Source organism: Brassica napus, chromosome C3 (genome assembly GCF_020379485.1).
Source record: "Brassica napus cultivar Da-Ae chromosome C3, Da-Ae, whole genome shotgun sequence".
Classification (NCBI taxonomy): Eukaryota; Viridiplantae; Streptophyta; class Magnoliopsida; order Brassicales; family Brassicaceae; genus Brassica; species Brassica napus.
This window is the reverse complement of record NC_063446.1, coordinates 68,846,455-68,955,608: the sequence shown is the minus strand read 5'-3', so window position 1 is coordinate 68,955,608 and position 109,154 is coordinate 68,846,455. Positions and strand designations below refer to the sequence as shown.

The 109,154-nt window shown below is 35.5% G+C and overlaps 9 protein-coding genes, 5 long non-coding RNA genes and 1 pseudogene across 17 annotated transcripts; 6 read left to right on the top strand and 9 right to left on the bottom strand.

Moving 5' to 3' along the window:
- Positions 1-11,188: 11,188 nt before the first annotated feature.
- On the top strand, positions 11,189-16,645 carry LOC106389992 (transcriptional corepressor LEUNIG). The gene is made up of 18 exons (XM_013830356.3): positions 11,189-11,558; positions 12,190-12,287; positions 12,396-12,505; positions 12,734-13,150; positions 13,230-13,315; positions 13,420-13,498; positions 13,584-13,659; positions 13,733-13,779; positions 13,873-14,184; positions 14,330-14,533; positions 14,608-14,850; positions 14,924-15,041; positions 15,120-15,229; positions 15,315-15,464; positions 15,541-15,696; positions 15,780-15,896; positions 15,979-16,185; positions 16,266-16,645. The coding sequence occupies exons 1-18, from the start codon at positions 11,527-11,529 to the stop codon at positions 16,407-16,409; spliced, it is 2,706 nt and encodes a 901-aa protein (XP_013685810.1). The 5' UTR covers positions 11,189-11,526; the 3' UTR covers positions 16,410-16,645.
- Positions 16,646-16,912: 267 nt separating this feature from the next.
- On the bottom strand, positions 16,913-19,557 carry LOC106389993 (protein TIFY 8). The gene is made up of 6 exons (XM_013830358.3): positions 19,098-19,557; positions 18,342-18,514; positions 17,985-18,244; positions 17,814-17,910; positions 17,510-17,735; positions 16,913-17,353 (listed from the first exon to the last, which is right to left on the bottom strand). The coding sequence occupies exons 1-6, from the start codon at positions 19,327-19,329 to the stop codon at positions 17,262-17,264; spliced, it is 1,080 nt and encodes a 359-aa protein (XP_013685812.1). The 5' UTR covers positions 19,330-19,557; the 3' UTR covers positions 16,913-17,261.
- A 5,812-nt stretch (positions 19,558-25,369) lies between these two features.
- Positions 25,370-27,563, top strand: LOC106389990 (E3 ubiquitin-protein ligase At1g63170). Its single transcript, XM_013830353.3, has 5 exons — positions 25,370-25,607; positions 25,755-26,414; positions 26,479-26,604; positions 26,682-26,958; positions 27,042-27,563. Exons 2-5 carry the CDS (start codon positions 25,855-25,857, stop codon positions 27,306-27,308), a joined length of 1,230 nt encoding a protein of 409 aa, XP_013685807.2. The 5' UTR covers positions 25,370-25,607; positions 25,755-25,854; the 3' UTR covers positions 27,309-27,563.
- A 1,080-nt stretch (positions 27,564-28,643) lies between these two features.
- Positions 28,644-30,553, bottom strand: LOC106389991 (nucleolin). 2 transcript variants are annotated; one of them, XM_013830355.3, is made up of 3 exons: positions 29,833-30,553; positions 29,346-29,592; positions 28,644-29,215 (listed from the first exon to the last, which is right to left on the bottom strand). In XM_013830355.3, exons 1-3 carry the CDS (start codon positions 30,145-30,147, stop codon positions 28,845-28,847), a joined length of 933 nt encoding a protein of 310 aa, XP_013685809.2. In that variant the 5' UTR covers positions 30,148-30,553; the 3' UTR covers positions 28,644-28,844. The 2 variants fall into 2 exon arrangements, with proteins under 2 accessions (XP_013685809.2, XP_013685808.2); XM_013830354.3 differs by having other exon boundaries at positions 29,346-29,595; positions 29,833-30,476.
- A 1,610-nt stretch (positions 30,554-32,163) lies between these two features.
- LOC125583462 lies at positions 32,164-35,820 on the top strand. Its single transcript, XR_007320490.1, has 2 exons — positions 32,164-34,240; positions 34,337-35,820. It is a non-coding gene; the product is annotated as an uncharacterized LOC125583462 (long non-coding RNA).
- Positions 35,821-48,242: 12,422 nt separating this feature from the next.
- On the bottom strand, positions 48,243-49,202 carry LOC125583461. The gene has a single exon (XM_048750430.1). It carries the CDS (start codon positions 49,200-49,202, stop codon positions 48,243-48,245), a length of 960 nt encoding a protein of 319 aa, XP_048606387.1.
- Positions 49,203-50,418: 1,216 nt separating this feature from the next.
- On the top strand, positions 50,419-52,195 carry LOC111204752 (protein FAR1-RELATED SEQUENCE 9-like). Its single transcript, XM_048750428.1, has one exon. The coding sequence runs from the start codon at positions 50,568-50,570 to the stop codon at positions 52,107-52,109; it is 1,542 nt and encodes a 513-aa protein (XP_048606385.1). The 5' UTR covers positions 50,419-50,567; the 3' UTR covers positions 52,110-52,195.
- Positions 52,196-52,256: 61 nt separating this feature from the next.
- Positions 52,257-53,654, bottom strand: LOC111204751. The gene is made up of 2 exons (XM_022700131.2): positions 53,384-53,654; positions 52,257-52,986 (listed from the first exon to the last, which is right to left on the bottom strand). The coding sequence occupies exons 1-2, from the start codon at positions 53,565-53,567 to the stop codon at positions 52,355-52,357; spliced, it is 816 nt and encodes a 271-aa protein (XP_022555852.1). The 5' UTR covers positions 53,568-53,654; the 3' UTR covers positions 52,257-52,354.
- Positions 53,655-56,801: 3,147 nt separating this feature from the next.
- On the top strand, positions 56,802-60,376 carry LOC106358982 (probable pre-mRNA-splicing factor ATP-dependent RNA helicase DEAH5). The gene has a single exon (XM_022700130.2). It carries the CDS (start codon positions 56,921-56,923, stop codon positions 60,182-60,184), a length of 3,264 nt encoding a protein of 1,087 aa, XP_022555851.2. The 5' UTR covers positions 56,802-56,920; the 3' UTR covers positions 60,185-60,376.
- A 152-nt stretch (positions 60,377-60,528) lies between these two features.
- LOC125583459 (helicase and polymerase-containing protein TEBICHI-like) lies at positions 60,529-72,711 on the top strand. 3 transcript variants are annotated; one of them, XM_048750427.1, is made up of 27 exons: positions 60,529-60,751; positions 61,105-61,202; positions 62,349-62,737; positions 62,862-63,084; positions 63,177-64,013; positions 64,431-64,495; positions 64,648-64,753; positions 64,839-65,039; positions 65,180-65,380; positions 65,730-65,891; positions 65,989-66,228; positions 66,366-66,578; positions 66,726-67,076; positions 67,162-67,314; positions 67,614-67,835; positions 67,968-68,186; positions 68,261-68,378; positions 68,532-69,652; positions 69,823-70,020; positions 70,182-70,441; positions 70,610-70,799; positions 70,875-70,967; positions 71,053-71,405; positions 71,567-71,675; positions 71,767-71,907; positions 71,983-72,079; positions 72,169-72,711. In XM_048750427.1, the coding sequence occupies exons 2-27, from the start codon at positions 61,200-61,202 to the stop codon at positions 72,234-72,236; spliced, it is 6,333 nt and encodes a 2,110-aa protein (XP_048606384.1). In that variant the 5' UTR covers positions 60,529-60,751; positions 61,105-61,199; the 3' UTR covers positions 72,237-72,711. The 3 variants fall into 3 exon arrangements, 2 of the variants coding, with proteins under 2 accessions (XP_048606384.1, XP_048606383.1); XM_048750426.1 differs by having other exon boundaries at positions 61,105-62,024; XR_007320489.1 differs by lacking the exons at positions 71,567-71,675; positions 71,767-71,907; positions 71,983-72,079; positions 72,169-72,711 and having other exon boundaries at positions 61,105-62,024; positions 70,610-70,723; positions 71,053-71,292.
- Positions 72,712-72,843: 132 nt separating this feature from the next.
- On the bottom strand, positions 72,844-87,593 carry LOC125583460 (annotated as a pseudogene).
- A 7,964-nt stretch (positions 87,594-95,557) lies between these two features.
- LOC125583458 lies at positions 95,558-97,919 on the bottom strand. Its single transcript, XR_007320488.1, has 3 exons — positions 97,527-97,919; positions 95,869-97,436; positions 95,558-95,778 (listed from the first exon to the last, which is right to left on the bottom strand). It is a non-coding gene; the product is annotated as an uncharacterized LOC125583458 (long non-coding RNA).
- Positions 97,920-98,873: 954 nt separating this feature from the next.
- LOC125583457 lies at positions 98,874-99,811 on the bottom strand. The gene is made up of 2 exons (XR_007320487.1): positions 99,246-99,811; positions 98,874-99,155 (listed from the first exon to the last, which is right to left on the bottom strand). It is a non-coding gene; the product is annotated as an uncharacterized LOC125583457 (long non-coding RNA).
- A 740-nt stretch (positions 99,812-100,551) lies between these two features.
- LOC125583455 lies at positions 100,552-103,684 on the bottom strand. The gene is made up of 3 exons (XR_007320485.1): positions 102,625-103,684; positions 100,926-102,534; positions 100,552-100,835 (listed from the first exon to the last, which is right to left on the bottom strand). It is a non-coding gene; the product is annotated as an uncharacterized LOC125583455 (long non-coding RNA).
- A 1,925-nt stretch (positions 103,685-105,609) lies between these two features.
- LOC125583456 lies at positions 105,610-106,259 on the bottom strand. Its single transcript, XR_007320486.1, has 2 exons — positions 105,913-106,259; positions 105,610-105,822 (listed from the first exon to the last, which is right to left on the bottom strand). It is a non-coding gene; the product is annotated as an uncharacterized LOC125583456 (long non-coding RNA).
- Positions 106,260-109,154: the final 2,895 nt, after the last annotated feature.

The window sequence follows — 109,154 nt, the reverse complement described above, 5'->3', positions numbered from 1 at the left end:
GACCAGACGACGTATAGTTTAGTCGTCTGGACAACTTAGATTGAAGTCATCCGCGTCTTCTCCGCTAGTTTTTAAGTCTTCTACGTTAGTTTTTGAATAACTTGTATTTTTAAGAGTGATAAGTAACTTCAAGATATGTAAAACTCATATTTACAAAATATGTTCTCTCCCTTAGTTTTACTAAATTTGACTAAGTTTTTCAACGCAAACTTATAATAAAATATGATATGCTTTGACTAGTTACTATTGTTTGTTTCCATCTCTTAAGTATTATTGTTATAGACAATAATGATGACTATTGTTATGAGTTGGAAGAAGGGTTAAAATGCTTCTTAAAATGTTGTATCAATATAAAGCTACCAACATTCTTGTTTATTAAGATGAGAAAAAGGCCATTGGAGTTTATTATTGCATATGAGAGAACCAAAGATAAGAAAAAGGCTACTGAAGTCTATTATTTCATTGATTTGTAAATGTGTAAACACATTGTTAGCACATTTAATACATCTTGGAAAATATTATTTCTGATTTTACAAAAAATTCACAACTAAAAGAGTAGACATGCAATTCACAAAACAGACCACAAACAAAACTATTATAGATCATTCCTCTACAAAGACAAGCTTGGATTCCACTTGAGTAGACAAGACCACACGACTTTTAAGAAGTCCAGACGACTTCTAAGAAGTCCAGACGACTTCCAGGAAGTTCAGACGACTTTGTCAGAAGACTTTTAGGAAGTTCAGACGACTTCCAGACGACTTTACAGGAAGTCCAGACGACTTTACAGGAAGTCCAGACGACTTTGTCAGAAGACTTCCAAGAAGTCCAGACGACTTCCAGACGACTTCCAGACGACTAACAGGTAAGTCGTCCCAGAAGTCTTCCAGATCTGAAAAACCTGCATATTAAATCCAGATCTGAAAAACCTGCATATCCAAAAATGTTCAAATGGCTTAAAAACAGAAAAAATGAGTGAAAGATTAGATACATCTACCTTTACAGAACATACAAAAATACATATCTAAAAATAATAGATCTACCTTTAAATTAGTGGAAGATGAGTAACATCTAATTAAAAACCTGCAAAAAAGATAGATTAGTAAGAAGGACATGAGACAAAACTGGAAAATTCATATAAAGTTTGGTGTTTTCAAGTCAAAGAGATTAGAGTGGGTTTGGAGAGTTTTAGTTTGGGAAAAAAGTAAGAACTTTATACAACAAGAAGTTACCAAATGAAGAAAAATCAGACATAAGAACTTACCAAAACGCTCAGATCTATTATGAAAGGGAGACTTCGTCAGAAGACTTCCATGAAGTCCAGACGACTTCCTGGAAGTCCAGACGACTTCCTGGAAGTCCAGACGACTTCCTGGAAGTCCAGACGACTTTGTCAGAAGACTTCCAAGAAGTCCAGACGACTTCCAGACGACTAACAGGTAAGTCGTCCAAGAAGTCTTCCAGATCTGAAAAACCTGCATATCAAATCCAGATCTGAAAAACCTGCATATCCAAAAACGTTCAAATGACTTAAAAATAGAGAAAATGAGTGGAAGATTAGATAAATCTACATTTATAAAACACACAAAAATACATATCTAAAATTAATAGATTTACCTTTAAATTAGTGGAAGATGAGTACCATTTGATTAAAAACGTGCAAAAGAGATAGATTAGTAAGAAATACATGAGACAAAACTGAAAAATTCATATAAAGTTTGGTGTTTTCAAGTCAAAGAGATTAGAGAGAGGTTGGAGAGTTTTAGAATGATGAACATTACATTTTTGTTGCAGCCATTTGAGAGGAGGAGAGAGAATGTGTAAATTTTTCTTTATATAGGGAGACAAAAAATCCAATTAGGTTAAATATTTTTGACTCAGACGACTTCCTCGACGACTTACATTTCAGTCGTCTGGTGAAGAAATTAAAACAGACGACTTACATGTAAGTCGTCCAGAAGAGTTTAATATTTTTAGCGGGTAATTAAATATTTTTAGCGGGAAACTAAAATAGAAGACTTTCCAGACGACTTACTTGAATTATTTAAGCGGGAAAATAATTTTTTTAAAAAAAAATTTAGGCGGGAATATTTGGACGACTTACTTGTAAGTCGTCTGTTTTAATTTCTTCACCAGACGACTGAAATGTAAGTCGTCCGAGTAAAATGATCCGGTTAGGTTAAAACGTACATTGGTAAAATTAAAGGTTCGGTACGATGTGGACGACTGAAATATACGTCGTCCGAGTAAATTATTCAACAGACGACTGAAATATAAATCGTCCACACCCTAAACATAACCCCTAAACTTAATTATCTAATTAAAGACTTCATAAAATCAAATCAAACTTGAAAAGTGTTTACTATACACATAAATAAATACATATAGGTGAAAACTAATTTTTGAAAAAAACATTTTAGTTTTCCAAAATCTAACCCTAACAATACATACAATACTACAACATATGTTTGCCAAACTCCTAAACCAAAGTATTTCATGATTCACTACTTCCACTCATCTATCTTCAAAACAAATCAATTTTATCATATCTTAATTTATATCACTTAAAACTGTTTATAATTACTTGATTTTTATTTTTTACGCATCAAAATATTTTTTTACAAGATTTATAAATTATTTTTAAAATAAACCGGTACCAGACGACTTCCAACATCTCAGACGACTCAGACGATTTACTAGGGCTATATTCGTAAAAGTGTCTTATGTTTTTTTTTGTTTGGTCACAAGGGGCTGAGCTGTAATTTCATTAGGCTTTTAGGTTAGTTTTGCATTTGATTCAAGTTTGGGTATATGTTTGGGGTTAAAATCAAGTTGTGGGTTGGTTTTGGCAAAAACCCCTACTATAAAATCCAAATTGCTATGTTTTCTCTATATTTATATTTAGAGAAAGAAATAATAATTTTTATTGTTATTCTATATTTCGAAGAATGCATTAGTAAAATTCATGATATTATAAAGTTCCTTATTTTAGAGAAATAAGCAAAATACATTTAAAATGGTCTAAAAGCAATTATCTATGACACTTCATCTTCTTTTTCTTTTCTTTTTACTTTCTTTCCGTGAGATATAGGATTCACAAGTGTCAAGTGCAGATAAAAATTAATGGCCAAGTTTTTTAACCCAAACTCAGATTTTTGTTGATGAATATCCCCTATATATTAATTGAGAAACATTACAATTTTTTTTGTAGCCACGTGTCATCATCTATTGATTCTTAGAATCTTTAAAGAAATAGGTTGATCCATCTAATTATATAATAAATTTTTTTATTAAACTAATCATAATTTCATTATCAATGTTCTTTATTATTTCCTTAAATAGAAGTTACGGAATTGCCTAATATGGCTAAAGTATATATGACAATTAACTTTTATGTTTAATTTTTCTGTATATGTTATATTTTGAATTTTTAAAAACGATTAGAAATTAGTAAAACTGTTAAAAGTCTCACATTCAAATTTTACGATTCATGGTTTAAATTTTTTGGTATGACAAAATACAAATGATTAGAAAGTCATATTATTAAAAAGTCTAATTTAATTAATTATTAAGATTAAAATATATACATATATATATATATATAATTTTAAATTAAACTATATACCATATAAAATACATAAATATTTTAATTTCAAAATTTACTTTGAACAATTACTTTTGATAAAAGCTTTGAACAAACATTGACAACTTAATTTTTTTTAAATTATAAATTACTAAGACTATTAATCACACAATGAAAATTTTATTATCAGTAATTTCAATTTTTTGTTATAAAATATGCAAATGATAAAAAAAACATATGAGTAGAAAGCATCATTTAATAGACATTAATATTAAAAATATACTATATAAGTTAATATTATTTAAATTTAATTATATATCCTATCAAATAAAAATAATATTTTTTGGATTAATAAAACTTATATGTTCGCACCAATTTAATTATATATGTAATAATTACTAAATTTTTAATTATTCAATATATATTATTATTTCATAATATATAAAAATCATATAATACTTAAAATAATGTATATATAATATTTATTCCGCTCAAGGTGCGGGTCTTAACCTAGTTATTAGTAATAGGCAAGGAACCCGTGCGATATCGCACGAGAACTCATTTTGCAAAAAAAAAATTGCAACATTTTATACAACTACTTTTAAAAAATACAAGTCTTGGAAAGTTATCTTGCATGCAGCTATATTCTTTTACTGGTAATACTAAAATCTATATTTTATTTATAGGTTGGTTGTAGTAAAATTATAAATATGTCAATACCAAATAAGATATTTTTCTTATAAACTATTTAGGTAAGTTGTTTAGAAATATCGAAGACAACTGAATATTTGAAACTAATATAAAGTAAACACATTTCAATATTACCATTTACTAAATTAATAAGGTAAATTATAACAAAAAATTGAATATTCATGATTTTTTTGAAACCATATAAAATATGTGTGATCAAAAACATGATTTGATGGTAATTTTACGAGATTTTATTCATTAGCATATTTTTCTAAACAAATCACACATACACTCTTCTTCTTTTTGTTTCTTCTATAAAGTAAAGTCTTTTCAAATAATTGCATTCTTACAAATTAAAAATGAGATTTTGGTATAACAATACACAAATTGAAAGCATCTTAAATTCTTTGTGACAATGTAAATATCATTTTTCTTTGATATATCAATAAATATGAAATTTCATCAAAACAATTATAGAAGTGACACTTATTGAAATATTTTAAAATATTTTTTTTATAATGAGAAGACACAACTCTTAAAACTAAAAATTGTAAAAAGACATTTATTGGAGATATTTTCACTACTTTTAAAAACATTTCTAATAGTTGCATATTGGAATAACAAAATTAATCTCAGTTTTTAATGAAGATACAACTTTCAACATCAAATGAGAGTAAAAATAACTTGTCTTTTATAATGAGAAAATACACAATTCTTTAAACTAATAATTGTATAAATACTCAAATATTTTAACTACTTAAAAAAATTCCCAATAGTTGCATGTTGAAAAACAAAACTAATGTTAGTTTTTATGAAAAGACACAACTCTTGACATTATGTTTAAAAATAATTTGTCTTTCACTGTGAGAAAATACAACTCCTAAAACTAATAATTGTATAAAACATTTATTGGGATATTTTAACTACTTTCTCAAAAAAAAAAATCCAATAGTTACATGTTGGAAAAACAAAACTAATGTCAGTTTTTTTAATGAAAAATCACAACTCTTAACATTAAATTAGATTCTTATTATTAAGTTTTAATGAAAAGACACAACTCTTAACATTATATTTAAAAAACAATTTACCTTTTATAATGAAAAGATACAACTCTTAAAACTAATAATTATAGAAATACACTTATTGAAATATTTTAACTACTTTTTACAAAAATTCCAATATTTAGATGTTAGAAACACAAAACTAATGTCAGTTTTTAACGAAAAGTCACAACTCTTAACATTAAATGCGATTTATATTATTATTTTTCTATGAAAGGACACACTTTTTTAACACTAAATGGGATTTAAAATAATTTATCTTTTATAATGAGAAGACACAACACTTTAAACTAATAATTTTAGAAATACGTTTATTGGGATATTTTAACTACTTAAAAAAATCTCAATAGTTTCGTGTTGGAAAAACAAAATTAATGTCAGATTTTTAATTAAAGTATACAACTATTAACATTATGTTTAAAATATTTTTCTTTATAACGAGAATTTACAACTCCTAAAACTAAAAATTGTAAAATGCACTTATTGATATATTTTAACTAGTTACAAAAATTATCAATAGTTGCATGTTGGAAAGAAAAATTAGTCAGTTTTTAATGAAAAAACACAACTCTTAATATTATGTTTAAAAATAATTTGTCTTTTATAATGAGAAGGTATAACTCTAAACTAATAATTATAGAAACACTTATTAGAATATTTTAACTACTTTCTAAAAAAATTCCAGTAGTTACATGTTGAGAAAGAAGTAATGTCAGTTTTTTAATAAAAAGGACAACTCTTAATATAAAAAGGCATACATATATGTCACACACTATTAAGTAATATGTGAGAAATAAATAATATGTTTTAGAAATGATGCTTGTTAATGCATTAATATGAAACAAACCAAGAGAAGCCGGTTGTTTTTGTGTCATGCACACGATCAAATACAAAATTTACCGGCCGAACTGGCAAAAGCATGTTGTTGTTGATAGATTACCGAGATTGAAGATTGGTTTAAAGACATGAAAACTCACGCTTGCATAACGTCTTCTGAGGGAGGATTGCATATTTTGCAGATATGAGTCGCAACTATTCTTTTTTTTTCCTAAACTGCAACTATTCTTTCTTCTCCCTTTTTAAACCATCTATTATTTCTGTTGTAACTGCCTTTTTAAAGAAAATACAACTTTCTAAATTAAGTAGAATTTGTGTAGACAAGACAATAAGAAAAAAGATGAATGCCCTCTTAAAAAACAAAGATGAACAAGAAAACCCAACAGCCTGGAGACGTTAAATTCTTGAAGATATGTTTTGATAGGCAAAAAATATTTTATTTATAGAGTTGAAAAGGCATAAGTGGAAAAGATGCAATTTTCCTACTCAAGGGTGGTAATAAACTAAAAATATGAAATACAGTTACGAAATACACAAATCTTAATAAATAAAAATTAAAAACACATAAATTAAAAAGAAATATTATCTAAAAATAAAAATCAATTGTAAACAAAAAAATTATCTTAAATAGTTATAAATTAAAAAGAAATGTAATTTAAAAAATAAAAAACAGTGAGCAAAATTATAATGAAAAGAAAAATCTATAAAATTCAAAATATATTCTAACTAACTAATTGCATAGAACTTTTTTTCTTCACCATTTTATTTGATTAGTCAAAATTATGTTTTGAGAAGGTATGGACATAGCTATTTATAGATTTTCAAAAATTTGTTTGAAGAATCACATTGTTTCCATTTTAAAAGTTATTTTTATTGAAATAATACTTATACGAAGAGTCACAACTTTTCAATATAAAAGGTCACATTTTTTCAATATATACAGTTATTTTAAAATAAAAAACATAACTTTAAAATAAAAAGACACAACTTTTAATTGTTGAAAACACATAAACTTTCAACTTAAATGAAGTTCACAATATTTGGAATTAATTGAAATTGCTATTATTAGTAGATATAGAGGGGAAAACTACCATTAGAATAGCCGCATAGCTTCTCTCTCATTGCCAATAGAAAATAGATTTATGTTGTTATTGTTATGTGCAGTTTTCTATGTTTTTTTTCAAAAAAAAAAAGAAAAGTTTTCTATGTTCCAACAGAAAATTGGGGTAAAGTATTGTACATGTTATAAAAGTAATGGAAAAGTCTATCTTTATTCATAACATAGAGGTTCTTTATATAGGAGATTACACCATCATAGATAAATGGAAAGATTACAAATCATAATCTCTTGGTTATGAGCCATCCACAATCTAGTTCATAACACTTTCCCTTGGATGCCATAACCATTTAGAGCTTGTAATGTGCTTTAATGTTGCCTCATTAAAACCTTACCAGGAAAACTCAATTGAAACAAAACCATGGTGAAGGAAAAATAGTACAACACACATTACTCCCCCTGATTTGGACATTACTGAAGGTCCCTTGGACCTCTCCAATTTCTGCAATATACTATTTGATGCACAAGGATTTCATTGTTAATGTAATCAAGCTGTAATCCCAAAAAAAACTTTGTTTTTCAAGATCTTTCATCTCAAACTCTTTTTTGAGATATTCAACTGTTTGGGAAATTGTATCCAGATGTTCCTAGGATATTCAGATCATATACTTTGATGATTATCAATATTGTTCTAGAGAACTTGCTGTACTTTCAGCTCAATACCCTCTAGTACTTTCATTATCCAGTGGACCATATAAATATGCAGTCACTACATCAACTTGCTGCAAGTCTAATTTTCTCTCTTATATAGCCAGACTTATGAGAAATCTAAAAGTAGTTGCATCCACCACATGGGAGTATGTCTCCTCATAATCTATTAATGGTCTTTGTGAGAATCCTTATGCAACATCAGCTTTATATCTCACGATTTCTATTCCTCACAAGACCCATTATCCACTGGTTTTAACATCATATGGCGTCTTAATCATATGCCCAAATACGCATGTCTTCCTTAAACTATTTAACCCCACGTTTTCATTCAATCCAATCTGTTCTACGAGTGCGCACTCTTATATTGACGTGGGTTCATGATCCTCGCTTATATTCATAAATTCAAGTGCTACCTTGTATGAAAATAAATCATCTTATGTCGACATTCCTTATTGGTTCCATTATGTTCCAGACATGATATAATCGATTGAGATTCATTATTATCAGGACCTTTAATACTTTGCAGCTTGGCGTCCCAAGCTACATTGTTTGGTACTTGTATCTTAGAGCCTGCCGGCCTTATCTCCATGTCTGGGATGGTTTCCTTAGTAACCTCGGATTTGAATTTTGATTATCATTCTCTGCACCTTTCTTTTGTTTCCGAGGATTCTTATCTTTTGGAACCTATTTGGTCTACCACGTTTCATACGTTGTCTAGACTCTGTAGCAACTTGACTGTGTCTCTTCTTGGACATCAAATTCGTTGGTGCTTTACAAGCTGGTTTATATATGACTTAGTCATTCTTTTTTGGGTCAGCAAATGGGTCTGGCATTTGATTAGCTAGCTTTGTAAATGTATAATCTTTGGATGTCTATTTCACATTCTTTAGTCCGAGGATCTTGCCAAGACATTGATGGTTGATTTCATTCTATTTCTTTTACCATTCTTTTACCAGCTTTATTATTTTTTCTCCTCCTGGTCTTAAAATAATACGTGTACCTGGCCTCAAATATAATCACCCATAGTTGGCTCAAAGTACTTTATTATTGTGAGAGAATCATATCCAACATATATCTCCATCCTTCTTTTGAGGTCCCATCTTAGTTCTCTGTGGTGGAGCAATTAGTACATAGACATCACATCCAAATGTCTTATGATGGGGTATGTCTGGCTCTTGACCCGTTAATAATTGTGATAGGGGATATCTATGCTCACTAAATGGCCTGATGCGTATTAACTTAGGTGCATGTAAATTTTGTGTGGTCCAAGCTGTGAATGAGAGTTTTGACCTCATAAGTTATGGTCTATCAATCAGCTATTTGCGTTTGAAAAGATTTCGGCCAAGCCGTTCTTGGTATGAACATGTAATAGAAAAGTCTATTTTTATTCATAACATAGAGGTTCCTTATATAGGAGACTACACCATCGTAGATAAATGGAAATATTACAAATCATAATCTCTTGGTTATAAGCCATCCATAATTTGGTCCATAACAGTACAAGCATTTCTCGTTTACTTCACTGAGTTTTGCTTTCCTTGTATATTGCTTTGAAATTGCCTTGTGCAAGAGGCTTGGTCAGTTGGTCTTACAAACTACGAAAATAAAAGGAAAAATGCATGTCTTCTGGACTTGAGAGTTGGTGTTGGGCCCAAAATCAAAGTACGTTCAAAGATGGATTAATAAGGTGTTCCCAAAAAAAAAAAACTATTTTTGAATTTAGTCAACATACCTAATTGGATTAGGTACTCTAAACTGATTAAATATATTTATTTGGTCTTACCCATAACACCATAAGTAAATCTTTGTCATAGTCAAAGTCGCCGTAGTAATATGAGTTTTCAATGATGAATTGATTATGTTACCGTCTGATGAATTTATTATGTTACCGTCATTTGTTTCTAGGGTCGGATAAGATTGAAATTTCCAGTAGTTTTCTACAGTGAAGTAGATGGTTAGTATTTCAAGGACTCACACCTCTATTTGTAGACTAATTATCTTTTAATTTTGAAATCTTCGATTAGCAAAACCATACTCACATTAGTCCAACAGTTCAGAGCTTGTGTTTAAGTCTCTGATCTGTTACACAATATGATAACTACAAATTTATTGTAAAAGCTTGTTCCAATACATAAATTATCCTTACATGTAACAAAGTTACGTTTTATTTGGAAACTGTTCAAATATTAATAATCCTACATATATAAAATATGAATGATGAAATACCATGCTTAGTCTCCTACATGTGATAGCATATGAATTTAATAAAAAACATTATATTGAAATTATAAATCAACCAAAACTACAAATGAAAATCAATTTACCAATGATTGCCAGAAAATCATAGATTATGAAAAAATAATATCATGAATATTATTATTATTATTATTAACTTATATATATATATATTATACTCTCCGTTTCAAAATAGAAGATGTTTTAGAGAGTTTTTGATGTTTAAAAATAGATAATGTTTTCATATTTCAATGTACCTTTTAACTTTATCAAAAATCGTGTAATCAATCATATTTTATAGTCTGTTTTGTGATTGGTTGAATAATTTTTACTTTATATTTTAATGATATTTTTTATATAGAAAACAAGTTTTTTTAATATTTGCGTCATAATCTAAAACTTTAATGTATTTTGAAATATAAAGAGTATCAAATTACAAAGAGGCTTTATTCAGTGTAAAAGTGTTTACATTTTACAGCCTAATTGCAGAACCCAAACGTATTATATTCTGGTCAATTTTTCGGCTAGTCAGTTCCACAAGATTACACAGAATAAGACAAACTGAAAAAGTAAAAAAAAAACGTAAAAAATGAAAAGATATTTGACGTCGTTAATTAGAAAAGGTTATTTTTGTCATTAAAAGTAAAAGTACTTTGACAAAAGCGTGTTGCGTCATGTAAAATCTACAACTTGACGAGGGTCTTTTAGTAATTCAGGCTAATAAAGTTACGTTCTTCGTATATATCTTCTGCAATTCCGTCCACTCAAAACAACTGACATGGAAACTACTTTTCTTCAATTAAATATATTTAAAAGCATTTTTTTCCGGTTTTTATTTTTGTTGAAGAGGCAAAAAATATATAACGAAGATATAAATATATCTGATTTGTCTTTCTTTCTCTCAAGTTATTAAATAAAGTTCTCTCGTGCACAAAAAAATAAATAAATAAAGTTCTCTCCTTTTATTTGTTTCTTTGCTTTTTCTTTAATCCATTAATTATAGCAGTGAAAATAGAAATTTAATTATACATTTAGCTAGTTGTTAAGCTGAGCTACTTCTAGATGCTTTTGCCTTTCTTTGAACTTTCTCTCTCTCCTTCATCCTTTTAGTTATGTGTTTTGAGTTTGCTTTGGCTTGTTTCAAGTACTAATCACTGAAGAAAGATTAGGTGGGGAGGTGAAAAGGGGTACAAAAGCATTGATTTCTAGTTTCTGCTGTTGCAATAAATATCTCAGAGGGTTGTGAAGCTATCATCACTATTAGTTTATTAACATAGGAATCTGACATTCTAAACAACTGTCTTGTGGGGTTTAGTTTTGTCGAAGAACAACAGAGAGAGAGAGAGAGAGAGATGTCTCAGACCAACTGGGAAGCTGATAAAATGTGAGTTTTTGATTTCCCCTCACTGATACACTCTGCTTCTTGCTAATTTTGAGCTGGGTTTTAAGATTCTGTTCGTTCTTGAAGTTATTTGCTTCTTTGTTGCTGCAACAGTTTTGATTATAGGGTTCGTGTTATTGCTTGTGCTTGATCTGGGTTCTTTCTTTAAGGGTTTAGCTTATTGTTGTTACCTTTCAACTTGTTGCATTTGTCAAAAAGCTCTCTCCTTTGACATTCTTGGTTATGTTACCTTGAGGATTTTCTAGTTTCTGTTTTTGCAGAAAGTGTTGTTGCTAGATTTTGTTTGGTTGGGTGGACGTTTCGTTTGGTGAGTTTTGCATGTTTTGGCTAAAGTTTAGTTCTTTTGTGTTGGCAGTCACTTTCAAGGGGCTTTGGCTCTTGTGTCATCAGGTTTTTTAATGTGTTACTTGTCCCCAAATTTACTCTCCTTTTTTTGGCATACAAGTGTGTCCTTTAGAAGCTCCATCAGGAAAGTTTCTGCTTGATGTTATGCTTCTCTTTGGAGAGTTGCCTAGCTAGACATTTCTTATGCATATCTTGATGTGTTATGTATTATTATTGTTATCAGCGTTGTGTACATTGCTGCTCTAAGTATTGGTTTTGGATGTAACAGGTTAGATGTGTATATCTACGATTATCTTGTGAAAAGAGACTTAAAAGCTACAGCTCAGGCTTTCCAAGCTGAAGGGAAAGTGTCATCGGATCCAGTCGGTAAGATATCACAATCTTCTTGAGTTTTCTTACAGAGATTCTAATAAAAGTCATACGTCACTTGTGTCCCTAATGAACTTCCCATTCTTCTTGCAATGTTTGTTGTAGCTATTGACGCACCTGGCGGATTTCTGTTTGAGTGGTGGTCTGTCTTCTGGGATATATTTATTGCTAGGACTAATGAGAAGCATTCCGAGGTTGCAGCATCTTACATTGAGGTATCTTTCTACATCTGTGCCAAGCTGCAATATTCTCTTTAGTTAGTTAGTAGCTTGGTTGCTTATAGTTAAACTTTGGTCTCTCTTTTCCTTTGTTTTTGTACTTTTAGAGAACATTTAGAAGTTGTATATGTAAAAATATGAAATGTTTACTCCAAATAGTGTGATTATTTTGTTTTGGTTAAGTTTATATGATTTAGAAGTTCTTTGTATTCTGATATCTTACAGACACAGATGATTAAAGCGCGAGAACAGCAGTTGCAGCAATCTCAACATCCACAGATCTCACAGCAGCAGCAGCAAATACAAATGCAACAACTCTTATTGCAACGTGCACAACAACAGCAGCAGCAACAACATAACCAGCAACATCAAAACCAACCACCTTCTCAACAGCAGCAGCAGCAGCAGCAACAGCCAGCGCCTCAACACCAACAGCAGTCAGCACCTCAGCAGCCACCACAGAGGAGAGCTCCGCCCCACCTGACAAATGGATCAGCAAACGGACTTGTTGGTAGTAACAGCGACCCAGTTTGGAGGCAAAACTCTGGGTCTGGGAGTGCCTTGGCAAGTAATAATAAGGCATACGAGGAGAGGGTCAAAATGCCTACTCAGAGGGATTCCTTAGATGAGACTGCTATGAAGGTTAGTTTAAACAAGGCCCCATCCCTTCTTTTGTCACAGCACCTTAGTTTCCTCAAATGTTATTTTCCGATGTCTACAGCGATTTGGGGACAATGTTGGGCAACTGTTGGATCCAAATCATGCATCGATGTTGAAGTCTGCTGGAGCTTCTGGACAGCCTGCAGGGTACTGTTCTCATACTTATATGCCTTCATTGTTCTTATACTTAAGCAACAAAAATCATTCAATATCTCTTACTTGTGCTAATTTCATTTGCTGATGAATCTCAGGCAAGTGTTACATGGTGCAAGTGGCGGTATCTCTCCACAGGTTCAAGCTCGAAATCAGCAACTTTCTGGGTCTGCTATGGTATGTAATACTGAATCTATGTTGTGTCTAGTCCCTTGCAGAACTTTACTGTGAGCTTAAACTTGCTGTGATTATGTGTGTTTAGGATATTAAAAGTGAGATCAATCCTGTGCTCACTCCCAGAACTCCTGTTCCAGAAGGGTCATTGATTGGAATTCCTGGTAGGTTATCTAAATTAAGATCGTTTCATTAGGTTAAGCTTGATTATGATTAGTGCTTGTTTCCTGTTAACAGGTTCAAATCAAGGCAACAACCTTACACTTAAAGGGTGGCCACTCACTGTAAGCTCTATGCATACATTATCTGGCTCTCTCTCTCTCTTTTGTCTCAGAGGAGTTTCCTTTTTGACTGCTGCTTTCCTTTCCTGATTTTAGGGATTTGATCAGCTTCGTTCTGGTCTTCTCCAGCAGCAAAAACCATTTATGCAATCTCCACAGTCTTTTCACCAGCTCAACATGTTGACTCCGCAACATCAGCAGCAGCTCATGATGGCTCAACAGAATCTAAATTCACAAACCGTCAATGAAGAGAACAGAAGACTGAAAATGCTATTGAACAACCGGAGCATGAGCCTCGGAAAGGATGGTCTTGTGAGTTCTGTTGGGGATGTGTTGCCTAATGTTGGATCGTCTTTACAGCCTGGTGGCACTCTTTTGCCTCGTGGAGACACCGACATGCTACTAAAGGTTTAACCTGTCTTCTCTATACAAACTTATGTGGGTGACTTGAATGTAGTAAAGTATTGTTTGATAAAATTGGAAGAAGATATAGTAATCTCTACTCAAATTCAAAGGCTGGACGATTATGCTAATAACTACGTATGCTTTGTAGTTAAAGATGGCTCTGTTACAGCAGCAGCATCAACAGCAGGGTGGTGGAAATCTACCACAGCCACAGTCACTTAATCAGCACTCTCTTTCAAATCAGCAATCACATAGTTCAAATCACAACATTCATCAACAAGATAAATTGGGCGGAGGTGGTAGTATTACCATGGATGGTAGCATGTCAAATTCCTTTAGAGGAAATGAACAGGTCTGTTCTTAAGTTCCTGTTTCAAATGGTGAGTCTGAGGCTGATTCTTAAAATTTTTATGCATTTAACTGAAGGGATTGAAGAATCAGACTGGGAGGAAAAGAAAGCAACCGGTTTCGTCTTCTGGTCCAGCTAATAGTACAGGAACTGCCAACACTACGGGCCCATCGCCAGGCTCAGCACCTTCCACACCTTCAACTCATACTCCTGGAGATGCGGTTTCTATGCCTAATCTGCCTCGTAGTGGCTCCTCCAAAGCAATAACTATGTTTGGCACTGATGGAACTGCCACTCTTACATCTCCATCAAATCAGTTGGTGTGCTTCTTTAAACTGTTAATGGGAATGCAGTCAATATAAATTAGTTAATCAGTTATTGTCTATTCTGCAGGCTGATATGGATAGATTTGTGGAAGATGGGTCACTTGATGACAACGTTGAGTCTTTTTTATCCAATGAGGATGGTGATCAACGGGACGCCATTGGACGGTGTATGGATGTTAGTAAAGGTGTGTGTTTCTTGTCCCACTCAACATTGTAATACAACAATGTTTCTTAATCATTACAATGATGCCTCTCTGCACCAGGTTTCACGTTTACTGAAGTGAATTCAGTACGTGCGAGCACAAGCAAAGTTACATGTTGCCATTTCTCATCGGATGGAAAAATGCTTGCTAGTGCTGGACATGACAAAAAGGTAAAGCCATAAATCATCATTAGAGGTCTTGTGGTGTTTCTGAAACTTAAGAGCCTTCTTGGCTTGTTGTTCCATTTTTTTGCAGGCTGTACTATGGCATACAGACACTATGAAGCCGAAGACCACCCTTGAGGAGCACACGGCTATGATAACAGATGTCCGTTTTAGTCCCAGCCTGCCTCGCCTTGCAACTTCTTCGTTTGATAAAACTGTCAGGGTTTGGGATGCTGATAATGTAAATTGAGGGCTGATGATTCCACCTTCTTTTTTTTATATCTACTCGCTTAAGAGTTTGTGAATCTACTATGCAGAAAGGTTACTCCATTCGTACTTTCATGGGACATTCTTCTATGGTTACGTCACTTGACTTCCATCCCAATAAGGATGATCTCATATGTTCCTGTGACACTGATGGCGAAATAAGGTACTGGAGCATCAACAATGGAAGTTACACAAGAGTGTACAAGGTACATCTTTCTTGTCTATTTTCAACGAGTTGTTTTTATCAGCAAATCGGTACATTTTAGTATCACTTTTGTTTTGTTCACAGGGTGGTAGCACTCAGTTGAGGTTTCAACCACGTGTCGGAAAGTATCTAGCTGCTTCGTCAGCAAATGTTGTATCTGTTCTAGATGTTGAAACACAAGCTTGTCGACACTCTTTGCAGGTTTAGTGCTCAAACTTCCCTTATTCAATATCCACTATAACTACTAAGAGAGCAACTAAAACAAGAAAAACACTCTTAACAGGGCCATGCTAATCAGATAAACTCGGTTTGCTGGGATCCTTCTGGTGACTTCTTGGCATCGGTTAGTGAAGATATGGTAAAAGTTTGGACGCTGGGGACAGGTAGTGAAGGAGAATGTGTTCATGAGCTGAGCTGCAATGGCAACAAGTTCCAGTCTTGTGTTTTCCATCCCACTTACCCTTCCCTACTCGTCATTGGTTGTTACCAGGTAAAGTTAACATCTTTACTGATGTGTGTGTTCAGTCTGGTGTTGATTCCCTAAGCATTGTGAAACTTTGTGTGGTGCAGTCTTTAGAACTATGGAACATGTCAGAGAACAAGACGATGACATTGCCGGCTCACGAAGGGCTAATTGCGTCATTGGCTGTTTCGACTGCGACTGGATTGGTTGCATCTGCTAGTCACGACAAGCTAGTGAAGCTGTGGAAGTGAAGTTTAGTGAGAGATCAGGACAAGTTCGTTTGTGTTTAGGTAGCAGTCTTCTCAGGGAGGGGGTGGGGGTTCTTTTAACTAGTGTTTCTCTTTGTAGTTCTTTCTCGGCTAATCATCTTCGATCTCAAAGATAGTTTTTCACATGGTTAAACAATGTTGTTGTATGATCTGACGTAATTGAGATCTTGTGGAACTGTAATAACTGTTGTTGTAATCTTAGTTTTTATTCTGGCTCATCTTCTTATCACTTGTACTTCGGTTTGGTCTGGTTTCACTAATTATATTGAAACGTTTGGAAAACTAAAGTCTAGTGAACGGTACAACTTGGGCATAAAGAAGAGCAGTGATCAGTGATGGTTTAAAAGAAAAGTATACTGCTGCAGCTGCAGAGAAAAGAAAATGCTATACTGTACTAAGAGTCTCCCAAGTTAGCGCAAAAAGAGTAAATAAGTGACACTGATTAGCGTTTCTAGTACTGAGAATAATGTACTAAGAATGACAGAGACAGGGTAAGTCAAATATCACTGTAAAGAAGGAATTAAATACGGTGAGTAGACTTGACAAAAAACAAAAAAACGGTGAGTAGACTTACACATCAATCTCTTGTTATACGCTGTATCCTTTATGGTCAGCCTTATACACTGGACGAGATGGTAATCTTTAGGAATAGAAACAGCAGGTGTGGTTGACCAATTGGTTACATACTAGCTATAGGAAACTATTATACGTACTCTTTGAGGAAGAGAAGTTTGGATGCAAACCTCGAAACGGACAGAAAATTGCAAATGGCTATCAACGCAAACAAATAACATCTTAGAAGAGAGGCCACACTAAGCATCTCTCATATTCAGCTTAATCATGTGGCTTCTTTTCAGGATCTGATACGTGAACCGGATCTCTTATTTCTCGTCCCCTTGAGATAATACCTCCTTGATGTTCTCTACCTGCAAATAATATATGCACATGAGCAAAAAGATTCAAAGTTCTGTATCCTCATTTTGTAAAGTCATAATGCAAAATAAGACTTGTTTTAACTCTACTCCACAGTGTTATTTGTAAGATGGTAGCCAAAATCTCACTTTTATTTAATAAGAGGTCACCTGGTTGTGTAAAGATCCTCTGACAGGCACTGGAGGTTGCTTGATGACCCGGCCTTGCACGAAACTCTGAAGACAAAAACGGTGTTTCTCTAGAGCTGCCTCCTTCATACATTTGGCTTAGTTTGTCTGGGCCATCGCTTGTGTTGTTCTTTGTCTTTGGTATATGAGACAAATCCGTAGACCATGAGCCCCCGCTTGATCCTGCCAAAGTCATTATCACATCCGCCTACAAATAACATAACGTTCATATGATAACTTCTCAAATAGTTTGAATATCAAAGTGTTAAGTGACAGAGAGAGTTACCTTGTTTGGGTGAACATCATCAAAGACATGAGCTTGACCACCATAGAAGATAGTCATTTGCTTAGTACTCGATGTCAACTCTTTCCTATTCCTGTTACTGCAAAATACAAAACACAGTGTGTTGAAATTGACCTGAGGACAAAGCATCAATAGACTAGAAGCTTAACTCACCTTGAGGGGGCAAAACATTCGACTCTGCTCGGATTTGGCATTGTAAAAGGACTCGTTACACCTGGACCTTTCATCCCTGTTCGTGAACCTTCATCTGCAGCTGTCTGTGCAATAACTGATGGTCCCGCGTTTTCATCCTTGAACCTGCTTGAAGACAGCTGATGAAGCAAATGACTGATTTGTCCTCCTCCTCCTCGTGGAGGCTGGTTTGCCATATGATTCATATTCATGGAAAGGCTTCCAGGTCCGTTTCTTAGCATCTTTTGTTTTTGACAATGGCAGATCACATAAAACTGATCAGTTCTTTGAAGCTGTGCACACGGTGAAGTTATTATGTAGGTTATGGTTTTATCTTACCTTGGACCAGTGCAGAGTCTCTGGGTGCTCTTGAGACGTGAACTGTGAATCAGAGTTACTTCTCTTGGTTCCTGAAAATCGATTGCTCATGATTGAGCCTGAAACCTCACTTCTAGGTCCAAACAGTTGTCTCCCATCAAGATGATTCCCCCCACCGCTGCCTTGTCTTTCAACTAGTAGAAAGATAAAATCTACATAAGCAACATCACATTGCACTAGTAGTAGTAGTAGCTAGAGAGAGGTAATAAAGAAGAACAAGTCATATAAAAAAGCATCACAAACTCGTATGTCAAATTCACTTCCAATGTCCCAACTAATCCATCAGAGACATTATGGTTGGACAGAGAGAGACATAAAGAGCGTGTCTGTGTGTTTTATATACCAGAGCTCAATCAACCCACATGCTAACACAAAAGAAAAAAAACATGTTCATGTTTTTAAAAATAAACAAAACAATGTACACTCATGTCTTGTTTCAGTTGAGTGCATAGATGTTCTAATTTTTCTACTTAGAGATCTAATGGATGAAAAGTTTCCAACTATAGAAACTAATTCACATGATCTTCTTCTACACATTAAAATCATAGTGAATCGAAGCTCGATGAAAGAATCGAACTCCAACTTGAATCTATGTAAAAAGACTTGAACTTTCTATAAATAGAAACCCTAAATGTACAGAGGAACCAGCTTAAACCACATCAGTGGAAGGACACTTCTTCAAAAAAAAAGCATCAAGAGAGAAAGGGAGAGAGGTACCAAGATCGGAGGTTGAGGAAAGACCACCGCGCCGACCGACGGAGGAAGCTGAAGTCATGGCCAGTTTAACTGCCTTATCCAGAGCTAGACTGTGGTCAGCCATGGAAGTGGAAGCTAAAGTTTCAGTCTTGGATCCTAGGAAGTCATGGAACAAGAGCTTATCTTGTTCTTTTTGGCGGAGGTGAGAATCAACATCAGTAGTACGATCGTCATTGTTGTGGTTCACCATCATCAAATTCAAACCAATGTGTCAGTGTGTCCACTTCGCCACCACTTCCTCCATTACAGTTTGCTCTCTGTATTATTTCATGGACACACACAACCAGAAAGAAGGGAGAGAGAGAGAGAGAGATCACAGTGTCTCTTTTGGTTCTACTTTATTGGGTTTCTCTTACAGTACATGTAATAATGAATCATATCTTTTCAAACAATATATAATTAAAAAATTTCACCTAAAAAGAACATAAGAAAGATTGTAAAATCATGACATTATAGATTGCTTTTTGTATTAAGGTAGTCATAGATTCACGATGTTATCAGTTAACTTAAAACTGTTACAAGATACACTTTAATGATTTAGAGAAAGTAAAGGTGTGTGTATCTTGATCTAACCAACACACTTCTGAAAACATAACTCATTGGTTTTTTCACTTTATACTATAACAGATGAAAATGTGCTCCAACCAATCTCTATTTTTTTTTTAAATAGAGATTGCTATTTTTTTCAAAATACATATAAAGGCAAAATAGCATTTCTCTGTTATAGAAACATATTTTTTTATTTACAAAATAGTTTTTTAACTTTTAAACATTTATAATTATAACCAAAACAATTTTTTTAAGAAAATACAGTTTTTATAAACATAGAATCACACTTTTTATTTACGTAATAGCGTTTTAAAGAAACTTTAGTTTAAACAAAGTTATAATGTTATGAAATTTTTGTAAAAATTAAAAATAAATAGGGTTAATTATCAATTTTAATAAATAAAAGATATTTGTTGAAATAGAATCTTTTGAGAATGTTTTTTTAGAGACAAAATTGAAATAAAATCTCTTGAGAATGTTTTTTTAGAGACAAAAATAGAATAATATATTGGAGAAAAACACATCTTTATTTTAAAAATAAAATAGGAAAATACATCCGAAATGTTCCAAGTTCTAACCTATCGGCACCTACAAAAAAATAGCTCGTGGGACAGTTGGTAAGGCTGTCATTTACCTAAAAGTTTTCGTGTGGTACATTGGTAAAAGTACTTGCTCAGATGTGGTGGTTAAGACTTAAGAGTCTATTTCTCCATGTGTTATCAAATCCATATTTAAAAAAAAATATATATATTGGATTAATGAATAAGTAATTTTGTTAAGAAAACAATAATATAGTTTCCTAGATAATAAATTATATGGATATACTAAAACTATGAACTGAAAATCGCGTAGACATATATATTCTTATCAATACTGAAATAATTTCTGTGCAAAACATAGTAAACGAATTGAATATCAGTTCATAAAACCTATATATCTTAATTATATTGGTGATAATGTATTTAACCATATTTGCTAACTTTTCTATTGGTAAAAATGTACTTAACCATTAAAGTTCCAGTCTGGGTAGCCCCCTTTTACTTTGTAAATGATATATTTATCAAAATGTGGAATAATTGGTTTTGAGATTGGAGTTGTTGAACTTTGGGTGAAGTGTTCTAGTACTTTTAATTTCGTAGCCTAATCTGAGTACGAAAGAGAATTCAAAAAGAGACATCAACCTATTTCTGATGATATCTCGACGTTACAACTACTCATCATGACGGTTTTTCCCACTTCATAATGCTCATTTGATATTTTCTACTTTTTGCAAATTTTTAACTGAAACGAAAAAAGGTTTAAAGATAATATATGGTGATCAATAAACGCTCTTACCTTCAAATTAAGATGTTTATAGTAAAATGTATCCCAATACTCCATCCGTTTCAAATTATATGATGTTTTAGAAGGTTTATGTTATTTCAAAATATAAGATTTTTTGAAGTTTTAAAATTAATTTTAGCTTTATTGGAAAATGTTCGACCTATAATATTTTACAGTTTTTTTTTATATTTGGTTGAATGATTTTAAAATTATCTTTAAAAATACATTTTTAGAAGAATGTAAATTTCTTAATTTTTATGCACTAAGCCAAAATACCATATATTACGAAATGAAAAGAATAATAAAAGGTCGTTTATTATCTTGTTAAAATTAAAAAAGCTCGTTTACTTATGAGACTGTTAGAATAAGATAAACTAGACCTTGATCCGCGCGCCAGCGCGGATATGAATTTTCAGTTTTTAATTATTTATTTTATTAAATGATGTATTTGTAATATTCGTTCATATTATATTCATTAAATAAATATTTTTTTTGCATCTTAAACTATCTATTTTTTTACGAATGTGTGATATCATAAAAAAGAGTATAGAGTTAATTAGATAATTTTAAAAACAGAAATTTTTCTTTCGTGTGCGATATCATATAAATAATGATCCGCCCAGTTAACAAAAATCATGATTATTTTATGTGTAATTTTTTTATTTTGACCATTTCCTTAAAACTATATTAAATTTTACATATTTTAATTATAATATTTTTACCTTTTTATTTGAAATGCAACTCAATATTTTTTTAACAATTATAACAAAATATTTAAAAAATATTTTTAGAATTTGTTTGAAAAATATGAAAATTACATTTTAAATTAAAATTATCCTAAAATATGATAAGTTTTGATGTAAACGAAAACTCAAATTATGTCAAAAATAATGATATTCAATGATAATAACAATTTTAATTGATTATTTTTTTAAAAATACATTTACAAAAATATTGTTTGAAAGAAAATTCATTTATCTTTCAAATATAAAATGAAAATATTATAATTAAATAATAAAAAAATATAAATAAAAACCATAAATTTAGCAAATGACAACTGAGTTATATTATGCTAAAATTTTCTTTCTAACAATTTATCAAATGACAAATGAGTTATGAGCAAATAATACCATATAATTTTTTAAAACATAGCCTTTCTTAAATATTTTTTGAATAAATAATTATTTTTAAATTTAATAAACTGAAAATAATATCCGTACAATTGTGTGAGTTAAATTCTAGTTTTATTGATGCATGTTATATATTAGTGTTGCATGTTTTAGATAACATTTTAATGATGCACGTTTTTAAAAATCTCAATTATTAAAATTATGCACGTAAAGATAACTCATGAGTTTTTTGGTTGATTAAATGACATTATGTCCAAATTTATTTAATGATATTTCATTAAGGTAACTGAAAAAGACAAACAATAAAATAGGAAGTTTAAATTCATTTAAGCATATTTCATTAATGTAACTGAAAAGACGAGTAATAAATTAGACAGTTTTATTCGTTTTAGATATTTCATAAATGCAACTGAAAAAAACAAGCGAAAAAAAAGGAATTTAATTAATGAAGTAAAAACATTTTCAAATGGGTACTTTTCTTTTAATAATATAGATAGATGTCAGCGTTTTTCCAAAATAACCCTGGGCTCCGTTCCATACACCTTTAAGATGTTTATAGAAAGCATCAAACTATATTCGCTGATTTTTAAAATAATTAAGTTTGATTGGGTCGACATAGAAGTATAATTGTCACTTGTATAGGAACAAGTGTTTTACCCTAGTAGGAGAGAAAGGGGTAGGATTCCGATTTTGGGTTATGACTGATTTATTTATAAGAATCATTAAAATACTAATAACTAATAAGGATGGCCTCTTTCATATGGTTTCTTTTGCAAGAAAAAGTGTTTTTGTGAAGTCATAACGCTGTGGAACTTGCATTGTGATTTGTGGAGGCAAGTGACTTCGTACTATGATATCTCTAGATTATGTTATTGACTTCATAGCATGTTCGGGGATGCAAGAGATCTGATGCGTAGATGTCAAGTTATCTCTTTCTACTTGTGCTTGTATGGTTTGATCCTTCGAGTTTGTGTTTACTCAAGCACATTTGGTGTTCTTATGTGCACGTACTTGAAGGCGCGAGAACAAATACAGAAACCATGTATCTTTAAAAGGTTGGTTAATGCAACTTCAGATTAAAATTAGAACCTGGGAACTGTTTAAGTATTGTGAAAGAAGCCTATAAGGCCTATATTGTTTCAGACACCAATCATCTCTAAGTTTGGTTTTACATCATGGGAAAGGAAAATTTCAAATATTTTTTAAAAAAGTTTTTACTTCTCGTGAAATAATTTTGCAGGCGGCAAATGCCATGTTACTGGATCATCCTTGTCGTAGGTTTGGATTAAGGAATCGTTTTTTTTTTTTTTTGTGTGGAAACAAGAAGATTGACATGATGCTAGAGTAAGAAGAATCGAGACTCACACACCTTAAATTTCTTATCCAAAAGAGAATGTTGTCGCAACATAACAAAAAACCTCTAACTCTCTCCCTCTCACCAAATATTAGCAAGAGAAAAACATAGCTGGATGCAGGGAAAAATGCCAATTTCGACCCCAACAATTTCAGTCGTGCCAAATACGACCCGAACAATTGATCAGTGCCAAATACAACCTCAACTCAATTATAATTTAAAAAAACTACCTGAACTTCTTAAAACGTGCCTAAATATACATTGACTCTAACAGAAGTTAGTCAACAGTTAACAAGATAAAACGACGTCGTTTTGATATATGAGAAAAATTGCCAATTTCGATCCCAACACTCTCAGTCGTGCCAAATAAGACCCAAACAAATGATGAGTGCCAAAAACGACCTCACCTCAATTATAGTTTAAGAAAAAATACTCAAACTTTTTAAAACGTGCCTAAATCTACATTGACTCTAACATAAGTTAGTCAACCGTTAACAAGATAAGACGACGTCGTTTTGATATATATATATTTTTAAAAATATGTTCATTTCGGGACTCAAACCCGTGACGGGATATCCTTTTAAAGGGGCACACTAACATCTAAACTAAAGTAATTTTTTGAAATATTATTACCATTTGAAATTCTCCATTATATAAACTACTATTCTTCTTCATCTTATCCAATTTAAAACTTTGGTGATTACTTTATATAATCTAGTTATTTTTTAATATTTCTAATATTTTGTACAACATATCTTAGTGAAAGAAAGGTAAAAGGTCTCTTATTGAACAAAATATCAAAATATATAATATTAACTTTGAAAAATAAAACAATTTCAACTTATTTTTAAAAATTACAAATAATTAATATAAGAAAATTTTATAAATAAATTCAAAGTTTTAAGTATATTTAAGATCGTATAAAACTAACTCTGTGCCAGCAGCCGCGGTAATACAGAGGATGCAAGCGTTATCCGGAATGATTGGGCGTAAAGCGTCGGTAGGTGAAGAAATATTTTATAAATAAATTCAAAGTTTTAAGTATATTTAAGATCGTATAATAATAAATATTTTATTATTTATATTTTAGTAAGATATAAGTTTATTAAATATATGATAAATAAAAACATGTTAATTTATTTATATAAATCAGAAACAATTGTCACCAAAATTTTAAATTGGATAAGATGAAGAATAATAGTAGTTTATATAACTTCAAATTTGTAATAGTATTTCAAAAAGTTACTTTTATCTAGTTGCTAGTATGCTAATTTAAAAGGGTATCACAACATAGTTTGAGTTCCGGAATGAACATATTTTTTAAAAAATATATATATATATCAAAACGGTGTCGTCTTATCTTGTTAACGGTTGACTAACTTTTGTTAGAGTCAATGTAGATTTATGAACGTTTTAAGAAGTTCATGTATTTTTTCTTAAATTATAATTAAATTGAGGTCGGTTTTGGCACTGACCATTTGTTCGGGTCCTATTTGGCACGACTGAGAGTGTTGGGGTCGAAATTGGCACTTTTCCACGTATATCAAAACGACGTCGTTTTATCTTGTTAACGGTTGACTAACTTCTGTTAGAGTCAATGTATATTTAGGCACGTGTTAAGAAGTTCGGGTAGTTTTTTTAATTATAATTGAGTTGAGGTTGTATTTGGCACTGATCAATTGTTCGGGTCGTATTTGGCACGACTGAAATTGTTGGGGTCGAAATTGGCACTTTTGCCGCTGGATGCATCAAGAAGAGCCCATATCCAAGAAAGAAAAGAAAAGTGATCAACAAGAGTACAACAAAGAAAATAAAAAAGCAAGGAGCCAAAGAACCCCATCACTATCTGAAACCTGAATCCATTACATACTCTTCTGTTTGTGTGATTGCTGTTTGGCTCCGAATATATACATAATTAAAAAAAATATTATTATTATATCTCCTTAGTTGATCGGTGAGCACAAAAAAAGAAAAAAATAAATAATCGCAAAAGAATTGAAGAAGAAAGTATCACGATTACGATTTCAATAGCTCAAAAAGTCTGACTCTTTCTGGGCTCTCTCTTCTCGGGTGTCTCCAATTGAAGAAGGAAACCTCACCCATTTGAAGAATTAGGTTTGTTCCGTGATTTCTTCTCAATTCCATCTGCTAATTAGGGTTTGTTAATGAATTGATGATTTTAGGGTTTAATGCTTACTTGTCTCTCTCAATTTCATGAACTGAGAAACCCCATTTGATGTTTTTGTTTTATGGGTTTTGCAGGACGTCAAAGTTTGAGTGAGTTTCCATGGTATTACAAAACCTAGATGGGTGTTTTCTCTTCTGACAACTAAAGGTCATAACCACCTTAATCTACCCATTCATGGAACAATCATCAGCTCATCATCTACCCCAAAATGACCACATCATTGACATTCCAAGCTCCTCTTCTCATCACGTTTTGGATGAGGAAGAGGAGAGACCTTCTACTGCTTCTGTCTCTCACCCAGTTACAGCTTCTTCCTCTTCTTCTGTGCGGTCGAATCCTAGAACCCCACGTCGCAGACGCAGTCCTTTGAACTCTGGCCTATGGATTTCCATTGAGCTACTCCTCACTCTCGGCCAGATCATTGCAGCTATAGTCGTTTTGTCTTTGTCTAAACACGAGCATCCGCGTGCACCCTTGTTTGCTTGGATTGTTGGTTACGCCTGTGGATGCGTTGCAACGCTCCCTCTCCTGTACTGGAGATATTACCACCATTCCAGTCACCCCTCTGAACAGGATTCTGCACAGCATCATCGTCCTAATCTTAACGTTGCAGCTGGGCCATTCGCCTTCTCCATATCCAGGTCATCTGAAGGAGGAGATGCTCGACAGACCAACAACAACAACACGTCTTCTCGTGGTGGTAGTAGATACCCTGGCTTCATAAGCGCTGCCAGGTATACATACATGTCTTTACGCGCCTATGTTGCAATCATTTGAGTATTTGGTTTTGGGTTTTAGGCTAAAAGTTCTTATGGAGTACTTCAAAATGGCTCTGGATTGCTTCTTTGCGATATGGTTTGTGGTAGGTAACGTCTGGATATTCGGAGGGCATTCATCTGCATCCGAGGCTCCTAACTTGTACAGGTTCGGTTTCAAACCTTTTCGGTACATTTGTCAAAGAAAAGACTCTTAACCTTTTTTTTTTTTTGAATGTTCTATAGGTTATGTTTAGTGTTTCTCACCTTTAGCTGTATTGGCTACGCCATGCCTTTCATCCTCTGCACAACTATATGTTGTTGTTTGCCGTGCATTATCTCTATTCTCGGATACAGAGAAGATTTAACTCAACCCCGTGGTGCTACAACTGAGTCGATAAACGCATTGCCTACCCATAAGTTTAAGCTGAAGAAAAGCAGAAGTGGTGGTTCGAGTAGTAGCGAAGGTGGAGTTGTGGCGGCTGGAACAGATAACGAACGTGCCATTTCAGGAGAAGACGCTGTGAGTTTTTGCTTACACTTTTGACTCTGCACACGTACAGATCAAGTATCTTGACTAGTTACAATTGTTTTTTTTTTTTGCAGGTCTGTTGCATTTGCTTAGCGAAATATGCGAATAACGAAGAGTTAAGAGAGCTTCCTTGTTCACATTTCTTCCACAAAGACTGCGTTGACAAGTGGCTGAAGATCAATGCCAGTTGCCCTCTTTGCAAGAGTGAAGTTGGGGAGAAGAACTCTGATCTGACAAGTCAGGGGGTCTTAACCTCCCTCTCTTCTGGGGAAGAGGGTAACGCTCAACAACAAAGGAATGAACATAGAGTTGATAACGGTTTGGCCCACAGCATCATCTAGACATTTGCTCGATGTTAGAGAAAATGGTACACAGCGATACACAAAACGGCGTTTGCTTCTGAGCCTCATCGTTAAGAAGAATTGCCTTTTTTGCTTTTGTAAATTAAAACCCTCTCAACACGTAGGAGAGTTTTGAAAATCAGTGATTTGAGTTTGCGTGTGTTCTAGATACTTTTTTTTGTTTGTTTGTTTATTCTCTGAATCTTATCACGAACAGAAGAACCTTTATACGAGAGCCAGAGGGCTCTTTCAATACCTTGTGCAGCTGAATTGCCTTATCAATAGATGACTGGTATAGATGTCAATATTCTATAATGGAAACTTTATACTGGACCTTGAATATGTTCTACTTATTCTTTAAAAGTGTTAAGAGAGTAGAGTGAGTATGATAACGTCACAGCTTGATGCATATGTTTACTTTAAACGGGTAGAGATAAGCAAAAAAGTGACTGTATCATTAAAGAGTGGTATAGTGCCCTTCCGAAAGATACGTACTTCTGATGAAGATCTAAAGCGTTTTCGGGAGATGGGTGTTCATGAACATATGTGTGCCAACTGATTTGAACCATCGCAGCAAGTTACGGTGGTCCTTTACATAAAGCCATGCCTGAAGAAACGGGAAGAGACTCTCGTTCACTCCCCGCTGCTCTAGGAAACTATGGAATACGTCTCTCATCTTCTCTGTGAAAACAATCACAATCCTTTTTCTTAGAATTGAGAAATGAATAAAAGAGCAGGCCAAAGACTAAATCCTTTATTTGTAGGCAAATCTTGAAAGCTAAAAAAGACTGTTATACTAATGAACAAGGTTGTAAGAAAAGTTTGTGGAAGAACACACTTACACAAAAGAAGGGCCTGTGTATTGAGTGGGATCATCAGACAACTCCAAAGCCTCGAGCTTTGGCCTCATGGAAACAGAGTGAATACCTAATGCATCAGGGTCAAACCCGCAAAGAAAATGCAGAGAATCAGCTTGCCTTTGCTTTGAGACAGCTACATGTACGAACAACTGGTTAATCCCATTATCTTCCTCATCATCATCACCTCCGTGAGCTAACCGCCACACTACCGATCACTCTTCTCAACATTTCTACTTCCCCGGCGAATTGGCCACCAATCTCTTAGCCGATTAACTTTTAATTAAAGACAAAACCTTAGGTTTAAGACTATATACAAAATATATACCGAATGAGACTCGTTTTATGGTATTTCGGGTTATGGATTTCATCCAGCAAGGACATTCTTAAAAATAACAGCAATCAAAGCATATGCACCTGACATGATTCTAGTGGGAACGAGAGAATACAAAAGACAAAAGAAAAGAAGAGCAAAACAAACTCAAAGACAAATCTTTTCTGGTTATGTCCCATTGTATAACATAAATTTAAAAAGATCAAAGTCATATCTCTAAAAGTACGACCCAAACACATCCCCCCCTTTCAACAGATTTTATCAAAGAGTAAAGTCTCATATCAACAGAAAGAGGGAAACACATGTTCATCATATATCAAAACAGGTTTGGGTGGGTGATTGATTTCACCTCACTGGCTGCTGGTTGTAGTGACTCTTCTCTTTCTTCTTCTTTGCGGCAGCCAGCTTTGCCTTCCTCGCAGCTGCTTCTTGTGCAGCAATTTTTGCAGCGGCATCAGTCTCTTTGCTTGACTTCTTCTTCTTCATCGATGCAATCTTCTTGAGCCGTTCTTGGATATCCATGGAAGAAGAAGCCTCCCCCTCCTGCTCAGCAGACTCACCTCCAGCAGCATCTGCGTTGCTCTTCACTTCTTCCTGAGACTCTTTTGCCTCCTTCTGTTTATCCTTCTTTTTCTTCTTCTTTGAGGCCTTTGATTCTCCTGTTGCGTTCTCCTTCTTCTCTCCATCTCCACTGACTTCTTTCTTCTCTTGATTATCTGTTAGGTATTTGCAGAAGAAACACTTATCAGTATTAGCAAAAATGACTACCTCAGCCCGTAATAATAAGCCAGTGTAGAAAGCTGTCCACATATGTAAGACATCATTGCGTGCCTGTGTGATAGATACCTTGAGTGTTGTCTTGACCAGTGGGTGCAACTCCAAAATCTGCTAACAAAGCCTCAAGCTCGGCAAGTTCCTTCTGTCTCCTCTCTTTCTTGGAAAGCTGCCTCTCCGCCTCCTTGGGTGGTGCAGGAACTTCAGGAGCCTTCTTCACCTCAGGCTCTGCTTGTGGATGAACTTGCGTCTCATGCTCTTCTTCCAAATCATCATCATCATCACCTTCATCAAGGTTATCCTCTTCACTTTCACTTTCCTGCTACATTAAAAGCAAACTCATCATAATATATTTTATCATCCATCTATCAAGAAAGGTAAAACCTTAAGTCCTGAACGAGAGTAGTTTCAAACGGTAGTAGAAATCTCAAGAGGTTTATTTGCAATTTTATGAAACCAATTTAACACAAGGAAGGCACCAGAGATTCATCCGTCAAGTAGACAGCCTATGAGGGAGCTCAACAGCAAATAAAAAAAAAACCAATACCACTATAAGTACCTCAACGTGAGTCTCTTTCACATCAGAATGAGACGCTTCAGAAGCATTCCACAAGGCGTGGGGCGGAGCAGTGGTAACGAAATAGTCATCATCTTCATCGTCACTGTCGATATCCGCCCAAGCCTTAGCTTTGAGAGGCGTAGGTGCCCAGAAGACCTGAGGCTCAGGCTCCTTGTGCGATGACGACGAACCCTTGCTCTTACCACCAGCCTTATCCGACTTCTTCTTCTTCTTGCGAGTGTCCAAAGCAGCGAACAAGTTAGTGTTCTGAATCGGCATCGATCCCTCGTCTCTCCTGTTTCCACCACCAAACATCTTTCCTTTCTCTCTCTCTCTCAAACAATCAAAGATTCAGATAACAAACAGCTAAAAAGGTGCGATCTTTACAAAAACCCAGAACAGGAAAACGATCTGATGCAAGCAGTGGATAAGGGATGCAATCGTCACTAATTTACTACGAGGGAGATGGAAAAAATCTGATCTTTCTACAAGCGGATTCTTGAAAGCGATTGATAATTAGGGTTCCAGATTGATAGAGAGATGAAAGGAGAGAACAAGAGAAGGAAGCAAGGAAGCTTCGGGAAGCTGGTTTCTGATGGAGACGCGAGATGATTAGGGTTTCTTGAAAGAGGTGGAAATCGTTTTGAGGGTAGCTATTTCCGGCTATGTATCAAACCGATATTTGGATTAGAAAAACGAACCGGGTCCGAGCTGAAATTGGAACTCAGCAAAGCAAATCGAAACCGATCCTTTATCATTTAATACGTTCAAGATTTTTCACCTTTCTTTGGATATTTAATCACCAAACAAAGAAATAAATTATACTATAATTATGAAATTTGAATTTTTCAAGATTTTATTCACAACAGAACCCAAAAAATAAAAAAAAAATAGAACCAAAAATAACATAATTTATTCCTATGATTTTTTTTTTTGCAGTAAATACTATAATCTTTATCATAATAATAATAATTGCTAAAATAAATAATATCGTGAATACTATTATTTTGTGAGTTTCAAAAAATTATTCAAAGTTTTATGTTTATAATATTCATATATAGCTGTATATATTATTTTGTGGGAACTGGGAAGTAATCATGTTATATACAGTTTCGACTTCTGAGAAACCGTAACGCCCTCTTCTTTTGTACATCTGGAAGATGCATCCAGATGGTCCATCTAGATGTGTTATCCAGATGTTCCATCTGGGTATTGTTCGTTTCTTCATTTCGTCCATGCATCCAGATGAATTATCTAAATGCAACTATGTTCGTTTACTTTTCATTTTTTAATTTCCATCTGCATCGAGGTGGACTTGTTAATAAAATAACTAAAATATAATTTTTTACGTTTCGGCGGAAAAATAGCATTTTTACGGTTTTGGCCGAAAATATTTTTGCGGTTTTTGAGGAAATATGTGTTTTTCGCGAAAAGTGCATTTTTATGGTTTTGGCGGATAAATACGTTTTATGGGTTTGGCTGAAAAATACGTTTTTACGGTTTAGACGGAAAAAGTGTGTTTTGAAGTTTTGGCGGGAAAAGTGTTTTTGACGGGAAAAGATTTTTTCACGATTTTGGCGGGAAAAACATTTTTCCGATTTGGCGAGAAAATACACTTTTCCGGTTTTAGCAGGAAAATACATTTTTTTCGGTTTTGGCGGGAAAATGCGTTTTCCAGTTTTTGGCGGGAAAATGCGTTTTTCCAGTTTTGGCGGAAAAATGCGTTTTCCAGTTTTATCGGGAAATGCATTTTTCCGGTTTTGGCGGGAAAATTCGTTTTTCCAGTTTTGGCGGGAAAATGCGTTTTTCGGTTTTGGCGGTAAAATTGTGTTTTTTCAGTTTTGGCGGGAAAATGCATTTTTCCGGTTTTGGCGGGAAAATACGTTTTTCCGGTTTTGGCGGTAAAATTGCGTTTTTCAGTTTTGGCAGGAAAATGCGGTTTTCCAGTTTTGGCGGGAAAATGCGTTTTTCCGGTTTTGGCGGGAAAATTCCATTTTCCGGTTTTGGCGGAAAAATTGTGTTTTCCAGTTTTGGCGAGAAAATGCGTTTTTCCGGTTTTGGCGTAAAAATGCGTTTTTCCGGTTTTGGCGAGAAAATGCTTTTTGCGGTTTTGGCCGGAAAATGCTTTTTGGAGTTTTGGCGGGAATATGCATTTTTTTGGGTTTTGGCGGGAAATTTCGTTTTTTTTGTTTTGACGGGAAAATGCGTTTTTTCGGTTTTGGTCGAAAAGTGCGGTTTTACTGGTTTAGCCAAAAAATGTGTTTTTATGAAAATGTGTGTTTTATGTTTTTTTGCGAAAAACGCATCTTGCGGTTTTGGCGGGAAAGTGTGTTTTTTAGTTTTTGCGAGAAAATGTATTTTTTGGTTATAGCGGAAAAATATATATGTAAAAAAATAGAATTTACGGTTTGAAAATAATATTTTGATTTTAAAAGGTCATTTTTGTCATTTATCATTTTGGACTCAACTAGATGCATCCGCATCTAGATGCACCATCAAAACTCACCTTCATTTGGGTGAGAATTTGAGATGAATTTTTAAAAATTCAGCCGGTTGATCCATCTGGATGTAGCATTATAATGCACAAAACGAACATCAATTTGCATCTTCACCTAGATGGATCACCTGGGTGAGCAGACGAACAAGGTCTAATTAGGTGGACCACCTGCACGTATATGCGGACATTAGTATGATTAATATATATATATATATCTTTATATATAAAGTAGTGTTTCATCCCTTCTGGCGCTGCCACGTCGTTAAGCAGGGGGAGGAAACGCTGTCACGTGTCCCATTCTTTTAAAAACGCTGCATTCGTACGGGCTTTGCGTTTTGTTGGGCCAAATCATCTCTTTCTCTAGCCCATAAGGGTATACTTGATGAAACACGACGTTTTCCATTAGGGCCTTCTTCGTCTCTTTTCCGTCTCCAACGCTAATGGCGATTGGGGTTTCTAATACGCTCTTTCATCTTCTTCTTCACTGTCTGAAACGATACATGTAACGGAGTCATCCTCTTTAAACCCTCAAACGATCACCCACAATCTACATTCAATGCGACAATCCCCAAATCTCGCCTTACGTAAATCACAATTCTAGCGTTCTTCATATTAGGTCAATCCAAATCGGATCGTAAGATTTCACCACATCTGTTCTGAACTTAGAAAGATGTCTCAGAACGGGAAGATGGTCCCACCAAATATGGATCAGAACAGTACAAGGCTACTTAATCTCACAGGTCTCCAGTGAATCGATCCTTTCATCGAGGAGATCCTTATCACAACAGCTCATGTTACCTTCTATGAATTCAACATTGAGATCAGTCAATGGGTAAGTTGCAATCACTAATCGTATGAGGTTGTTGATGTCTGCTTTGTTACTAACTGATCTGTGTGGTTTTTTTTCTTTTCAATCAGAGTCGTAAGGATGTTGTCAAAAGGTGAGTACTTTAGATCTTCATCTATGCGTGATGTTGACTTTTATCTTCTAAAAATCTGATTTTGTTTTGTTTCAGAAGTAAACAACAACCTCGGTTTCAGTTTATTGTAATGAATCGTTGGAACACAGGTCAGCCAGAGAAGCATCAAATTACTTTTTTTTGTTGATGTCTTTGTCTTTGATTAGTCGCTTCGTTTTGTCAGTGTTTTAGTTTGTCTAAAGCTAAGGGATAAGGTTAGGGAAGGTTTAGATCGTTAGTGATGTTGCTTACCCGGTGATTTTGTTTTGAATTCTTGATTAAGGAGATTGTATTAGTAATCATCAGTGTATTGTTTAAATTTTGCCTGGGTAGATATTCTGGTGGAAGATCTCCTCAGAGATTTTGAGCATGAAGTCCAAGGTCCATATTTACTTTATCGTAACACATCTCAAGAAGTAAATGGCATTTGGTTCTACAATGAACGTGCATATGAGGAGGTTGCACGTCTTTTTGACGGGTACATATATACACATCACGTTGAAACTGATTTTTGTGATTGGATAATCGCGAAAATAAAACTAGCTCCATGACTCCATCATCATACGTAGGTATCATCAAACAAGTAATAAAAGGAGGATATAAGCTCCATTGAGCCTATCCACGTAGACATGAAAAATCAACCAATGAAAAACCTTTTCTCTCTTTTTAGAGTGCCACATCATTTCAGAGAGATGGGCGAAAACGGACACGTGCCACAGAATGACGTTTCGGGTTTTCTTAGCTTCGTCATCTTCGATTTTAGCGGTTCAGATGTCCATGGCTGCCGACTAAATATGGACCTTCTCTTTAACTACACCATTAATCCAATCATTAAACTACACATACCTCTCCTACCACTCCGTCCCATTTATTCAGTCTCATCATCGGCGGAGGTACAACTACAACCTCGAGCTATAAATGAGTCCGTTTGATGCGATGAACATCTCCACCGGTAATATCTCTGAAAAATTAAACTCTGTAATGAAAAATCTCTAATTTTATACATGTCTTCCAAAACTGATTTGGTACTTTTTCATAACCTATTCAGCAAACACATAATCACATTCACTCGATGTCAAGGCCTTCAAACCCTACACGACTGGGTATAGCTTGATTCCTTTTGAATTGACTTGATATCGAGTGGGGTTTGTAACTGGGTGTGGTGTGATTTTTTAATCTGTCTTTCGGTTTGCCTTTGATCGATTTTTGTGGGTTTCTGTTTTCTCCTCAGTAATCTATGAATCCTTACTGATCTTAGTGTGGCTTGATTGTTGTTTTTGGTGATATGATATTTATATATTCTAATCAGATCCGATATAGTCTATGGGGAAGATTTATTATGTCCATTAACACTTTCGTAAGTCCTTCTGTTCAAGAGTTTGCTTACACATGTATATCTAAATTTGAGATGATAGAGAGCTTTGCATCAACAGCTTGAAATGGTTAGACTACCTTGGAGACCACAAAGAGGCTTATATGAAAAATCTGTCTCTGTACTCCGCGCTTGGTTCTTTGAGCATTTCCTTCATCTGTAGGTGTTAATTACAATAAATCATTTTTTGCTTCTCTTTGTTTAATTAATAACCATATCCATCTCAAGCTTTTTACAGAAATCCAAAGGAATCAGAGCAAATCATGCTTGCATAGAAAACATCTATATCGAAAACATGGTAAAGGCTATGATACTTTGTTGCTGGCTCAATTTTTGGTCTTCCTTTGATTTGAGTGGTTCTCTGGTTTTGACAAACTTTAGGTTGTGAATTGGTTTATTAATGCGAGAGTTCGGCTATGTAACCGATTATCAAAGAGACGTATAAAGAATATTTTGGTGATGCATCAGAGCTTACACCAATTCCAGGATATCTTCAACGCCTACGAACTGCTCATCCAGACAGATTGAGTTGGTGGCACTGTAGGTGTAGTGGAGGTAGGAATCAAGTTCGCAGAGGTCCAGGCATGTCTGGAATGGAGTTCTTTCGACGGAGCGTACGTTTTGTGTAAAGAAATTTTGTGGAATCGCTGATGAGATAAGAGAGACGAAGCAAGAAACGACTAAAATGAGAAGGAGGGAAGAATGTGAAGCCATGGCTGATGAGTTCTGGTCTGGTGTTTGATAAGACACTGGACATGTAATCTTTGTTTATATAGACTGACCTTATAGGTTATGGTGTTTGATTCAGTGCACTGCATGCTTATACGATGAAGGAAGAATGAGAGACTGAGAGACTGTTTTGATTGGCCACATGATGAGTTGACTGCTTAGACAAGAAAGTCACCTTCACGATGTGAATTGGTGTTTTGTTGTGAATTAGTGTGTGTGTGTGTGTGTAGAGCATGTGGACAGTGCGTGTTCTTTCGTTGGTTCACTTACTGCAAGTGGCGTCTCTGATATGTACAACACACTATTTGATTTATCTCTAACATGTTTTTCACCTTTGTAAGATAGAATGGAGTGCAAAACGTTTATTTTGTACCGCTTTAGGAGACTATTATCATGGTACCAGTTTTATCAATATACGACTATTCAGAAAATAGAGTTACAACAATTTTATGACAAAAAATTAGATGCCATAAAATCTTTGTTAAAGTTTTAAACAAAATTCTCTAAACCTTTGAATCCTAAGTGAAATTCGATATCTATTTGGGTACATAAATGTACACACCAAAACGAACACAAAACTTCAAATATGAAAAGAAACCAAAACAAGTCAAAGAAAATACAAAAATGGACGAAAGTCATAACTAACATCCACAATTTAAATTTATGCAGCAAACCAACCCAGAAAGACACACGCCAAACATAAACAATCCAAAGCCAACACAATTACTACCCAAAAGGAAAAACATCACGCACAACTACAGCTACATCGTTATCAAAGCGTTAACCAAATACATGTCCATATAAACAACGCAACGCCTCCAATCTGCCTGTGAAAGCAAACCATAAACTTCAGACGACAAATACATAAATCAGCAAACACAAACTTAACAAAATAACAACAACAAAAAGCCAATATTTATTAATAAAACCATACATATGGGCTTGGACGTATATATTTTTTCAACCGGGTAGCTGTTAGACGCGTCAAGAGAGTTGTTGGTGAGCGTTAAATTGACCTGTTTTAATAAAAGCAGAACTTGCAGTTGGGGAACTTTTTGTAGAGGAAGAGGTTTGTTGCCGAGATCTAGGAGTTGTCTGTTGTGGAACTTTTGGATCCTATGCGTATATAATTTAGTAAACTAAGCTCTCCTCTACCACTTGTCGGTCATGGAAGATTTGATTCAGATCAGAATCTGAAGATCGTGCATGCCCACCACTAAACCAATTAAATAAACATCACACCCTCCACAAGAACATAAAACTACGCATCCATGTATAAATTACAAAAAAAAAACACAAAACATTCATATAATAACAACAACAAACAAACCATAAATGACCAACATGCAACAACAATGTTCAATACACAACAATCCAACAACTTCAAGCCAAATAATATTATAATTTTAAATTCTTAGAAAAAATATATTAATTATTCTTACTTTAGATTTCTTCAACTATATCAAAGTGAAAAAAAAAAATATATATAAATCATTACATTTTTTTACTTTTTGTTTTCACATAAAAAGAACGTTAGTAGTTCTTTCAACTAAAACCAACAAAATTAAATTTAATTTACAATATGATCTTCAAAAAAAAATTACCATGTTCAGTTTAAAGAAATTATTAAATATTCTATAAAATCAAATAAATTTGAATATTAAATAAATTTATTGTAAACTCACCCGCCCGTAGGACGGACCAACCCCTAGTCATGAATAATATCATTATTTGCTGACTATAGACAAATTCCTGTTCTTTAATGTTTATTATTCAATGCTAGAAATTTGACCACTCTTTTTTTGCTGGTACGTGCAGGTTGCAGAGTTTATACTCTCCTGTTGCAATCCATGACTGAACTCTCAAGTCCAAAAGATGTTGATGCTAGAACCGCTTGGTCACAGTGCAATTTGAAGGATCGATCCTAGGTCAATCTTAACTTCGATACCTATGTCTTTATTTCATTGTCTTCAAAAGATGATATACTGACTCTTCTTATGTCATGTATCTAATTATCTCATTGATTATCACATTAAAGACCAGCTAACTTCGTCTGCTTGGTTTTTATATTCAAAAGTGCCTTCTCAGATCAATGAAAACATTTTTGGTTTGTTTATGGTCACTGTAGTTCCTGCTGGGCATATGGTGTTGTAGAAGCATTGGCTAACAGGTTCTGCATCAAATATAATATGGTTTCACAAGTTTTTAAAAAATACAAACATTGATTATTGCTAGCATTTTTCTCTCCGAAAGATTAATATGGTTTCTTATGTTCCCATGACAGAATGTTTCTTTATCCGTCAATAATATCGTACCAACTTATGGATTCCTTTGTGGTCAAGGCTGTAATGAAATTTTGGATCCTAATGGTAAACTGATTGTCATCTATAGACTGTCATAACTGGTTCTATGACCCCCATCTACATGATTCTATAAAAGTGTGGCCTTTTAAATTTACATGTGCTTGAATCTGACGATCTGGTCTATAACACTGTTTTAGATTAATTCTCCCAAGTTATCTCTTTATAAAAATTGAGCAGTGAATCTAACAGTGCTGTAGTCTTCTTACTTGCTCCATCTCTGCTTTGATTCTATTGAAAACCATTTTATGTAATTCTTTCTGTCTACACCACCAAGCAAGAAATGGATATGGCTAAACATAGTACTGTATGTATTCTATTGGAGTAGGATTTCTATGTGAATTAGGAATCATATGAATATGATTTAGATAAGGTTTTCTATTATTTTCCTAGATAGCTTTGGCTTTAAGTTTTCCTGTTTTCGAATTACTTCTCTTGGTATAAATACCAAGCTTCGTTCTCAATAATATTCAAGTTAACTTTGATCCCAAACTAAGATTTGTCATGGTATCAGAGCATAACCAAAACTAAAAACATCCAAAATCGATTAATGGCCCATGACTCAATAATATTATGCTCTTTCATGAAAACAGATTCATGTTCGACATATGACTCTAACTTATCTTGCAGTTTTACATTTCCAGTTCTGATGAAAAAACATCCTATTAAAACTGACCCTATTACTTAAATAATTGGCTTCATATACAAAGTCCCTAATATGTATTTACTACCGTATTTACACAGCAAATAAAATAAATATATTTCAAATAAGTCGACACAACTGGTGCATAACATAACCTCATAAAATATTATCCATACAACAAAAACTAATCAAACATACTTATAACTAAAAAAAATAATAGTAGTATTTAAAAAAAAAATAGATTGCATATTTTTTATAAATATTTATTGTTAATTAGAAATAGTCATTCGTATATTTCGATGGAAAACAATATATATATATATATATATATCTAGATAAAAAAATTGAAACGGGTGATTGTTTTACCAATTAAAATTGATATTAAAAATACAATGCATATATTTAGATCAAATTTTGAATAGTTATTTAGTTTAATATAATAAATATTTAGTTGTTAAATATTTTCCGTACGATTTTGTGTTCTTTTGTATTATGTTATAACTATCTAAACATCAATCACAAATTTTCAGGGAGAATTTAACAGCTTATTAATTTATAGTCACTTTTTCAAGTTCAACACATAATATATATTGAGTACGAAAAAAAAATGATAATCCAAACTTATCAAATTTAAGCTGTCCAACATGTCAAGATACGATACTTTAATATTATTGTTTCCGGTTTACACAACTAATAATTAACCGACCTAATAAAAAAAATTACTCAAATGTTCACTTAATCTATAATTACAAGTTCGTCTTTTTTCTCACGGTACTCTTTAGATTCATCCAACTCCAGAAAACTACTAAAAATTATGTGATGGCACCATGAAAAAAATTGCTTATCAATACGGCATGGTATATTTAATCTTCAAATACAATAACATATACAGAGTTTAACTAATATGTATATTTTAAAATATAATAATTTGTATTGAATATTTACTCTAACTATTTACATAATTTTTTAAAAATAATCCGGCTCGTAGGGCGGGCCGGCCCTAGTTACATATATAAATATTATTATTAGTATATAAGTATATCGTAACTCTCTCTCAATCGATATTATTAGTATATAAGTAAATCGTAATTCTCTCTCAATCGATATGTATCTTTCCATCTCACTAAAAGTTTAATGCTATAATACAAGTTTGAGCCATTGACTATTATTCTTAATGTATCATATGATTACACATCTTGAACCAAAAAAATAAGTTAATGTAATCACATAAGATTTGAAATCCGGCCCAACAAAGATAATGATTTAGATTTCACTACAGTTTTATTTTAAGAGTAAAAAATATATTCAAATAAAACACACAAAAAAAACATAGAGAACACCAAGTTTTACAAAGTCCTTATAGCCCCGTGTCTCCGAACATAAGGGTCAGTGTTAAGTAGCGATTGCCTGGACTCCTCAACCTCCGGCAAACATGGGTTGGACCTGAAGTCAAATAATCCACCTTCGGTCTCAAGCCATAGATCATCATCATCAAAATATCATGTATATATGAGTTTAGGAAACGTTTTACTCAACTAATACATTTAAAACTAAACACATAAAATCATATACACTTACATATAAACCTCCAGATTCTCCACATCTTGAGGACCACAATCACCTCTCCACGACCCCTCATGTTTTCAAACCCATCCTGGAAGCATAAGCATGATCGCCAGTTGCCACACATTTTATATTACTCTCGCTATTATGAATAAAACAATTTGTGTCAATTACACTAATGTAAACATTTGGCCGTGATGTGATCGTATGTTACTTTGTACTTACATGTTGTCCCTTATGTGAAACACCATCTTTGGCGTTGTAGGGTAATAGAAATGGGCTTTTATGTTGAAGACCACTCCCATTATATCTACAAGATAAGTGTTTTCGATTACGTTACTTACATAAACATTATATGAAATATATTTTAGTAGTTAGCATTAGTACTTATGGGATAGTTTATGTTCATAATGTGGGGGATATCATGAATACACTTGAATTCCATGTAATGATGATTGTTTAGAGGATCGATGATGTTGACTTTAGTATCCGGCGTAGTAGATAGTTTGAATCGAGAGTTTGTTGCATTGAAACCTGGATAGACATGATCAACTTCTACCCGAAAGATTTCCATCCACTGTTCCTCTTGGTTCTCTAGGTCCCTAAATCTATATGCACTTCCTTAATAAACGATCATCTCCATCATTTTTTCCTGCATAATCAAGTTTTTAATTTGCATTTTATATGTTATTAGAAAATTGAGAGACGATGATTTTACACTTACAACCATAAGCAAAAGTAGTTATTTAAGTTGAACTAGGTGATGCAAAATAGTTGTTTAAGTTGAACCATAAGCAAAAAGAATTGTTTAAATTGAACTAGGTGATGTCCGATCTTGTGCGGACTAATATATATATATATATATATATATATATATATATATATATATATATATCAAACAAATTATATTTTTTAGTATTGTATTTATACAAATTATTAAATTCAATACAAATATTAATTAGTATATTTTTCTTCGTTGTGAGTTTTATTGTGCTTTATTTAACCAAACTGGATGTCATGAAGTTTTTATGTTGTCAGACATAAGCACAAAACCAGGTCCAACGTTGCGGTGAATGGCCTGAGTATTCAAGTTCCAGATCATCGTGAGGATGGTGCTCTGCAGTCAAGTAATCTTTTCATGTCTCCGTTCCTGGAATTTGACATGGGACATAGACGTTTCAACAGAAACGGGACTGCTTTGGTTCAGATCATGGGAATTGATCGTGAACAGGTTGTAATGAAGTGAATGATCAGGATGGATCATGAGAAAACCAAGTCTAGGTCTAGAAATACACCAAGGGACTTATTGGGAATTGAATAAGATGAAGAGAGCAAGCTGGACGAGTGATAAGACAGCTGGACGATGCGAGAATGAAGCTCGGTCAGCTGGGCGAAGCTCGGACAAGCTCAGTGTATCTCACATCAAGTTCAGCCAGCTCAGCTAGCTGGACTACTAGCTCCCTCAGGTGGGTCAGCTGGGAGTCAGCTCAACTCAGCTGGATGGAGTGTTGGAAGCTCGGACCAGTGTGACAGTTCTGGGCGGTTACCGGGCCGGTTGGTTGGCCAAGGATGGCTATGGGCCGGTGGGCTCTTCTGGTCAGGCCATGGGCATGGGCAATCCGTGTGAGCTTGTTTTGGACATGTCCAGGAGTGGTTTGACAGTTCCAGGACGTATGGTAACTGCCATAGGCGAAGGGGTGTGATCTGGTCCATTGATTAAATCAATGGCCAGAAATGATACCGAAGGGATGCAATGGTTAAAAAGTAACCACCCCTTCTCCTATATAAGGAAGGCAAGTCCGTGCCTTTGCAGGCACACCAGGGCTTCCTTCTACACCCTGAAACACAAAGAAAACCAGAGTAAAAGAGAGAGAGAGTCGGATTGCTCCATCCAAGATCAAGAGTGGTGTGAAGGCAGAAAAGAGGCAGTTTTGTGGGCAATCACAAGGGGAGTTGAGAACGACCCTTTGATGGTGATTGATCATGGATGATCACGTCCTAGGCTTCCTCTGTGTCCTGGGAACACACGCAAATGGTCAGGAGGGAAGGGAGAAGGCCGGACTCCACTCTCAATGGCATGAACATCCTTGAAGGCGGATGCAGTGTAGAAACTGGTTTCATGGAAGTTCCATGGATGGGAAGTTGGTGCGACCCTTGAATAGATATTATCAATACTGGAGATATGTGATAAGACAATGATGGAGGCGTGCCCTGGAGGAGCATGGCCGTCCATGATAAGGGAAGGCACATGATCTAATCATATCTTGTATAAGGTAACCGATTTTATGATTACTTTTCAGTTTATATTTCTGTCTCTTGTGGTGCGATCCAGGCCAAGTATGACACGCCCCTTGAAGACCATATATTCTGAATGATTATGGTGTAGTCTGTGGGTTCAGACTTGATTGCACTGAACCATGGCCTTCGCCGGTTCAGGAATGATGCCCATGACCTTAGCCGGGCTGTTCATGGTCAGGATCCATATGATCCGGGTCGATTCATTGGATTCTGATTATGAGGATCTCTTAGTTGGTATTTATCATGGGTTTTAGTGAATTTTAATTAATTTTTAGATCACTTTTGAAATCGGCCAGATTTGGGCCTGATGAGTAACTTGATGTTTAGATAAGGAACCAACCATGCAATGATAGATCCTTGTGTTAGGTTATTTGATCATATGCTTGTGTGTTGTGATATGTTTGTCACTTATGATCATTGATCATAAGGAATGTTAGTTATCAACCTTGGTATTGGTAAGCTATGTGCAAAACAATGGCTAAGAGCCATAAAGAAGAGTATTGCTAGTACTTGGTGGTGTGGTCCATAAGTACTGAGCCGTGTGTTATCTGATCTTGGGCAAGGATGGACGACCTGATCCATTGGTGATGGAATAAGGTGTCTGCTATGATTGATCAAAGGATGCACCAGATGTTAGAGCAAGACTGATCGGCTCCGTTGGGACAAGGTTCCATGGCCGGTTGAGTATGTGTGAAGACTTGTCGGTTCTGAGTCATGTGGGATGGTTGGTTGATTGACTTAGAGTCTGATGGGCATTATTAGTCCATCAGAGGACTTGACAATCATTATTAGTCCACGAGAGGACTTGACATTATTAGTCCACGAGAGGACTTGACATTATTAGTCCACGAGAGGACTTGATATTATTAGTCCTTGTGAAGACTTGGTATGATTAGTCCATGAGAGGACTTGGCATTGTTAGTCCATAAGCTGGACTTGATATCATAAGCTGATAAGCTAAGGGTGTTGGATGATGCATGAGTCGGGAATGGCTGAATGCACATCCTTAGCTGCTTGAAGACTTCCCAAAGGTTACTTGGTCTATGGGGATGGTTGGTTGAATGACTAAGTACCTAGGGGAGTTGTTTTATGTGTAAAGGAGCTGGACGCAGTATATGGCAGTTGGCCATAGCTCGGTCTTAGCTCAGTTCGAGTGTGACAGCTCGATCAGCTGGTTTACGAGTTCATTCAGCTAGAGCAGCTGGGCCGATGAGCTAACAAACTCTGTGGATGTGGCTAAGGTATGATCTAGTAACTCTTGCTTAGTTCTAGATAGAATGGACTAGGGGAATGGAACCTCAGATTCGTATGACTTGATTCGGGTCTAAGATCGACCTTTGAGCTAACTGGTAGTTGAGAGTACTAACCATTAGCTGAGGTGATTCGACAGGACGAGTATTAGATTGGTTATAGACCAATGGATGATAGATGTTATTCCGCTGCGTATGTGTTGTATTGATGTAAGCTAAGAAAGACTATGGTAGTCTTGAGCTAAGATCTGAGTTAGCCCTCGTCTATGGGTGATGTTTTAAATAAAGGGCAATAATTTTAAGAGGTTCGGTCAGGGTATGGACCGAGCGACGTGAGGCATCGACCGCGGCCTAGTCGGCTGGGATCGGGTCATACAAATCTGGCTGTGATTCAAGGTAGCACCTCAAGTCCCAAGACCACCCCGGGAAGTATGTGGCAAAAGTTGGTTGTAAAATCGTAATATTTCTCTAGTGTAAATTATCCACCATTAAGAAGACAAAAATTAGTTTAAAAAAAAAGATAATGTTATGAAATAACTTATAATTTATAGTATCGGGAAATTTAAATAAGAGTAGAATTCAATACCCGTAGGAAGCAAATAATACTTAATATGAGAGAAAGAGTTTATTATAAGGAAGAAGAAGAAGATGTAATTGTGTACAAAAGAGTGAGATGAGTGATGGTATTTATAGTGAGCAACAATACATAAAATATCAAAGATGGTGCTTGATTTGGTAAATGAGTGGGTGATCATAGTGCTTGATGAGTAGATGATCATAGTGCTTGATGAGTAGATGATCATAGTGCTTGAGTTGGTAAAGGAGTGGAGGATCATTTCAAAGTTTATCTTATAACACTCCCCCTTGATCATCCATCTTGTATTAAGTTTCGTAACACTCTCCTTGGGGACCGGTGTCACTCTCCGCTCTCGCTTAACGTCTTTGTTGCCTCGTTAAAAACCTTTCTAGGAAAACCCAATGGGAAAAACCATAGTTAGGTAAAAAGAGTACAACTACGTAAGCTCCCCCTCGATTGAGCAGTCATAGATCCTTCTGATGACGCATTCCAATGTTATGGACATGTTTTCTGAATACCGAAGTAGGGAGTGATTTTGTGAAGAGGTCGGCTGCATTGTCGCATGATCGGACATATCTTACTTCAATCTCTTTCTTCTTCTCGAGCTCTTGAGTGTATGAGAAGAACTTTGGATGTATATGTTTTGTTCTATCACTTTTGATATATCCTTCCTTCGTTTGAGCAACACATGCTGCATTGTCTTCATATAGAATAGTTGGCCCCGTACTTTTGTCAATCCCACTACTTGAACAAATGTGTTGGCTTATTGATCTTAGCCATACACATTCTTTACTTGCTTCATGGAGTGCGATGATCTCAGCATGATTTGAAGAGGTAGCCACAAGCGTTTGTTTCTGAGAACGCCAAGATATAGCAGTGCCTCCGATCGTAAAAACATATCCTGTTTGCGATCGGGCTTTGTGTGGATCTGAAAGATATCCTGCATCTGCAAAACCAACCATTTGACCATTTGAATCTTTAGGGTAAAATAAGCCTAAATCAATAGTCCCTTGTAGGTAACGAAAGACATGTTTAATTCCATTCCAATGTCTTCGTGTTGGAGATGAGCTAAATCTTGCTAGAAGATTAACAGTGAATGATATATCAGGCCGTGTACAATTTGCAAGGTACATCAACGCTCCAATTGCACTTAGATATGGTACTTCCGGACCAAGTATCTCTTCTTTTTCCTCAGGTGGTCGAAATGGATCACTTTCAATGTTAAGTGATCTAACGACCATTGGGGTGCTAAGAGGAGTTGATTTATCCATGTTAAATCGTTTCAACACTCTTTTAGTGTATGTGGATTGATGCACAAATATACCATTTTGTGAATGTTCTATTTGTAGGCCAAGACAATACTGTGTCTGTCCAAGATCTTTCATCTCAAATTCTCCTTTGAGATAGTCTGATGCCTTTTGTATTTCTTTTTGAGTTCCAATAATATTTAGATCATCAACATATACCGCGATTATCACAAATCCGGATGTTGTTTTCTTGATGAAAACACATGGGCATATAGGATCATTCACATATCCTTCTTTTGTTAAATGTTCACTGAGACGATTGTACCACATACGTCCAGATTGTTTTAACCCATATAATGATCTTTGCAATTTTATTGCACATAACTCTTTAGGTTTGGAACTTAATGCTTCTGGCATTTTAAATCCATCAGGGATTTTCATGTAGATATCAGTATCTAATGATCCGTATAGATAAGCTGTAACAACATCCATGAGACGCATCTCAAGATTTTTATCAGCGGCTAGACTCATCAGGAATCTAAATGTGATCGCATCCATTACAGGAGAATATGTTTCCTCATAATCAATACCAGGTCTTTGAGAAAATCCTTGGGCTACAAGGCGAGCTTTATACCTTGTAATCTCATTTTTCTCATTTCGTTTTCGAACGAAAATCCATCTGTACCCAACTGGTCTCACATCTTCAGGTGTGAGTACAATAGATCCAAACACTTTTCGTTTGTTAAGCGAATCAAGTTCGATTTGTATTGCTTCTTTCCATTTATTCCAATCATGTCTCTTTTGACATTCATATATGGATTTCGGTTCTGGATCATCGGTATCTTCATTTACCTCACTTGACACGATATATGAGAAAGCATCATCAAGGTCATTTTGTTCATTTCTATTCCATATCCTTTTATTATGGATGTAATTAATAGAAATCTCATGATTATCTTTCGATTCATGATGCTCTGATTCATCAGAGTCCTTATCATTTATTTCTTCCAAAATATTTTCTGCTATTTTGGGTGCATCATATATTTCAGCTTTCTTCTGTTTCCTAGGATTCTTATCCTTAGAACCAGCAGGTCTACCACGCTTCAGGCGTGTTTTTGGCTCTCGTGTGTCATCCTCCTTTTCTTGTTCATTTGGCATTTTGATACGAGCAGGAGCATTTGCAGCTGGTATATGAGATTTAGTTACCGTCTTGGTATCTGCAAATGCATCAGGTAGCTGGTTAGCTATACTCTGTAAATGCATAATTCGTCGAACTTCTAGTTCTGACTCTTTAGAAGGAGGATCAAGATATAACAATGATGGTACACTCCATTTTATATCACTTCCAACATTTTTGTTTTCTCCCCCTAGAACTGGGAATACATTTTCGTCAAAATGACAATCAGCAAAACGTGCTGTAAAGACGTCACCAGTCTGTGGTTCTAGGTATCTTATAATTGATGGAGAATCACAACCAACATATATTCCCAACCTTCTTTGTGGTCCCATCTTTGTTCGTTGTGGTGGTGCTACAGGCACATATACCGCACAACCAAAGATTCTAAAGTGGGAAATGTTTGGTTCTCGACCAAACGCTAACTGTAGTGGAGAATACTTATGGTATGCACTCGGTCTGATCCGAATGAGTGCTTCTGCATGCAAAATGGCATGTCCCCATACAGAGGTTGGAAGTTTTGATCTCATGATCAATGGTCTTGCAATCAATTGCAGACGCTTAATTAAAGATTCAGCCAAACCATTTTGCGTATGAACATGAGCAACCGAATGTTCAACTTCAATTCCCATTACCATACAATAGTCATTGAATGCTTGGGATGTGAATTCACCAGCGTTGTCTAGTCTAACTCTTTTAATAGTATAATCAGGAAACTGTGCTCGCAGTTTGATTATCTGAGTTAGAAATCTCGCAAATGCCACATTTCGAGATGATAATAGACAAACGTGTGACCATCTACTGGATGCGTCAATTAATACCATAAAATAGTGGAATGGTCCACATGGTGGATGTATCGGTCCACATATATCACCTTGAATTCTTTCAAGGAACTTTGGTGATTCTTTATCGATTTTGGTTGGCGATGGCCTTACGATCAATTTTCCTAGAGAACATGCAACACATGTCATTTTATTCCCTTGAGAAATCTCCTGGATTTTCAATGGATGACCATGTGAACTTTCTATGATTTTACGCATCATTGTAGTGCCTGGGTGGCCAAGGCGATCATGCCATAACGTGAACTCTTCTGGGTTCCGTTTTACTACAAGATTTGATTCGATCTCATCGATATAAGTATGATGTAATCCCGAAGGAAGTTCTGGAAACTTTTCCAATATGTGTTTTCTGCCACATTTTTCAGAAATTACATACATGTATTTCTTTCCATCCTCAGTTGCAGACTGAGTATCATATCCGTGAAGATATATGTCTTTAAAACTCAACAAATTCCTTTTAGAACTCGGAGAGTATAAAGCATTATTTATGGAAAATTTTGTTCCATTCGGCAAAGTAAAGTTTGCTTTACCAGTTCCTTCAATCACGTCTGCAGGACCTGATATTGTATTGACGACAATTCTTGTCGGTTTTATATCAGAGAAATATCTCTTTTGTCTCAGAATAGTGTGCGTTGTTCCACTATCTGGTATGCATATTTCACGAATCCGTTTCTTGGATTTTGCTCCATTAGTATTTTGATCCATTTCTGAAATTATCATAAACATTAAATAAAAGTGAAACGTGAAATTTATTCATTGATTATATAAAGAAAACACACAATAATTATACAAATATTGTTGTTAAAACAACATTATTCTTTGAAAACATAATTATTATACATTACAAATGAGGACTATTCAGCAGTCTTATTAGAAACATTTCCGTACTCTTCAAGAGTATTCTAGTCCAGCTCATTTGCGAAATCAGAGGATTCAAGGTATGAGGTCCCTTCAACGTTTTCCGTGAGGTTCACCTCTTTAGCCTTTCCTTTTATGGATTCTTGATATAACTTGCACAAATGTGGGGGAGTACGACAGGTACGGGACCAATGTCCTTTACATCCACATCTGTAACATACAGTCTCACTTTTCTTTGTGGTATCCTCTTCGGTTTCTTTGCCTTTATGAGGTTGTTCAGATCTAACCCATTTGTTAGATCTAATACTTTTAGGATAGTAAGGCTTTCCACGTTTGTTGTTGAAACGCCGACCACGACCTCGATTGGTATGGTTTCTCCTTCCCGAATATTCTACCGCCGTAGCATTCACTTCGGGAAATGCCTTGGCTCCCGTGGGTCGGGAATTATGGTTTTTGATTAGTAACTCATCGTTCTTTTCAGCCAACATGAGTGTTACCATCAATTCAGAAAATTTGGTGTACCCACATTTTCTGTAAATTCGGGATAAGACGTTGTGTTCTTTGTGGAAGGTATTGTATGTCTTGTCAAGCATTTCTGCTTCGGTGACAGGGTTACCACAATATTTTAATTGTGCAACTATCCTCAAGATAGTGGAATTGTAATCTCTAACCCTTTGGAAATCCTGAAACCTCAGGGTTTTCCACTCTTCAAGAGCGTGAGGGAGATTGATTTCCTTTTGATTATCGAATCTGTCTTTCAAGGCTTGCCATAGTACAGATGGGTCCTCAACGTCTCCATAGTCGTGAGTTAGATTCTCATCTAAGTGCTTCTTCAGGAAGATTATCGCCTCGGCTATATGCTCGGGTGGCGATTTGTTACCGACTTTTATAGCTTCAGATATCTTTTTTATTACAAGATAAGGTTTCACATTTGTGACCCATCTGACATAGTTTTCGCCGGTTACTTTTAGAGCCGGGAACTGGAGTTTCTCGATGTTTGCCATTTGTATTTCTAAAACACAAAATAGTAATTTTATTAGAACTTCATAATTTAAAAACCGTTTACATTAATCATACAAGCAATTACAAGGAGAAGCGATGTAAATAAAATTAAACCGATATTCATCTTAAATTCACTCGGAGTAAATTCTCCAACGAATGAACCATAAATAGAAACACAAATAAAAATGGCACATAAAAACAAAAGTGCGCGAATCATCTTTCTTGAAATGAAAAATCGGAGGAGAGCGATTTGAAATTTTTGAGAGAAGATGAAATGTTTTGGATGATGAAATGGAGTGAAAATGAGTTGTATTTATAGATGAAAATTACTGTTCATGACCGTTGGAGAAAGGGGAAATTTTTGAAAAATTTTCTTTGTGACCGTTGGGGTTAAATCGAGTGCACCAAAAATTAGTCTGAAAATATCGTATTAAACGGTCAATCAAATCTATAAAATTTCATAAAAGTGAAAAATTATGACAATGAAATATTTATGTTATATGACAACAAATCATGCGACGGCTCAGCCGATCAATGCAGAATAATAAATAAATTATACGGCGGCTCGGCCGACCAATTAATAATAAACAGAATATAAGGCGGCTCAGCCGACCAATAAATAATAAACAGGATATAAGGCGGCTCGGCCGACCAATAAATAAATTAAATTACTAGTAAATAATATAGGCGGTATTCCGGCCATTATAACATGATATAAATAATAGTAGAGGCGGTATACCGACCATTATAACAGGGTATAAATGATACAAATAAATTTTACCAAATCGCAGAGTGATCGTGCTGATAACGTGTTATGAAATAACTTATAATTTATAGTATCGGGAAATTTAAATAAGAGTAGAATTCAATACCCGTAGGAAGCAAATAACACTTAATATGAGAGAAAGAGTTTATTATAAGGAAGAAGAAGAAGATGTAATTGTGTACAAAAGAGTGAGATGAGTGATGGTATTTATAGTGAGCAACAATACATAAAATATCAAAGATGGTGCTTGATTTGGTAAATGAGTGGGTGATCATAGTGCTTGATGAGTAGATGATCATAGTGCTTGATAAGTAGATGATCATAGTGCTTGAGTTGGTAAAGGAGTGGAGGATCGTTTCAAAGTTTATCTTATAACAGATAAAAATTATTTATTAATCATTTCTCATCAATATACCTGTTCAATGGGCTAAGCCCAACAAGTTAATAAGCCCAAATTGTTTCATTGCCTCACCGTTTACTGCAACCCCTCTCTCTCTCTCTCTCTCTCTCTCTCTCTCGATTACTCCGTCGACAGTACAGGTTCTAGGGTTATCGTCGTCATCATCATCATCTACAACTTTTGTTCCTTGTTCTTACCGCAATGAGTTTGGAGCACGTCTTGAACTATCTGAAACGCAAGCACCTCGAGAACCCTTCTTTCTCGTACGCAGTGGAGAACGAAGACAATGGCGGAAACGTTATCTGGGCCGATCCCACTTGCAGGTCGAACTACACTCACTTCGGCGACACCCTCGTCTTCGACACTACCTACATGAGAAACAATCAAGTCCCTTTCGCTGCCTTGACAGGCTTCAACCACCACGGCCACCCTCTCCTCTTCGGCTGCGCTCTCGTCCTCAACCAATCACAATCCTCCTTCGCGTGGCTCTTCCACTCTTGGCTTCAAGCCATGTCCGCTCCTCATCCTCCTCCTTCCATCACCCTCGAGCCTGACCCCGTGATCCACCTCGCCGCTTCTCAGGTTTTCCCCCAGGCGCGTCTTCGTTTCAGCCTCCGTCTTATCATGGAGAAGCTCGCTCACGTGTTTCAGTCTCACCCCGGGTTTCAATCAGAGTTCTTGAGCTGTGTTACCGAGACGGAGACGGTTAGTGACTTCGAGGGGGCTTGGGACTCTGTTTTGAGGAGACACTGTCTCGAGGAGAATCATTGGATTCAGTCTATTTATAATGTGAGGCAGCAGTGGGTTCCTGTTTTTATTAAAGACACTTTTTTTGGAGAGCTGTCTAGTGAGAACTCCTTCTTCCACGGGTTTGTGGACGGGTCAACCACCATGGAGATGATCATGGCCCAGTGTGAGGAAGCTGTTAACAGCTGGCGTGTGAAAGAGCTGAGAGCTGATTATGAGTCGACTAACTCTACTCCTGTTTTGAAGACGGCTTCTCCCACGGAGAAGCAAGTTGCTGGAGTGTATACGAGAGCAGCGTTTTTGAAGTTTCAGGAGGAGTTTGTTGAGATTTCCGCAAATCCTGTGAATAAGATGAGTGATTCCACTTATCGTGTGGGGAAGTTCGGACAAGGTCACACTGTTGAGTTTGAGTCTCTTGAGGAGGTGAAAGCTAATTGCAGCTGTAGGATGTTTGAGTATTCGGGGATTGTTTGTAGACATATATTGGCTGTGTTCAGTGCCAGGAATGTTTTTACTCTTCCGTCTAGGTATCTGCTAAGGAGATGGACCAAGGAAGCAAAGAGTAGTAGCGAGTTTTCAAACAGTAGTTGCCAAGAGTCCTTAACTGTTTGCTATGACAATCTCCGCCAAGAAGCAACCAAGTATGTGGAGGAGGGAGCCAAGTCTATTCAGATTTATAAAGCTGCAGTGGTTGCCTTAGATGAAGCTGCCAAGAAGGTTGCTGCTGCAAGTAGCAAAACTAGAGGAGGAGCAACTAATGGGGATTCTTACCAGTCTGACGAAACTCAAGAAACGGCCAATGGAATGTATCATCCACTTCAATGTCAGGGTGAAAAGGAGAGGACCATACTTGAACTGACAGCTGAGCTGGAGAGGACAGGTCAGCGATGCGAAGCTTATCGAGCAAACCTGCTGTCTATTTTGAGAGATATGGAAGAACACAAGTTTCAGCTGTCTCTCAAGGTGCAAAATGCTAGACTAAGCTTGAAAGAGTGAGTGCAAACCTGATGGATAATGCCCATACCATCACAGTTATACTCGTTTACTCTCTGCTTTTAATCAAAATCTTCTAGCTTCAATAACTCTGCACTTAAAAGATGATAACACCCATTATATCTTCTTCTACTCAAAAGATGAAAACCATAGACAGAACATAATGAATCATAAGCGTAGTCTGTAATAGTATGAGAAATAAATAAGAAATCACATGTTGTCCAAAAAAAAAAACCTACAAAGAGGACCTAAGCAAAGATGTTTTGTGTGAACAAGAGGCCACATATGAGAAACACAGCGTACAAGCTAAAATCCATAGAAACAGCGTTCATTATTTTCTTCATCATCATGACCATCTCCAGCGCGTTGCCCACTTGGTCCGCTATGCCTAGTCCATTCATTACTGAGTTTTCTCGTCTTGAAGCTGAGGGAGGATCTCCATGATGGCCCAGCAGAATACGCCCCAGCACAATTGTGGCATCGGTCAAGAGAAGCAAGAAGACAGGTCTGAAGCTTACTATGCTGCCTAGGGAAGAGAACCCGAGATGAGATAGCACGACAAGAAGCGCAATCAGAATAGATGAGAACATCCGTGCGTATTCCGAAGCATCAATGGCGGCTCCAATGTGTTTTGGAGTGATGGTGTTCACAAAACTAACCAGAGGAGTAAATGCTTGAGAAGCGCCCAAATCTACCACTGATGATGGGGTTGCAGGAGACGGTTGTATTGTTGCGTCTCTGGGATCTGAATCGGAGGCTTCAGCCAATGATTCAGTAAACTTGAGAGGCTGAAGAGAGTCTGCTCTGCTTTGATGGATGATAGGGTCCATATTATCAAGCATCGAAGCCTCGGAGATGTTTTCCTGATGACTTGTGAAAGCTGCAATGTCAGAACCAGGATCATCAAAACCAACACACTAGGTTTTTTTCCTTGATATAATGCTTATATAAGAGACTGGAATCAACAACATATTAAATGATGCTACCACATTGAAACCAATTACCCCCTATGACGACTCTTGTTCAGAATATAACAAGTTAAGCAAGCAAAAAACAGACACTTGTAGATAAGTGGATACAGCAAGTACATCAGTAACCTCTTAGTAAAAGCAGTGTAAAGGTAAGCCTGAAGGAACACAAAATTCGTAATCAGTGCGGATTAATGTAATCGCTTAGCATCTAATCATCCAAGACACAAACAATAGCGGAAATCGAACTTCGGTACGAACAATTCGAGGGTGGTCATATTCCATAGAGAGACAAGACAGAAAGAGAACCTGTTTCTCGTTCAGTAGGAATCTCATCACGAGACGGAATCGTCTCCGGTGAGAGATGAGATTGAGACAGGGAAGAAGGTGGAGGAGGAGGAACGCCGTTGATCTGACCAGTGATAAAGGCCAAACGATCAGATCCTCTTTCTAAGATTTTTCGCCTCCTCGCTTCTCTGCTGTTCGACGCCATTGTCTTTGTCTTTGTCTTCGGAGGGAGGGAAGGAATCGTCGGTTCGGGGAGCTTAGAGACGCCGTGGGTCAGCTTGATCCCTTTAAAACGCCGATTTCTAAAGGAATTTGTCGCGTTTGAAGTAATGGGCTTAACGGGCCAGATTGCCACAATATAGCTCAAATGGGCCGAATGCCTTCAAATGATTATTATAGACGTGTAGGTTCTAAATTACAACTTCTAATCTATACTCTCTCCGTCTTACTATACGTTTTGTAATAGTGCACAAAAATTAAAAAAATTACATTTCCCGAAAAAAATATTTTAAAGATATAATTTTAAAATCAGTTAACCAATTATAAAAAAGACTGTAAAATCTAATTGGTTGAACAGTTTGCAATAAAGTTAAAATTAAACTTTAAATCTCAAAACTTCTTTAAAATCTTAAAATTTCATGTAAATTGAAACAAAACAAACCTTCTAAAACATCATCTATATTGAAACGGAGGAAGTATATATATATGCTTGATTGCTTGGCTAAGAAACTGCATTGTTTTTTCCTTTCAATTTGATCAACCGCGTAGTCGCTATTTTGATCCTCACTATGATTATATAACCATGGACATGATTATACACCAATGTGAGTTCGCATGTGTTGGGTTTCTAGATTGAATATGACTTGGCATCTCCCGAACTCTTGCTTATCTTGTGCCTTGTGGTCTTTCTGCGTGGGCCACCCTGCTAGGATCTGACGTCACCGTTCATCTTGATAAAGCAATGTTGAATGGGTCAAGATTACAACCGGTCGACATTACTAAAGTTTCTATAAGATTGATAATAAGTATTACTCATGGTTCATGGTATATATATCATCTAGGTAAAGATGTAAAAGGGATAACTTATAATCAATAGACAATAATGTAGTTCTTATAAAATTGAAAACAAAATTACTAAATGTTATTTTTAGAATGCTATATCGTGTATAAAACATTCTTTTGTTTAAGATAGATATAATAATAAGGAAGAAAGCGAATATAGTAAAGTGGAAAATAAATGGGTATGACCATATAACGTAAATATAATAAAACGTGTGTTTAACATAAGTAAAATGAAATGGTCCAAAATTTAAATAACAACATTCGTCGTCGATAAAAATAAGATTTTAAATTAATAGATTAGATATAAAATTAGTGAAGTGATTTTTGGAAAGATAAGATTTGATTTTGCAGCCAATACAAAAACCCAGAAATAATTTGGGTTTGGCAGATAGTTTAACTATAACTACATCTCGATCTGCGCAACCGCGCGAATTTTTTTTTCATTTATTTTTATATAAATATTTTATTTTCAATTCTAAATTGGTATATATTATAATATATATGTGTCTCTCAATTTTTAAAACATAATAAATTCAAGGTATATTTTTTTTATTGAATAGATTGTTTCAAACTTTCACATGTATTTGTATCTTCATCTATATATATATTTTCGGATTATTATTTCATTATTAAAATCGTAACTATATATAGAAAGATTAGTAAAATATTGTTTTGCCGTCATATTCAAAGATATTGTAACATTTCACAAATTTAGAAAGTTTTTAAAAAATTAAACTTTTCGCTTCATAGATTTATATTATCGAGTAATAATTAAATATACTATCTATAAATCCAATGGATCATCTATTGTTTAAATCCAATTATTGATAGCCCAATAAAAATTTCAGGTTGGCCCAAAATTTAAATGATAAGATTAGAGATTAAATATAACATGACTTTCTTGGAATATGTTCATTAGGTCCATTTTTTAAAAAATCACACATGAAACAAAGTTGTTACTTCTGTTTTAACTGGACCCTGATCCGCGCGCCAGCGCAGATATGAATTTTCAGTTTTTAATTATTTATTTTATTAAATGATGTATTTGTAATATTCGTTCATATTATATTCATTACGTAAATATTTTTTTTTGCATCTTAAACTATATACTTTTTTACGAATGTGTGATATCATATAAAAAAAAATGAGTATAGAGTTAATTAGATAATTTTAAAAACAGAAATTTTTCTTTCGTGTGCGATATCATATAAATAATGATTCGCCCAATTAACAAAAATCATGATTATTTTATGTATAATTTTTTTTTATTTTGACCATTTCCTTAAAAATATATTAAATTTTACATATTTTAATTAGAATATTTTTAATATCTTTACCTTTTTATTTGAAATGCAATTCAATATTTTTTTTAACAATTATAACAAAATATTTAAAAAATATTTTTAGAATTTGTTTGAAAAAATATGAAAATTATATTTTAAATTAAAATTATCCTAAAATATGATAAGTTTTGATGTAAACGAAAACTCAAATTATGTCAAAAATAATGATATTCAATGATAATAACAATTTTAATTGATTATTTTTAAAAAAATACGTTTACAAAAATATTGTTTGAAAGAAAATTCATTTAACTTTCAAATATAAAATGAAAATATTATAATTAAATAATAAAAAATATAAATAAAAACCATAAATATAGCAAATGACAACTGAGTTATATTATGCTAAAATTTTCTTTCTAACAATTTATCAAATGACAAATGATTTATGAGCAAATAATACCATATAATTTTTAAAACATAGCCATTCTTAAATTTTTTTGAATAAATAATTATTTTTAAATTTAATCAACTGAAAATAATATCCGTACAATTGTGTGAGTCAAATTTTCGTTTTATTGATGCATGTTATATATTAGTGCTGCATATTTTAGGTAACATTTTAATGATGCACGTTTTTAAAAATCTCCGTTATGAAAATTATGCATGTAAGGATAACTCATGAGTTTTTTTGGTTGATTAAATGACATTATGTCCAAATTTATTTAAGGATATTTCATTAAGGTAACTGAAAAAGACAAACAATAAAATAGGAAGTTTAAATTCATTTAAACATATTTCATTAATATAACTGAAAAGACAAGTAATAAATTAGGCTGTTTTATTCGTTTTAGGATATTTCATAAATGCAATTGAAAAAGACAAGCAAAAAAAAGAAGTTTAATTAATAAAGTAAGAACATTTTCAAATAGGTGTTTTTCTTTTAATAATTTAGATATATAAGATTTCATTGGTTTAATAATAAACCGACGTGATAGTGACAAAGAAAAATGAAAAAAAAGAAACAAAAAGGAAAAAAAGAAAGTAAACCGACGTGTTGAAAAAGGCAATGGCAGTTTTTGTAATCCCTATATAATTAGATGAAACCCAAAACAAGAAATATCAGAGTGAAAAGAAGAGAAACCCTAGAAATCTATCGAGAGAAATAAACAAACTTGTTCTTGGATTGTTTCATTGATTGATCGGCGCCGCCATGAACAAACTAAAGCACCTATCTCTCGTCTCCAACATCTGCAACGAGTTGGAAACGCATGTAGTTGCTGTAGCGCCAAAGGATTTAGCCGAGTACATCATCGATCTGGGCCGCAACTCCGAGACGGCCGATGAACTCGATAAGAAGCTGAAGAAGGACGACGCAGAGCTTCCTGATTATTTCGTCCGGTCGCTGTTAACTTTAATCCACGGGATCTACCCTCCGCAGCCCAAATCCGAGGAGAAAAGGAGATTCAAGGGCTTAGCGATTAAGGATACTAAGGATAAGGTCAAGGAGCTCGAGAGGGAAGCTCAGAGAGAGGAGGATCGAGATGATAGAAGGGATCGGCATAGACATAGGGGAGGAAGATCACGTGGTGATAGGTATAGGAGGGGGAGATCACGTGGTAGGGGTGGTGCGAACGAGCCTGAGTTGTATCAGGTTTACAAAGGTAGAGTGACTAGGGTGATGGAGTCTGGCTGCTTTGTTCAGTTTGATAGGTTCAGAGGGAAAGAAGGTCTAGTTCATGTTTCTCAGATGGGGGCTGAGAGTTTGGTGAAGAAGCGGGATATGCAAGTGTATGTCAAAGTTTTATCTGTCAAAGAGGGTGGTGCTAAGTATAGTCTTTCCATGAAGGATGTTGATCAGAACACGGGTAGAGACTATTCAGATTCAGCCAGGAGGAGTAATCCATCTTTTAGAACAAAGGATACCAAGTCTGGGATTTCAGGGATCCGGATTCTTGAAGAGGAGCGTCCTTCACGTAGGAGGCCACTGAAGAAGAAGATGAGCTCCCCTGAGAGATGGGAAGCGAAGCAGATCATTGCTTCTGGTGCTCTGAAAGCCACTGACTTTCCTGATTATTATGATGAGGATGGAGTTGGGATGCTTTATCAGGAGGAAGGTGCTGAACAAGAGTTCGAGATTGAGATGAACGAAGAAGAACCTGCTTTCTTACAAGGGCAGACCAGGTGCTCTGCCGACATGTCTCCTGTCAAGATCTTCAGAAATCCACAAGGCTCCTTGAGTCGTGCTGCTGCACTTCAGTCTGCGCTCACCAAGGAGAGGAGAGAAATGGGGGATCAGCAGCAAAGAACAATTCTTGACTCTATCCCCAAGGATCTGAATCGTCCTTGGGAAGATCCTATGCCTGAAACTGGTGAAAGGCATCTTGCACAGGAGCTTAGAGGTGTTGGATTATCTGCTTATGACATGCCTGAGTGGAAGAAGGATGCTTTCGGGAATACTCCAACTTTTGGACAAAGATCAAAGCTTTCTATCCAGGAGCAAAGGGAGAGCCTTCCTATATACAAGCTGAAAACGGAGCTGATACAGGCTGTGCATGATAATCAAGTGTTGGTGGTCATTGGTGAAACTGGTTCAGGCAAGACGACTCAGGTGACTCAGTATCTTGCCGAAGCTGGTTACACTACCAAAGGAAAGATTGGGTGTACGCAGCCTCGTAGGGTCGCAGCAATGTCTGTTGCAAAGAGAGTAGCTGAGGAGTTTGGTTGTCGTTTGGGAGAGGAGGTAGGGTATGCTATTCGGTTTGAGGATTGTACTGGACCAGATACGCTGATCAAGTACATGACTGATGGTATGCTTCTTAGGGAGATTCTGATTGATGAAAACCTCTCTCAGTACTCTGTTATAATGCTTGATGAAGCTCATGAGCGGACAATTAACACTGATGTGTTGTTTGGTCTTCTCAAGAAGCTGTTGAAACGCAGGCCTGACCTTCGTCTTATTGTCACATCCGCCACATTAGATGCAGAGAAATTCTCTGGGTATTTCTTCGACTGCAACATCTTTACAATTCCTGGAAAAACCTTCCCTGTAGAGATTCTGTATAACAAACAGCCAGAAAGCGATTACTTGGGTTTAGCCCTGACCACAGTTCTTCAGATTCACTTGACTGAGCCAGAGGGTGACATTCTTCTCTTTTTGACGGGACAGGAAGAGATTGATTCTGCATGTGAGTCCCTGTACGAGAGAACGAAAAATCTAGGTAAAAACGTTCCTGAACTCATCATACTACCTGTTTACAGTGCCCTTCCTAGTGAAATGCAGTCTAGAATATTTGATCCTCCTCCTCCTGGTACCCGGAAAGTAGTTGTAGCTACAAATATTGCAGAAGCTTCTTTGACAATAGATGGAATATATTATGTTGTTGATCCTGGGTTTGCAAAGCAGAACGTGTATAATCCAAAGCAAGGACTAGATTCGCTTGTCATAACCCCAATCTCACAGGCATCGGCAACGCAGAGAGCTGGGCGTGCTGGTCGTACTGGTCCTGGGAAATGTTACCGTCTCTACACGAAGAGCGCATACCGTAATGAGATGCCTCCTACATCAATCCCTGAAATCCAGAGGATTAACCTAGGAATGACAACCCTTACCATGAAAGCAATGGGTATCAATGACCTGTTGTCGTTTGACTTCATGGATCCACCCCAACCGCAAGCCTTGATCTCTGCTATGGAACAGCTGTACAGCCTGGGAGCTTTGGATGAGGAAGGTCTGTTGACGAAGCTGGGTAGAAAAATGGCTGAGTTTCCTCTCCAACCACCGCTCTCTAAGATGTTGCTAGCGAGTGTGGATCTTGGGTGCAGCGATGAGATTTTGACGATGATTGCTATGGTCCAGGGGGATAACATATTTTATAGACCAAGAGAGAAGCAAGCTCAAGCAGACCAGAAGAAGGCAAAGTTTTTCCAGCCTGAAGGTGATCACTTGACATTGCTAACTGTATATGAAGCTTGGAAGGCTAAGAACTTCTCAGGGCCATGGTGTTTTGACAACTTCATACAGTCACGATCCTTACGACGTGCTCAAGACGTGAGGAAACAGCTTCTCAGCATTATGGACAAATATAAACTAGACGTGGTAAGCGCGGGGAAGAACTTCACGAAGATAAGGAAAGCAATCACAGCAGGATTATTCTTCCATGTAGCAAGAAAAGATCCGCAGGAAGGTTACAGGACGCTAGTGGAGAATCAACCGGTTTACATACACCCGGGCAGTGCATTGTTCCAAAGACATCCAGATTGGGTGATATATCATGATCTTGTGATGACGACCAAGGAGTACATGAGAGAAGTGACCGTGATTGACCCAAAGTGGCTTGTGGAGCTAGCTCCTAGGTTTTTCAAAGTGGCTGATCCAACCCATATGAGCAAGCGTAAGCGCCAGGAACGCATTGAGCCTCTGTATGATCGTTATCACGAGCCTAACTCATGGCGTCTCAGCAAAAGACGTGCTTGAGAGAGATTTCAAGTTTTATTCTTCCTTTTGTTTGTCACCCAAATCCTCAAATGTTTTTTTTTCCACCTTTCTTATATATAACTAACAGTATGATGGATGAGTAAGAGATTGCAACTGCATCATGTTTTTCTTTTGACATGTATGTGATTTTGGAAGCCATTTGATAATATTTATCACGAGAACTACCACGAGTAATACAAAATTATATGCCTGTTTAGAATGTCTGCTCAGGTGTTTCAGATGTTCAAATGAGGAAGCAAGCCTCATGGTTTTACCTACCGACATGGATACAACACAAGTGTGACTGGAGCCAATACACTTCTTGGTACCTTGCAGAACGCTAGTGTTTTGTTCCAGTCAGATGAGTGAAGTAAGGGATGAGATTTCATGGAATGTTTTATTAACTGGTTTGGCTCGAGTTGGCCGCCGGAGTGAATAAGCCTTATCTTTCGTTGAGGCAAAGCCTAGCAAATACACACTAGCAACGCTCTTAGCTTGTTGATTATGTGGAACTCTGTTATCTGTGGATGCTTTCGTAATGGAATAAGCAATTTCTTACCCCCGAAGGTACTCACGAATTCTCAACTCTCTTTCCTATTGCTTTTCATGCACTATGTGTGTATGTGAATGTGTGCATCTGCATGTCGTATTTCACTTATGTGATCTTTCTTAGTATCTTCGATCTGTAATTCCCATTCAATCAGATTGACGTTATTATTTTACGCAATCTCTCATAACTTGAAACGAGTTCAAGCTTATTCCGCTGGGATAGGATGACTTCTGTTTCTTGTTTATCAGAATCCTGATTCTCTCCATTTTCAGTATGTATTGTTCTAAGACTTTTTTTTATCATTGCTGGTATTAATGAATGAGTCTGTGTTGCTTCTCAAAATCATAACAATTTTCACATTAAAACTCAGGTCAAAGGATGTGTACTCCCAAGAAACCAGCACTGTGGTTCTCTAAAACAGAGCTCGAGCCTTTCGCTTTGAAAGTGTTATAGACTCGGATAATAATGGTACGGTTCCAAGATCTTATTTGTTTCTTTTATACATACAATATAGATGCTGCCATATATATCTGGTTAAAAGTTATAGTGTGAAGTTTTCAAATATCTATGATCAGTTTTAAGATATGTCGAACCATCCCCTGGCCCTGACCATGCAGGTTTCCATAAGTGGAAGTCCATAATGCAAGTTGTTCTCTTTTATACAATTTAATTATATAGTTAAATTTAAAATTAAAACTTCTATAGATTATTAATAGAAATTCAAATGTTTTTTTTAAGAAAATTATTTCAAAAAACCTATAGCATTTTAATATTATTTATTTTAGCAATGGAAAAACTTTTAAAACAAAACCAGACATGGATAGTCTAATAGCATCTAGAATTTGGGAAGTTAAGCATTTAGGTTCGAAACAATTCCACGGTGTATTTTTTTTTTTTTTAAACACTATCAATATACTAATAACATAAGGTTGCTCTTTGTTATTATTTGGGTTTTCGACCCATTAATAAAATTTTAGACGAGAAAAAAAAAAGTTGCTCTTTGTCGTGGAGCGCCAACGGCACAGCAGTTTTTGAAAAAAAAAACTCAAATATTTATATACCAAAAAGGCAAAAACTTTATGGTTCAAAATTGTAAGTTTGAATATAATAGAGAGAGAGAGAGACCTCTCTGACTTTGTATAGAAGAGAAGGGAGGAAATCAAAATTCAAACGCTACGGATTCTCCTCACTCCTTCGGCGCCGTCTAGGGTTTTCTTCTCCGGCGGTTACTCTTCTTCCTCCTCCTCCGCCCCCATGGATTCAGATTCCTCTAGGTCGCGGATTGACCAGGTCCGTTTCTCTTGGAGACGCATGTCGATCTTCTACTTCTTCTTCTTCCTCTTCTTTGTCTCTAGGCTTGCAAAGGCATCAACTTTTGTTGAGTATCTGATTCATTGAGAAGACCCATCCATTACTTGAATTGATGCCACATTTTGATATTGTTTTTGGTTGTCTATGAATAAAGTTAGAAAACTTTGTTACGGGTCCCCCCAATTAGGTTAAAAAGATTTGATTTTCGATGCTTTTATGAACAGTGAAGATAGTAGTTATAGCAAGGGAGTTTTTGTGATATTTGAAGCTAAAGTGTGTTTCTACTTTCTACTTTCTCGCTAGTTTTATGTTTCGAAGAAGAGGAAACACCCGTCACCAAATTTGAAGTCTGGGAGGAACGAGAAACATGTGAAGGTGACTGGAGAAAGGTCTCCTGGAGACAAAGGCACTTTGGACAGTTACTTGAAAGCATCTTCCCTGGATGACAAGAACACTACCAACAGTGTGTTGCAGGCAAGGCAGCAAGCGTTTACGAAAAAACTGGATTTGGAGCCTGTGAGCGCTGGAACTTCTAAAGAAGGTTTGAACCAACAGAGCGGATCTCAAGTCTTTGATAAAGAAGGTGTTGCTACGGTTGAGAATCATGCAACAGATGGTTTGCTTTGTGCCAACCAGAAAGATAATTCAGATCTAAGAGGCTTTGCCACTGGTTTCTTGTCCTTGTATTGTAGGTAATATGCTTTCATTGTGTCGATTTTCTTATTCTTTCTATTATCATCAAGGAGTTGGTGATGAACATCCATTGATGTCCGAGTATGTTGTTCTGAGATTTAGAGGAATTTGTAAACTTTGCAGTGAAGTGGGGTCTGTTGTTGGCCCACCTCCACATCAGAATGCAAACGAACTGAAGCGTCCAAGCAGTTCATCACTACTTGCTCAAGATATGCAATATCCTCACAAGATGCGTTGTGATTCTCAAAATATACCATCACTGGATGAACTTGCACATCCTCTCGGTAGTAAGCCTGAATCAATCAGTGACAAGAGAGATAAATCTGTTTCAGACCCTATGCAGAAGGTAAAATGGAATAAACAGTTAGTGTTACTTAACTTCCTGCTAAACTGATTCATGTTCAATTATTTGACGCTTCTGGTCTAATATATTCACAGATTCCAAGCAAACAATCTGTTGAAATCTCAATGGGCTTGAGGAAGTGTACTAAGGCACCTGAATCATTGACTCATCAAACTGAATGCCATACGCCTGGAGCAGCCGTTAAATCTCGTCCTGTTGGAACCCCTAAGTCTGGTAACTCAATGTTCTCACCTGGAGATTCTTTCTGGAATGAAGCAATTCTAGTTGCCGATGGTCTGTCAATGCCAACTGAGAACTCTGGTTCCGTAGAATCTAAAGATGGAGGTCAGGATGGAACTAGTCTTTCATTCAGCCAAAAAGCTGATAATTGCAGTGACAACTTAAAGAAAAGGTTAGGTTTAGATGAAACCAGAGCCAAGGATAGAGATTCCATTGGTTATTCAAAGGTCGGGGAGAAGCATGGGAGAGATTTTAATAAAGAAGTATCTCCGCTTCCTGTCAAGAATCTGGACCTTTTGTTTCAAGATAAAAAAACAAATGGAGGTTCATTGGATCAAAATAACATTGCTCTAGGAAGCAGTACGATCTCTGAATCTGTTCTTGTTGATAATAAAGGACTTGAAACTCTTGATATTGCCAATAATGCTCAGGCAAATAAAAGTTTGATAGGCAGGAAGTATCCAGAACCTGAAGGAAAGAAAGATATAGTGTGCGAGGACAATCATAGTGTACGATCTGCGTCTATGATAAGCAACATGAGGAAACCAGCTGATTCTAGTGAATCTGAAGAAAGCTATACTCCTTCAAGCTCTCATCATAATAAAGATGGTTCAAGTCTGAGCACCTGGCTTCCCTCAGAAGTTGGCAGCGTATACAATAAGAAGGGAATATCTAAACTCTATCCATGGCAGGTACATAACTGTTCGTTGATGCGTATGTCGTTATTTGTCAACTATTTTTAAGTACACAGCTGAGCAACGTTTTCATTGTTCGTCTCCTATAGATAGATACATGTGCATTTGCTTCTCTATTGCAGTTTAGAAAGTTTAAGTTCAGCTGAGAACCTGCAACTAGTTTATGCCATCCAAAGTTAATCTGCCCTATCCTTCGGTTTTGTATTTATACTTTCTTAAATATCTGCCGCTTATTAAAGAGTGATGTCATTCTACATCTGTTCTTAGGATACACAACTATAGCTTCTTAGGTCGGTATAACATCTGGAAGAACTTCTTATTCTGTTTGTTATACCTGTTTGTGTCATTGTGTGTAGGCTATTGCTTCTGACGTCCTTTCCCTAGCTGAATACAAATCGTTGTTTAATTTTATAGGTTGAGTGCCTTCAAGTAGATGGTGTTTTGGAGAAAAGGAATCTGGTATATTGTGCTTCCACAAGGTATCTTCATGGTTTTCTATGAATCTGCCTATTCAAAGTTTGCTTCATTCATACATTTCCGCCGGATCATGATAGTAGTGTTATTAACTCGCCAGCAGGCTTCTATCTGAAAATAATTTATGCTCAATTTCAAAATCATGCTGTTTGTGCAGTGCTGGTAAAAGTTTTGTTGCAGAAGTCTTGATGCTGCGCCGGGTCATAACAACAGGAAAAATGGCATTGCTTGTGCTACCTTATGTATCCATTTGCGCTGAGAAGGTTTCTTTTATTATTCTCTCCAGGCATCTTACACATTGTATAACATTACTTGCTGTTAATTTAGCCGTATAACAATTGGATGCAGGCGGAACACCTTGAGCTCCTTCTTGAACCACTTGGTAAGCAAGTTCGTAGTTACTTTGGAAATCAGGGTGGTGGAACACTTCCTAAAGGCACTGCTGTGGCTGTCTGCACGATTGAGAAGGCAAACTCTTTGATAAATCGCTTGCTTGAAGAGGGTCGTTTGTCTGAACTGGGGATAATTGTTATAGATGAATTACACATGGTATGGTTTTTACATATCTCGTCTATATGGATCTCGGACAAGCTTAGAACTGTTTGACACTTTTATTTTCTTCGTACTTTGTCTTTGCATATAATAATGAATGCATTAAAAGGAACCTATTGTGCTCATGGTTTATACAGGTGGGTGACCAACATAGGGGTTATCTGTTGGAACTTATGCTGACTAAACTTCGTTATGCTGCTGGTGAAGGCAGTTCAGAGTCTAGTAGTGGTGAGAGTTCAGGGAATAGCAGTGGCAAGACTGATCCTACTCATGGCCTACAAATTGTGGGTATGAGTGCTACAATGCCGAATGTCGGAGCAGTTGCTGACTGGCTTCAAGTAAGACAAACAGAATCACTATTTGATATATGTATTTTTTTTGGGCTCTCATCTAGTTGCATGACAATTATCTTTAGGCGTATAGGTGTATTCATAGATAAACCTGCATGCTTCTGAGAATTATAAGAATATGATATTTTGCACAGAAATACTCTTCGTGATTGTCAAATAAACGTTACGTTTTCTGTAAAATGAAGACCTGTATATCTCCAGATTTCTTATATGGGTGATGATAATTTTTCTGTATTTGTTACTTTCCCGAGCTATTGTACTCACTTCTTTTGAAACTCCGTAAAATTATTGTCGCCTTCTTAATCAAAAAACTTATTGTGGCTTTACATGTTGAAAGGCAGCTTTATATCAGACAGAGTTTCGACCAGTTCCGCTAGAGGAGTATATCAAAGTTGGTAACACCATTTATAATAAGAAGATGGAAGTTGTGAGGACTATACCCAAAGCTGCTGATATGGGAGGAAAAGACCCAGACCATATCATTGAGCTTTGTAACGAGGTAATATCTTTTGGGAGTTAAGGTCTTAAGTACTTGCATTTTTTATGTATTGAACTTGGTTCAAGAAGGAAAACTCAGATGTAATATCACAATCCAGGTTGTTCAAGAGGGCAACTCAGTGCTGATATTTTGCTCTAGTCGAAAAGGATGTGAATCAACTGCTAGACATATTTCAAAGCTCATTAAAAAAGTGCCCATAGACGTTGATGGTGAACATAGTGAGTTTATGGATATTCAATCTGCGATTGATGCCCTGCGAAGGTCTCCATCTGGAGTAGATCCTGTACTAGAAGAAACTCTTCCCTTTGGGGTTGCCTACCACCATGCTGGTCTTACGGTATGTATACACAATCTATTCTAGATATGTTTTTTGCTAGATTGTAATCTTTTGTGAGATGGTGAATTTTACGCAAAAGTCATAATAATTATTTATGAGGACCCGATGGACATATAATTATTATATTTGTACTACAGGTAGAAGAACGAGAGATAGTTGAGACCTGTTACCGTAAAGGTCTTGTACGTGTCTTAACAGCTACATCCACACTGGCGGCGGGGGTTAACCTGCCTGCAAGGAGAGTCATTTTTCGGCAACCAATGATTGGCCGTGATTTTCTTGATGGAACAAGGTACAAGCAAATGGCTGGTCGAGCTGGGCGGACTGGCATTGATACAAAAGGAGAAAGTGTATGCCTTTAATTTCTTTAGAAATAATGATGTTATAATTCATGTTTCAGTTCCTCATAGTGAAATTCACAGGCATTTTTCTTCTTCTTTGGAGTGGTTAATGGTCTAGGCTTTTGATTCTTGTTCTAAATTTACATTTCTTTCCAGGTGTTGATATGCAAACCAGGAGAACTCAAGAGAATAATGGCACTTCTAAATGAGAGCTGCCCACCTTTGGAGTCTTGTTTATCTGAGGACAAGAATGGAATGACTCATGCAATATTAGAAGTTGTGGCAGGTGGAATTGTTCAGACTGCCAAAGATATACATCGCTATGTTAGGTGTACTCTTCTGAATTCTACAAAGCCTTTTCAAGATGTGGTCAAATCAGCTCAGGATTCCCTTCGGTGGCTGTGCCACAGAAAATTTCTTGAGTGGAATGAAGAGACAAAGTTATACACTACAACACCCCTTGGACGTGGAGCTTTTGGCAGTTCACTCTGCCCAGAGGAGTCACTTGTAATTTAATCTTTCTATAACTAAAAATGCATTTTATATAGGGTTGAGTAAGCATGCTTGACGTGTATGCTATGGTTTGCTGCAGATTGTGCTGGATGATCTTCTAAGAGCACGTGATGGACTAGTTATGGCTTCTGATTTGCATTTGGTCTACTTAATCACACCAATTAATGTTGGTGTTGAACCAAACTGGGAGCTGTATTATGAACGGTTTATGGAACTGTCTCCTTTAGAACAGGTAATATTGTACCCTCTAGTAATATGCGGCATTAATGTGCTGAAAACAAGAAGTATGTTCAGATAACTTCTTCGTCTAATTTGACTTCTCTAGTTTAATGTCATTCTTCTTTTAATTCTTCTTATTGAAATTTTAATGTTTTGCACAATAGTTAGGCATTCTATTCTTCATTTACTTCTGTAGTGGAAGGCTTCCAAGTTTTCTGCAGTACTTTTTGAAAAGCTCTAGGTCTTGTTATTTGGGCACACAATTCCAGAAAATCTTGTAAGCTGATCTGTTACTTGATCTTACAATTTCAGTCTGTTGGCAATAGAGTTGGAGTGGTCGAACCTTTTCTGATGCGCATGGCACATGGTGCAACAGTGCGCACTCTAAAGAAACCACAAGATGTGAACAAAAAATTGCGTGGAGAATATAACAATCGGCATGGTTCAACTAGCAGTAAGATGCTTTCAGATGAAGAGATGCTTCGAGTGTGCAAACGATTTTTTGTTGCTCTCATCTTGTCAAAATTAGTTCAGGTGGCTCCCCTACTGCTTATTTGTTTCTTTTGTTTTTATATATGCTAAAACTTCTTATTGGTTCTTATATATAAAGCCGTTGCAGGTGATGATTGACTCCTCTAATCGATCATTTTTAACTATGAAATGCAGGAAGCTTCTGTGTCTGAGGTTTGTGAAGCCTATAAAGTGGCTAGAGGTATGGTTCAAGCGCTACAGGAGAACGCTGGAAGGTTTTCTTCCATGGTTTCGGTGTTCTGTGAAAGGCTTGGATGGCATGATCTTGAAGGCTTAGTTGCCAAACTCCAGAACCGTGTTTCATTTGGTGTCCGAGCTGAAATTGTTGAACTTACTAGCATTCCATATATAAAGGTACTTGCAACTTCCAGGAACTTATAGCTAAAAGATACTATTGACAAAGATGGTTTTTGATGTTGAATAAATAGGGTTCAAGAGCTAGAGCGTTGTACAAAGCTGGCTTGCGTACATGTCAGGCGATTGCTGAAGCATCCATCCCTGAAATTGTCAAAGCTCTCTTTGAAACTTCAGCGTGGGCTGAAGAAGGTAATCAGTTTTCTTAGACTGTTTATTTTTTATGTTTCTGTTGCCTCATTGAGGTCTCTCCAGCTTATATTAGGAATGATAAGTTGGCAGTTTGTTGGAAAGAATATTGTATCCACTTCCATCTAATGTGCTCGAGTTGATATTGTGTACAAGGTACTGGACAGAGAAGGATACACTTGGGATTAGCCAAGAAAATCAAGAACGGGGCGCGGAAAATTGTTCTTGAGAAAGCAGAAGAGGCGAGGGCTGCTGCATTCTCTGCTTTTAAGTCGCTTGGTTTGGATGTTCATGACCTTTCAAATCCCTTGCCGTTGGCTCCTGCTAGGAGTCCCAATAGACAAGTAACTATTGAGAGAGATATCTCTGGAGGCTCTGTTGGTCCCAGTGGACCACAACATATTCCAGGGCAGTCAAGCATGGAGGGGCACATGGACCGTGGAAACTTTGACATGGATAATCACAGAGAAAAGCCAAGGGACGTAGCAGGTACTGCCTTAGGGGTTTCATCAGAAGTTAACTTGGCCGATACTCTTCCTGAAATCCAACCGATAGGAACTACAGTTGGCACTGATGGACCTAATGCTGTTAGTATTCTTTCTAGTGATGACAGAGAGATCAAAATTGAGGATAATGCTGAGCAGCAATTGACCAGGAGTGCCCAAATTCCTCTTAGCAATAAGGATAATGCAGGTGAAAAGGGTCCACTAACTGCAGGAAATATTAGTGGCGGATTTGATTCTTTCCTGAATCTCTGGGAATCCGCTGAGGAATTTTTCTTTGATATCCACTATAGTAAGCTACAAAATTTGAATTCTCGCATCTCTTATGAGATACATGGAATTGCGATCTGCTGGAATGGCTCTCCTGTATACTATGTCAATCTTAACAAGGATCTTCCCAATCTGGAATGTGAAGAAAAAGAAAAGCTTTTCAAGGATGCAGTTGTTGACAATAAAGAGGTTTTGGGTACCCAAAACATGCTTGATGTTATTAAAGCTAGGTGGAACAGAATCAATAAAATAATGGGGAATGAAAATACGAGAAAGTTCACTTGGAATTTGAAAAACCAGATTCAAGTTCTCAAGAGTCCTGCCATTTCAATCCAAAGATGCGCTCGCCTGAATCTTGCAGAAGTGGTCAGGGACCATGAGTTGGTGGATGGATCTTGGTTGGTGATGCTTCCACTTCGCATAAGCCACACCATTGACATGAGCATCGTGTCATGGATTCTTTGGCCAGATGAGGAAAGACACTCAAATCCAAACATAGATAAGGTAATTCCAGATTGACTATTAGCAGAATGCATGATTTGTATATCATATATCTCCTGATGACGGTGTTGAACAAGAAAAACACCATAGGAGAACTATCTATCATCACACACAGATTTAGCTCATACCTGTTTAGTGTATTTGCTCATTGAAATTTTGTAAAACTGTTATAGGAGGTAAAGAAAAGACTGTCCCCAGAGGCAACTGAAGCTGCAAATCGCAGTGGCAGGTGGAGGAATCAGATCCGAAGGGTTGCCCACAATGGCTGCTGCAGACGGGTTGCTCAAACGAGAGCCCTTTGTTCAGCTCTTTGGAAGATCCTTGTTTCAGAGGAACTTATTGAAGCACTGACAGCCACTGAAATGCCTCTGGTATATCCCCTTTAAATTGTTTTTGAGTTTATCTTAACTGCACCAGCATCCAACATGTCATGCTCAAAGTCAAATATTTATGTGAAACTATTTGTTCAAGCAGCCATCTGCTGATTAGTTGTTTTTTTCCGGCAGCATAATATGTTCATTCTGTGTTTCAGGTCAATGTCCTTGCAGACATGGAGCTCTGGGGTATAGGCGTTGATATAGAGGGATGTATTAAGGCAAGGAATGTACTGCGGGATAAACTGCGGTCCCTTGAGAAGAAAGCATTTGAATTAGCTGGCATGACATTTTCATTGCACAGCCCAGCTGATATTTCAAATGTGCTGTTTCGACAGCTGAAGTTGCCCATACCTGAAAACCACAATAAAGGGAAACTCCATCCAAGTACTGATAAACATTGCTTGGATCTATTAAGGTATGTGCAGTTTGTTCTTTTTTCATCACGAATGATAACATACTTATTGAGGAACGATTAACACGTTTCACAAAGAGCATGTGGTTATGATATTAAGAATAAGATTTCCCCTAGTTAATGTGATTCTATTTTGGTCTGATCGAACTTGGAATGATGACTTTCTCCCAGGAATGAGCATCCTGTTGTCCCAATTATCAAAGAGCACCGCACTTTGGCAAAGCTCTTAAATAGTACACTTGGATCAATTTGTTCGCTTGCTAAACTACGCTTAAGCACGCAAAGGTACACTCTGCATGGCCACTGGCTTCAAACATCCACAGCAACTGGAAGGCTTTCCATAGAGGAGCCTAATCTCCAAGTATGACTTCTTTTATGTTTCCTTTCTCGTTCTATCCTGTATCCACAAAGTAAACAGCATTTTGCTTTTCTGCAGTCTGTTGAGCACGAAGTAGAGTTTATATTGGATAAAAGTGGAAAGGAAGATCGCTACAAAATCAATGCACGTGATTTCTTTGTTCCTACTCAGGTAAATTTTCCTTGTTTCTAAAAGTTTTGTGTCTTTGGTCTTCAAGCGTTTATGAAGACTCAATAATGATATCTTTTCACCACAGGAGAATTGGCTACTCTTGACGGCAGATTATTCACAGATAGAGTTGCGACTTATGGCACATTTTTCTAGAGATTCCTCGTTGATTGCACAGCTTAGTCAGCCAGAAGGTGATGTCTTTACGATGATAGCTGCAAAATGGACTGGAAAGACCGAGGATTCTGTTGGTCCACATGATAGAGATCAGACCAAAAGATTGATATATGGAATTCTTTATGGAATGGGTGCCAACAGGCTTGCTGAACAGCTTGAATGCAGCTCAGATGAAGCCAAGGAGAAAATTAGAAGCTTTAAAAGTTCTTTCCCTGCAGTCACGTCTTGGCTTAACGAAACAGTTTCATTTTGCCAGGAAAAAGGGTGAGCATGTTACACCTATCTTCATTAATGCTTCTTATACTAAAACTTACTGATATATTACACTTAGATTTTGATTAATTGTTTTATTTCTTTGGCTGTGTTTTACTGGCTGGTCTTTGTGAACTATAATTACAAATCCAAGAACATTTTTTGATATGCAGATACATTCAGACTCTCAAGGGAAGAAGGCGATTCTTGTCGAAAATCAAATTTGGGAATGCCAAAGAGAAATCTAAGGCTCAAAGGCAAGCTGTAAACTCCGTGTGCCAGGTCTGACCTTGTTTCTCTTCCTTTCCTTTACGCTATGCTGTCATGTTTAATTAGACCATAATTTTTTTTACTTGGTTATCGTTTTACTTAGGGATCTGCTGCTGATATAATCAAGATTGCGACGATAAACATATATTCGGCTATTTCTGAGGATGTTAATACCTCAGCATCTAGTTCTTCAACTGAGGCTAGGTTTCACATGTTGAAGGGACGATGCCGAATTCTTCTACAGGTGGAGTTGCACACTCTTTATATTGTTTTTGTTTCTTAAGTTGTTAATTTTTAAAGTGGCACATTCATTATGCAGGTACATGATGAGCTCGTCCTGGAAGTTGATCCTTCTTACGCAAAAGAAGCTGCAATGTTGCTGCAATCCAGCATGGAAAATGCGGTTTCACTTCTCGGTATGTTCATAATATACCATGCTCCTTTTCTATGTCATGTTTATAAATATTATATGTTGACTTTATTGATTCTGTTATGTTATTATCAGTCCCCCTACATGTGAAACTGAAGATTGGGAAAACATGGGGTTCTTTAGAGCCGCTTCAGGCTGATTAAGACATCGGCAAAATCTCAGTGTCTTTTAAATCTCAATTGAAGAGCCTCGGATTGTTTGAGCAACTCGCTCACATGTGTATTTTGATGGCTCAAAATGATCCCACACTCGCCACGGCTCGACTCAATGCGATGATGCTCTATTTCATCTCCATGAAGTGATGAAGGTAAATGATATCAGTGGCTTCTTTGTGACATTCATCGCTTGAATATGGAGGTGGAGAGGAACGGACCATTCCAAAGGGATTTTTCTCTTGCTGTGTTCCGAGGGCTCTTCGTTTTAGCTTCAAAGAGAGTCTGTAAAAAACCAGTAAGAGTTGCCACAGTTTTTACCTAGACAGTGACTTTTGACATGACCAAAATCATATAGAAAGATTAGCAAGAGTTTTCTCTCTTTTCACTGTAAATACATAATGTCAAACATTTTTCTCAGTATAATGAGCTCATTATTCCAAAAGAGTTAAATGTATTGGTTCATTATGTACTCTGTTTTATTGATTTAGTATGCTTTAGTAAGTAACTAAAGATAAAGAATGCAATGAAGCAAATGCTAAATCACCAAAATGGTCTTCCTACCAAAAGAAATTACCAGAAGTAATTTATTACGATGTGGAAGGAGGAAAGCAGAAGATATTAATTAAATCAAAATGGGTTCTTATGTCTATGACATCCCAAATTGGAATCCAATATCTCTTACTCTAGAAAAGTAACACTTCTCAATAACAACTTATTACAATGATAACCATGCCATTGTCTTAATATAGGTTGTTAACAATAAAGAGATAATCTCCTCTCTCATTCATCATGAGGGTAATGTGTGTTGTTGGGCAATCTTCGTCCACGCACAAAGAAACTGAACATATGGAGAGCTCGTGCGGGCTGCGCATAGGGCACCATATGAGCCGCTCCTCTCACTGTTGCAAACGTCAATAGCTTTCCATACTCAGTGACCCAGCCGCCAACCTAGTCACAACCACCACAAGTTTGAAATCGGGAGGGAAAAATTGGCTTCTGCTGATTTTCACTGGGAGTAGAGAACGTACCTGGTCTTTGTGGAACCAATGTCCATAGGGAAGTGTGGTGCTGAAGTTAAGATCATGAGCAAGTTCTCGTATATTGGTTCTAGTACCAAGAAATGGAACTATAGAATCTTGATCGCCACTGCAATTTCAACAAAGCTGGTGTGTTTAGAGCTGCAAAAAGAAGTTATAAAAAGGGGATATTTAAAATAGAGAGTTCTTACCTGAAAATCCAAACAGGAGTTTTGTTCTGTATAATTCTCTTAAGAAGCGGAAGCATGGTGATGTTTGAGTCGATGCCATGGTAATTTACCAGGCTGTGACATAATAGGCAAAAAAACCGTGTTGGACCTCTGGGAGATTGAAATAGAACTTTCTTTCGTAGGTCATACAAACATCCACCCCTATGCTCATGTGTGTAGCCTGAAACACCATTTTCTAAAAAGTTTACACCTAGACAGATGAAGAACAAATATTTTGTTGGTTAAAAAAAGAGAAAAAGAAAAGAGAGGGACCATTTTCTTGAGCCTCGGCTCTTGCTGGACAATGGATGGGTAGCATAGGTCTCGGAGAACATCATAGACGTCGATAAACTGAGAAACGACGCCGGCTTCAGTGGTTGCCTTGATGCACGCGTTGCTTACGTTTGGGATATTGTTAAAATCACACCGCCTGATTATTTCTAGTCTAAGTTCATCCGAAATAATGCCATGCGACCATAAGTACTCGTAAACAGCCGAAGTGTCTGTGTTCAGCTTTAGAAGTGGATTCCCAATCTGATAATCAGATATTTAAGAAAAAAAATTAGAGCTAAAAAAAAGAGTTGAACATCAAGAAAAAGAAGAAGATTATTTTTGCTTACTGCAATTCCTTTGACATTGATCTTGAACCCACTTGACTGTCTATTATAGCTGAGTATAGCATCAGCCAGTTGAGGTATGTAATGTCCTGCAAGAGTGTGTTGTATCAACAGAAGACACTAACTAATAAAGTTATATTTCTGATATGACATCAAAAACAGCAACATGATGTATCAAACACACCTGCGTAGCTTTCCCCAGTGAGAAAGAAGTCACGAGATTTCAATTCTGGGAACTTGCTGAACCATCTCATCAAGAACACAAGCATATCTTTTGCTGTTCATATACAAAACGTGTCAAAATAAGAACTAGTCTTGTGTAAATATTCTAATATAAGCTGATAATGGTATTTTAAGTTTTCTTTACCAGTAGTTTCGTCCCCGGTGTTGTAATCAGAGCTTGTGTTGGAGTACGACCAACCAACTCCTGCCGGAGACTCCACAAAAAGCAGGTTCGAGGCTACACATTATATAAGAAAGTATCAGATGTATAGGTAGAATCAAATACTAGTTCTCTTCTAATTTTATTATAAAACCTTTGTTCCAAGACATGGAGTTAATGCGGAGGCCACGGCCATCTCCTGTAGGGTAAAATGGACCCAACTCAGTGAAAGCTCCTCCACCAACTGATGAACAACCTGGACCTGCAAGACCAACCTCAATTTCCATAACTCACACCCTTTTGATACTTAAAATGTCAGAAAAAAAAACAAGCAAAGTTATGTTTTTATTAACATCTTCTTAACCATATTACACAAAAGAATTCAGTATATAGCCAAAAAGTTACATACATGACAAAAACCAAAGCTAGAAGAAACATACAAACCTCCATTAAGCCAAAGGGTTAAGGGTTTGGTCTCAGGTTGTGTGGCTGCTTCAACAAAGTAGTAGAAGAGGCTACGGCCTGTTTTGGAGTCAACCTCGACATAACCTGCATACTGTCTAAATAAGACTTTTGGTTGACCAGGAAGCCTCACCACAAGTTCTTCTTCCGGATACCCTTCTGCAAAGTTGCAACCCAACCACTGCACTATAACCACGACCACCACCATTGTCACCGCCAAGGCACCTGTTTTTGCGGGATTCAGTTGATCGGAATGATGAACTTCAAGATGGGTGACTAAAGACGTTTTTATTAGAATCCGACAAAGGGTTACAAGATTGATGGGAAATAAGGAGACAAGATTTGAGGTCTAAGCAACAAGGTCAGAATGATCGTTTAGAAACCCTAGATCTAGCCGCTTAGTGTGTAGGTTCTCCAAAAGTCCTCTCGCTCGTTGCCTCCTCCTCCCCTCTTATAGTGCCTCTGTTCGGGATGCCCTAATCGCACTTCTCCTTTGGGCCCTGTCACCAAAGGCCGAGTATGCGGGCCTTGGTGTTATTTCGTCCAAGCCGAGTACAACTGATCATCTTAGCCGACTGGCTTAAAGTACTCTAGAGTCGAGCCGACGTCTTTAGTCGCTAAGCCGACTAAACTCAGTCGAAATTGTCGGGCTGCGGCCTGTTATTTGATGGGCCTTGTGGAGGGATGTAATCCATCTCCTACAATAAGTCCCCCCCAGTTCACTTGTGAGCGGCTTGTCGGTCTCAGTGAATTTGTGGGTCAGGTTCGTTCATATAACAGGACGTAATGCCAGCGACAACTTGCTTTGCCAGTGTGTGATTTTAGTCGCCTATTATATCTAGTCGCACTGAGCTGCGTCTTTTCATGATGCGTTGTGTTTTACTCGGGAGGTAGAATTCTCTGGTTTTAGAGCCCGGGCGGGAACTAATGCCAGTGACAACTTGTTTTGCCAGCGTGTGATTTTAGTCGCCTGTCGCGTCTAGTCGATCCGAGCTGCGTCTTTTCATGAAGCATTGTATTTTTACTCGGGAAGTAAAGTTCTCTGGTTTAGAGCCCGGGCGGTCTTCGGATGATTAATTCTGTTGAGTCGGTTTAGACCAGAACCGGAGATTAACTTCAGTCCGATTTTCTGAATTGAAAACCGGTTTGAGCGAGAAACTGGACCGTCGCGAGTAGGTTTCTGGGCATTTAGGCGGCCTTTGAGGCCCATTTAGGCCTTTGTAGACCTAATGATGGCGCTTCGAAGAATGCGCCTCGTTTTTGCTATAAATAGGCTTCTTTCCTTCACTTTCGTCATTCATCTCTGCAAACTCAGGTATTCCGCTTTCTCTCCCTTCTCTCTACTTTTACTTTCTCTCTCTAGGTACGTCTTTCTCCGCATAGACTCCGTCGGTATCGTCTGGCGTCTGTAGTCGTCCCCTAAATCCGAATCATGTCCCTGAGAAGTCGTTTGTCGCGAGAAGAAAAAGGAAAAGGGGCCGCGGATTCTCCGAGTCCGACCAGAGACGAGCAGGTAGCCGACAGCCCGCTGGATGATTTCGACTTGATTCATCGCGACGCTCTTCGGGATTCAGACAACATGACCCTATCTCAACGCCTTTTGGTCGCTGACGCTCATAAGATGATTCGTGAAGAAAGGGTAGGTCGCATTGAAGTCGGGAACAGTGAAGGGGGTGGTAGCGGCTCTGAAGCATCTAGCCAAGCCTCAGGGTTGTCGGGACGATCTAGTCGGAAGATTCCATTCGATCGGATAGACTGCCGGCCGACGATCTATCATCCTGGTGGGATCTTCGAAGAAATCGGGCCTCTCCCGTCCGAATTGCTTCGTGACCCGCAGGCTCAGTCATGGGAGAATGTCTTCGATTCTTTCTCCTCCCACAAGACGGTGAAGGACTTATTGAGGCGAAGTGGAGGTGCCGGCGTCACATACATCATTCCTTCTAGGGGACAGCGTCCTTGGTCGCCTCCGATTGGCTATCAGTGCGTCTATGAGTCGTATTTTGGGGACCATACGAAACTCTGGTTTCCAATTCCCCGACTGATCACGTCGTACGCATTTCGTCGGGACATTGCCATTTGTCAGTTGCTCAACGGGTCATTGCGCACCGCGGTAATGCTAATGGTGATGGCGGCGGAGATAGACGTTTCGATGAGTGTGAGAGTATTCGAAGAGTTGACTTTCACGAAGGCGGAGCCACATGGGATATTCTCGGTGAAGATGCGCTCGGTCTACAATGTATTGTCAGGACACCCGAACAAGACGAAGGACTGGCAACGCTCGTACTTTTACGTTAAATCTGACGAGCATGCCTTCGCAGAGCCTCCTGGGACGACTACCGCGTTCTGTGGAACAAAGCACTTGGTAGATAGTGTTTGTTGTCGCCACGCTCTATTCGAGTATCCTAACGGCGTGTGTGTTTTTTTTTTTTGTTATTGCAGTTCGTCACCCGAATACGATCGCGTACCCGGACAACTTCTTCGAGAGTGCCCAGGCGATTGCGGCTCACAGTCATCTCCGTTGGCCTGACCTTAGTAGAGAGTGGATAAGACGTCAAGAAGCTCGGATTGCTAGAGGTGAGTTCATCGGTCTTTCTCCGAGAAGTTGTAGCAACACTTAGTCTCTCTTCTCCTCTTTTTATTTACAGCTGATTGGGAATCGAAGCTCCCTGTCGTACTCGGACCCCGCAAGTCGCGTCTGTCTCTTTTCACTCGGAAACAGCAGAAAATTTTAGACGAAGCTAGGAAGATGGACGGAGTACCGGATTTGAGTGCTTTGCTGAGGGGGAAGCTGCAACTGCTTTCAAAGAAATCGACTACTTCCGATATGCGAGGGGCGACTAGTTCCGACGCAGGTCGGGCTTCCTCGGAAGGGACCCTTGGTTTGGTCGACAAAGACCTGGGTTCAGTTGACAAAGACGTTGGGGCGGAGCCTCCTGCTTCAAGTCTTAAGAAGAAAGCGACTAGTACGGATATGCAAGGGGCGGCTAGTTCTGACGCAGGTCGAGCTTCCTTGGAAGTGACCCTTGGTTTGGTCGACAAAGACGTTGAGGCGGAGCCTCCTGCTTCAAGTCCTAAAAAGAGGAAGAGGAGCAAGAAAGCCAGGACGAAAGCAGCCGAAGAGCTTCCTCTTGAAGAGATGGCTTCTCTTGACGAAACCTCCGAAGGTTTGGAGGAGAGGAAGAGAGAGAGAGGGAGGAAGAGGCCTTTCGAAGCGGGTTCTGTCGAGGCTGACCGTTCCGAGGTTGCGCCTGAAGATCGTCCCAGAAAGAAAAAGAAGAAGAAGTCCGTTGAGACTGAGCCGCGTCCTTCCGATGCGGAGGTGGGCCTCGTCGAAGTTGTCGCGGGAGGAGACATTTCCCTTGAGACCCCTTCCGCGGAGAGAGAGGTCTCAGCGCGGGGCGGTGATCCTGTTGCGGATGATAGACCCATTCCCGATCCGTCCGCAAGAGCAAGGTCTCGTTCGGAGGGTTCTACTGCGAGGGGGAAGAAGATAGAGTTCCCTGATCGGGTCGATTTTTCCTACAATGAGACGACCCCCCTAATCCTTAACCCTCTTAGGTGCGCGGAGCTGACGCGCCAGATTCGTGGCGGGACGAAGGAGATGCCACAGCTGGACGACCTGTACTTCAGGAACGAATACATAGACGCTGCTTCTTCGAGAGCTCGGGTAACTGCGCTATCCTTCATGCTTTACCTCATCATTCGATCCATCGGGTTTTACTCGTCTTACGTGGCTCATGTTTGTCGTTTTGCAGAGTGATGGGAGTATGAACTTTCTCGTTGAGAAATACGACAGCGCTCTGAAACAGACGATGATCCAGTTGGGATCTTCAGAGAAGCTTGCCCAGACGCGGTTGAAGGTGATCGAGAGAGTAAGGGCGGAGCATAAGAAGGCCAACGAGAAGGCCGTAGAGGAGAAAGAGATTCTTCGAGTAAAATTCGAAGAACTGGAGGGCAAGCTTAAGTCTTCTAGCGCGGCGAGGAAAAAGCTCGTTCGAGAAAACAGTCACCTGGAGCAAACGGCTGCGAGTCTGGAGAAGGAGAAGGCAGAGATAATCGAAGAGAGAGATGCTGCAGTGGACAAACTTGTCAGAGAGGGGCAGCGCTTGAGGGACTCCCGGCGTTTGGAGGTTACTCGAGAGAGGGAAAGAGTCGAGGCTATCATGGCTGAGAAGGCAAGTCGCCGTTTTGATCGCGTGCGCGACCATTTTACTCGGCTGGAGACTTATGAGAAGGCGAAGAACCTGTATGGTCAAGCTTTGGGAACGAAGAGGTGCCTCGAGGCCATAAAGGCGAGTGGAACGGAGATTCCCCAAGAAATGATCGATGTCTTCGCCGAGCAGGAGAAACTTTATGAGGCGGAGGTTATGAAACTCCGAGTAGAGCCGCTGTCAGATAGCGACCTTACTCTTTCTCCGTTGGTCCTCTCTTCCCGTTTTGCCGAGGACAGGTTCAGAACATCATTCGATCCCTATGGATGGAACGTGAATTCGATCGGGCCAGAGACGGCTTCTCAGCTGGTGACCTCGCTTGAAGTTATTGGGGAGCCGTCAGAGGAGCCACTTGTTGATGTCACGTCTGTCCCTACCAAGCCTGTCAAGTCCCCGGTGGGAAGTGGTTTTGACGAGCGCCCAGAGGAAGAGAGAGAGACCGAGATCGAGGAAGCGTCGCTGCCGCGTCCCGCTGAGGAGGAGACGACCTATGAAGCTGGGGATATAGACGTTTCTTCACGTCCCGTTATTGACTCTACCGTTTCCATTCCTACTCGGGCGGAGGACCAGACTGTCGCCGTTGCCGAGGATCGTGGCGACCAAGACTCTGTTCTTTGATGTATGACTTATGTCTTGTCCGTTGTGGTCTCGATAGGCCCTGTTGTTGTATGTTTAGACATATTTATATATATATATATATAAGCGATCTTTTGATTTTGCGAATTGTGTTTCTCGTCTGTACTTGCAACTTTGGTCTTTGCAAATAGACAAGGAAATGATCCGCGGGAGGTTTATTCAGCTCTTGTTGCGTTTCGATTGAGACGACGTTTAGACGCGTCGTTCTGTATCGAGAACAAGGGGCTGGGTCTAAAAGTGGAAGGTTCTTTTGTCCGTTTCACTATTGACAGTCGAGTAATTGGGTAGCTAGTCCATTACGCGTTTAGTCGAGGAAAGGTTGAAGATTCACTCCGTTTAGTCGGTCAATGCTCCTTAGGCATAGGTGACCAGCGACTGTTGGGTTCTCAGGCTAAATGTCTGATCGGGACATAGCCGGGAAATGGAACGATAGTGTCCGCGTGTCTCCTGCTGGAGACACGGGAGCCGTTGGGTTCGATGACAGGCATCCTCTCAGTGGAAGTTGAGGCAAAGAACAAGATTTTGACTTTGTTTTTGTTACAGCTGAACCTGTTTAAGGCTGCCTACGTACCTCGGTTGAGGATCAAGCCATTCGTAGTTCGTTTTTCCCGAGTAAAAGTGGCCGTGAGTGGCGCATTTACTCGGTCGAGTAGAAGTGACCATAGGGTGCATCTACTCGGTTTTTTTTTTTGTTACAGCTGAACCTGTGTAAGGCTGCCTACGTACCTCGGTTGAGGATCAAGCCATTCGTAGTTCGTTTTTCCCGAGTAAAAGTGGCCGTGAGTGGCGCATTTACTCGGTCGAGTAGAAGTGACCATAGGGTGCATCTACTCGGTGTCTTTTTTTTTTTTTTTTTTTTTTTTTTTTTTTTAAGACATACTCCTACGGGTAGAAGCGTCGTAGGTGCATTGAGTTCCATGAACGTGGGACTTCTTCGCCGCGCGACGTTTGGAGTCTGTATACGCCAGGTTTGACGACTTTAATGATTTTGTAAGGTCCTTCCCACCTGGCGCCGAGTTTGCCGGCGTTTAACTCCTTAGTGTTTTCGAACACTTTGCGCATGACGAGGTCGCCGAGTTCCAGAGGTCGGGCTCGAACCTTTTTGTTATAGTAGCTTTCGATCTGGTGTTGGTAATTCTGGATGCGCAGCAGAGCCTGGTCTCGTCGTTCCTCTATCTCATCGAGGGCATCGAGTAGCATCTCCTTGTTGAGCTCGACGTATTGAGGCATCTTGGAACGTCGAAGGCTTGAAACGTTAACTTCAGCAGGAGCCATTGCTTCGACTCCGTAGGCGAGGGAGAAAGGTGTCGCTTTAGTCGATCCTCGCGGGGTTGTGCGGTGGCTCCATAGGACTCCGTCGAGTTCGTCGGCCCAGTGACCCTTTTTCAGGTCCAGACGCTTCTTAATGCCATCGATGATGAGTTTGTTTGAGGATTCTGCCTGTCCGTTACCTTGCGGGTAGCGAGGGGTGGAGGGGCTTAATCGAATGTTCCACTTGCTACAGAACTCCTTGAAATTACCTGACATGAACTGCGATCCGTTGTCGGTGACAATTTCATAAGGTAGACCATGGCGGCAAATAATGTTTTTCCAGACGAAACCGCGGACTTCTTTGTCTGTGACTTGAGCGTATGCTTCAGCTTCGATCCATTTAGTGAAGTAGTCGGTGAGGACCAGGATGAAGCGTCTTTGGCGGGAACAAGGAAGCGGTCCTATGATATCCATCGCCCATCGCATGAACGGGTAAGGGGCGGTGGTTGTGCGCAACATCTCGGTTGGGCAATGGATGCTGGGGGCGTGTCGTTGGCACTTGTCGCAGCTTCTCGCGTATGACTCGCAATCAGCGTTCATTGTCGGCCAAAAGAACCCTAAGCTCCTTACTTTGATTGCTAGCGCGCGTCCGCCCGAATGATTTCCGCCAGCGCCTTCATGCGTCTCTGCCATAACCCTTGCTGTCTCATCGCCATGGATGCATTTGAGGAGGACTTTACTCGCCGTCCATCTGTGCAGTTCATCGTCGAGAACGACGTAATGGGCGCTGCGGGTTTTTAGCCGGCGGGCTGCCCATTTTTCTGCTGGGAGTTCCCCCTTCGAGAGGTAGTCGATGAACTCAGTTCTCCAATCTGGGCCAAATCCGTCGTCGTCTGGAGCAATGGGCTCGACAACCTGGGCGATGAGGGTTTTGTCGGTCAGAATATCGATGCTTGGTTTCTCGATACGATGTATCGGGATTGTTCGTTTAACTTGGTCATGAAGCTTGCTACCAAGGGCTGCGAGGGCGTCGGCGCAGATGTTTTCGCCTCTGGGAACTTTGATGAGTTCGAAGGACTCAAACTCTGCTGCTAGGCTTTGCACTATTTTGAGATAGGCGTCCATTCGATCGTTGCGGGCATCGTAGTCGCCACTGAACTGATTGGCGACTAACTGGGAGTCGCAATAGGCGCTTAGTCGTTTAGCTTTTACGGCTTTTGCTAAGCGGAGTCCGGCGATCAAAGATTCGTATTCTGCCTCGTTGTTTGAAGCGGGAAAGCCAAAGCTAAAAGACTGTCTGATTAGCTCTCCGGTCGGAGACTGTAATTGGACTCCGGCGCCTGCTCCTTTGTTGGTCGACGATCCATCGACGTGCAGCGTCCAGTTCAAACTTGGGAGTGCGAGATCTTGTTCCAACTCTGGGGCCAGTTCGACCAAGAAGTCCGCAAGAACCTGTGACTTTGCTGCAGTGCGGTTCTTGTAGATGATATCGAGCTCGCCAAGTTCAATGGCCCACTTTGTGAGTCTTCCAGACCTGTTGGTGTTTTGGAGTATCGTTCGGAGAGGCTGATCAGTCAACACTTCTACCGAATGCGATTGGAAATAGGGTCGAAGCTTTCTCGCTGCTTCGACGACTGCTAAGGCCATCTTCTCCAGAGTCGGGTATCGCGTTTCTGGCCCGGTCATGCGCCGGCTCGTATAGAAGATGGGCTTTTGCTCGCCGCGGTCTTCCTTTATCAGGACGCTGCTGACGGCAGCTTGTGATACTGCGACATAGAGAGACAGGACGTCACCGACGTCCGGCTTAGCGAGTACAGGAGGTGTTGTCAGGTATTGCTTGAGTTGAGTAAATGCCTCCTCGCACTTCTCGTCCCAAATGAACTTCTTGTTTCCTCTCAGGAGATCGTAGAAAGGCAAGCACTTGTCAGTGGATCTGGCAATGAACCGGTTTAGAGCGGCTATTCTCCCCGTGAGTCGTTGTACTTCTCTACTGTTTTTTGGACTCGGGAGGTTCAGGACCGCGGATATCTGTTTCGGGTTCGCCTCAATTCCTCGCTGCGTGACAATGTAGCCGAGGAACTCGCCAGAGGAGACTCCGAACGTGCACTTTGCCGGGTTCAGCTTCATGCCGTACTTGTTGAGAGTTTCGAAGCATTCTTGCAGGTGACTGAGGTGATCAGTGGCGTGGAGAGACTTAACCAGCATGTCGTCGATGTATACTTCCATGGTGATACCCAATTTATCTGCGAACATCTTGTTTACGAGCCGTTGGTAGGTTGCTCCAGCGTTCTTTAAGCCGAACGGCATGACCTTATAGCAGTAGGTTCCCCTATCTGTGATGAAGGCTGTCTTCTCGCGATCGTCCGGGTGCATCATTATTTGGTTGTATCCAGAGAAAGCGTCCATAAAGGTTAGCATCTCGTTTCCAGCCGTAGACTCGACTAAACGGTCGATGTTGGGAAGAGGGTAGCTGTCCTTTGGGCAGGCTTTATTTAAGTCGGTAAAGTCGACGCAGACGCGCCACTTGCCATTTTTCTTTTTGACGACTACTGGGTTCGCCAACCATTCGGGGTAGCGGACTTCGGCAATCGAACCTGCACCGAGTAACCGGTCGACTTCTTCATTTACAGCCTTAGACCTATCGGGACCGAGTTTGCGTCTCTTCTGGCGGATGGGCTTGAAAGTTGGATCGACATTTAGTTCATGAGTCGTTATAGTCGGATCAATGCCTTTCATGTCTGCCATAGACCATGCGAACGTGGAAATGTTCTTTCTGAGAAAATCCAGAATTGACTGCTGCATTTCCTCAGAAAGGTACGCGCCAACCCTCACAATTCGACTCTGGTCGACGTCGTCAATAGGTAACTCTAGGACTTCGCTTTCTTGAGAGCAGACTTTTGAGGTTGGAGTAGATACTGAGTTTACGGATAATGACGACCGCTGAAGTTTGACTGTGGCGACTAGGAGATCTCTGGCGGCTCTCTGGTCCCCGCGCAACGTTTTAATCTTTCCGTCCGTGCCAGGGAACTTGACGCACTGGTGGTAAGTGGAAGGAATGGCTTGCATTGAGTGTAACCAAGGGGTACCGAGTATAGCGTGATACGGAGCTTTCGTGCTTACGACGGCAAACTTGACTGTTCGAGTAACGCCGCATGCACGCACCGGGAGGCGGATCGTTCCCAAGATAGTTTCTGAAGACCCGTTGAATCCGGTTAACGTTCTGGAGGACGCTTTTATGTCATCGAGGTCGACTCCCATCTTCTGCAGGGTTTCTCGGAAGATGAGATCGACGGAACTTCCGGTGTCGATAAGGATTTTGGTGACATCGTACTCTCCAATTCCAAGGACGACGAGGAGTGGATCATTATGGGGCGTGTGGACACCCACAGCGTCATCTGGTGAGAAGGTTATCGGAGGATGACTTGTCGGTTTAGTCGGCCATTTCTGGGACGTCGCGACTTGTCGACGATAATCTTTCACGGAACGGACTGAGTCCCCGTTAGGGGGGGAGCCTCCCATGATAACGTTCAAAGACTGCCCCGCTTGTACTCGCTTAGAGTCCAGTAGGGCGCGGAGGTCTTTGGATATGCTGGTCTCGGGTGGTGAAGATTGAGACTGACCTTTAACTCGCTCCAACTGTCGTCGTAAGTCTGTTGGTTTTGAACGGTTGAGCTTTACGCGAAGATCGCATGCGCCGGAATTGAGTTTATCTCGGAGATCGCTAACTGGTCTTTCGTTGTCGTTAGCGTCGCTTGCCGAGATGCGTCGAGACTTCCGTGCATCCAGCATTGTTCGGAGATCTCTGTGCTTGGAAGTGCTTTCGTTTTCTGATTCGAACTTCCGTTTAAGGACGTCTCTCAGATCTCCGAATACAAGAGCATCGTCGTTCTCTTCATCGGACGACAAGGATTGCTGAGAGAGTATCACCTCGATGCGTCTGCGGTTAGCCGGGTGCTCTTCGTCGGCTGAGGAGTCTCCCTCGCCGTTATCCTTCGGGGCTTGTTCCTCGTCATCTCGTCGCGAAGCATCGTTTTGCTGTCCTTTTCCTGTGGCTTTGCGTTGGGCTCTTCTTTCCTTATTCTTGCTCCAGCTTTTACCGTTCTTTGGTTTAGTTTTCAAGGGCTCGAACTTAAACCCGCCGCTCGCGAGAGAAGAGAGATAATGTGCGTAGAGAGATTTGCATTCCGTTGTATCGTGTCCCTTGACGTCGTGATATTTGCAGTGCTTGGTGAGATCGATGGTCCTGGAAGGCCCCGCTGCTGATCCGGCTCCCGCCGTAGGTTGGGTGGTGCAAACAGTGTCGACTTGTTTGTCGGATGTTTCGAGTTCTCTTACCCACTTGTTCCACCCCTCTCCGCGAACCACGAGAGTAGAGATCGGTTCGTTATTCTCGTTGACGACATACATGTATCCGTCTTTGCGGCCGTTTTTGTCGTTTGGAGCGTGCTGGCGCGGCTCTTGTCGCGTGTTGGCGTTTTTAGCCGCTGGCGCTTTGGGTGCGTTCATCTTGCTGAGAATGGCGTTGGTATCTTCTTCCATTCGGATGAAGTTGTCGGATCGCGCGATAGCGTCCTGAAGCGACGTAGTTGGATTTTGGTATAAATCCTCCCGGAATTTAGAACGAACCCACAAAGTGTTTCGCAAGGCGTCAATGGCAATACCGTCTGGAATGTCAATCCTGGAGACTACGGCTTTGAACTTCTCCATGTAGTCGCGAAGACTCTGGTCTTTAGTTTGGTTGAGGTTCCACAAGCTAGAGGCAGTGGCGCTGCGCTTGGTGAACATAATGTAAGTCTTGAGAAAAGCTGCTGATAAGTCGCGGAAACATCCGATCGAGTTCTCCTCCAACTGGGAGAACCAAGTCAGGGCTTGCTCGTGAAGAGTCTCAACGAACATCTGGCAGTAACCTGCGTCCCTTTCGTCGTTAGGGAGTCGAGCTCGCGCCATCGCGATGTTAAAAGCTGTCATATGCTCCACCGGGTCTCCGCCGGGCTTATACTCGGGTAGGCGCAGCTTCTCTATCTTCCCGAGTTGCACGCTAGTCAGCGCGCGAGTAAAAGGAGTACGTGAGGTTGCGGCGAGTACACTCTCTATTTGGGGAGCTGCGCTGGTTACTTGGTGGATCTTTTCGCCCATTTGTTGAAGGCTGAGTTTGAGCTCAGCGAGCTCGCGTATTGTAGTGAGATCTGGACCTGCTGGGAGAGCATCTGCGAGAAGGGCTTCGTTGGGCTCCGAGTCGTCGGAGACATGGTCGGCTCCGGTGGCCGTAGGGTTTGTGTTGAAGAGGCGGCGTCGTATCTGCTGGGAATGGCTCGCCTGTCCGTCAGGAGCTGTGAGCGCCGCGACCAACGCAGCGAGTTGGTCGTTGGTTGTCTTTTGGACTTCGTCTTGGCGAGCGAGTCGAGCCATGACGGAGCTCATGAAATCTGAGGTAATGGGTGGCGCGGCTGCAGGAGTAGGGGTCGGTTCCTCGCCCGGAGCGCCGAAGGCGGCGTCGTCTTGAGCCATGTAGATCTAGAACGTTACTTTAGTGGCCCCACGGTGGGCGCCAATTGTTTTTGCGGGATTCAGTTGATCGGAATGATGAACTTCAAGATGGGTGACTAAAGACGTTTTTATTAGAATCCGACAAAGGGTTACAAGATTGATGGGAAATAAGGAGACAAGATTTGAGGTCTAAGCAACAAGGTCAGAATGATCGTTTAGAAACCCTAGATCTAGCCGCTTAGTGTGTAGGTTCTCCAAAAGTCCTCTCGCTCGTTGCCTCCTCCTCCCCTCTTATAGTGCCTCTGTTCGTGATGCCCTAATCGCACTTCTCCTTTGGGCCCTGTCACCAAAGGCCGAGTATGCGGGCCTTGGTGTTATTTCGTCCAAGCCGAGTACAACTGATCATCTTAGCCGACTGGCTTAAAGTACTCTAGAGTCGAGCCGACGTCTTTAGTCGCTAAGCCGACTAAACTCAGTCGAAATTGTCGGGCTGCGGCCTGTTATTTGATGGGCCTTGTGGAGGGATGTAATCCATCTCCTACAGCACCGTACCACACCATGATCTGAAATATGTCATATTACAAATCAACCAACAAATAAGTTATACATTTTTAAGTCCGATCTCACTGATTCTTATACACATACAGTCTACAGATCAGGATACATAAGCCACAGCGTGAAGAAAATTAGATGTTGTGTACATATAAAAGTAGAACTCTATGTGTCTGTCTTTATGCTATTTAGTTAGAGTTTCTGCTCATAAGAGCCACGAAAAAATGAAAAGAACCATTCACAAGCCATTGAAATACAACGCAGAACACAGAACTAGAAGACGAGCTTCACCTTAATTTTTTCCAGGAAACAACAGTGAGAAAGGAAGCTAAGAGATTGGAGGAGACAAAGTGTACTTGGTTAAAGTCTCAAAGCAGCTTTTGTTATATTGATTGAGGACCGTCAATTGTGCGTGCGTGGTTTACCATCGAGTGTAGTTGTACTTGCAGTCTCTTAGTGTTATGCTGCTATCAATATGTTTTTGGAGATATCCATTTTGTATAGAATTTTCTAAATTTGTGTTTAGTGTTCTATATTGTTATATATATACTAGTTGATTTTCCCGTGGTCATGCACATATATAAATATTTAGAAAATAAATATACTATAATAATTGATTGTTATTTATTTTTAATTTTAAATTAATTTATAATTTATATGCATCATTTATATTAATAATATTATATTATTTTAATTAGACATATGAATTTAGATATGTTATAGCTAGTCGATTTTGTTGTTTTTATAGTTGATTTTGTTATCATTTGGGTATATTAGATTGCATCTATTTCTCTGAGTTCAAGTATAATTTTTTTTTATTTTAGATATATTAAAATTATGATTAGTTTTCTTATTTGCATTTACGTTGGTTGTTGTTTTAGATATATAAATATATTCGAGGAAGATTATGTATAACTTAAAATATATTATGTTTAGAATGAAATATAAAATAAACTAAAGTGTCTAATTTTAAATTACGTAAATTAATATAACGATAATATTCTACAGTTGATTAACATCTTAACATCTTACTTTCATTTGTTAATATATTTTGAGTCATCCTATAATTTACATTTATAAAAGAAATTATTATTATACAATTATATATTCTTATTGTAGTTGAATCTCTGATTTTAGATATAAGTTGGATTACTCGAGTCACTCATGTTGTGAGTATATTGAATTACATATATTTTTTCAAACTCAAAGTGAAGTATAATTATTATTTATTATAATTAAGTAAAATAAAATTAATTTTATTTATCGTTTAAATGTGCATGTAGTTTCACAATATTTATCAAATTATATGTTGATTGTTGTTATAAAAAAAAGCAGAAAATAAAGTGATGATCAATATGAAATTACATACATAAGTAATTAATACATTTTTGGAAACTCATGAACACATATCAATATTTACAATAATTAAAATATTTTATAAATTCTAAGTAATTTTATGCCTTATATTTATTAAATGGTAAACTGAAATTTAATTTAAATACTCTTAAAATGAGATTCAGATTTGCTTTGGTATTTTAATTATAGTCATATTAAGTTCCACAAACATAAAAACATAAAATTTAAAAGCAAATTTAATATTATGAAAACAAATAATTTTAATCATGATAAAATATAATATATCTACCTCGTTAAAGTATATAGTGTTATGTTATTTTAAAACATTTTGTAATTATTTGATCAAAAGATATTTGTTGTTAATTCTTTTTATTTTTAATATATCTTTAAAATAAACAGTTTAAAAAAATTGTGTGATTGTATTTTAAAAATCATATTATATAAGTAAAATATAATTTATAGATTTTTTTACTGTAATTGAAAGATATTATAGTTAACTAAATATATGAAAAATAAATAAAACATTTCAATATTACTAATTATAAACTATGTTTAATCAATTATATATATATCAGTTTATGTTACTTAATTATTTTATGTAATCATCTAAGAAAATAGATAGATATATAAAAATTATTTCTATTACTTTGAAAATATATATTTTTGTATTGTTTAAAATTATGTTTTAAAAGAATTAATCTTTATTTTTATAATATCAAGATTATGTGTGTGAATCTTGTTTTATGAAATCACATTATATACAAAAATATATTTTCATCTAAAAAAAATATAGATATAAAGATATATTTTATTACTTCAAAGGTATATTTTATGTTATTTAAAAATATTTTTTAAATGGAATATTTATATTTTGTGAACTTTCTTTTTAATGAAATAATATTATATATACATATATTTTCGTTTTTAATTTTTTTTTAAACTTTATAAATGTTTCCTTTTTATTATATATGTTATTTGAAAAAATTGGAAAATAAAACTAAATAAAAAATTCAATAATACTATTGAAATGTAATATTTTTAATTCATTAAGGATATTAGTGTAATCAACCACCGTGAGAGTTAACGTGAGCGCGACACATAAGAAACTGACTTCTCAAATAATATTATAGAGATAATAACATAAATTTGCATAAAAGGAAAATTTCATTAAAATATCTTTAAGCATAATTTTTTGGATTATAATCAAAATAATATCAAAATAAATTTCTTACCTTATAATATCATATTATTTTTTCACTGGAGTCAAATGTTATTTTTTCTAGAAAATATCTTGTCAAAATACTGTTTGTTATTTGTTATTGATTCTGCAAGATAATATTCTAGTTATCCAAAAAATTATTGAATTTACCATTAGTATATATGAAGACTTGTTTCACTAGTAATCTTGATATTTTACATTTAAATATATTATATGTTGAATTAATATTTTTTTATTTCCTTCAAGCAAAGATTTTTTCTATCAAATTAACTTCAGTTTGCTAATTGTTTTGGATTTTTATTAGCACTCTTGACACTAGTACAAAATGTATAATCTCTAATAATGTTAATTTGGCATTTTTGACCTACATCAACATATATATGAAATACATTCGCCAGCCAACTGAATGCTCATAGCTGCACAAAACCTTTGACATTCTTCGGCTATTTGTTTACGAAAGATAGCAATTTTGGTAGACTTGTTTTACTTCAAAATCTATTTAAAATCAGAAACATTGCAATGTTGAAAATTACAAAAAAATAAATACATGAATATAAATAAAAGTAAACAGTAAAGTGAACTTAATACTTGGGTAACAATGAACATTAGAAACTACCAAGAAAATAGTAAAAACAAATGCGATCAATATATTTTTGGAGATATCCATTTTGTATGGAAAATGATCATTTTATCTCCCAGAAATTGACACATTTGTTCTCCAACTATTGAATATGTGTTGTAAATTATAAAAGGTGGGGAGTATATATTCTTTTCTGTTTGGTAACAAAAGAGAGAGATGAGATGGGACGTGAGGTGAGTGGAAAAGTTTTTTTATGTGTGCATGTGAAAGGGACAAGACAAGATGTGAGAGGGAGGAGTTAATGATTTATGTTTCAACTTTGCTTCTTCATTTCACGTTATCATTTTACAAAGAAGAGAGTAGTATTTATACTACTAGAAAGTCGGTTACTTCCCACAAAATGACAAAACATTAGAATAAACATTATCTCTTTAATGATATAATCATCTACTTTGATCTTTATCTTTTAACATTCCTCATTAATTATGAATTACATACAGCCTCGTTAAAAACCATGACGAGAAAAAATGAGTACTATAACTTAATTTTCTTTTGAGAATAGTAAACACAGCTTTCTTATCACAGATCTTGCAAATGCCGTATTTCGATTACATAGACGTGTTTTTGAAATATTGTAGTCGGAAGAGCTTATGTAAACAAGTCAGCTGAATTGTCGCATGGCCGTACATACTCAATATCCACTTCTTTATTTTCTCGAGTTCCCGTATGTATGAGAAAAATCTTGCAGGGATGTGCTTTGTTCTGTCGCTCTTGATATAGTCTACTTTAAGTTGAACGACACACGCCGAATTGTCTTCAAATATTTTTGTTGGCTCTTTCTCGTTAATTATTCTGCTTGATTCTTGTATGTGGTGACTCATTGACCGGAGCCACACACATTCTTGACATGTTTCGTGAAGCGCAATAGTTTCTGCATGATTCCAAGATGTCGCAACCAGAGTTTGTTTCTGGGAACGCCAAGAGATCGCGGTTCCACCAATTGTAAAAACTTAACCGGTTTGCGATCGAGCTTGATGAGGATCTGATAAGTATCCTGCATCTACAAAACCAACCATACTAAACTCGGGTTTTCTAAAATACATTAACCCTAAATCAACTGTACCTTGGAAGTAATGGAATACATGCTTTATTCCGTCCCAGTGCCTGCGAGTAGGAGCAGAACTTGCTAGTAGGTTAGTAGCAAAGACAATATCAGGCCTAATACAATTTGCAAGATATAATATCTCACCGATAGCACTCATATAAGGTACTTCAGGACCTATTATCTTCTCGCTATCTTCACAGCGCCTAAAAGGATCTCTCTCAACATCGAGAGATCTACCAACCATTGGAATACTCAAAGGAGTCGCTTTATCCATATAAAAGCGTTTCAATAATCGTTTTGTATAGTTTGATTGATGCACAAATATTTCTTCTCGGAGATGTTCTATCTGTAGCCAAAAACAAAAGGTCATCTACATATACAACAATAATCACAAAGCCAGATGACGATTTCCTTATAAAAACGCATGGACATATAGCATTATTCACATATTCTTTACTCAAAAGATATTCAATTAAGCGATTGTACCACATGCGTCCGGATTGCTTTAATCCGTAAAGTGATCGCTGTAACTTGACCGAACAAATCTCCCTAGATTTTTCTTACAATGCTTCAGGCATTTTCAATCTCTCAGGGAATTTCATATATATATATATCAATATCCAACAATCCATACAAATATGCAGTCACAACGTCCATGAGATGCATTTCAAGATTTTTAGATGTCGTTAGGCTCATCAAAAATCTAAACGTAATTGCATCCATTACCAGGGAATACGTTTCCTCAAAATCAATTCCCGGTCTCTGAGAAAAAACTTGGGCAATTAATCGGGCTTTATATCGTGTTACTTCATTCTTCTCATTTACTTTTCTCACGAATACCCACTTATACTCAACAAGATTTATATTCTCAGGCGTTATGACTATAGGTCCAGAGACATTTCTGTTATTCAGGGAGAATAATTCAATTTGAATGGCCTTCTTCCACTCATCCCAATCATGTCTTTTCTGACATTCCAAAATGGACCTTGGATCGGGATTATCATTCGATCTCTTTGGACACAGAAAAGGAGAATATTCCATCAACATCTTTTATTTTATTTCTGATCCATAACTTTTCATCTCGGGTGTAGTTGATGGAAATCTCATACTTTTCTGTTCTCTTCGTCATCTGGATCATCTTTATTTATGCATTCTTTTAGACATTTTTCAGTAACAGGTTCTTCTCGAACCTTTCCATTTATTTCTTCTTTCAGACATCTTTCAATATCAGGTTCTTATGGAACCTTACTATTTTGCTCATCCAATTTCTTTTTCTTTCGGAGATTTTTATCTTTAGAACCCGATGGCCTCCCCCTCTTTAACTGAACCCTAGGTTCATTCATTTTATTTCCATCAGTTTGTTCTTTAGGAACTTCAACTTTGGATGGAACAATTTCAGCGGGTATATATGACTTCTTCACCCTTCTCGTATCTGTGAACGCATTTGGTAACTGGTTTGCCTAATTATGCAAATTCATAATTTTCTGAACCTCCAGCTCTCTTTGATTCGTAGGGGGATAAAGGTGTAACAATGATGGTGTACACCATGTAATCTCTTTAGGAATTCTACAAATTCCCTAACGCCAAAAATTCATCCTCATTCAAATGGCAATCGGCAAGCCGTGCCGTAAACATATCACCAGTTACCGGTTCCAGATATTTTATTATACTTGGTGACGTATAACCCACATATATTCTCAATCTCCTTTGTGGGCCCATTTTTGTTCTTTGTGGCGGTGCTATCAGAACATAGACATCACACCCAAAAACACAGAGATGAGATATATTTGGCTCTTGCCCAGATGCCATTTGTAATAGGGAGTACTTATGATATGCACTCGGTCTTAACTGAATCAGTGCAGCCGCATGCAATATAACATCAGCCCATACTGAAATTGGGAGCTTTGTTCTCAATACTAACGGTCTTGCAATCAACTGCAACTGTTTTATCAATAACTCGACCATGCCATTTTGTGGATGCACGTGGGGAACTGGATGCTCCACATCAATCCCCATTGACATACAATAATCATTATAGGTTTACGATGTAAATTCACCAGCATTATCAAGCCTTACTTTCTTAATGGCATACTCTGAGAACTGCATTCTCAGTTTTATTATCTGGGAAATAAACTTTGTGAAAGCCGTATTTCGTGTCGTCAAAAGAGACACACTTGACCATCTACTAGATGCGTCAATCAATACCATGAAATACTTAAACGGCCTGCATCGCGGGTGGATCGGCCCACATATATCACCATGTATTCTTTCTAAAAACATTGGTGATTCATTGCCTACTTTTGCTGGTGATGACCAAGTTATAAGTTTTCTTTGAAAACATGCATTACATCTAAACTTGCCCGTTTGCAAATTTTTTCCGTTTTCAACGGATGGCCATTCTAATTTTGCACTATCTTTCTCATCTTAACTGAACCAGGATGTCCTAGCCTCTCATACCACGGCATACGACTCAGTCATGGTTATCAAAGTAACTTCAGTTTGCTAATTGATTTGGATCTTTATTAGCACTCTTGGCACTGGTTCAAAATGTATAATCTCTAATAATGTTAGTTTGGCCTTTTTATACCTGCAACAACATATATCAGAAATACATTCGCTAACCAACTGGAAGCTCATAGCTGCACAAAACCTCTCACATCTTTCGGCTATTTGTTTACACGGAAGGTATCATTTTTTGTAGTCTTGTTTTACTTCAAAGTCTATATAAAATCAGAATCATTGGAATGTTAAAAATTATAATTAAAAAAATAAAAGAGGATAAATTTAAGTAAACAAGTGAAATTAAATACTTGGGTAGCAATAAACATTAGATACTACGAAGAAGATGGTGAAAACAAATGCGATCAATATGTTTTTGGAGAAACCCATTTTGTATGAACTTTTCTTAATTTTTGTTTACTGTTTTACTTTCATTTATGTTGTTGTATATTAATAGCATAAATTTGCATAAAAGGAAAATTTTATCAAAATATCCCTGAGCATAATTTATTGGATTGTAGTCAAAATAATATAAAAATAAATTCCTTAACTTATAATATCTTTACCATTGGTGTCAAATGTTATTCTTTTTTATATAGAAATATCTTGTCAAGATATTGTTTGTTATTTGTTATTGATTTAGATTATTATTATAATCATATTTCCTTAGTCTTAGTGAAAATATGTTAATAAATATTACAAATTTCTTTTCATAAAAAATATATATTTTAAACATATATATATATATATATATATAGTTAAATGAATCCAATAGTTATTAAATATAAACTTGGCATATGAGGTTTTTCATGCATATAAGTTATTATTTTTTGTTCACTAGAATCTTAGAACTTAAATTTTCAATTTTTATAATAAATGCATTAATTTGCAATATAACTAATTGGGAATTTTTTTTTATTCTTAAGTGTCTTTCGTATTTTAGTTAGAGTTTTAATATTCTTATAATTATTTTCAACTTAACATAAGCCAAATACATCATGCATAATATATTTAGACAATATAAATTATTTGCTCTTGTAATATCAACACATATTTTATTATTATTTGCTCTTCTAATATCAACACATATTTTATAATGAATATGAGATTTAAAATATACAACAAAAATTAGGTAAGAAATATGTAATTATTGACATGAACTACATTTATATAATCAAATAAATCATTCAGTTTTTGATATTATATTTCAGTGAAAAATGATACGCGGGTAGATGTATTAGCACAAAAAATATATTTTAGTTGTATCTAAATAATTATGGGTTCAGTAAAAACATATTTTTAACAATAAATATTCTGACTATATGTTTTGTCTAATCCACTTAATATTTTGATGTAATGTACAAAGAAAATATATATAGTTTCTTCGAGGACGAATTAAAGGTGTTTCAACTACAAGATTACTATCAAAACCATACTCGTAAATTGTTATCCTTTACAAATATAACATATCAAAGCCAATTGTGTTCAATCGATTAAAATGAGAACCAAAGGTTCTGCGCCGCAAAATATCAAATTAAAAAAAAAATATTCTAGTTATCCAAAAAATTATTTAATTCACCATTAGTATATGAGGACTTGTTTCACTAGTAATTTTGATATTTTGATATTTCAATATCTTATATGTTGAATTAATATTTTTTAATTCTTTTTATGGAAAAATAATTTCTCTATCAACCTAACTTCAGTTTGCTAATTGATTTGGATCTTTATTAGCACTCTTGACACTAGTACAAAATGTATAATCTTTAATAATGTTAATTTGGCCTTTTTGACCTACAACAACATATATCAGAAATACATTCACCAACCAACTGAATGCTCATCGCTGCACAAAACCTCTCACATCCTTCGGCTATTTGTTTACACGGAAGGTAGCATTTTTTGTAGTCTTGTTTTACTTCAAAGTCTATATAAAATAATAATCATTGGAATGTTAAAAATTATAATTAGATAAATAAAGGAGGATAAATTTAAGTAAACAAGTGAGATTAAAAACCTGGGTAGCAATGAATATTAGATACTACGAAGAAGATGGTGAAAACAAATGCGATTAATATGTTTTTGGAGAAACCCATTTTGTATGAACTTTTCTTAATTTTTGTTTAGTGTTTTATTTTGATTTATGTTGTTGTAAATATAATAACATAAATTTACATAAAAGGAAAATTTTATCAAAATATCCTTGAGCTTAATTTCTTGGATTGTAGTCAAAATAATATAAAAATAAATTCCTTACCTTATAATATCTTTACCATTGGTGTCAAATTTTATTCTTTTTTTATATAGAAATATCTTGTCAAGATATTGTTTGTTATTTGTTATTGATCTAGATTATTATTATGATCGAATATTTCCTTAGTCTTAGTCAAAACATGTTAATAAATATTACAAATTTCTTTTCATAAATTAAATATTTAAATATATATGAACTTGGCATATGAGGTTTTTCATGCATGTAAGTTATTATTTTTAGTTCAGTAGAATCTTAGAACTTAATTTTTTTATGTTTTATAATAAATGCATTAATTTGCAATATAACTAATTGGGAATTTTTTTATTCTTGAGTGTCTTTCGTATTTTAGTTAGACTTATAATTTTCTATAATTATTTTCAGCTTAACATAAGCCAAATACATTATGCATAATATATTTAGACAATATAAATTATTTTCTCTTGTAATTTTTCAACACATATTTTATTATTATTTGCTCTTCTAATATCAACACATATTTTATAATGAACATGAATTTTAAAATATACAACAAAAATTAGGTAAGAAATATGTAATTATTGACATGAACTACATTTATATAATCAAATAAAGCATTCAGTTTTTGATATTATATTTCAGTGAAAAATGATACGCGGGTAGATGTATTAGTACACAAAATATATTTTAGTTGTATATAAATAATTATGGGTTCAGTAAAAACATATTTTTAACAATAAATATCTTGACTATATGTTTTGTCTAATCCATTTAATATTTGATTTAAAGTACAAAGAAAATATATATAGTTTCTTCGAGGACGAATTAATGGTGTTTCAACTACAAGATTACTATCAAAACCATACTCGCAAATTGTTATCCTTTACAAATATAAAATATCAAAGCCAATTGTGTTCAATCGATTAAAAAGAGAATCAAAGGTTCTGCGCCGAAAAATATCAAATTAAAAAATATATATTCTAGTTATCCAAAAAATTATTGAATTCACCATTAGTATATGAGGACTTGTTTCACTAGTAATTTTGATATTTTCTATTTAGATATCCTATATGTTGAATTAATATTTTTTATTTCTTTTAAGGAAAGATAATTTCTCTATCAAAGTAACTTCAGTTTGCTAATTGATTTGGATCCTTATTAGCACTCTTGACACTGGTACAAAATGTATAATCTCTAATAATGTTAATTTGGCCTTTTTGACCTACAACAACATATATCAGAAATACATTCACCAACTAACTGAATGGTCATAGCTGCACAAAACCTCTCACATCCTTCGGCTATTTGTTTACACGGAAGGTAGCATTTTTTGTAGTCTTGTTTTACTTCAAAGTCTATATAAAATCAGAATGATTGGAATGTTAAAAATTATAATTAAATAAATAAAGGAGAATAAATTTAAGTAAACAAGTGAAATTAAATACCTGGGTAGCAATGAACATTAGATACTAGGAAGAAGATGGTGAAAACAAATGCGATCAATATGTTTTTGGAGAAACTCATTTTGTATGAACTTTTCTTAATTTTTGTTTAGTGTTTTATTTTGATTTATGTTGTTGTATATATAATAACATAAATTTGCATAAAATGAAAATTTTATCAAAATATCCTTGAGCTTAATTTCTTGGATTGTAGTCAAAATAATATAAAAATAAATTCCTTACCTTATAATATCTTAACCATTTGTGTCAAATTTTATTCTTTTTTTATATAGAAAAATCTTGTCAAGATATTGTTTGTTATTTTTTATTGATTTAGATTATTATTATGATCGAATATTTCCTTAGTCTTAGTCAAAATATGTTAATAAATATTACAAATTTCTTTTCATAAATTATATGTATTTTTAATATATATATATATATATATATATATATATATATATATTTAGATGAATCCAATAGTTATTAAATAAGAACATGGCATATGAGGTTTTTCCATGCATGTAAGTTATTATTTTTAGTTCAGTAGAATCTTAGAACTTAAATTTTCAATTTTCATAATAAATGCATTAATTTGCAATATAACTAATTGGGATTTTTTTTTATTCTTGAGTGTCTTTCGTATTTTAGTTACACTTTTAATTTTCTTATAATTATTTTCAGCTTAACATAAGCCAAATACATCATGCATAATATATTTAGACAATATAAATTATTTGCTCTTGTAATATCAACACATATTTTATTATTATTTGCTCTTCTAATATAAACACATATTTTATAATGAACATGAAATTTAAAATATACAACAAAAATTAGGTAAGAAATATGTAATTATTGACATGAACTACATTTATATAATCAAATAAAGCATTCAGTTTTTGATATTATATTTCAGTGAAAAATGATACGCGGGTAGATGTATTAGTACACAAAATATATTTTAGTTGTATATAAATAATTATGGGTTCAGTAAAAACATATTTTTAACAATAAATATCTTGACTATATGTTTTGTCTAATCCATTTAATATTTGATTTAAAGTACAAAGAAAATATATATAGTTTCTTCGAGGACGAATTAATGGTGTTTCAACTACAAGATTACTATCAAAACCATACTCGCAAATTGTTATCCTTTACAAATATAAAATATCAAAGCCAATTGTGTTCAATCGATTAAAAAGAGAATCAAAGGTTCTGCGCCGAAAAATATCAAATTAAAAAATATATATTCTAGTTATCCAAAAAATTATTGAATTCACCATTAGTATATGAGGACTTGTTTCACTAGTAATTTTGATATTTTCTATTTAGATATCCTACATGTTGAATTAATATTTCTTATTTCTTTTAAGGAAAGATAATTTCTCTATCAAAGTAACTTCAGTTTGCTAATTGATTTGGATCTTTATTAGCACTCTTGACACTGGTACAAAATGTATAATCTCTAATAATGTTAATTTGGCCTTTTTGACCTACAACAACATATATCAGAAATACATTCACCAACTAACTGAATGGTCATAGCTGCACAAAACCTCTCACATCCTTCGGCTATTTGTTTACACGGAAGGTAGCATTTTTTGTAGTCTTGTTTTACTTCAAAGTCTATATAAAATCAGAATGATTGGAATGTTAAAAATTATAATTAAATAAATAAAGGAGAATAAATTTAAGTAAACAAGTGAAATTAAATACCTGGGTAGCAATGAACATTAGATACTAGGAAGAAGATGGTGAAAACAAATGCGATCAATATGTTTTTGGAGAAACTCATTTTGTATGAACTTTTCTTAATTTTTGTTTAGTGTTTTATTTTGATTTATGTTGTTGTATATATAATAACATAAATTTGCATAAAATGAAAATTTTATCAAAATATCCTTGAGCTTAATTTCTTGGATTGTAGTCAAAATAATATAAAAATAAATTCCTTACCTTATAATATCTTGTCAAGATATTGTTTTTTATTTGTTATTGATTTTGATTATTATTATGATTGAATATTTCCTTAGTCTTAGTCAAAACATGTTAATAAATATTCCAAATTTCTTTTCATAAATTATATATTTAAATATATATATATATATATATATATATATATATATGTATATATATATGGTTAGATGAATCCAATAGTTATTAAATATGAACTTGGCATATGAGGTTTTTCATGCATGTAAGTTATTATTTTTAGTTCAGTAGAATCTTAGAACTTAAATTTTTTATGTTTTATAATAAATGCATTAATTTGCAATATAACTAATTGGGAATTTTTTTATTCTTGAGTGTCTTTCGTATTTTAGTTAGACTTATAATTTTCTATAATTATTTTCAGCTTAACATAAGCCAAATACATTATGCATAATATATTTAGACAATATAAATTATTTGCTCTTGTAATTTTTCAACACATATTTTATTATTATTTGATCTTCTAATATCAACACATATTTTATAATGAACATGAATTTTAAAATATACAACAAAAATTAGGTAAGAAATATGTAATTATTGACATGAACTACATTTATATAATCAAATAAAGCATTCAGTTTTTGATATTATATTTCAGTGAAAAATGATACGCGGGTAGATGTATTAGTACACAAAATATATTTTAGTTGTATATAAATAATTATGGGTTCAGTAAAAACATATTTTTAACAATAAATATCTTGACTATATGTTTTGTCTAATCCATTTAATATTTGATTTAAAGTACAAAGAAAATATATATAGTTTCTTCGAGGACGAATTAATGGTGTTTCAACTACAAGATTACTATCAAAACCATACTCGCAAATTGTTATCCTTTAAAAATATAAAATATCAAAGCCAATTGTGTTCAATCGATTAAAAAGAGAATCAAAGGTTCTGCGCCGAAAAATATCAAATTAAAAAATATATATTCTAGTTATCCAAAAAATTATTGAATTCACCATTAGTATATGAGGACTTGTTTCACTAGTAATTTTGATATTTTCTATTTAGATATCCTACATGTTGAATTAATATTTTTTATTTCTTTTAAGGAAAGATAATTTCTCTATCAAAGTAACTTCAGTTTGCTAATTGATTTGGATCTTTATTAGCACTCTTGACACTGGTACAAAATGTATAATCTCTAATAATGTTAATTTGGCCTTTTTGACCTACAACAACATATATCAGAAATACATTCACCAACTAACTGAATGGTCATAGCTGCACAAAACCTCTCACATCCTTCGGCTATTTGTTTACACGGAAGGTAGCATTTTTTGTAGTCTTGTTTTACTTCAAAGTCTATATAAAATCAGAATGATTGGAAAGTTAAAAATTATAATTAAATAAATAAAGGAGAATAAATTTAAGTAAACAAGTGAAATTAAATACCTGGATAGCAATGAACATTAGATACTAGGAAGAAGATGGTGAAAACAAATGCGATCAATATGTTTTTGGAGAAACTCATTTTGTATGAACTTTTCTTAATTTTTGTTTAGTGTTTTATTTTGATTTATGTTGTTGTATATATAATAACATTAATTTGCATAAAATGAAAATTTTATCAAAATATCCTTGAGCTTAATTTCTTGGATTGTAGTCAAAATAATATAAAAATAAATTCCTTACCTAATAATATCTTTACCATTTGTGTCAAATTTTATTCTTTTTTTATATAGAAAAATCTTGTCAAGATATTGTTTGTTATTTTTTATTGATTTAGATTATTATTATGATCGAATATTTCCTTAGTCTTAGTCAAAATATGTTAATAAATATTACAAATTTCTTTTCATAAATTATATGTATTTTTAAATATATATATATATATATAGGTAGATGAATCCAATAGTTATTAAATAATAACTTGGCATATGAGGTTTTTCCATGCATGTAAGTTATTATTTTTAGTTCAGTAGAATCTTAGAACTTAAATTTTCAATTTTCATAATAAATGCATTAATTTGCAATATAACTAATTGGGATTTTTTTTTATTCTTGAGTGTCTTTCGTATTTTAGTTACACTTTTAATTTTCTTATAATTATTTTCAGCTTAACATAAGCCAAATACATCATGCATAATATATTTAGACAATATAAATTATTTGCTCTTGTAATATCAACACATATTTTATTATTATTTGCTCTTCTAATATAAACACATATTTTATAATGAACATGAAATTTAAAATATACAACAAAAATTAGGTAAGAAATATGTAATTATTGACATGAACTACATTTATATAATCAAATAAAGCATTCAGTTTTTGATATTATATTTCAGTGAAAAATGATACGCGGGCAGATGTATTAGTACACAAAATATATTTTAGGTGTATCTAAATAATTATGGGTTCAGTAAAAACATATTTTTAACAATAAATATCTTGACTATATGTTTTGTCTAATCCATTTAATATTTGATTTAAAGTACAAAGAAAATATATATAGTTTCTTCGAGGACGAATTAATGGTGTTTCAACTACAAGATTACTATCAAAACCATACTCGCAAATTGTTATCCTTTACAAATATAAAATATCAAAGCCAATTGTGTTCAATCGATTAAAAAGAGAATCAAAGGTTCTGCGCCGAAAAATATCAAATTAAAAAAAATATATTCTAGTTATCCAAAAAAATATTGAATTCACCATTAGTATATGAGGACTTGTTTCACTAGTAATTTTGATATTTTATATTTAAATATCTTATATGTTGAATTAATATTTTTTATTTCTTTTAGGGAAAGATAATTTCTCTATCAAAGTAACTTCAGTTTGCTAATTGAATTGGATCTTTATTAGCACTCTTGACACTGCAAAATGTATAATCTCTAATAATGTTAATTTGGCCTTTTTGACCTACAACAACATATATCAGAAATACATTCACCAACTAACTGAATGGTCATAGCTGCACAAAACCTTTCACATCCTTCGGCTATTTGTTTACACGGAAGGTAGCATTTTTTGTAGTCTTGTTTTACTTCAAAGTCTATATAAAATCAGAATCATTGGAATGTTAAAACTTATAATTAGATAAATAAAGGAGGATAAATTTAAGTAAAAAAGTGAAATTAAATACTTGGGTAGCAATGAACATTAGATACTACGAAGAATATGGTGAAAACAAATGTGATCAATATGTTTTTGGAGAAACCCATTTTGTATGAACTTTTCTTAATTTTTTTTTAGTGTTTTATTTTGATTTATGTTGTTGTATATATAATAACATAAATTTGCATAAAAGGAAAATTTTATCGAAATCTCCTTGAGCTTAATTTCTTGGATTGTAGTCAAAATAATATAAAAATAAATTCCTTACCTTATAATATCTTGTCAAGATATTGTTTTTTATTTGTTATTGATTTTGATTATTATTATGATTGAATATTTCCTTAGTCTTAGTCAAAACATGTTAATAAATATTACAAATTTCTTTTCATAAATTATATATGTATATATATATGGTTAGATGAATCCAATATTTATTAAATATGAACTTGGCATATGAGGTTTTTCATGCATGTAAGTTATTATTTTTAGTTCAGTAGAATCTTAGAACTTAAATTTTTTATGTTTTATAATAAATGCATTAATTTGCAATATAACTAATTGGGAATTTTTTTTAATTCTTGAGTGTCTTTCGTATTTTAGTTAGACTTATAATTTTCTATAATTATTTTCAGCTTAACATAAGCCAAATACATTATGCATAATATATTTAGACAATATAAATTATTTGCTCTTGTAATTTTTCAACACATATTTTATTATTATTTGCTCTTCTAATATCAACACATATTTTATAATGAACATGAATTTTAAAATATACAACAAAAATTAGGTAAGAAATATGTAATTATTTACATGAACTACATTTATATAATCAAATAAAGCATTCAGTTTTTGATATTATATTTCAGTGAAAAATGATACGCGGGTAGATGTATTAGTACACAAAATATATTTTAGTTGTATATAAATAATTATGGGTTCAGTAAAAACATATTTTTAACAATAAATATCTTGACTATATGTTTTGTCTAATCCATTTAATATTTGATTTAAAGTACAAAGAAAATATATATAGTTTCTTCGAGGACGAATTAATGGTGTTTCAACTACAAGATTACTATCAAAACCATACTCGCAAATTGTTATCCTTTACAAATATAACATATCAAAGCCAATTGTGTTCAATCGATTAAAAAGAGAATCAAAGGTTCCGCACCGAAAAATATCAAATTAAAAAATATATATTCTAGTTATCCAAAAAATTATTGAATTCACCATTAGTATATGAGGACTTTTTTCACTAGTAATTTTGATATTTTCTATTTAAATATCTTATATGTTGAATTAATATTTTTTATTTCTTTTAAGGAAAGATAATTTCTCTATCAAAGTAATTTCAGTTTGCTAATTGATTTGGATCTTTATTAGCACTCTTGACACTGGTACAAAATGTATAATCTCTAATAATGTTAATTTGGCAATTTTGACCTACAACAACATATATCAGAAATACATTCACCTACTAACTGAATGGTCATAGCTGCACAAAACCTCTCACATCCTTCGGCTATTTGTTTACACGGAATGTAGCATTTTTTGTAGTCTTGTTTTACTTCAAAGTCTATATAAAATCAGAATCATTGGAATGTTAAAACTTATAATTAGATAAATAAAGGAGGATAAATTTAAGTAAACAAGTGAAATTAAATACCTGGGTAGCAATGAAAATTAGATACTACTAAGAAGATGGTGAAAACAAATGTGATCAATATGTTTTTGGAGAAACCCATTTTGTATGAACTTTTCTTAATTTTTGTTTAGTGTTTTATTTTGATTTATGTTGTTGTATATATAATAACATAAATTTGCATAAAAGGAAAATTTTATCGAAGTATCCTTGAGCTTAATTTCTTGGATTGTAGTCAAAATAATATAAAAATAAATTCCTTACCTTATAATATCTTGTCAAGATATTGTTTTTTATTTGTTATTGATTTTGATTATTATTATGATTGAATATTTCCTTAGTCTTAGTCAAAACATGTTAATAAATATTACAAATTTCTTTTCATAAATTATATATGTATATATATATGGTTAGATGAATCCAATATTTATTAAATATGAACTTGGCATATGAGGTTTTTCATGCATGTAAGTTATTATTTTTAGTTCAGTAGAATCTTAGAACTTAAATTTTTTATGTTTTATAATAAATGCATTAATTTGCAATATAACTAATTGGGAATTTTTTTTAATTCTTGAGTGTCTTTCGTATTTTAGTTAGACTTATAATTTTCTATAATTATTTTCAGCTTAACATAAGCCAAATACATTATGCATAATATATTTAGACAATATAAATTATTTGCTCTTGTAATTTTTCAACACATATTTTATTATTATTTGCTCTTCTAATATCAACACATATTTTATAATGAACATGAACTTTAAAATATACAACAAAAATTAGGTAAGAAATATGTAATTATTGACATGAACTACATTTATATAATCAAATAAAGCATTCAGTTTTTGATATTATATTTCAGTGAAAAATGATACGCGGGTAGATGTATTAGTACACAAAATATATTTTAGTTGTATATAAATAATTATGGGTTCAGTAAAAACATATTTTTAACAATAAATATCTTGACTATATGTTTTGTCTAATCCATTTAATATTTGATTTAAAGTACAAAGAAAATATATATAGTTTCTTTGAAGACGAATTAATGGTGTTTCAACTACAAGATTACTATCAAAACCATACTCGCAAATTGTTATCCTTTAATAATATAAAATATCAAAGCCAATTGTGTTCAATCGATTAAAAAGAGAATCAAAGGTTCTGCGCCGAAAAATATCAAATTAAAAAATATATATTCTAGTTATCCAAAAAATTATTGAATTCACCATTAGTATATGAGGACTTTTTTCACTAGTAATTTTGATATTTTCTATTTAAATACATTATATGTTGAATTAATATTTTTTATTTCTTTTAAGGAAAGATAATTTCTCTATCAAAGTAATTTCAGTTTGCTAATTGATTTGGATCTTTATTAGCACTCTTGACACTGGTACAAAATGTATAATCTCTAATAATGTTAATTTGGCAATTTTGACCTACAACAACATATATCAGAAATACATTCACCAACTAACTGAATGGTCATAGCTGCACAAAACCTCGCACATCCTTCGGCTATTTGTTTACACGGAATGTAGCATTTTTTGTAGTCTTGTTTTACTTCAAAGTCTATATAAAATCAGAATCATTGGAATGTTAAAACTTATAATTAGATAAATAAAGGAGGATAATTTTAAGTAAACAAGTGAAATTAAATACCTGGGTAGCAATGAACATTAGATACTACTAAGAAGATGGTGAAAACAAATGTGATCAATATGTTTTTGGAGAAACCCATTTTGTATGAACTTTTCTTAATTTTTGTTTAGTGTTTTATTTTGATTTATGTTGTTGTATATATAATAACATAAATTTGCATAAAAGGAAAATTTTATCGAAGTATCCTTGAGCTTAATTTCTTGGATTGTAGTCAAAATAATATAAAAATAAATTCCTTACCTTATAATATCTTGTTAAGATATTGTTTTTTATTAGTTATTGATTTTGATTATTATTATGATTGAATATTTCCATAGTCTTAGTCAAAATATGTTAATAAATATTACAAATTTCTTTTCATAAATTATATATTTTAAAAAATATATATATATATGTATATATATATGGTTAGATGAATCCAATAGTTATTAAATATGAACTTGACATATGAGGTTTTTCATGCATGTAAGTTATTATTTTTAGTTCAGTAGAATCTTAGAACTTAAATTTTTTATGTTTTATAATAAATGCATTAATTTGCAATATAACTAATTGGGAATTTTTTTATTCTTGAGTGTCTTTCGTATTTTAGTTAGACTTTTAATTTTCTTATAATTATTTTCAGCTTAACATAAGCCAAATACATTATGCATAATATATTTAGACAAAATATATTATTTACTCTTGTAATTTCAACACATATTTTATTATTATTTTCTCTTCTAATATCAACACATATTTTATAATGAACATGAATTTTAAAATATACAACAAAAATTAGGTAAGAAATATGTAATTATTGACATGAACTACATTTATATAATCAAATAAAGCATTCAGTTTTTGATATTATATTTCAGTGAAAAATGATACGCGGGTAGATGTATTAGTACACAAAATATATTTTAGATGTATCTAAATAATTATGGGTTCAGTAAAAACATATTTTTAACAATAAATATCTTGACTATATGTTTTGTCTAATCCATTTAATATTTGATTTAAAGTACAAAGAAAAAATATATAGTTTATTCGAGGACGAATTAATGGTGTTTCAACTACAAGATTACTATCAAAACCATACTCGCAAATTGTTATCCTTTACAAATATAAAATATCAAAGCCAATTGTGTTCAATCGATTAAAAAGAGAATCAAAGGTTCTGTACCGAAAAATATCAAATTAAAAAATATATATTCTAGTTATCCAAAAAATTATTGAATTCACCATTAGTATATGAGGACTTGTTTCACTACTAATTTTGATATTTTATATTTAAATATCTTATATGTTGAATTAATATTTTTTATTTCTTTTAAGGAAAGATAATTTCTCTATCAAAGTAACTTCAGTTTGCTAATTGAATTGGATCTTTATTAGCACTTTTGACACTGGTACAAAATGTATAATCTCTAATAATGTTAATTTGGCATTTTTGACCTACAACAACATATATCAGAAATACATTCACCAACTAACTGAATGGTCATAGCTGCACAAAACCTCTCACATCCTTCGGCTATTTGTTTACACGGAAGGTAGCATTTTTTGTAGTCTTGTTTTACTTCAAAGTCTATATAAAATCTGAATCATTGGAATGTTAAAACTTATAATTAGATAAATAAAGGAGGATAAATTTAAGTAAACAAGTGAAATTAAATACCTGGGTAGCAATGAACATTAGATATTACGAAGAAGATGGTAAAAACAAATGTGAACAATATGTTTTTGGAGAAACCCATTTTGTATGAACTTTTCTTAATTTTTGTTTAGTGTTTTATTTTGATTTATGTTGTTGTATATATAATAACATAAATTTGCATAAATGAAAATTTTTATCGAAATATCCTTGAGCTTAATTCTTGGATTGTAGTCAAAATAATATAAAAATAAATTCCTTACCTTATAATATCTTGTCAAGATATTGTTTTTTATTTGTTATTGATTTTGATTATTATTATGATTGAATATTTCCTTAGTCTTAGTCAAAATATGTTAATAAATATTACAAATTTCTTTTCATAAATTATATATTTAAAAAAAATATATATATATGTATATATATATGGTTAGATGAATCCAATAGTTATTAAATATGAACTTGGCATATGAGGTTTTTCATGCATGTAAGTTATTATTGTTAGGTCAGTAGAATCTTTGAACTTAAATTTTTTATGTTTTATAATAAATGCATTAATTTGCAATATAACTAATTAGGAATTTGGTTATTCTTGAGTGTCTTTCGTATTTTATTTAGAGTTTTAATTTTCTTATATTATTTTCAGCTTAACATAAGCCAAATACATCATGCATAATATATTTAGACAATATAAATTATTTGCTCTTGTAATATCAACACATGTTTTATTATTATTTTTTCTTGTAATATCAAGGCATATTTTATAATGAACTAGTGTTGGCCCGCCCTACGGGCGGGATATACTTTACTAGTAATCAAGATTATTATTTTTTATATGATTTGTGCTTTGTGTTTTAGGTTTACATTTGCAAGAGATGTATATGAGATATACTATTTTCTTAATTTAAAACAAACCAAAAAATTAATTTTAACTATTAGCATAATTTCTTCCTCTCTCTCTGTCGCTCTCTCTCTCTATATATATATATATTCTTAATTTAAAATTAACCAAAAAACTAATTTTACTATTAGCATAATCTCTCTCCCTCTCTATATATATATATATGTATATATATATATTCCCGTTATAGGCGTGTTAGCAACCAAAAATACATAAATATATCAGTTAAAGTGTATTTCAAAAGGTTTAGCTTACTTAAAATTTAAGGTGATATTAACTTTTATTGTGTATGTTTTGTTATTCTTTTAATAGATCATGATCATCTTAATATTAAAATGTTTGTGAATACATAATAGTTTTACATATTTTCTTTGTTTATTTTACTGTAATTATGATAATTTTGATAATAAGTAAAATAATTTTTAATACAAAAATATTAGATTATATTTTTTTCTTATGAATATTTTTAAAATTTATGTCTTTGATATTATCTTATTAATTATGTGCTAAAATATTATTTTAGGTTGATGTCAAATGAAACATTATTTTCATATGTATATCTATATATTTGAAACTATTGTTTTTCATATCGTATTAGTTCTATTTGTTTTTGTCTGAAATAGGAGGCGCGGTTGGACGAATTTTCTTTCAAATGTGTCAACGCTGTGATTGTTTTTTTTTTCTTAGGTTAGCAGGTGTCAT

Excerpts from the sequence above, each read along its gene's own strand:
- LOC106389992 (XM_013830356.3), top strand. The coding sequence starts at position 11,527 with ATGTCTCAGACCAACTGGGAAGCTGATAAAAT. Across the intron at positions 13,660-13,732 it reads GTCATTGATTGGAATTCCTG|GTTCAAATCAAGGCAACAAC; the intron begins GTAGGTTATCTA and ends TCCTGTTAACAG. Across the intron at positions 16,186-16,265 it reads TCGTCATTGGTTGTTACCAG|TCTTTAGAACTATGGAACAT; the intron begins GTAAAGTTAACA and ends TGTGTGGTGCAG.
- LOC106389993 (XM_013830358.3), bottom strand. The coding sequence starts at position 19,329 with ATGATGGTGAACCACAACAATGACGATCGTACTACTGATGTTGATTCT. Across the intron at positions 18,515-19,097 it reads TTCCTCAACCTCCGATCTTG|TTGAAAGACAAGGCAGCGGT; the intron begins GTACCTCTCTCC and ends TCTTTCTACTAG. Across the intron at positions 17,911-17,984 it reads GAATGTTTTGCCCCCTCAAG|TAACAGGAATAGGAAAGAGT; the intron begins GTGAGTTAAGCT and ends TGTATTTTGCAG.
- LOC125583459 (XM_048750426.1), top strand. The coding sequence starts at position 61,989 with ATGGATTCAGATTCCTCTAGGTCGCGGATTGACCAG. Across the intron at positions 68,187-68,260 it reads CTAGCATTCCATATATAAAG|GGTTCAAGAGCTAGAGCGTT; the intron begins GTACTTGCAACT and ends TTGAATAAATAG. Across the intron at positions 71,406-71,566 it reads TCATTTTGCCAGGAAAAAGG|ATACATTCAGACTCTCAAGG; the intron begins GTGAGCATGTTA and ends TTTGATATGCAG.
- LOC106389990 (XM_013830353.3), top strand. The coding sequence starts at position 25,855 with ATGGAACAATCATCAGCTCATCATCTACCCCAAAATGACCACATCATT. Across the intron at positions 26,415-26,478 it reads GGCTTCATAAGCGCTGCCAG|GCTAAAAGTTCTTATGGAGT; the intron begins GTATACATACAT and ends TTTGGGTTTTAG. Across the intron at positions 26,959-27,041 it reads CCATTTCAGGAGAAGACGCT|GTCTGTTGCATTTGCTTAGC; the intron begins GTGAGTTTTTGC and ends TTTTTTTTGCAG.
- LOC111204752 (XM_048750428.1), top strand. The coding sequence starts at position 50,568 with ATGAGTTTGGAGCACGTCTTGAACTATCTGAAACGCAAGCACCTCGAG.
- LOC106358982 (XM_022700130.2), top strand. The coding sequence starts at position 56,921 with ATGAACAAACTAAAGCACCTATCTCTCGTCTCCAACATCTGCAACGAG.
- LOC125583461 (XM_048750430.1), bottom strand. The coding sequence starts at position 49,202 with ATGGCAAACATCGAGAAACTCCAGTTCCCGGCTCTAAAAGTAACCGGC.
- LOC106389991 (XM_013830354.3), bottom strand. The coding sequence starts at position 30,147 with ATGTTTGGTGGTGGAAACAGGAGAGACGAGGGATCGATGCCGATTCAG. Across the intron at positions 29,596-29,832 it reads TGAAAGAGACTCACGTTGAG|CAGGAAAGTGAAAGTGAAGA; the intron begins GTACTTATAGTG and ends CTTTTAATGTAG. Across the intron at positions 29,216-29,345 it reads TGGTCAAGACAACACTCAAG|ATAATCAAGAGAAGAAAGAA; the intron begins GTATCTATCACA and ends AATACCTAACAG.
- LOC111204751 (XM_022700131.2), bottom strand. The coding sequence starts at position 53,567 with ATGGCGTCGAACAGCAGAGAAGCGAGGAGGCGAAAAATCTTAGAAAGA. Across the intron at positions 52,987-53,383 it reads TCCTACTGAACGAGAAACAG|CTTTCACAAGTCATCAGGAA; the intron begins GTTCTCTTTCTG and ends CTGACATTGCAG.